This window comes from Diabrotica virgifera, chromosome 1, assembly GCF_917563875.1.
Source record: "Diabrotica virgifera virgifera chromosome 1, PGI_DIABVI_V3a".
In the NCBI taxonomy this organism is placed as follows: domain Eukaryota; kingdom Metazoa; phylum Arthropoda; class Insecta; order Coleoptera; family Chrysomelidae; genus Diabrotica; species Diabrotica virgifera.
The window spans coordinates 140,413,454-140,557,632 of record NC_065443.1 but is presented as its reverse complement, the minus strand read 5'-3'; the positions used below and the strand labels follow the sequence as shown (position 1 = coordinate 140,557,632).

The following is a 144,179-nucleotide window of genomic DNA, read 5'->3' as shown; positions in this document are numbered from 1 at the left end:
TCTATGTCCGTTTTTGTCCACTTAACAATACCAAATGAATAGCTAAGCGCGGAACAAGCGTAGGTGTTTAGTGCCTTAAACAAATTTTTACTGTTAAGCTGTGAACGAAGCAGCTGTTTTACCCTTCTTATAAACTCAGTAGTTATCTCAGTTTTCATTTGCTTATGGTCAATTTTCCGCGCCTGATTTACTCCAAGATATTTGTACATATCGTTGTCGCCCATGGCCTCGATGTTCTGGCCATTTTGCATATCGAATCCACCGGGCTGTACCTTTCCTCTGACTATATTCAAAACACGGCACTTGTCTAGACCGAACTGCATACTAATATCATTAGAAAATGTTTCTACAGTTTTTAGCATCTCTTCTAGGTGTTCTCGAGTGGAAGCCATTAATTTCAAATCATCCATATACAACAGATGATTGAGCTTCGCTCCCACAGTATTATTGCTTTTAATGCTAAAACCTGAGTCAGTGGAGTTTAATAGCTGGGAAAGGGGGTTCAAAGCTAAACAGAACCACAATGGACTCAACGAGTCTCCTTGAAATAGGCCCCGGTTGATTGCGATATTTTCGGTTTCGATATTGTTTTCACCAGGTATTTGTAGGTGAATTTTAGTCTTCCAATCTCTCATTATATGCCTTAAAAAGGTCACTATGTTATCATCTACTTTGTATATTTTCAATATATCTATTAGCCATTCATGCGGTACTGAATCAAAGGCCTTTTTATAGTCAATAAAAGCAGTAAAAAGGTTCTTTTTTCTAGTGAATGCCTGGTTAGAAATGACTGAGTCGATGATAAGCTGTTCTTTGCAACCCATGGAACCCTTAGCGCATCCTTTCTGTTGAGGCTCTATGATATTGTTTAGAGTTTTAGAGCACAGTGTTGGTAGATACGCCGGGTTACACAGGATGTGACCAATTTATACAAAGTTGGAAGACAAGTAATTTGGCGGTACTTGGATGGATCTTGGGTGTTATTTTGATCCTTGGGTATTAAATAGGTAGTTCCCTGAGTTAGAAATGATGGTAATTCCTGCGGATTAGAAATAACATGATTAATTAATGTCGATAAGCACTCATGAATACTCTAAAACTTTTTAAGCCAGAAGTTCTGAACTCCGTCTGGTCCAGGAGATTTCCAGTTATGAAGCTCTTTTATTATTATTATTATTATTATAGATCAGATTTAGCCATACGGCTCACACTCCCTCGAAAGGGGAAAATTGACTCATCCCAGATACCTACGGTATCAAAAGGATTGAGCTCTGGTGGGACTCTTTCCGTGTTATCAAGCCCTAGGTGACTTGGAATGCAGGTGTATCTCCCAGAAATTTTCGTACGCATCTGGCCGTCGCAAGTAGTACAGCTTTCTGCATGGTCTTATAAAGATGTTGATTCAGACCCAGCTTTTTTATGCTTTCGAGGAGGGTTTTCGGAATGACCCCAGTAGTAGAAATAATAATCGGTATCGTTTGGGTACTTTGCATTCTCCATTGCCTTCGTATTTGAATTTCTAGATCTCTGTATTTGGCGATCTTTTCAGTAAATTTACTACGTAGATTATTTTTGTTAGTTATCGCCACATCAATTAGTGTTGTTTGTCTTGTTAATTTATTAACTAGTACGAGATCTGGTCTATTATGTGCCACTGTTTGGTCTGTGAGCACAGTGCGGTCCCAGTATAGCTTGTAGTTGCCATCCTCAAGCATACTCTCAGGGACGTATTGATAATACGGAATATGGTCTGTTTGGAGAAGTCCCAGCTTGATAGCTATCTCTTGATGAAGGATTTTTCCCACTGCATCATGCCGTTCCTTGTATTCAGTTGCAGCAAATGCCTGGCAGCCCCCTGTAAGATGTTGGATGGTTTCTTGGGCTTGACATCCATATCGGCATCTGTCGTTTTGAACCTTAGGGTCTTTGATGATATATTTCAGGTAATTTCTGGTTGGTATAACCTGATCCTGAATGGCAAGTAATGAACCCTCCGTTTCAGGAAACATCTTTCCTGATGTCAACCAGTAGTTCGACGCTATATTGTCGACATAATCTTGGCTGACCTCATTGGGATGTCGCCCGTGCAGAGGTTTACCCATCCAGGCGCGCACTTTTTCGTCCTTAGTAAGGTGGTTTATGCGCATTTCTGGTTCCCTCAGTTTGATCGGTGTTGTGTCATCTACTGCGCAGATAGCGCAATGTAGAGTAGATGTCTCAGCCTGCATCTGAAAATAAGTTCTTAAATTAGCAATTTGTTTATCTAATTGCTCACCTATATCGATAAGTCCTCTTCCTCCTAGATTCCGTGGTAACGTTGTTCTTTCTACTGCACTTTTAGGATGGTGTTTTTGTGCCTTTGTGAGGTGTGTTCGTACTTTTCGCTGAAGAGCATCTATATCAGTTTTTGTCCACTTAATAATACCAAATGAGTAGCTAAGCGCGGAACATGCGTAGGTGTTTAGTGCCTTAAACAAATTTCTACTGTTAAGGTGTGAGCGAAGCAGCTGTTTTACCCTTCGTATAAACTCAGTAGTTATCTCTGTTTTCATTTGTTTATGGTCAATTTTCCGCGCTTGCTTTACTCCAAGATATTTATACATATCGTTTTCACCCATGGCCTCGATGTTCTGTCCATTTTGCATATCAAATCCTCCGGGCTGTACTTTTCCTCTGACTATATTTAAAATACGGCACTTGTCTAGTTTGAAGTGCATACTAATATCATTAGAAAAAGTTTCTACAGTTTTTAGCATCTCGTCGAGTTGGTTTCGAGTGGAAGCCATTAATTTCAAATCATCCATGTACAATAAATGATTAAGCTTCGCCACCACATTGTTGTTATTTTTGATGCCAAAACCTGCATCTGTGGAGTTCAATACCTGAGATAGTGGGTTCATAGCTAGACAGAACCACAGAGGACACAACGAATCTCCTTGAAACAGGCCCCGGCTGATTGCGATATTTTCAGTTTCGATGTTACTTTCACCAGATATTTGAAGGTGAATTCTGGTTTTCCACTTTGTTATTATATGTTGTAAAAAGGTCACTATATTATCATCGACTTTATATATCCTCAATATATCTATAAGCCATTCATGCGGCACTGAATCAAAGGCCTTCTTGTAATCAATAAAAGCAGTAAATAGGTTCCTCTTTTTGGAATATGCTTGATTAGAAATGACTGAATCGATGATAAGTTGTTCTTTGCAACCCATGGAACCCTTAGCACATCCTTTCTGTTGAGGCTCTATGATATTGTTCAGAGCACAGTGTTGGTAGATACGCCGGGCTACACAGGATGTGACCAATTTATACAAAGTTGGAAGACAAGTAATTGGGCGGTATTTTGCTGGATCTTGGGTGTTATTTTGATCCTTCGGTATTAAATAAGTGGTTCCCTGAGTTAGGAATGATGGTATATCCTGCGGATTAGAAATAACATGATTAATTAGTGTTGATAAGCATTCATGAACACTCCAAAACTTCTTGAGCCAAAAGTTTTGAACTCCGTCTGGTCCAGGAGATTTCCAGTTATGAAGCTCTTTGATGATATTTGAGACTTCTTCAGTGGTGAAGGGTTCGTAGAGAGTAGTAGTGTAGTGTTGGCAGTTCTGTGCCGTATCTTCTATCCATACTGCATTGTTGTTAAGAGCAGCTGGTGTGGAAAGTTGATTTCCCCAAAACTCATGAATTTCTTCTTGGCTTGGATAAGACTTATCGAGATTTTCTACGGCGGAATTGAGTTTCCGATAGAACGCCTTCTCAGCAGTCTCAAAAAGGGCATTGTCGGATTTTCGGTTGTTACTCACTTTGTACCTTCTTAGTCGTCCTGAATAAACTGAGAGTCTTTGTTTTAATGTATCCAGGTACTGTTGGGCTGTGTTGTTTTCTGGATCGTATCTTGAGTGTATTGCAGTATTCCGTATTATTTCTTCAGCTCTCCTGATGACTCTTGTACTTCTTACACCTCGTATATATTCTGTGACTTGACCAATGTCCCTACGCAGCAATTCAATCTTTCCGAGCAGTCTTTTTTCCCAGGGTGCAATTCTGCTACCAGTCCTTTCGTTATTAGTACCCCGTCGTGTTCTGATCTTAATGCCCATTACATTAGCAATTGCTATTGCTGCACAGTAGAGTAACATGTGCAGATACTCTAATGTGTGGGCTTCTACGACATAATTGGGTAGGACTTCAGTATTCACAATTTGTAACAGCGCACCTAGTTTCTTACAAGAGTTTATTCGTGGTAGCGGTGGTCTGCTAAGTGGGTTTGTTCCATTAAACTCTTGTACAGCACGTGCCATTTCGCTTACTAGGTTATCATGTAGCTCGTTGTTTTCCTGCTCTGTATTGTCAGGTTGAGTTTCTTGTATGGCAAGCTTAGGAATCTGCTCATGCACTTCATTGGGGACTTGATCTTCAATTACAACATCGTTATGGATCTCCCGTTCGACTTCGCTTCTGATGATATTGCGTCTAGTCTCTGGGATAAGGTTGTTTCTTATAATTACCCGGTATTGGTCTGATACTCGTTGCTCCGATACTTGAATATCTGGGTACGTCCTGCAAAATTCGGCATACAGCTGTTGTCGGTAGCCGATTGTTTCTTGACCGAGGTTTGTCACCTTGTAGTAGAAGCGCAAAATGTTTTCATTAATGGACACAGTCCATTTCATGCGCTGCCTCGGTCGTCCCGCTTGAGTGAGCGCCGGCTGATGATCCAGCGCAGCACCTTCGGCGGGTGGAGCTCTTGTTGTTGTTTGGCTCGCTTGTGGTTGTGGTTGTGGTTGGGCTGTAGCTGATTGTATGACAGGGGCCCGCCTCCTCAACACCCTGCCACCGACGTCCCGCATGCTGTCACGTCCAGCGCCGGCTCCAGACGTGCCCTGGCGATCCCCAGGCAGCGATCCTAAACATAAATTATTATTCTCCATTCTCATGGGTGTGCATTTTATACCTACTGCCAGGTGTCAGTTTTTGTTCCACGGCAAGTATCCCTGCTACTCTCTGGGTATTGGCGCTACGAATACCCAGAAAGCATCCCCCATTCGCAGGGGGCCGCGCCTGATAGAAGAACTGACAAAAAACTCCCACTTATTATTATTATTATCCAGATTTAGCCATACGGCTCACACTCCCTCTGAGGGGAAAATTGACTCATCCCAGATACCTACGGTATCAAAAGGATTGAGCTCTGGTGGGACTCTTTCCGTGTTATCGAGCCCTAGGTGACTTGGAATGCAGGTGTATCTCCCAAAAATTGTCTTACACTTCTGGCCGTCGCAAGTAGTACAGCTTTCTGCATGGTCTTATAAATATGTTCATTGAGACCCAGCTTTTTTATGCTTTCGAGGAGGGTCTTCGGAATGACTCCAGTAGTAGACATAACAATAGGTATCGTCTGGGTACTTTGCATTCTCCATTGTCTCCGTATTTGAATTTCCAGATCTCTATACTTGGCGATCTTTTCAGTAAATTTACTACGTAGATTATTGTTGTTAGGTATCGCCACATCAATTAGTGTTGTTTGTCTTGTTAATTTATTAACTAGTACGAGATCCGGTCTATTATGTGCCACTGTTTGGTCTGTGAGCACACTGCGGTCCCAGTATAGCTTGTAGTTGCCATCCTCAAGCATACTCTCAGGAAGGTATTGATAATATGGGAGATAGTCCGTTTGGAGAAGTCCCAGCTTATTAGCTATCTCTTGATGAAGGATTTTTCCCACTGCGTCATGCCGTTCCGTGTATTCAGTTGCAGCAAATGCCTGGCAGCCCCCTGTAATATGTTGGATGGTTTCTTGGGCTTGACATCCATATCGGCATCTGTCGTTTTGAACCTGAGGGTCTTTGACGATATATTTCAGGTAATTTCTGGTTGGTATAACCTGATCCTGGATGGCCAGTAATGAACCCTCCGTTTCAGGGAACATCTTTCCTGATGTCAACCAATAGTTCGACGCTGTATTGTCGACATAGTCTTGGCTAACCTCATTGGGATGTCGCCCGTGCAGAGGTTTACCCATCCAGGTGCGCAGTTTTTCGTCCTTAGTAAGGTGGTTTATGCGCATTTCTGGTTCCCTCAGTTTGATCGGTGTTGTGTCATCTACTGCGCAGATTGCGCGGTGTAGAGTAGATGTCTCAGCCTGCATCTGAAAATAAGTTCTTAAATTAGCAATCTGTTTATCTAATTGCTCACCTATATCCATAAGTCCTCTTCCTCCTAAATACCGGGGTAATGTCGTTCGTTCTACTGCACTTTTAGGGTGGTGTTTTTGTGCCTTTGTGAGGTGTGTTCGTACTTTTCGCTGAAGATTTTCTATATCCGTTTTTGTCCACTTAACAATACCAAATGAATAGCTAAGCGCGGAACAAGCGTAGGTGTTCAGTGCCTTAAACAAATTTTTACTGTTAAGCTGTGAACGAAGCAATTGTTTTACCCTTCTTATAAACTCAGTTGCTATCTCAGTTTTCATTTGCTTATGGTCAATTTTCCGCGCCTGCTTTACTCCAAGATATTTGTACATATCGTTATCGCCCATGGCCTCGATGTTCTGGCCATTTTGCATATCGAATCCACCGGGCTGTACCTTTCCTCTGACTATATTCAAAACACGGCACTTGTCTAGACCGAACTGCATACTAATATCATTAGAGAATGTTTCTACAGTTTTTAGCATCTCTTCTAGGTGTTCTCGAGTGGAAGCCATTAATTTCAAATCATCCATATACAACAGATGATTGAGCTTCGCTACTACAGTATTATTGCTTTTAATGCTAAAACCTGAGTCAGTGGAGTTTAATAGTTGGGAAAGGGGGTTCAAAGCTAAACAGAACCACAGTGGACTCAACGAGTCTCCTTGAAACAGGCCCCGGTTGATTGCGATATTTTCGGTTTCGATATTGTTTTCACCAGGTATTTGGAGGTGAATTTTAGTCTTCCAATCTCTCATTATATGCCTTAAAAAGGTCACTATGTTATCATTGACTTTGTATATTTTCAATATATCTATTAGCCATTCATGCGGTACTGAATCAAAGGCCTTTTTATAGTCAATAAAAGCAGTAAAAAGGTTCCTTTTTTTAGTGAATGCCTGGTTAGAAATGACTGAGTCGATGATAAGCTGTTCTTTGCAACCCATGGAACCCTTAGCGCATCCTTTCTGTTGAGGCTCTATGATATTGTTTAGAGCACAGTGTTGGTAGATACGCCGGGTTACACAGGATGTGACCAATTTATACAAAGTTGGAAGACAAGTAATTGGGCGGTACTTGGATGGATCTTGGGTGTTATTTTGATCCTTGGGTATTAAATAAGTAGTTCCCTGAGTTAGAAATGATGGTAATTCCTGCGGATTAGAAATAACATGATTAATTAATGTTGATAAGCACTCATGAATACTCCAAAACTTTTTAAGCCAAAAGTTCTGAACTCCGTCTGGTCCAGGAGATTTCCAGTTATGAAGCTCTTTGATGACATTTGAGACTTCTTCAGTCGTGAATGGTTCGTAGTTAGCAGTGACGTAGTGGTGACAGTTGTGCGTCGTATCTTCTATCCAGCCAGCATTGTTGTTAAGAGCAGCTGGTGTGGAAAGTTGATTTCCCCAAAACTCATGAATTTCTTCTTGGCTTGGGTAAAACTTGTCGACACTTTCTACGGTTGAATTGAGTTTTCGGTAAAACGCCTTCTCAGAGTTCTCAAAAAGTGCATTGTCACATTTTCGGTTGTTACTAACTTTATACCTTCTTAATCGTCCTGAATAGACGGAGAGTTTTTGTTTTAATGTATCCAAACACTGTTGAGCTGTGTTATTTTCTGGATCGTATCTCGAGTGTCTTGCAGTGCTCCGCATTATTTCGTCAGCTCTCTTAATGACTTTTCTACTTGTTACACCTCTTATATATTCTGTGACTTGACCAATATCCCTACGCAGTAATTCAATTTTTCCGAGAAGTCTTTTTTCCCAGGGTGCAATTCTGTTACCAGTCCTTCCGTTATTAGTACCCCGTCGTGTTCTGATCTTAACGCCCATTACATTGGCAATTGCTGTTGCTGCACAGTAGATTAGCATATGCAGATATTCCAATGTGTGGGCTTCTACGACATAATTGGGTAGGACTTCAGTATTCAGAATTTGTAACAGCGCACCTAGTTTCTTACAAGAGTTTATTCGTGGTAGCGGTGGTCTGCTAAGTGGATTTGTTCCATTAAACTCTTGTACGGCACGAGCCATTTCGCTTTCTAGACTATCGCGCAACTCGTTGTTTTCCTGCTGTGTATTGTCAGGTTGAGTTTCTGGTATGGGAATCTCAGGAATCTGCTCATCAAGAATTTCATTAGGGACTTGATCTAAAACTAGCTCTTGGTTATTAATCTCCCGTTCGACTTCGCTTTTGATCGTATTGCGTCTAGTCTCTGGGATAAGGTTGTTTCTTATGATTACCCGGTATTGATCTGATACTCTTTGCTCCGATACTTGAATATCTGGGTACTCCCTGCAAAATTCGGCATACAGCTGTTGTCTGTAGCCGATCGTTTCTTGACCGAGGTTGGTCACCTTATAATAGAAGCGCAAAATGCTTTCGTTGATGGACACAGTCCATTTCATGCGCTGCCTCGGTCGTCCCGCTTGAGTGAGCGCCGGCTGATGTTCCAGCGCAGCACCTTCAGCGAGTGGAGCTCTTGCTGTTGTTTGGCTCGCTTGTGGTTGTTGTTCTTGTTGTTTGGCTGTAGCTGTTTGTGTGACAGGGGCCCGCCTCCTCAACACCCTGCCACCGACGTCCCGCATGCTGTCACGTCCAGCGCCGGCTCCAGACGTGCCCTGGCGATCCCCAGGCAGCGATCCTAAACATAAACCATAATTCTCCATATCAATGGGTGTGCATTTTATACCTACTGCCAGGTGTCAGTTTTTGTTCCACCGCAAGTATCCCTGCTACTCTCTGGGTACTGGCGCTACGAATACCCAGAAAATATCACCCATTCGCAGGGGGCCGCGCCTAATAGAAGAACTGACAAAAAACTCCCACAGGTTATTATTATTATTATTATTATTATTATTATCCAGATTTAGCCATACGGCTCACACTCCCTCTAAGGGGAAAATTGACTCATCCCAGATACCTACGGTATCAAAAGGATTGAGCTCTGGTGGGACTCTTTCCGTGTTATCGAGCCCTAGGTGACTTGGAATGCAGGTGTATCTCCCAGAAATTTTCGTACGCATCTGGCCGTCGCAAGTAGTACAGCTTTCTGCATGGTCTTATAAAGATGTTCAGTCAGACCCAGCTTTTTTATGCTTTCGAGGAGGGTCTTCGGAATGACTCCAGTAGTAGACATAATAATCGGTATCGTCTGGGTACTTTGCATTCTCCATTGCCTTCGTATTTGAATTTCTAGATCTCTGTACTTGGCGATCTTTTCAGTAAATTTACTACGTAGATTATTGTTGTTAGGTATCGCCACATCAATTAGTGTTGTTTGTCTTGTTAATTTATTAGCTAGTACGAGATCTGGTCTATTATGTGCCACTGTTTGGTCTGTGAGCACAGTGCGGTCCCAGTATAGCTTGTAGTTGCCATCCTCAAGCATACTCTCAGGGACGTATTGATAATACGGGAGATGGTCTGTTTGGAGAAGTCCCAGCTTGATAGCTATCTCTTGATGAAGGATTTTTCCCACTGCGTCATGCCGTTCCTTGTATTCAGTTGCAGCAAATGCCTGGCAGCCCCCTGTAAGATGTTGGATGGTTTCTTGGGCTTGACATCCATATCGGCATCTGTCGTTTTGAACCTGAGGGTCTTTGATGATATATTTCAGGTAATTTCTGGTTGGTATAACCTGATCCTGAATGGCCAGTAATGAACCCTCCGTCTCAGGGAACATCTTTCCTGATGTCAACCAGTAGTTCGACGCTATATTGTCGACATAATCTTGGCTGACCTCATTGGGATGTCGCCCGTGCAGAGGTTTACCCATCCAGGCGCGCACTTTTTCGTCCTTAGTAAGGTAGTTTATGCGCATTTCTGGTTCCCTCAGTTTGATCGGTGTTGTGTCATCTACTGCGCAGATAGCGCGATGTAGAGTAGATGTCTCAGCCTGCATCTGAAAATAAGTTCTTAAATTAGCAATTTGTTTATCTAATTGCTCACCTATATCCATAAGTCCTCTTCCTCCTAGATTCCGTGGTAATGTTGTTCTTTCTACTGCACTTTTAGGATGGTGTTTTTGTGCCTTTGTGAGCTGTGTTCGTACTTTTCGCTGAAGAGCCTCTATATCTGTTTTTGTCCACTTAATAATACCAAATGAGTAGCTAAGCGCGGAACATGCGTAGGTGTTTAGTGCCTTAAACAAATTTCTACTGTTAAGGTGTGAGCGAAGCAGCTGTTTTACCCTTCGTATAAACTCAGTAGTTATCTCTGTTTTCATTTGTTTATGGTCAATTTTCCGCGCTTGCTTTACTCCAAGATATTTATACATATCGTTTTCACCCATGGCCTCGATGTTCTGGCCATTTTGCATATCGAATCCTCCGGGCTGTACTTTTCCTCTGACTATATTTAAAATACGACACTTATCTAGTCCGAAGTGCATATTAATATCATTAGAAAAAGTTTCTACAGTTTTTAGCATCTCGTCGAGTTGGTTTCGAGTGGAAGCCATTAATTTCAAGTCATCCATGTACAATAAATCATTAAGCTTCGCCACCACATTGTTGTTATTTTTGATGCTAAAACCTGCATCTGAGGAGTTCAGTAGCTGAGATAGTGGGTTCATAGCTAGACAGAACCACAGAGGACTCAACGAATCTCCTTGAAACAGGCCCCGGCTGATTACGATATTTTCAGTTTCGATGTTACTTTCACCAGGTATTTGAAGGTGAATTCTAGTTTTCCACTCTGTCATTATATGTTGTAAAAAGTTATTATATGTCATTATATGTCATTATATGTTATTATTATCCAGATTTAGCCATACGGCTCACACTCCCTCTGAGGGGAAAATTGACTCATCCCAGATACCTACGGTATCAAAAGGATTGAGCTCTGGTGGGACTCTTTCCGTGTTATCGAGCCCTAGGTGACTTGGAATGCAGGTGTATCTCCCAAAAATTTTCTTACACTTCTGGCCGTCGCAAGTAGTACAGCTTTCTGCATGGTCTTATAAATATGTTCATTGAGACCCAGCTTTTTTATGCTTTCGAGGAGGGTCTTCGGAATGACTCCAGTAGTAGACATAACAATAGGTATCGTCTGGGTACTTTGCATTCTCCATTGTCTCCGTATTTGAATTTCCAGATCTCTATACTTGGCGATCTTTTCAGTAAATTTACTACGTAGATTATTGTTGTTAGGTATCGCCACATCAATTAGTGTTGTTTGTCTTGTTAATTTATTAACTAGTACGAGATCTGGTCTATTATGTGCCACTGTTTGGTCTGTGAGCACACTGCGGTCCCAGTATAGCTTGTAGTTGCCATCCTCAAGCATACTCTCAGGAACGTATTGATAATATGGGAGATAGTCCGTTTGGAGAAGTCCCAGCTTGTTAGCTATCTCTTGATGAAGGATTTTTCCCACTGCGTCATGCCGTTCCTTGTATTCAGTTGCAGCAAATGCCTGGCAGCCCCCTGTAATATGTTGGATGGTTTCTTGGGCTTGACATCCATATCGGCATCTGTCGTTTTGAACCTGAGGGTCTTTGACGATATATTTCAGGTAATTTCTGGTTGGTATAACCTGATCCTGGATGGCCAGTAATGAACCCTCCGTTTCAGGGAACATCTTTCCTGATGTCAACCAATAGTTCGACGCTGTATTGTCGACATAGTCTTGGCTAACCTCATTGGGATGTCGCCCGTGCAGAGGTTTACCCATCCAGGTGCGCAGTTTTTCATCCTTAGTAAGGTGGTTTATGCGCATTTCTGGTTCCCTCAGTTTGATCGGTGTTGTGTCATCTACTGCGCAGATTGCGCGGTGTAGATTAGATGTCTCAGCCTGCATCTGAAAATAAGTTCTTAAATTAGCAATCTGTTTATCTAATTGCTCACCTATATCCATAAGTCCTCTTCCTCCTAAATACCGGGGTAATGTCGTTCGTTCTACTGCACTTTTAGGGTGGTGTTTTTGTGCCTTTGTGAGGTGTGTTCGTACTTTTCGCTGAAGATTTTCTATATCCGTTTTTGTCCACTTAACAATACCAAATGAATAGCTAAGCGCGGAACAAGCGTAGGTGTTCAGTGCCTTAAACAAATTTTTTCTGTTAAGCTGTGAACGAAGCAGTTGTTTTACCCTTCTTATAAACTCAGTTGTTATCTCAGTTTTCATTTGCTTATGGTCAATTTTCCGCGCCTGCTTTACTCCAAGATATTTGTACATATCGTTATCGCCCATGGCCTCGATGTTCTGGCCATTTTGCATATCGAATCCACCGGGCTGTACCTTTCCTCTGACTATATTCAAAACACGGCACTTGTCTAGACCGAACTGCATACTAATATCATTAGAGAATGTTTCTACAGTTTTTAGCATCTCTTCTAGGTGTTCTCGAGTGGAAGCCATTAATTTCAAATCATCCATATACAACAGATGATTGAGCTTCGCTACTACACTATTATTGCTTTTAATGCTAAAACCTGAGCCAGTGGAGTTTAATAGTTGGGAAAGGGGGTTCAAAGCTAAACAGAACCACAGTGGACTCAACGAGTCTCCTTGAAACAGGCCCCGGTTGATTGCGATATTTTCGGTTTCGATATTGTTTTCACCAGGTATTTGGAGGTGAATTTTAGTCTTCCAATCTCTCATTATATGCCTTAAAAAGGTCACTATGTTATCATCAACTTTGTATATTTTCAAAATATCTATTAGCCATTCATGCGGTACTGAATCAAAGGCCTTTTTATAGTCAATAAAAGCAGTAAAAAGGTTCCTTTTTTTAGTTAATGCCTGATTAGAAATGACTGAGTCGATGATAAGCTGTTCTTTGCAACCCATGGAACCCTTAGCGCATCCTTTCTGTTGAGGCTCTATGATATTGTTTAGAGCACAGTGTTGGTAGATACGCCGGGTTACACAGGATGTGACCAATTTATACAAAGTTGGAAGACAAGTAATTGGGCGGTACTTGGATGGATCTTGGGTGTTATTTTGATCCTTGGGTATTAAATAAGTAGTTCCCTGAGTTAGAAATGATGGTAATTCCTGCGGATTAGAAATAACATGATTAATTAATGTTGATAAGCACTCATGAATACTCCAAAACTTTTTAAGCCAAAAGTTCTGAACTCCGTCTGGTCCAGGAGATTTCCAGTTATGAAGCTCTTTGATGACATTTGAGACTTCTTCAGTCGTGAATGGTTCGTAGTTAGCAGTGACGTAGTGGTGACAGTTGTGCGTCGTATCTTCTATCCAGCCAGCATTGTTGTTAAGAGCAGCTGGTGTGGAAAGTTGATTTCCCCAAAACTCATGAATTTCTTCTTGGCTTGGGTAAGACTTGTCGACACTTTCTACGGTGGAATTGAGTTTTCGGTAAAACGCCTTCTCAGAGTTCCCAAAAAGTGCATTGTCACATTTTCGGTTGTTACTAACTTTATACCTTCTTAATCGTCCTGAATATACGGAGAGTTTTTGTTTTAATGTATCCAAACACTGTTGAGCTGTGTTATTTTCTGGATCGTATCTCGAGTGTCTTGCAGTGCTCCGCATTATTTCTTCAGCTCTCTTAATGACTTTTCTACTTGTTACACCTCTTATATATTCTGTGACTTGACCAATATCCCTACGCAGTAATTCAATTTTTCCGAGAAGTCTTTTTTCCCAGGGTGCAATTCTGTTACCAGTCCTTCCGTTATTAGTACCCCGTCGTGTTCTGATCTTAACGCCCATTACATTGGCAATTGCTGTTGCTGCACAGTAGATTAGCATATGCAGATATTCCAATGTGTGGGCTTCTACGACATAATTGGGTAGGACTTCAGTATTCACAATTTGTAACAGCGCACCTAGTTTCTTACAAGAGTTTATTCGTGGTAGCGGTGGTCTGCTAAGTGGATTTGTTCCATTAAACTCTTGTACGGCACGAGCCATTTCGTTTTCTAGACTATCGCGCAACTCGTTGTTTTCCTGCTGTGTATTGTCAGGTTGAGTTTCTGGTATGGGAATCTCAGGAATCTGCTCATCAAGGATTTCATTAGGGACTTGATCTAAAACTAGCTCTTGGTTATTAATCTCCCGTTCGACTTCGCTTTTGATCGTATTGCGTCTAGTCTCTGGGATAAGGTTGTTTCTTATGATTACCCGGTATTGATCTGATACTCTTTGCTCCGATACTTGAATATCTGGGTACTCCCTGCAAAATTCGGCATACAGCTGTTGTCTGTAGCCGATCGTTTCTTGACCGAGGTTGGTCACCTTATAATAGAAGCGCAAAATGCTTTCGTTGATGGACACAGTCCATTTCATGCGCTGCCTCGGTCGTCCCGCTTGAGTGAGCGCCGGCTGATGTTCCAGCGCAGCACCTTCAGCGAGTGGAGCTCTTGCTGTTGTTTGGCTCGCTTGTGGTTGTTGTTCTTGTTGGGCTGTAGCTGTTTGTGTGACAGGGGCCCGCCTCCTCAACACCCTGCCACCGACGTCCCGCATGCTGTCACGTCCAGCGCCGGCTCCAGACGTGCCCTGGCGATCCCCAGGCAGCGATCCTAAACATAAACCATAATTCTCCATATCAATGGGTGTGCATTTTATACCTACTGCCAGGTGTCAGTTTTTGTTCCACGGCAAGTATCCCTGCTACTCTCTGGGTATTGGCGCTACGAATACCCAGAAAGTATCCCCCATTCGCAGGGGGCCGCGCCTGATAGAAGAACTGACAAAAAACTCCCACAGGTTATTATTATTATTATCCAGATTTAGCCATACGGCTCACACTCCCTCTAAGGGGAAAATTGACTCATCCCAGATACCTACGGTATCAAAAGGATTGAGCTCTGGTGGGACTCTTTCCGTGTTATCGAGCCCTAGGTGACTTGGTATGCAGGTGTATCTCCCAAAAACTTTCGTACACCTCTGGCCGTTGCGAGTAGTACAGCTTTCTGCATGGTCTTGTAAAGATGTTCATTTAGACCCAGCCTTTTTATGCTTTCGAGGAGGTTCTTCGGAATGACTCCAGTAGTAGACATAACAATAGGTATCGTTTGGGTACTTTGCATTCTCCATTGCCTTCGTATTTGAATTTCTAGATCTCTGTACTTGGCGATCTTTTCAGTGAATTTACTACGTAGATTATTGTTGTTAGGTATCGCCACATCAATTAGTGTTGTTTGTCTTGTTAATTTATTAACTAGTACGAGATCTGGTCTATTATGTGCCACTGTTTGGTCTGTGAGCACAGTGCGGTCCCAGTATAGCTTGTAGTTGCCATCCTCAAGCATACTCTCAGGGACGTATTGATAATACGGGAGATGGTCCGTTTGGAGAAGTCCCAGCTTGATAGCTATCTCTTGATGAAGGATTTTTCCCACTGCGTCATGCCGTTCCTTGTATTCAGTTGCAGCAAATGCCTGGCAGCCCCCTGTAAGATGTTGGATGGTTTCTTGGGCTTGACATCCATATCGGCATCTGTTGTTTTGAACCTGAGGGTCTTTGATGATATATTTCAGGTAATTTCTGGTTGGTATAACCTGATCCTGAATGGCCAGTAATGAACCCTCCGTTTCAGGGAACATCTTTCCTGATGTCAACCAGTAGTTCGACGCTATATTGTCGACATAATCTTGGCTGACCTCATTGGGATGTCGCCCGTGCAAAGGTTTACCCATCCAGGCGCGCACTTTTTCGTCCTTAGTAAGGTGGTTTATGCGCAGTTCTGCTTCCCTCAGTTTGATCGGTGTTGTGTCATCTACTGCGCAGATAGCGCGATGTAGAGTAGATGTCTCAGCCTGCATCTGAAAATAAGTTCTTAAATTAGCAATTTGTTTATCTAATTGCTCACCTATATCCATAAGTCCTCTTCCTCCTAAATACCGGGGTAATGTCGTTCGTTCTACTGCACTTTTTATTATTATTATTATTATTATCCAGATTTAGCCATACGACTCACACTCCCTCTAAGGGGAAAATTGACTCATCCCAGATACCTACGGTATCAAAAGGATTGAGCTCTGGTGGGACTCTTTCCGTGTTATCGAGCCCTAGGTGACTTGGTATGCAGGTGTATCTCCCAGAAATTTTCGTACACATCTGGCCGTTGCGAGTAGTACAGCTTTCTGCATGGTCTTGTAAATATGTTCATTTAGACCCAGCCTTTTTATGCTTTCGAGGAGGTTCTTCGGAATGACTCCAGTAGTAGACATAATAATAGGTATCGTCTGGGTACTTTGCATTCTCCATTGTCTTCGTATTTGAATTTCCAGATCTCTGTACTTGGCGATCTTTTCAGTAAATTTACTACGTAGGTTATTGTTGTTAGGTATCGCCACATCAATTAGTGTTGTTTGTCTTGTTAATTTATTAACTAGTACGAGATCTGGTCTATTATGTGCCACTGTTTGGTCTGTGAGCACAGTGCGGTCCCAGTATAGCTTGTAGTTGCCATCCTCAAGCATACTCTCGGGGACGTATTGATAATACGGGAGATGGTCCGTTTGGAGAAGTCCCAGCTTGATAGCTATCTCTTGATGAAGTATTTTTCCAACTGCGTCATGCCGTTCCTTGTATTCAGTTGCAGCAAATGCCTGGCAGCCCCCTGTAAGATGTTGGATGGTTTCTTGGGCTTGACATCCATATCGGCATCTGTCGTTTTGAACCTGAGGGTCTTTGATGATATATTTGAGGTAATTTCTGGTTGGTATAACCTGATCCTGAATGGCCAGTAATGAACCCTCCGTTTCAGGGAACATCTTTCCTGCTGTCAACCAATAGTTCGACGCTGTATTGTCGACATAGTCTTGGCTGACCTCATTGGGATGTCGCCCGTGCAGAGGTTTACCCATCCAGGCGCGCATTTGTTCGTCTTTAGTGAGGTGGTTTATGCGCATTTCTGGTTCCCTCAGTTTGATCGGTGTTGTGTCATCTACTGCGCAAATAGCGCGATGTAGAGTAGATGTCTCAGCTTGCATCTGAAAATAAGATCTTAAATTAGCAATTTGTTTATCTAATTGCTCACCTATATCCATAAGTCCTCTTCCTCCTAGATTCCGTGGTAATGTCGTTCTTTCTACTGCACTTTTAGGATGGTGTTTTTGTGCCTTTGTCAGGTGTGTTCGTACTTTTCGCTGAAGATTTTCTATATCTGTTTTTGTCCACTTAACAATACCAAATGCATAGCTAAGCGCGGAACAAGCGTAGGTGTTTAGTGCCTTAAACAAATTTTTACTGTTAAGCTGTGAACGAAGCAGCTGTTTTATCCTTCGTATAAACTCAGTAGTTATCTCAGTTTTCATTTGCTTATGGTCAATTTTCCGCGCCTGCTTTACTCCAAGATATTTGTATATATCATTTTCACCCATGGCCTCGATGTTCTGGCCATTTTGCATATCGAATCCACCGGGCTGTATCTTTCCTCTGACTATATTTAAAACGCGGCACTTGTCTAGTCCAAAGTGCATATTAATATCATTAGAGAATGTTTCTACTGTTTTTAGCATTTCTTCTAGATTATCTCGAGTAGAAGCCAGTAATTTCAAATCATCCATATACAACAGATGATTAAGCTTCGCTACTACAGTATTGTTGTTTTTAATGCTAAAACCTGAGTCAGTGGAATTTAATAGCTGTGATAGAGGGTTCATAGCCAAACAGAACCACAATGGACTCAGCGAGTCTCCTTGAAACAGGCCCCGGTTGATTGCGATATTTTCCGTTTCGATATTGTTTTCACCAGGTATTTGGAGGTGAATTTTAGTCTTCCAACTTGTCATTATATGCCTTAAAAAAGTCACTATGTTATCATCGACTTTGTATATTCTCAATATATCTATAAGCCATTCATGCGGCACTGAATCAAAGGCCTTTTTATAGTCAATAAAGGCAGTAAAGAGGTTCCTTTTTTTGGTGAATGCCTGGTTAGAAATGACTGAGTCGATGATCAGTTGTTCTTTGCAACCCATAGAACCCTTAGCGCATCCTTTCTGTTGAGGCTCTATGATATTGTTTAGAGCACAGTGTTGGTAGATACGCCGGGTTATACAGGATGTGACCAGTTTATACAAAGTTGGAAGACAAGTAATTGGGCGGTACTTGGCTGGATCTTGGGTGTTCTTTTGGTCCTTCGGTATTAAATAAGTGGTTCCCTGAGTTAGAAATGATGGTATTTCCTGCGGGTTAGAAATAACATGATTAATTAATGTTGACAAGCACTCATGAATACTCCAAAACTTCTTAAGCCAGAAGTTCTGAACTCCGTCTGGTCCAGGAGATTTCCAGTTATGAAGCTCTTTGATGATATTTGAGACCTCATCGGTAGTGAATGGTTCGTAGTTAGCTGTGACATAGTGGCGACAGTTCTGCGTCGTATCTTCTATCCAGCCAGCATTGTTGTTAAGAGCAGCTGGTGTGGAAAGTTGATTTCCCCAAAACTCATGAATCTCTTCTTGGCTTGGGTAAGACTTGTCGACACTTTCTACGGTGGAATTGAGTTTTCGGTAGAACGCCTTCTCAGAGTTCTCAAAAAGTGCATTGTCACATTTATTATTATTATTATTATACCAGATTTAGCCATACGGCTCACACTCCCTCTGAGGGGAAAATTGACTCATCCCAGATACCTACGGTATCAAAAGGATTGAGCTCTGATGGGACTCTTTCCGTGTTATCGAGCCCTAGGTGACTTGGAATGCAGGTGTATCTCCCAAAAATTTTCTTACACTTCTGGCCGTCGCAAGTAGTACAGCTTTCTGCATGGTCTTATAAATATGTTCATTGAGACCCAGCTTTTTTATGCTTTCGAGGAGGGTCTTCGGAATGACTCCAGTAGTAGACATAACAATAGGTATCGTCTGGGTACTTTGCATTCTCCATTGTCTCCGTATTTGAATTTCCAGATCTCTATACTTGGCGATCTTTTCAGTAAATTTACTACGTAGATTATTGTTGTTAGGTATCGCCACATCAATTAGTGTTGTTTGTCTTGTTAATTTATTAACTAGTACGAGATCTGGTCTATTATGTGCCACTGTTTGGTCTGTGAGCACACTGCGGTCCCAGTATAGCTTGTAGTTGCCATCCTCAAGCATACTCTCAGGAACGTATTGATAATATGGGAGACGGTCCGTTTGGAGAAGTCCCAGCTTGTTAGCTATCTCTTGATGAAGGATTTTTCCCACTGCGTCATGCCGTTCCTTGTATTCAGTTGCAGCAAATGCCTGGCAGCCCCCTGTAAGATGTTGGATGGTTTCTTGGGCTTGACATCCATATCGGCATCTGTCGTTTTGAACCTGAGGGTCTTTGACGATATATTTCAGGTAATTTCTGGTTGGTATAACCTGATCCTGAATGGCCAGTAATGAACCCTCCGTTTCAGGGAACATCTTTCCTGATGTCAACCAATAGTTCGACGCTGTATTGTCGACATAGTCTTGGCTAACCTCATTGGGATGTCGCCCGTGCAGAGGTTTACCCATCCAGGTGCGCAGTTTTTCGTCCTTAGTAAGGTGGTTTATGCGCATTTCTGGTTCCCTCAGTTTGATCGGTGTTGTGTCATCTACTGCGCAAATTGCGCGGTGTAGAGTAGATGTCTCAGCCTGCATCTGAAAATAAGTTCTTAAATTAGCAATCTGTTTATCTAATTGCTCACCTATATCCATAAGTCCTCTTCCTCCTAAATACCGGGGTAATGTCGTTCGTTCTACTGCACTTTTAGGGTGGTGTTTTTGTGCCTTTGTGAGGTGTGTTCGTACTTTTCGCTGAAGATTTTCTATATCCGTTTTTGTCCACTTAACAATACCAAATGAATAGCTAAGCGCGGAACAAGCGTAGGTGTTCAGTGCCTTAAACAAATTTTTACTGTTAAGCTGTGAACGAAGCAGTTGTTTTACCCTTCTTATAAACTCAGTTGTTATCTCATTTTTCATTTGCTTATGGTCAATTTTCCGCGCCTGCTTTACTCCAAGATATTTGTACATATCGTTATCGCCCATGGCCTCGATGTTCTGGCCATTTTGCATATCGAATCCACCGGGCTGTACCTTTCCTCTGACTATATTCAAAACACGGCATTTGTCTAGACCGAACTGCATGCTAATATCATTAGAGAATGTTTCTACAGTTTTTAGCATCTCTTCTAGATGTTCTCGAGTGGAAGCCATTAAGTTCAAATCATCCATATACAACAGATGATTGAGCTTCGCTACTACAGTATTATTGCTTTTAATGCTAAAACCTGAGTCAGAGGAGTTTAATAGTTGGGAAAGGGGGTTCAAAGCTAAACAGAACCACAGTGGACTCAACGAGTCTCCTTGAAACAGGCCCCGGTTGATTGCGATATTTTCGGTTTCGATATTGTTTTCACCAGGTATTTGGAGGTGAATTTTAGTCTTCCAATCTCTCATTATATGCCTTAAAAAGGTCACTATGTTATCATCGACTTTGTATATTTTCAATATATCTATTAGCCATTCATGCGGTACTGAATCAAAGGCCTTTTTATAGTCAATAAAAGCAGTAAAAAGGTTCCTTTTTTTAGTGAATGCCTGGTTAGAAATGACTGAGTCGATGATAAGCTGTTCTTTGCAACCCATGGAACCCTTAGCGCATCCTTTCTGTTGAGGCTCTATGATATTGTTTAGAGCACAGTGTTGGTAGATACGCCGGGTTACACAGGATGTGACCAATTTATACAAAGTTGGAAGATAAGTAATTGGGCGGTACTTGGATGGATCTTGGGTGTTATTTTGATCCTTGGGTATTAAATAAGTAGTTCCTTGAGTTAGAAATGATGGTAATTCCTGCGGATTAGAAATAACATGATTAATTAATGTTGATAAGCACTCATGAATACTCCAAAACTTTTTAAGCCAAAAGTTCTGAACTCCGTCTGGTCCAGGAGATTTCCAGTTATGAAGCTCTTTGATGACATTTGAGACTTCTTCAGTCGTGAATGGTTCGTAGTTAGCAGTGACGTAGTGGTGACAGTTGTGCGTCGTATCTTCTATCCATCCAGCATTGTTGTTAAGAGCAGCTGGTGTGGAGAGTTGATTTCCCCAAAACTCATGAATTTCTTCTTGGCTTGGGTAAGACCTGTCGACACTTTCTACGGTGGAATTGAGTTTTCGGTAAAACGCCTTCTCAGAGTTCTCAAAAAGTGCATTGTCACATTTTCGGTTGTTACTAACTTTATACCTTCTTAATCGTCCTGAATAGACGGAGAGTTTTTGTTTTAATGTATCCAGACACTGTTGAGCTGTGTTATTTTCTGGATCGTATCTCGAGTGTCTTGCAGTGCTCCGCATTATTTCTTCAGCTCTCTTAATGACTTTTCTACTTGTTACACCTCTTATATATTCTGTGACTTGACCAATATCCCTACTATTATTCCTATTATTATTATTATTATTATTATTATTATTATTATTATTCTAAATATATTGACGATTTATGTAATTTTAGTAAAATGGATTGTTATTGTTTTGTTTGCTTTTATAAGCTTTGTCGATAAAATTGTACAATTTTTCATGAGAATAAAGCATATTTCTATTCTATTCTATTCTAAGTTTAAATCCTCGGACCGCTGCGGCGGTACTAAAGAGTGTAAATTAAGTGAAGTTCAGTTTTTGGATGAGCCAAAGTTAGGCTCAATGGAGTCTTGAGCATATTCCTTGTGAAAATAACAAGAATAGAAGCAGTATGTAGTGTTAAAAACTGTTCCCTTTCGTGGCTTACTAGCCACAAGCCCAAATGCCGCTTTTAGGCAAAGAGCCAGTTTATTTTAGTGTTCCTATAGTACACTACCCAAGTTTTTTTTGTAAGCAGTTACAGATTAACTGCTAATAATAATGCTAAATAGCTCAAGAGTTAGTTAAAAGTTAGTTAAAAGTCAACATGAGCAGTTATAAGTATTCAGTTTGAAGTTTGTGAAAAAGCCAATACATTAAGGCTGATCATATTTTTGTTTTGTTGAGTTTTACTAAAGCTTTTCGTGAAAACAACCAATATTGCACTTTTTATGTTTTTGTACTGTAAATTCAGTGAAGTAATTGCCTCGGACATTACCAACGAAGAACAAGAACATGACGATCTGTGATAAAAAAGGTATTTTAAACATGTAAACTTTTCTTTACTTTTTATAATAATTGGACACTCTTAATTTTGTAGCATCTGACATATTATTTTCTTTTTTCTTTGTGTTTTTTTATAAATTTGATTCATTTGCAAAAATGTTTTGGTTATTAAGTATTATCTCTCATTCCCTTCTCTTGTTTCTTTTGTTCTCTTGAGCAACAAAATTAAGTAACCATCAACTAAGAATAACGTAGGTTTGCGATAACTTTGTTTTTTTATTAATTTCTTTTACTTGAGCTATTTTTTTATTTATTTTATTTATTTTGTCTTCCAATTTCTTGGTAGGTTATGGCACCCAATACCTCATTAAGTATGTCTATTGTTATTTCGTTACCATCTATTTCTAAGCTAATAAGAAAATGTAAGGAAACAACCCCATAAAGAACCACCCCACATCTCTTTCGATTCTGAGCAACGAGCCTTCGTTTATTCAACTGTAGCACAATTTCATCCCTTTCTGACATATTAACATCTTCTGTGAATTCTGTTTCCTTTATCCATCTAGGTGAAATTTGCGTGTTACAATGGGAGATTTTCATGTCAAAATTGGAAGATAGATTGAAAACTCTGAAAACAAGATTGGAAATTTCGGATTCGGTACAAGAAACACTTATGGAATTCCTAGAACAAGAAAACATAATATGTTATATACCTAATATGTACATATATTATATTCTATGAATACTTTCTATACAAAGAAACCCAACAGAAATTACCAATGCGTCGCTAATTTGCAAAAAGGGATCAAGTAACATTTTTATATTTTTACTAAGTGAAACTTTAACCTTTTTACACAACCAGTTAAAAAATATATAACTTGGCACCAAAAATTATGAGATAATCTCAACAACAGTAAGTAATACACTTGACCCCTTTTTACAGAATAGGTAGAACCTTCGTACCTATCATGTTTGCACATAACCCTTCTTTTGAATAAAATATCACCTGGCACCTTTTTGCAAATCAGCGACGAATGGATCGTACATAACGGAACGATTAAAAATGAAATAGACTTTTTCTCTAAAACAACAAAACAATATTTGAAGACGTCACAACAATAAACATTACTGTTTCATTATTGCATCTTAATTTACTATTTTTGTTGGGAATAAGTCACAATTTTAGTTTGAAATTATGTTTATTTGAAATTTCGATTTCGATTTGACTTCGGAAATCATTCTCAAACAATTTCACCGAAAATGAATATTGTACGACGTGCACCTACACTAAAAGTTTTGCACAAATTTAATACTTTTTTGCAGTCCAACGAACCGATCGGCGACGGTCGAAGCATTTATGCCAGTCCGAAATAGGTCGATATCTCAAAAATAAGATTTTTGTATGCATCTGGAATTTTAAGACTACACATAAATCACACGGTAGCAAGTCAGGACTGTATGCAAGATAGCCCACGTCTGCATTTGTAACTCGTTGGATTCATGGTATGACGTTTCTACTATTCTTTAATCAAATCGTTGCAACATGTTTCTTTTTAACATTGTATGTGGAGTACCACAAGGTTCAGTATTGCGTTCTCTTCTGTTCCTTATCTTTATAAATGACATCGCTAATTTAAAAATCGATGGGAAAATTTTTCTTCTTGCTGACGATACCAGTATCACTTGGAGCAACTCAACTATTGCATCTCTTCATGAAACTATAACTCCGGATCTAGGTACTGACGATAAAGACCTGGTCCGATTCTAATTTACTCTTTTTTAACGTAGATAAAACAGTATTATCCTAAAAGGAGCTCTTCAAACTTTGCCTCTTAATAACAGCCAGATCAATACCGTTAATTCGGTAAAATTTCTTGGTATTTTTTTAGACAGCAGCCCAAATGGTCCCTTCATATCGATTCGTTAAGTAAGAAACTCGCCTCAGCTTGCTATGCAATAAGATCTGTCTCAAGGGAATTCAATGTAGCATCTTCTAAAATAACATATTTTTCGTTGTTCGAATCTGATCTTCGATATGGTCTTCCTTTTTGGGGTTCTAGTATAGCTGCTCAATTTGATGTTATTTTTAAAGTGCAAAAAAGAGCAATAAGATATCTGTTTGGCCTCAGAAGATCTACACATTGCAGAAGTTACTTCAGAGATCACGGAATTTTAACACTTCCATCTTTATATATTCTAGAAACGGTTTGTTTAATTCATAAACACCTTCATGTCTTTCCAGCAAGGCCCAATCATCTTTAATCCACCAGAAATTCAATCTTTGATATTTATTTATCTATCCAATCCACTGAGTTAGTAAAGAAATCTATAGTCCGTCCGCTATAACTTTTCCCATGCGGTACGATTCATTTTCAATCAAATTAAGTCAAAACAGAAAGTGAAACGTACGCCGATGTGTGTAGTATATAGTATAGAGTATACAAAATGTATAAACACATCGACATCGACGTTCGTTTCAATTTATGTTTTGACTTAACTGGATTAAAAATGAATTGTACCGCATGGGAAAAGTTATAGCGGACGGACTATATATTATATTCCGCAAAACAACTTTACAACCAGCTCCCTTTATAACTTAAATCTGCAACATTTTTCCCAGTGTTTCCCAGCCTATCTATCTACAAGACCATATTATTCAATAGAACAATTTCTTAATGGATAACTAAGAAAATTGGGTTTCATACGCAGTTACCTAAACTTGTCAGTTCCTAATGTTGTATTTTATTTGTTGTAAGTATGTTCGATTTGCAATTTATATAAATTTTGCACTAAATTGTTTTTGCCTTTGCTTTTATATCTTATATGTATATTGACGATTTATCCAATTTTAGTAAATTGTAGTTGTTATTTGTTATTGATATTATTTTTCTTTTGACTGTCTGTAAGCTTTGTCCATAAAATTGTAAAAATTTTCAGTGACAATAAAGCATATTTCTATTCTATTCTATTCTATTCTATTCTATTCTATTCTATTCTATTCTATTCTATTCTATTCTATTCTATTCTATTCTATTCTATTCTATTCTATTCTATTCTATTCTATTCTATTCTATTCTATTCTATTCTATTCTATTCTATTCTATTCTATTCTATTCTATTCTATTCTATTCTATTCTATTCTATTCTATTCTATTCTATTCTATTCTATTCTATTCTATTCTATTCTATTCTATTCTATTCTATTCTATTCTATTCTATTCTATTCTATTCTATTCTATTCTATTCTATTCTTTCTTTCCAAAAAATTCGCGACAAATAACGCTGCGAGCACGTATTACTTTTGTTGGCTTTGGCTCGTCTTAAAACGTATACCGTTAATTGGTTTTTAGTTTCGATCTGATAGCAATATAGCTATGTTATATATTATCAGTTTATAAAGAGGCAACAATGAGTGTTAAGCTACATGATAAAACCAAACAAATAAGCATAGAACGCGGCGTAAGACAAGGCGACACACTCTCGCCAAAACTATTCATAACTGTTCTGGAATATGCCTTTAAGATGCTCAACCGGGGCAATAAAGGGATCACAATAGATGCAATATTCTGCATGCTGACACCGTACACTTTAGATGGTATGGTTTTTTTTAGAGCTTACCATGATCAAATATTCGTTTTCTGTAATGTAATTTTTTGTGTGAAAGTCCTTTGTGCGCTCGTATTTGATGTTTTTAACTTATCCGGCTACAAACCAACAGCAACATTGAACTATTTTATTCAACAGACAGACAGGGTTTTTCTCTATTATTAAAAACTGCATAAGAAATAGAAGTCTTTTTATATCGTACATGGGATCCATCTCTCTTCATAGTGGTATTTTGAATTTTTTGACCATAGCTCTGAAGATGGCCTTATAAGCCGAAAGCGCTCAGCTTGAAATTATTTATTTTACACACTTCAAAAGTACACTTCTTCCTGTGTATCTGTAGTAATAAGTGTGTACAAATCTATTTCAGTCTACTTTTTCTACAATATACTTCCTGCTAAACTTACTAACACTTCTAATTAAAAAAATGCTAGAATGCATTTAAATAATTTTATTAAAAAAATCACATTTTTATGGAGGCTCTTAAAAGTTAACTTAAAAATAAAATCACAAATTTATTATTTTCTTTTTTGAGAACTTCAGTATTTGGTTCTACTTTGCATAGAATGATCCTGAACTTGAATAAGCTGAAACAAAAATTAAGATTTAAATAAATATAAAAAAAACATATTAATAAAAATAATGAAAGCTAAATATTTCAACCCTTCCAATCTACTAAGTATTGAAATAGCACGTGCATCATTCATTAAACTTAAAAAGTTTCTTTGTTGTCGGGATATAAGGTTAGAACTACGTCTAGGGATGCTTCGATGTTACGTGTTCTCTACTGTTCTTTACGGCTTGGAAGCGTGGACGTTGAAACAAGTCCATTTGAATAAGTTGGCCGCCTTTGAATTTTGGTGTTACAGAAGAATACTACGAATATCATGGATTCAAAGAATGTCGAACGTGGAAATAACTAGAAGGATAGGAAATCAACCGGAAATAATACTAACTATCAAAAGACGAAAACTTGAGTACTTGGGACATGTGATGAGAGGGCAAAAACACTCATTATTACAACTTGTTATACAAGGTAAAATCCGAGGAAAGCGAAATGTGGGAAGACGAAGAACATCCTGGCTTAAGAACTTACGGGAATGGTTCGAATGCAGTAGTGCAGAGCTATTTAGAGCGGCAGTCAACAGGGTCCGCATTGCTATGATGATTTTCAACCTTCGATAGAAAATGGAACTTAAAGAAGAAGAATCTACTAAGTAGGAAACCTTCCTAAAAGCCCCTACTGACGGAGATACTAGTGGTAGTGACTACTCTCATTTACACTCGACTTTACCCACTAGTGTATCATCAGCTACTAGCAACGTCCACTAAATTCAAATAGGTTTGAGTTTAGGAAAGGTTAAGGAGCCAGCACCTAATGAGCCAATGACAGCTATTATTGGACGTATCTTAAGCACTTATTCACTGTGCATGTGATGTGAAGACATAACGATTCTTCTTCTTCATATGCCTTATCCTTTAAGGACATTGGCGATCATCATGGCCTATTTTAGTCTGTCTGCAGTGGTTCTGAAGAGTTCAATTGCGGTTTTTCCACTCCATTGAGTTAAATGTTTCAACCAGGACGTGTGTCGTCTCTCTGGTCCTCTTTTTCCTTCAACTTTTCCTTGTATAACTTATTGCATCAATTCATATTCATTTTTTAGTATGTGACCAAAGTAACTCATTTTTCTTTTCTTTTAGAGTATTGCTTATTTCTTTTTCTTATTTCTATTTTGTGTTTCTGTGTTTGTGACGTGTTGTGTCCATATTTTCCACATTCTTCGACATCATATCTCAAAGCTGGTAAGCTGGCCTTTTTTCAGTTGCGTCCGTAATTGTCCAGGCTTCAACTCCATATAACAGTTGTTATATAACATTGTTAATATCACTCAATTCCTGTGTGAAGCAATAGACAGAAATGCTCAAGTCGGCGTCATATACACTGACTTTTCCAAAGCTTTTGACCGCTTAAGTCATAAAATTCTACTGAATAAGCTCAGTTCTATTTCAATCACACCTACGCTGTTACAATTATTTAACTCTTATTTTACAGATCGATGGCAATATACACAAATTAGAGGTTTTAAATCAACACCTTTTCCTCAGTTATCCGGAGTACCTCAAGGTTCAATTGTAGGGCCGCTATTGTTTGTGATATTCGTTAATGATATTGTTGATGACCTAGATGTTCATTCACTAATTTATGCGGACGATTTAAACTTATTTTTTGAAATTAAGTCACCCTCCGATTGCATTAGACTTCAAGAAAATTTAAATAAAATCAGTATATGGTGTGACACTAATTGTTTGCAGCTAAATGCGTCTAAATGTAATGTTATGTCTTTTTCTAGAAGCCCTTCTCCAACACACTATGATTATCATATACATAATACTTCCATTTGTCGCCCCAGCTCTGTTAAGGACCTGGGGGTCATATTTGACTGCAGACTATCATTTGTTCCACACATCACTAATATCGTTGCGGGTGCGTTTAGTACTCTAGGTTTCATTTTATGAAATGCGAAAGAACTTACCGATATTGACACTTGCAAATTTTTATATTCATCTCTTGTTCTCCCCAAACTCGATTATGCATCGATAGTTTGGTCTCCAATTTATCAAAATCACACAACTGTTTTGGAATCAGTACAGAGGCGGTTTTTAAAAAGTATGCACTTTAAATCCACTGGCATTTATCCTGCTAGGGGATTTTCAGAAGAGCTACTTCTCGATAAATTTAAGATGCAAAGTCTTCAGCGTCGTAGAATAACTCAATCTTTATGCTTTTTATTTAAAATTATTAACAATCAAGTAAATACTCCTGAGTTATTGCAACTTCTTAATCTCCGCGTACCACGTGTTGCTTCTCGTACTTCACAAACGTTTTATGTTAACAGAGCCAGATCAAATATTTTGGTGCAATCACCTCTAGTACAAATGCAAGCTCACTACAATGCGAACTCTGATCTCTTTGACATCTTCAATTCTAATTTACGCATCATTAAGAATACTGCTAACGATATTAGGTTGCAACCAGTCAATTTTTAACATCTTGCTGTTATATTATATATTTATTCTGTATTTTTGTATTTAATTGTTTTACATACCATGTATTTTCTGTTTTTCTTTAATTACTTTATAAGTTTTTGTTCGTCGTTGTTCGTATGTGAGTGTGTTTTTCTCATTTTGAGTTTTTTCACACACTTACATATAAACGGCGTTTATGTAGTCTATGTATTTTATACTGTTTTGTTGTTATGTTTATGATCTGTAAACGGTAAATTTACTAATACGCTTAATACACTAACCCAGATTGTAATTGGTCCAGTACTGTTATTTGGGTACTAAATAAATAAATAAATAAATAAATAACAGGACAGATAATACGTAACATCTCAATACTCTAGTTCTAATTTCCATTCCCAGTTTTCCATTGCGTAATATTTATTTTATTTTATTGAAAACGCTTCTGGACATCTCAATGCGTTGTTCTATTTCAAGACTCCGGCCCCATTGTTCATTTAGCTCACATCCCAAATAATTGTATCTGGGTCCATTCTCTAAAACTTTTTCTATAACTTAGATTGTTTCGTTTTCAATCTTGTTCTTACTGACAATCATGATTTTTGTTTTTTTTTTTGTGTTCAGATCCATTCCATGCCTCTCGCAGTACTGTGTAGTGTGATCAACCAACATTTGTCTGCTCTCCTCAAGGAGTATTGTATCTTGTATCGTCTGCGTATCTGAGATAATTCACTGAGATTATTCACGTTCATTGATGTGCCTTCGTTGATGTCTTCTAATGCCTCTTTAAACATATATTCTGAGTACATATTAAAAAGTACACGTCCTTGTCGTACTCCTCTTCTTATTGGAATATCTTTAGATTTTTGTTGGTCTACTCTAATTATTTCTTTCTTATATCGGTATAAATTTGTAATGATTCTCACATCTGTGTTTCGTAATATTATATTTGAAAGCCTTCTGTGTTATATTTTGTCGAAGGTCTTAACAAGAGTATAAAGGCTAATTACAGAAGCGAACTCCTGAAAGTAAATGAATAAAAATGAAATTTTATTTTTTAGCTATATTCCGGTTCTCCATCGACTTACTTTCGGGATCAATGAATTAGTGCCATCAAAGAGTAAGTTAACGTCTATTACGGCAATACGTAACCACCAACAACCAAACTGATGCGTATGCATATTCAAATCAACAAGTTCTTGGTTTTCTGGCCACCGCGTGGCTTTAACCATAAAACTACTAAACTACTTACATCGTAGTGAGTGTGCTTTTTTCAATTATTATTTTTCAATTAGTTATTAACCGGTCGAACTGCAGTTAATTGGCGTATTGGCTTTTTCATTCATTGACGAGACGCAGTCCAAAATTCGGGAAGTCTGTACCCGCTTGCACAGGTTTAGTGTACGGGTACCATACGTTTGTGGAGTCACTTCTTCTTTACGTGCCATCTCCACGACGAAGGTTGGCAATCATCATTGCTATCTAACTTTTGAGATTACAGCCCGAATGAGTTCAGTTGAGCTATATCCAAACCATTCTCTGAGATTTCTCTGCCAGGACATTTTTCTCCTACCTATGCTGCGCCTTCCTTGAATCTTTCCCTGCATAATTAATTTTAGGAGTTCATATCTGTCACCACGTGTTATATGACCCAAGTATTGAAGTTTTCTTATTTTAATAGAATCCAGTATCTCCCTGCTCTTCTGTATTCTTCTTAGTGCTGCCTCATTGGTTATTCTGTCTGTCCAGGAGATTCTCAGCATTCTTCGATATGTCTTCATATCGAATGCTTCCAATCTATTGAGACATTGTTCATTAAGAGTCCATGTCTCCACCCCATAAAAAAGAACAGAAAATACATAACATTTTAGTATTCGGCTTTCTAAGATTTAGGCTGAGGGCTCTACTACATAATATTTGTTTCATATTAGTGAATGCACTAGCCTTTTCTATTCTAATTTTGATTTCTTTGGTATAATCGTTTGTTTCACTAATTTTTGTCCCTAAATAGTTATAATTCTGAACTCGTTCTATCGTCTTATTATTTACGTGTAGATTGATGTTTCTAATATTTTTCTTTGATATAACAATAAATTTTGTTTTCTTGATGTTTAGTGACAGACCAAATTCTTCACTCGTTGCAACAACCTTATCTAAAATTCTTTGTAGATCTGCAATAGTTTCTCCTATTAGTATTGTGTCATCAGCGTATCTAATTTCACATATGGGTAGGCCATTTATTTTTATGCCTGCTATTTCATCTTCTAATGCTTTTCAAGTAATTGACTGCTCAGTCATTAAAGATATGGATGACGGTTTCAGGTCTAGTGAAATAGAATCTCCATGAGATAGCCCCATTATGTTTGGTGGCCACTCAGTAGATAAGTCCCTGGTTCAATATACCAGAAAATTTTCATTTCTAATTTAACTAAGAAACTACCATGCTTCGAAAGGCACGTGAAACCGTCGTCGGTCTCGGCTGTGTAACGTAAGGAGTCGTTAACATTAAAACTCTGAGTCAGAAGTTTCCAGGAATGGAACATATGCAATAAACCAATTGGTGTCAGTACCACCGGTTACAATAAAAAACGACGTACGAATTACGGCGTTATTATAAGTATTTTGTAGCTTATCTTCTTCTAGCAAGTATATATCAGCTCTTTATTGCGAGATATAGGTCCAACATAAATTTTGTTTCTAATTATCTTTTAAATGGCTGGCATACATAGAATATAGAATTTAATAGCTTAGCAAAATACTATTTTTCCCAACTCATCCTCATATGTGGTTTCCATAAAATCAGTGTTGACTAATATTAGAAACATGATTGCAAAAATGTTGGTAACTATCGCCTCTTGCTAAAAATCTTTAGTTTTTATCTGACAAGAGTTGCTTTTCTCATTAGTAGGTACATTTTCTTTTTGGGTTTTTGGTTGATTAAACTTAACAGTCTTCACAACTCATCTTCACAATTCACTCGTTCAAAAGATTATCTTCTACAAGTTTCCAGATTATAATAAACATAGCTTCCAGGTAATTTCTACCACTCACCCACCCTTTTTCCCAGTAAGTTCTGTTTATATTATTATATTTATATTATTATACTTATATGTTCTCAGTCATAATATAAACAAGTATAGTACTTCTCATGACCATAATACACTACTCGGAAGCACTAAAACAATTTTAATCAAAGCTAGTACTGCGCTAGCTTCTTGTTCAGTCAGTAGTTCATAAACTTCCACTTACTACTCGTACTAACCGTCACTATAGCCCGATCAGGGAACACAAAATTTTACGAAAATCCCCAAAAAAAAATAAAGGAAGGATAAAAATTTGGGAATAGGTAGTTAAAATTGTCTATTATTATATACGAAAAAGTTTACAATTCTACGTCCCCTCCATTTTACAAAAATTGGGAAATACGGGGTGAAAAATATTTTTTTGGGAGTGAAAAATATACGTTAAAAATAAGTCCCAAATTGTATAAAATGACTAATTCTCTTTTGTTCTATAGCATTTTTTCACTAAGTTAATACTTTTCGAGTTATTTGCGAGTGAATATGTTCATTTTTAACAAATAAAAACATGTATTTTGGACGGTTTTTTGCAGATAACTCAAAAAGTAAGTATTTTAACTAAAAAATAGTCTAAGCAAAAATATAGCTTATAAAAAACTGAAAAAATGGTGTACGCATGAGATCTGTAGACTCAGTAGAAGCAGAGTTCTAGCTAATGAAAAGTAGGTTCTTCTTCGTCAAATTGCAAATCGAATATTTCAATTTGAAATAACCCCAAAACGGAGCAGTTTTCGGGGAAAATTAATTACAACCTTTTTAAAGTGTTTAAAAAAAGGTTTATTTTTGTTTTTTAAAAACTTTGCTCAAGACGCTCAAAAAATTGCTGACATTTTTTATTTTTGCCAAAAAAATCGCGAAAATCACCCCTAATTAACTTCTCAAAAATTATTCGTTACCGCTTCACAAGTTACTTTACTTATGTATTGTTTATATTATCTATAAGTTTCATTGGTTTAAAGTGTTCATTTTTGAAAAAAATTGGGTTTAAAATAAAACATTTTTTTTAAATGGAATTTTTTATGGAATCAACTTAAAAATTATTAGTAATACCAAAAATCTCAAAGAGTGATAAAATGTTCGTTTTGCTTTTCTGAATATTTTTGATTTTTTGTTTTCTTGTTAGACAAAAATTGGTTATGCTATGGCTGTTCAAAATTTGCCTAACTCGTTCAAGCCATTTTAACTACAGCTTTTTCAAAAATAAGCACTTTGAACCGAGGAAACTTACAGATCATATTATAAATAATACATAAGCAAAGTAACTTGTCAAGTGGTAGTGATAAAATTTATTTGTGATGCTAATTAGGGCGCGATTTTTTTTACCAAACAATAAAAGGGACCAACAATATTTTGAGCGTAACTCACTTACTTTTAATGTTAGAAGTTCTTTTAAGAAACAAAAATAAACCTTTTTTTTAAACACTTTAAAAATTGAAATTTAAAAGTTGAAATGAATTTTCCCCGAAAAGTGCTCAGTTTTTGGGTTATTTCACATTGAAAAATTCGATTTGGAATTTGACGAAGAAGAACCTACTTTTCATTAGCTACAACTCTTCTTCTACATTTTTTCAATTTTTTCTATGCTATATTTTTGCTAAGAGTATTTTTTTCAATAAAATACTTACTTTTTGAGTTATCTTCGAAGAACCGTCCAAAAACATGTTTTTTTTTTTGTTAAAAATGAACATATTCACTCGCAAATAACTCGAAAAGTATTGACTTAGCGAAAAAAAACTCTATAGAACACAAGTTGTTTAGAATTAGTCATTTTATCCAATTCCGGTCTTATTTTCAATGTATATTTTTCACCTTCGAGAGAGGGTATTCCCCTCCATTTTTGTAAAATGGAAGGGATGTAGCATTGTAAACTTTTTCTTATATAATAATAGACAATTTCAACTACCTATTCTCAAATTTACATCCTTCTTTTATTTTTTTTTGGGTCAGATTGTTCTTTGATCGGGCTACTAGTATTTTAGTCTACATGTAATATTAGTTTATTTATTCATCTTTTTCGTATCAGGATGTTAATTTCTATAATAATGTTTAAAGCGTGAATTAACATAAATATCTTCAGTATTTCTAGTGATTTAAGATTGTAATTAATTAATGTACTAACCTGAAGAATGCGATGATGCTGAACTACCAGAATACGAATTTGAACCGCTGAATGATCCAGACCCAGAATGACCTCCTTTAATTGACTGATTAATTAGTTCTTTCAGGAGAGGAAAACCATTTTCAAAACCGGCACCACTACCAGATGAGGAGTAGGAACCAGCACTAGGCCCTCCTTTTACACCCCCACCATAAGATCCGCTACCAGAGCCGCCGAACGAGGAACTGCTTGAGAAAGAACCACTATATGAGCCACTTCCAGAAGATTGGAAGCCGCAGGACCCTGTTTTGCAACCACCTTTTACTATAAAGAAAAAAATAAGATATTAGATAATTTAACCACCGAACACTATTTAACCTAATGCATTGTTATTGATTCGAAGTTATTTTCTTGTTGTATCATTTTCTGTTATTTATTATCTTTAATGGAAATTAACCATATAGGTCTGGATCCCGCGTATGAAAAAAAAGTTGATTAACAGCAAGCTGAAAATTTGTTAATAGCTTAAGGGTGTCTAGTCTGATAAACTTTGATATATGGGAACACTGGAACAGGGGCAATTTTAATTGTGGAACAGGTTAAAAATTTGGAACGGTCAGACCACGAAAACGTCACATTCCGACAAAACTTCCAATCGATTTGTTATACATACTTTCATTAAACTCTCATGCAAAAATCAGGCTGCTATTTATCACGAAATGGGAATTATAATGAGTGGAACTCGTAGAATACGTCAAATGACAGGAATTTTGACAGGTGATAAATAGCAGTCTGATTTTTCCATGAGAGTTTAATGAAAGGGTAACAAATCAATTGGAAGTTCTGTCCCGTTCAGGGAGTCCGTTAAGGGGCGCCCAAAAAAAAATCCTTAAAAAAACTCGAAATCGTCAGATAAAGATAAGGTAAGTTAAGTACATGAAAAGTAGCAGAACAGTGCATATTTAAAAAAATATGACGGTTTAAGCGGGGAGTAAGGAAATGGGTGAATCACAAAGTTTCACAAGAAAAATGCGAATATTTCGAGAAATAAACGTGAGATCGAAAAACTAAAAAATGCGTGTTTAATATTTTTCAAAAATCTATCGAATAATATAAAACACAACCACCCAAGTAGATAGACAACCTGCGTTCTGGCACATCCCCTAAATCGCAACCCTTAAATATTAATAAATGCCAAACGGCTTAACGTAGGATGACGTGTGACGTATCGTTGGAAAGGGGATGAAAAAGGGGGTTGAACGCAGTATGTGGCGTGCGCATCGGAATATGCCAAAAGGGCATTACGTCATATCTTCGTTTCTATTGGTCCGATTTTGACGTAAGAGGGCTCGTCGGAACGGGGAGGGGGTAACGAATAAGTTGAGACAAAAAACAAAGATGGCGGCAGTGCCAAAAGGGCATTACGTCATATCTTCTTTTCTATTGGTCCGATTTTGACGTAAGAGGGCTCGTTGGAACGTGGAGGGGGTAACGAATAAGTTGAGACAAAAAAACAAAGATGGCGGCAGTGCCAAAACGGCATTACAGCATATCTTTGTTGCTATTGGTCCGATTTTGACGTATGGGGTCTCAAATAAAAGCGGTGACGACACAGAAGCCAACTGTCAATTCTTCTTCTTCTTTTCGTTTGTCAATTCTTCTTCTTTTCCGTATAGGATCCTGGACGCCCATATAAAAAGCATGGAAAACGGAAAGTTTACCTTGGACAGAGGAGTCCTGTGATGGACATTTAAGTCAACCTTGGACAAAAATTCAATACAAATTAAATGGGTCAATTCTCTATTAGACATGATACAGTCTAGCTTGGACTGAACTATTCTAAATAAAATTCCAAGAGTTATCGCATTCAAAAAGTGTTTTTTGTATTACGAAATAAAATACCAAGATGTTACATATTATTTATTAACAAATTATAATAATTCTAATAATTTTAAAATTGTTTCTCTTTGCAGTTCTGCCTTTTTATTTAAACCTAAATTCATTAGTTCACTAATAATTTTTCGTTTTTGATGCATTTTTTCTTTGTATGATTTTCGTATCGCCATCCCACTTTCAGTTTTGTAAAATGTTCTTCTCTTTTCATTTGCTTCATTTTTCCTTCTAATACCTTCCTCACCTCTTTCACACATGCAGGTTGATTTGACATGTAGTTCATGCTCTGATGTATATTTTTCTAAATTGCTAACGCCTCTGCTCACTAGGGTAGAAATTTCTTTGCGTATACCTGCACAGAACTTTCCTCTCGAATGTAACCATTCTGATTTAAATATTCTTCTCTCGTAATGGGAGTGAGGTTTACCTAAAAGTCCATCTCCATCTCGACGAAGGGGTTTTTGACCATCAGCACAGGCAATGTATCTCAAAACACCAACACAATGATCCAAACAAATAATTTTTCTAAATGTAGTTTTTGGATGTAGTCTTTTCCCTGCACGTTGTAGTTTCTTCTTGTAAGCCAACATTGTAGATCCATTCGTAAAATGAATTAATGAATGGAGATGTTCGTGTGCAGTACTTCCGTCGTCTGCTACTAAATGACAACGGCAAATGGAATACCATTTTACATTAGGAGCACATGCTAGAAGAGAAAAATCACTCTCATTTAAGAGTAAATGATACCATTCTCTTGGTGACTCTTCGTAATCCTTTGCCATATCCGCCGGAGAAAGAGCATTAATGTCGTTGACACTCAAAAGAGCCAGATAGTCACTTTTTGACAAAATAGACATATTTTAACTGGATACTTAAGAACAAAGAACTGAACTCTGAAAGCTGTCTCACTAGACTAAAAGAGTCCTTACAAAGTCGTTAAATTTATCTGCCAGTACAGCTTCCCCCACCCTAATTGATTACTTTACGCATGCGCCATTTACGCGGTCAAAGGTCAAAGTCTCGTTGTCTAGACCTGCAATAATTAAACAAGTTAATCCAACAATTTCGACCTGCTGTTCTGACACAGTACTTAAATCACAACTCCACGTTCGATGTAGAAATTATGAATTAAATTATTTAGATATAAATTGCAGTTACAGAACGTGGGGTTGTGATTTAAGTACTGTGTCAGAACAGCAGGTCGAAATTGTTGGATTAACTTGGTTAATTATTGCAGGTCTAGACAACGAGACTTTGACCTTTGACCGCGTGAATGGCGCATGCGTAAAGTAATCAATTAGGGTGGGGGAAGCTGTACTGGCAGATAAATTTAACGACTTTGTAAGGACTCTTTTAGTCTAGTGAGACAGCTTTCAGAGTTCAGTTCTTTGTTCTTAAGTATCCAGTTAAAATATGTCTATTTTGTCAAAAAGTGACTATCTGGCTCTTTTGAGTGTCAACGACATTAATGCTCTTTCTCCGGCGGATATGGCAAAGGATTACGAAGAGTCACCAAGAGAATGGTATCATTTACTCTTAAATGAGAGTGATTTTTCTCTTCTAGCATGTGCTCCTAATGTAAAATGGTATTCCATTTGCCGTTGTCATTTAGTAGCAGACGACGGAAGTACTGCACACGAACATCTCCATTCATTAATTCATTTTACGAATGGATCTACAATGTTGGCTTACAAGAAGAAACTACAACGTGCAGGGAAAAGACTACATCCAAAAACTACATTTAGAAAAATTATTTGTTTGGATCATTGTGTTGGTGTTTTGAGATACATTGCCTGTGCTGATGGTCAAAAACCCCTTCGTCGAGATGGAGATGGACTTTTAGGTAAACCTCACTCCCATTACGAGAGAAGAATATTTAAATCAGAATGGTTACATTCGAGAGGAAAGTTCTGTGCAGGTATACGCAAAGAAATTTCTACCCTAGCGAGCAGAGGCGTTAGCAATTTAGAAAAATATACATCAGAGCATGAACTACATGTCAAATCAACCTGCAAGTGTGAAAGAGGTGAGGAAGGTATTAGAAGGAAAAATGAAGCAAATGAAAAGAGAAGAACATTTTACAAAACTGAAAGTGGGATGGCGATACGAAAATCATACAAAGAAAAAATGCATCAAAAACGAAAAATTATTAGTGAACTAATGAATTTAGGTTTAAATAAAAAGGCAGAGCTGCAAAGAGAAACAATTTTAAAATTATTAGAATTATTATAATTTGTTAATAAATAATATGTAACATCTTGGTATTTTATTTCGTAATACAAAAAACACTTTTTGAATGCGATAACTCTTGGAATTTTATTTAGAATAGTTCAGTCCAAGCTAGACTGTATCATGTCTAATAGAGAATTGACCCATTTAATTTGTATTGAATTTTTGTCCAAGGTTGACTTAAATGTCCATCACAGGACTCCTCTGTCCAAGGTAAACTTTCCGTTTTCCATGCTTTTTATATGGGCGTCCAGGATCCTATTAGAGAAAACCGAAGTTCATCTGAATTCAATAGGCCGCCTTAAAGGTTCAAGTGGAGACAAATATCATTATATTATTAAGCCATTGTTTAGACCTGCATCTACATCAACGGTAGCAAAGAAACCGTCACAGTCTACATCAACGATAGTTCAGAATCTGTCACAGTCTAAATTAACGGTATCACAGAATCCGTCACAGATAAATACTCGATCTACTACATCATCAGCACTAAAGCAACCACCACATAGTCGTTTACCAACTCGTTCAACATCATCTCAATCAGCGTCTCCATAGCTACCTTCGCCAGCTGCATCCTCCAAAGGATCAGGGCTTATCGATGACTCTCGTTTGATTTACAGTGAAACACCTAGGGAATATATTTACTGGGACGACCCAAATGAATTGGTGGAGCGTCTTCAACTCTTGGTGGCTTCGAAAGACGCCGGCAACACATCTCTCGACAACGAAATTGTAGCCATCATCAATGAACTAAAAGAAGCTAATATAATAGAGTAACTGGGAATGACAATATCATTTCCATTATGAGTGTCGACAAATTCGGTCATCATTCTCGTGGTGGTGGTGGTAGCGCTCAAAAGGTGACGCGAGTTACATTTCCACATACTTCTGACGGAAATATTAATGCCGAAAATGTGAAAATTTGCAATGTCAAGGATCCATCAGAAAATGGTGATGCTGCAACGAAAAAATACGTCGATGCACAAATAAATGAGTTGCGTAACATACAGTCACCATTAATTCAAACACATGGTGAGTTGTTGATGAAAAAAACTGGGGAGATAGAAGGCTTAGCCATCGGACTAAATGAAGTAAGAGAAGAGCTCCATAAAACCACAGTTCCACTTCTCGAGCAAAAGTTGCAGAAAATAATGAAAAATGATTTGAATACACTAAAAAAGGATACGGAGAATAATGTAAATAAGTTGTTGCAGCAAAAAACTCGTGATATAAAGAATTTAACCATGGAACTAAACGAAGTAAGAAAAGAGCTTCATAAAACCACAGTTCCACTTCTCGAGCAAAAGTTGCAAAAAATATTCAAAGATGATTTGAATACACTAAAAAAGGATACGGATAAGAATATAAAATCGGCTGCAGAAACCATTGCACATCATGCGATATACGATATGAAGATGGAAAAGAAGATAAAAGAAATGAACGCGGCATTGCAGGATGTAGTAGACAACCTTCATTCGATGAATATAGATACCCGCCTAACAGCAATTGAAAGTCGTTTATAAAAATGTCTAAAGAAAAGGAACAGGTGGTGTATGAGTTGCATAAACCAGCACGAAAAAATTATCCTCGTCGACGAACAATAATCAAAGGAATCGATGACTTGTGGCAGATGGATTTGGCTGAAATGCGTCCTTATGCGCACCAAAATAAAAATTACAAACTAATACTAGTTGTAATTGATTGTTTTTCAAAATTTGTTTGGACACGCCCTCTAAAGAACAAAACAGGTGAGGAAATTACTCGGGCATTTTCGGATATTCTCGCCCATACTCAACGAGTTATTAGAACGTTGAAAGCAAAGTTGTACAAGTATTTCAGTTTACATGGATCATACAAATGGCTAGATGCACTACCTACAGTCACTGAGGAATACAACAATACAAAGCACAGTAAAACAGGATACAAGCCATCTCATGTCAACAAATCCAACGAAAAAGCCATTTTAAACAAAAGTTATAGTCATTTAAAGATTGCTGGTTCACGAAGATTTAAAGTTGGCGACATTGTACGTATATCAAAGGCAAAACATTTCTTTGAAAAGGCCTACACGCCCAATTGGACTACAGAATTATTTAGAATTGTACAAGTTAAGATAACGAATCCTATAACGTATTTGCTCGAAGACATGCAAGGTACACTGATTAGCGGCGGGTTTTACGAAGAAGAATTACAGAAAACAAAAAATCCCGACATTTACTTGGTTGAAAAAGTACTTAGACGAAAAGGCAATAAGATGTATGTTAAATGGTTAGGATTGGATAGCAAACACAACAGTTGGATTACTAGTTCAGATGTAGTTTAAGGATCTATATTTCGATACGCCGCGTAGACATACATTTTTTAGAAAATGCTGACAATTACACGCAAAGAGTGGGGGATTGAAAAAGTATAAATTCTCTCAGCAACCATCCGTCACATTCAGTTTGAGTTTCTCCAACCGACTTGTGTATTCAGTTGCAACAGCAGTAATATGGCTTCTCAAGATAGCGGATACGAAAGTGAAGAGACAATTATCTACGACGCTGAATTAGATCGAGTACTGGAAAAATATGAAGAAGCTGCCAAAGATGAGCCATATTATCTATTGGAAACTACCTATCCAATAGGATGTTTTCACATAAAAATTGGTCTATCTCCAGCTCGACAGTTTTCTCCATCCATTATTCTGTACCAACATGGTGAATGTACAAGAATCAGTTTAAACACATTCGAGTGGACTACCCTAATTGAGATGTTTATACAAATTATGGAAGAATTTTTCATACCACCTTTGCCCACCTGTTCCGATGGGTATGATCCAATCGAATTTGAGTGTGGTGATTTCTGCAAACTAAGACAATTATTGGTAATGGAAAATGTAAAGTTCCTGACTATCGAGAAACATGGAATCGAATATTATTTATGTGAAGATGATGTAAGCCAGATCCTGAGAGCAAACATTGATTTAGTGTCTCAACGAGTGTCGTTATTGGACAATTTACAGTTTTTTTCGTATTATAGAAATGTTGTATACTTTATTCAGCAAAATTGTCATAAGAGTAACAGTTTATATAGTCGACTTCACGCTTTAACTGCGTTTTGTGGAATTTTTCCAGATACTTTGTTAAGTCAAGCTTTGAATGAATATGTATGGTATTATAGCAATAAAGTTGTAAATGATTTGGATAATTGTTAATAAATAATATTAATAAAATATGTTGTCTTTTATTTTTTGACTTTAGAGAGTGTAACAGAGGTTATCAGAGGTCAGCAGAGGGTAGCAGAGCGCAGCAGAGGGTAGCAGAGGGTAACAGAGGGTAGCAGAGGGTCACAGAGGATAACAGAGGCTAGCAGAGGGTACCAGAGACGTACAGACGTCATCAGAGACAAGCTAACAGAAGGCACAGACGATCACAGAGCGGTATAAGGGGTCAGCAGAGTGTAGCAGAGCGGAGCATAAGGTAATAGAGATTAGCAGACGGTAGCAGAGCGCAGCAGAGGATAGCAAGTCGAATGTCACGTCATTCACGTTCAAATGTCACGTTCTGCTTCGAATTTCACGTCATTCACGTCACGTCATTTACGTCCTACGTCACATGTCACGTCATTCACGTCACGTCATTCACGTTCTGCGTCGAATTTCACGTCATTTACGTCCTACGTCGAATGTCACATATCTACGTCAAATGTCACGTTCTGCGTCGAATTTCACGTCATTCACGTCCTACGTCAAATGTCACGTTCTGCGTCAAATGTCACGTCGTTCATGTCACGTCATACGTCAAATGTCACGTCATACGTCAAATGTCACGTTCTCTTAGGCACTATACGGAAAAGAAGAAGAATTGACAAACGAAAAGAAGAAGAAGAATTGACAGCTGGCTTCTGTGTCTCCGCCGCTTTCATTTGACACCCCATACGTCAAAATCGGACCAATGACAACAAAGATGTCGAATGTCACGTTCTGTTAGGCACTATACGGAAAAGAAGAAGAATTGACAAACGAATTGGCTTCTGTGTCTCCGCCGCTTTCATTTGACACCCCATACGTCAAAATCGGACCAATGACAACAAAGATGTCGAATGTCACGTTCTGTTAGGCACTATACGGAAAAGAAGAAGAATTGACAAACGAAAAGAAGAAGAAGAATTGACAGTTGGCTTCTGTGTCGTCACCGCTTTTATTTGACACCCCATACGTCAAAATCGGACCAATAGCAACAAAGATATGCTGTAATGCCGTTTTGGCACTGCCGCCATCTTTGTTTTTTGTCTCAACTTATTCGTTACCCCCTCCACGTTCCAACGAGCCCTCTTACGTCAAAATCGGACCAATAGAAAAGAAGATATTATGCCCTTTTGGCACTGCCGCCATCTTTGTTTTTTGTCTCAACTTATTCGTTACCCCCTCCCCGTTCCGAAGAGCCCTCTTACGTCAAAATCGGACCAATAGAAACGAAGATATGACGTAATGCCCTTTTGGCATATTCCGATGCGCACGCCACATACTGCGTTCAACCCCCTTTTTCATCCCCTTTCCAACGATACGTCACACGTCATCCTACGTTAAGCCGTTTGGCATTTATTAATATTTAAGGGTTGCGATTTAGGGGATGTGCCAGAACGCAGGTTGTCTATCTACTCACCCACGTAGAAGGTTGGGGGGTAAATTTAAATTTTTAAATAGGAACCCCGTGAAATTTCGTGAAATGTACATCAAAAATAAGTAACTTTTATTCAAGACATTTTTTCAAATTATGGATAGATGGCGCTTTAATCGGAAAAAACCATTGTTGGAAATGTAAAATTAAATAAAAAAATGGAAAGTCCCCCAATTTATGGAAAACTTTACTTAACTTTTTTTGGTTTTAGGACCCAATCTTCACAACCCAATAGGTTCTCATAACGCTCGATTTCGCATATTTTGCTCCCCTACTACAGGTATGCACAAGCTAGTTTCAAACTCAAAGGCTTTTTTACATGAACCTTCAAAGTAAAGATCCAAAGATCTACTAGGTATGAATAGGAATCATCTGCCAATTATCGTAGGTCCCCCAAAAAGACACTGTCGTCAGAAGGGACACATGAACACAGTCGAACTGACAGAGAGTTCAGATTGTGTCAGGCTGATGACAAAATGGCGGAACACGATGTTTGGATAATATAGCCCATTATATTTGAGCATTATCAACTCAAGGCCCTGCGACTTCGTAGAAGTGTCACTTAAGGCCATAAGAGACCAACATGTCAAAGTATACAGCACCAAGTACACCGAGAGAACGATTTCTTATCTCCTAAAACACTGATTTCTTTGAGCCAACTTTATTAAAATTTAACATATCATACTAACCTTAAACATACCGGTTCACGTATAAAGAAACGAGTTTTTTAAACAGAACTCAATAATTTCTTACACATAATTTCTTCAATACTAAGAAATGCATTAATGGTTACATTTTCATGTTCTTATCCTAAAGTTTTGTTTTCTTCAATTGAAAACTACAAATATTTTGCAGTAAAAGAAATATATGTTAGGTTAATCCGTTTATATTTGTGAACAAGAAATTTATGTATAAACTATAATAGGTTTCTTGAATGTATCGTCTTCGATATACAATATAATAAATTATACTCTATGCACTCTATATATTATTATAGACCTTAGCATAGTTAACCCGTAATTTGTGTCCACCACTTTACAAAAGAAATCCGTATAGATTATTAACAATAATTATTATTCATCCGTGTTGGAGTCAGAAATCAGGCCAACAACGCAACATACGTCCTGACACACTAAATTTGTCAGGATGTTGGAATAGCAAGACCACCCGACAAAATAGGTCAGCTTGACTGTCAGGATTACTCATTTTTGTAGTGCGACAAGCCTACACACGCTCTAACCGTCTAAATTTGTCAGCCCTAAATTTATCAGAGCGTGTGTAGACGGTTAAGGGATGCAGATGATCTGTTAAACCATTCTTCCAGGTTTCTAAGCCATGACGTACTTCTTCGACCTGACCCGCTTCTTCCGTCTATCTTGCCGTGTATTATTAAATGGAGTATATTATATATCTCTGGGTGTCGCATAACATGGCCAAAATATTCAAGTTTTCGATTTTTAGCTGTTCTGACGACTTCTGTAACTTTTTCCATCCGATGCAAAACAACTTCGAAACTCTATGCACCCAAATTATTCGTAGCATTTTCTGATAAATCCAAATATCAACGGCTTCCAGTTCATGAAAAGTGTATCCGTTAAAGTCCAACCTTCGATACCATACAAAAGAGCAGAGAACACATAACATCTCACTAATCTAATTTTCAGACTCAAAGTAATATGTAATTTGCATAATATAACAGTTTCTGCATGTTAAAGAATGCAGCTCTGGCCTTCTCTATACGTATTCTAATTTATTTGCTCATGTCCCAGTTCTCATTTAGGTTACAACCAAGGTAGGTGATACGGTTAGTTCTCTCCCGTTTTTTACCATAAGCTGTTACCACTTCCGGTTGTATTGGCGTTTTACTAACAACCATCACCTTTGTCTTTGCGGGGTTCAGCTTTAGTCCAAATTCATCACACGTTGTGTTAATCAAGGATCGCTCTATAAATTGCCAAAATGGTAATATGGGTTTAGTATTTTGAACCCAGCTAAGTTAGTAGGTTTAAGCTTACATAAGTGTAAGTTTAACACAAAATGAACATCACAAAATCAAAGTTGACAGCTTTAGCACAATATCAATAAATCCTTAATACTAACCTCCTCCAAAGCTTCCAGATCCAGAATAGCTTCCAAACTGACCCCCGATAAAACCTTGTCCACAATTTCCTGTACTGCAACCACCACCATGTACGTTCCCTTGCACGAGTCCATTAGAAGAACTGGAATAACTTCCTTGAGATCCGCCATTAGCACCACATTTTCCAGTGGAACAGCCGGAACCAGGAACGTTTCTTTCAGGGTAATCAGGATATGCATTTCCCTGATTGCTTCCTTCAAAATTGACATCGGATGAACCTAAGCGACTACCAGAATTTATTATTCCACCGTGTATAGGTTTTAAGCTACCGCACTCTGTACCAGAACAAGAATATCCAGGTCTATTGATGCTTGGAGGTTGAACATCAATTACAGGTATTAAAAGACCATCTGGTTTTTCTACAATAACACTTCCGGAGACGAAACCTGAAATTAACGGGTTAATAAATATTTGGGGATTGCAATGTACCATTTATTTTGTATTAAAATAGCATCTACAATGTTTAGCTTTGAATTTACTCTTTTTTAAATCTTCATTTTTTTATGGGTTAGGATCCGTATTTCTAAGCCCTAGTCCCTAGTTCATATAAGAAGAGTAATTCCAACATTGATAATAAATTGATTAGTTGCTTTAATCGAAAAATAATAAGTACTAAAATAATTCTGAAACTGTTGTCTTGTATCATGTTCAAGTTTAAGTATTATATTTATATGGTATTAGCCACAGTTTTGGTTGTAATGAAAATTAAATATAGACCCGGATACCGCGTACCAAAAAAAGTTTATTAATAGCCAGCTGAAAATTTGTAAATAGCTTTACGGTGTCTAGTCGGACAAACTTTGATGTATGGGAACACTGGAACAGGGGAAGTTTTAATTATGGAAAGTGATTTTAATTGTGGATCGTGTCATCCTGACAAGTTTATGATTGTAAAAACTAGCAGGTTGTTTTTTAAGTTTATTCAATAGCAAACTTTATATATAATATATGAAAAAATGTTTGTCCGGCAAAGATGTTGGGCATTTTAATAAGTCCGACACGTAGAACATGTCAAATGACAAGAATTATGTTGGTGGCAAATAGTAGTCTGATTTTTCCATGAGAGTTTCATGAAAGGGTAACAAATAAATTGAAAGCTCTGTCCGACAAAATACATGGGACGTTTTCGCAGTCTGACGTTCGAAACCTGTAACCTGTTCCACAATTAAAACTTCCCCTGTTCCAGTGTTCCCGTACATCAAAGTTTGTCCGACTAGACACCGTTAAGCTATTAACAAATTTTCAGCTTATTATTAAAATTTTTTTTTGTTACGCGGGATCCAGGCCTAATAGATAAACATCACAATAATAATTAACACAATAATATATGACTCACCATTTTGTGAATTGGCTTGAGCATTAGCTTGACTTCCAGCATTAAAATTTGTTTGTGGGCCATCTTGGGGCTGATCTTTTACTATGACTGGTGTTACTATTGGTGGCAATTCTTGATTATAATTAGGAACAAAAAGTCTGTCTTTGCCTCCAGCACCCTTATATGCATCAGGTATTTGAGGTTGATTATTATAGACACAGGCTCCTCCTATACAGATGGGATTAGTATTTGGTTCGAGGTTGGTACAATCTTTCCCATTACAATTTGGTTGATGTTGAGAATATTGCGGATACGATTCAGGAAAATCACAAGGTTTATTACCGCAATTAGGTTTATTATTGGGTTGGTAAGGTTGTTTAGGATAAGCTACTGTAGTAGAATGTTGCACAGTTGGACTTGGAGTCACTTGTCCAGGATGCTTTGGTAACGGGCATGACGAACCTGTGCAACTATAGTAGCCTCCGTTGCTATCTGGTCCATTCGGTTTGTTAATATGTGGATGGTAGTGTTGGGTTGGCTTATTTCCAGGTAGTAAAAAGTCCATGCTAGATCCTGGTTTGTTATCTTGCACTGGTACAATTGAAGGAACAGGTTCTTTAAGTTTATTCTCTTTCTCATCTTCTGTATTGACAGGAATTTCTACTTCAATTGGAAGATCGATATGAGTTGGTTGTTGCTTATTAAGGTCCAAATTTATATTTTCTTGATTTTTGGTACTCTGCGCATTAGCGTTACTTTCTGAACCGGAATATATGTTACGATTTTCTTGATTTGGATTTTCATTACTTACAGGTTTATCTCTATTTTCACATTTTCCATTTTGGCAATTTAGTTTTTCTTGGTTATCTGGAATGATACTAATACAGTAGGCTCCAGAACATCCAGAAGTTGGGGTATTACCTGGGACATGTTTACTTCCAGGCACAGGGGGAAGAATACATTGTAATCCAGAGCAAAGTGTTCCTGGATATTCTGGGACACGTTGATTTATATCAAAATTAATGCTTCCTGGAGTAGGATATACTTCGGGAACGTGTTCGGGAGGGTTAAAATTGACAGGTTTATTGTCAGATACTATTCCCACGCTTATAACTCCAGGTTGTGGTAGCTGGATCCTAATTCCATTGTCATTTTTCTCACATATTCCATTAACACAGTTAATATTAATATTATCTTGTTTTCCTCCACAATTTCCATGAGTGCACAATGGACCTTCGTTACTAGTCGGTTTTCCAAATTCTATATTAAAGTTTCCACTTTCACGATTTGCATTACTGTTTGCGTTTGCCCCTGAAATAGATCCGGAGTTAATGTAGGATGGTTTCTTACCAGGTCCGAAGCAGTCATTACCATGACATCCTAATCGTCCTCCATATTCATCACATGCCCCTGTTCCGCAGTCTGGTTTAACAGAATGTTTATTGAAAGTTTCTGTAACAGGTACAAGAGGAACTTGTATATATCCAGGCCCTTTTTGTGGTTCCTGTTTATTGTATATACATTGATTACCCGCGCAATTAGATCCAGCGACAGGTTTGCTATCATGTATACTTCCTGGTTTTCCAGGAAATTGATTAATTATGTCAGATGGTAGAGGATTTTTGTTGTATGATCCTGTGATAGGTTGAACGGATACTTGGACAAATCCAGCTCCATTTTGATTATGAGAACCTTGACTTGCTGAAACGCTGGTGAAAATGCTGCCGCTAGGACCAGGTAATTTCCCAATAACCGCGAATGCACCATTTCCAGGTATTATTTTGTCTTCCACTGTTTGATGAGGTTGGGTGCTTATTGTTGGCACGGGAACTACTGCCACAGGAATATTACTGGTAGGAATATGTGGTTTAATGTCAGAAGCAGGTTTACTACTATATATACTGCCTGGTTGACCTGGGAAAGTGTGAATTAAATCTGAAGAAATTCCATTTGATCCTGCGTTTACTCGGTTAGTCAAATCAGTATGAACGTGGTTGGGTTGAACAGAAATTGGTTTTTGCTCGGGAGCCCAAGCTGGAGGACCGCCACCGCCAGGTGGAGCAGGTTTAAAATCGTGAATGCTTCCTTTGGGTCCAGGAAAGTGTCCTTGGTATGGGTTTTTAATGATTGTTCCCTGGTCATGTCCTGCATTGGAACCGGCGTTTAGGTTGATTACTGAGCCACCTTTACTTAAATCAAATGTAGAGCCACCGGAGCCTCCATTAGGAATATATTCATCAGGAACTCTAAAGTCGTTAATGAAGTATGTACCTTGAGGTTTGGATTCTAAAACATACAAAAACTTTTGTTAAAATTTGTTAAAAAATTAACTATAAACTAAAATATTAACTTTTACGAAACTAATATAGGCCTGGATCCCGCGTACCAAAAAAAGTTGATTAATAGCAAGCTGAAAATTTGTTAATAGTTTAACGGTGTCTAGTCGGACAAACTTTGATGTACGGGAACACTGGAACAGGGGAAGTTTTAATTGTGGAACAGTTTAAAAATTTGGAACGTCAGATTACGAAAACGTCCCATGTATTTTGTCGGACAGAACATCCAATTGATTTGTTACTCTTTCATTAAACTCTCATGCAAAAATCAGACTCCTATTACTAACCAACACGATTCCTGTCATTTGACATGTTCTTCGTGTTCCACTTATTAAAATGCCCAGTTGATGATAAACACCAATCAGTTTTTTTTATGAGAGTTTAATAAAATAGAATTAAATCAATTGGAAGTTCTGTCCGACAAAATACATGAAACGTTTTCGTAACTTGATGTTCCAGATTTTTAAACTGTTCCACAATTAAAACTTCCCCTGTTCCCGTGTTCCCGTATATCAAAGTTTGTCCGACTAGTCACCGTTAAGCTATTAATAAATTTTCAGCTTGCTATTAATCAACTTTTTTTTGGTACGCGGGATCCAGGACTAATAAATATTGGTAATAATAAAGCCTTTTTTTGTAGTTTTGTTTTTTTCAGTTTATTTCTTATAATAGGTAACTTGTAACTTAAAATTCAACACTTAGTATACGTATACGGTTATTTATTTGGATCAAAATTATTTCTTTGTAAGTCTTATCTAAATATATATATATATATATATATATATATATATATATATATATATATATATATATATCAAGCAGTGATTCTTGAGGATGCAGTCTATTTTGGCCCACAAGACAAAGAAAACTCTTTGACTTACTGTCAAGCTTTCGAATTTATTTTAATTCTTTTTCAAGACATCTGTTGACAAAAATATACAATTATAAAAATTATGTAGGTACTTACAATTTTCTTAATTACTTACTAGTCATGAGATTACATTGAAAAAATTTGAAACTTTACTAAAAGGACAATTATGCACATAGGTATGAAAAATTATTTTTAAAAACTTCAGTTATGTTGTCATGTTTGAAATATGTCATGAAATATGTAAAGTGTATACACTTTATATAGGAGGAAAGTAAAACTAGTAACAACATATTTTTTATTTTTTTATTAGATTTTATTAGATTGATCTATGAAAAAAAATTTAATAACATCAAACCCAATTAGTCCAGTCATTTTTTAAAGCATGTTGGATTTTAATGTTGGATTATATGATAGAAAATCAGATTATGATGTACTAATTTTTTGTTGATATGCTAATATGTAACAATAAATGTTACTTAATTTGTCTATATCTGATTTTCTATTTATACATTTTTTATTTTTCTGTATATGTGTCATTTCTATAAATAACCTTTTCTGTTCATTTTTTACCCTCTGTAGGATTGACGCTTGTGAAAAATTAAATGTATGATTTAAATTAATCGAGTGGTCGGCTAACGCACAAGCTTGTGATTTATTTGTGTTAATATCACTTCTGTGAGATATTATTCTACTGTGCAATGTACGAGAAGTTTCTCCTATATAAACTTTATCACAGTCTGAGCAAGGAATTTGATAAACAACTTTTGAACTTTCTTTGGTCGTTAGAGGATCCTTAGTTTTAGTGTATAAATTTGCTATAGTTTTAACATTTCTAGTAGCAATTTGTATGTTTTCTAATCCTTTAAATAATTTTAGAAGTTTTGGTGTTAAGAATGGAATATAAGGTAAAGATCCAAATGTTTGTGATGTTGCTGGTACTAAGGTGTCAACTGGAGGGTTATTGTTTTGGCTATTATTTATTTCTTGGCTTGCCGTGATGGAAGGTGGAGAGGTTGCAGTACTAAAAATTAATTTATTAAGTAGGCCTACCGGATAAGAGTTTTCCATTAATATGGTTTTTAGTCTCTTCAAACTCTGTTCTCTATATGTTGGATGAGATATTTTTATTACTCTACTTTTTAGTCCCAAAATTAAGTTTATTTTCATTCTTGTAGGATGTTCTGAATAATAATTTATGAATCTATTGCTAGAAATCGGTTTTCGATACCATTCTGTTTTGAGACTATTATCTTCAGTGCGATGGACTATCATATCCAGAAAAGGGAGACTGTTATTTTGTTCTCTTTCAGCAGTGAACTGTAATTGGTTACATTGGTTGTTAAAAATATTTAAAACCTCATTCATTTTGTCATTAGGTACTGCTAGGATTAAATCATCTACAAAACGTTTAACAAACGGAATATGAAAAGGTATTATTTTTAAACAATCTTCAATAAGATCGTCAAGAGCGTAGTTGCAGATGATTGGCGATAATGAGCTTCCCATAGGAGTGCCTGATGTTTGTTTGTAATAACTATTATTAAATTTGCAGATGTTGGTATCAAAGATGAAATGTAATATTTCTTTTAGTGTATTTAAATTTAATGTACAATGTGATTGGATCTCATTCCAGTGTTTTTCTATGCTGTTTAGAATTAAATATGATGGGATATTGGTAAATAGAGATACCACATCAAAACTTACTAAAATGTATGTATCTGGGATTTTTTTATTATTTATGAAATTACTAAAAACAAAAGAATCTCTAATTACTATGTTGTTGTTAAAATTGTATGCATCTGTTAAAATAGTTGTAATAAAATTTTTTATCAAATTCCTTGCTCAGACTGTGATAAAGTTTATATAGGAGAAACTTCTCGTACATTGCACAGTAGAATAATATCTCACAGAAGTGATATTAACACAAATAAATCACAAGCTTGTGCGTTAGCCGACCACTCGATTCATTTAAATCATACATTTAATTTTTCACAAGCGTCAATCCTACAGAGGGTAAAAAATGAACAAAAAAGTTATTTATAGAAATGACACATATACAGAAAAATAAAAAATGTATAAATAGAAAATCAGATATAGACAAATTAAGTAACATTTATTGTTACATATTAGCATATCAACACAAAATTAGTACATCATAATCTGATTTTCTATCATATAATCCAACATTAAAATCCAACATGCTTTAAAAAATGACTGGACTAATTGGGTTTGATGTTATTAAATTTTTTTTCATAGATCAATCTAATAAAATCTAATAAAAAAATAAAAAATATGTTGTTACTAGTTTTACTTTCCTCCTATATAAAGTGTATACACTTTACATATTTCATGACATATTTCAAACATGACAACATAACTGAAGTTTTTAAAAATAATTTTTCATACCTATGTGCATAATTGTCCTTTTAGTAAAGTTTCAAATTTTTTCAATGTAATCTCATGACTAGTAAGTAATTAAGAAAATTGTAAGTACCTACATAATTTTTATAATTGTATATTTTTGTCAACAGATGTCTTGAAAAAGAATTAAAATAAATTCGAAAGCTTGACAGTAAGTCAAAGAGTTTTCTTTGTCTTGTGGGCCAAAATAGACTGCATCCTCAAGAATCACTGCTTGATATTTGAATATACAGTCAAGAATACCATAATCTTATATATATATATATATATATATGTTATATGAGAAAATATTAACCTTGAACTAGCTTAAGTTCGCCGACTTCATATTTCATCATCCCATTCCCATAGAAACCGCTGAGCACGCAGTAGATGAACTTTGTACGAACCGTTGGTCAATTCTCATGGGAACAGCGATTCAGCACTTCATACCAAACCTATAAATTGCCATTTTCAGATGCCGGGACCACTCTTAGCTGCAACTTCGACCAGTCCAGTTATTGTAGTCATTTTAAATTAATTTAACTTTGTACTATTATGTAAACTTATTGTGTAACAAATAAAACTTTTTTTTTAAAAAGTCAAATACGTGATTAGTGATCTAACAATTGGCGCAGTCAGTAGGATCCGTTTAACGTTGCTAGAACACGTGTATACTCACTGGCAGCGGCGGATTCTTATCCCTTAACGGATCAAAGAATCTACGGAAGTCCTCACTCCTGTGAACTACGGAAGGAACACCCAGTGAAGCCCCTGGTAGCCGATCAGAGAGAACAAGACGACCCTTAAAGAAGAAAGCATCTCCGAACAACCTCACTCCTGTGATCTACGGAAGGAACACCTAGTGAAGCCCCTGGTAGCTGAGCAGAGAGAACAAGGCGTCCCGATGTTCTTCTTTATGTAAGTGGATTTTGAATCATCTCGTTAATAATTTTGTTTTAATAATTTACGAAATTGACTATACTGCAAGTCAATTATTAATCAAGATACATAAAAAAAATAAAATACAATTTGATTATCTAATATTTGAAAGTATTAATATTGACATTTTTCTTTATACTATTTTATACTGATATTTTATTGACATATTTTTATTACTTGGTATATTTCTACCATATTTTATTGACATATTTTTACTTGCTATATTTTGGTATATTTTCTCTTGATATTTTTATTGATATATTTGATACATTTTTATTGATATATTATTTGATATTTTTATTGATACATTTTGTCTCTATATAACATTTTTATTTTTATTGATACATTTTGCCCTTTATATACCACTACATATTTTTTTTTTCTCCCTTACATACAGATATTTTATATTTCTCCATACTTCTTTTTTTCATATTTGTTTAAAAATATCCCGCAAAATGCCCGAGACACGTTCCCAAACTCAACAAGAAATCGAACCATACAAGCTTTCGGAAATTTTTTCCATTATCCCAGAATTTGAAGGCGATCCGATTTCTCTTTCAACATTTTTAGATGCGTGCGACTGTGCTATTAAGATGGCTACAGGCGATCAGCGCGTTCTTTTAACGATTCACATAAAAAATAAACTCAAAGGTAAAGCTGCACAGCTTATTAATTCTAGAAAACCACTTTCTTATAAAGAAATAAAACAATTACTAAATCTACATTTCGGAGACAGTAGAGACCTGACCTCCTTAATACAAGACTTACAAAGACTAAGACAACTATCTAACGAATCTCCTCTAACTTTCTTTAACCGCTTACAAGTTTTGAATGCAAAAATGCACGCCTCGATCCAAATAGCAGATTTAACCCCAGAACAAAAAACCGCCCAATGTGACTTAATCGATACCATGGCTCTAAACACGCTTTTAACCGGTTTAGAACCTCGTTTAGGACAAATTATTAGGGCTAGTAATCCAAAAGATCTCATTGAAGCAAGCAATCGTATCCGACGCGAACTTCAATTATCATATTTTGAAGAACAAAAATCTAATTCTAAATCAAATATTCCTAAGCCTTCTCAACCAACGAGAAGACCCTCATCTCAATTTACAAAATGCACAAATTGTGGCCGAATGGGTCATCAAAATTTTGAATGCCGTTCTTCCCGTTTCGTACAACCAAATCAATCTTTTTCTAGGCCTAACGGTTATCAAAACCAATATAATAATGGACCTAACAACTGTCAAAACAATCAAAACCCTAATAGGAATCAATATTCCTCCAACAATCCAAATTTCAACCAACAGAGACCTTCCTTTTCATCTCAAAATCAAAATCAAAATCGTCCATCCGTTATTCAAAGAAACCCAAATTTTCAAAGGGCACATGTTCTAAATGAATACCCTGATGAAATGACGACTAACTATTATACAGACGATTACTATACAGATAATAATTATTATAATACCGATAACTACGAAAACTATGAAACAGATTATTATACAGAAAATAATCCACAAACAGATAACTTTTACGAAACCAATAACACACTCGACACAGAAAATTATCAGGATTTTCTTTCACTTCAGAATCAAAATCATCCTCCCAACCATACGAACCATTCAACGGATATTACGAATATCCAAGAACAAATCCAGGCACTCAACTTAGACAATTTTCATCCGGATCTCAATTTTCCCGAACAAAGGTTCCTGTAATCCCATTTCATACCATGAGTTCCAAAAATTTATATTACATTAACGATGCTACCAACACTTTTAAACTTTTAATCGACACAGGTGCTGGAATCACTGTTTTCAAAGAAAACACAGCACGCAATTATCATAATAGATTTCCTGAAAACGTTACTATCCAAGGTATAACCGATCAAAAATTGTTAATAACAGAATCTGTCCTTATTCCTTTCACTGACGATAATCCCCACAAAGTCTTTATTTTCAATTTAGACATTGACTTCGATGGCATAATAGGCCTAGACTTTCTAGATCATTATGAATGCGTAATAGATCTCAAATCCCGACAGTTGCATACAAATTTTAAAACTCTCACCCTTCACAAGGTAGGGCATGATACAAACACACCTCCTAAAGACATATCACCGACACACCCTACGGAAACAAGACAAAACGAACCTAAAATAAAAATTAAACCAGATTCTAAACAGGAATCAAATTTAAAATACCAAAACCCTATGAATGAAAAATACACTATCGTAAATAACCGAGATCAAGACAAAAATCTTGAAAGACCGGAGAGAAAACGAATAAAAGGAAAAAACATAATTACCATTGACAGCCGGACCGAACAAATATGCAGACTAAAATGCAACTTATCAAATACAGATGCCATATTATCAGCACAAGAAATAGAAAAAGTTAGATTACCTCATGCATTAGTCCATGTTGACGAAAATGGAGAATTCTTAACTTCCGTCCTAAATGCTAATGCTATGCCGAAGACAATCGAATTTTCAGACATTTCAATTGAACCTTTCAAAAATTCGGAGACAATCCTAGCCTACAACGGAAATGATTTTGAAGAACCCGTAGTAGATAGAACGAGAATAATTAAAGAACAACTAAGAATTGATCACCTAAATTGCGAAGAACAAGAACTAATTTTAGACATCTGTACTGAATATGCAGATATATTTTATGTCGAAGGCGACAAATTGACTTTCACAAACGAAATCAAGCACAAAATCGATACAAACAACGCTAAACCTATCTTTACTAAATCCTATAGATATCCTCAAATACATAAGGAAGAGGTAAAGACGCAAATTAATAAAATGTTAGAAGAAGGAATAATCCAGAAAAGCGTCGCGCCATATTCGAGTCCAGTCTGGGTTGTACCAAAGAAATTAGATGCCTCAGGAAAACAAAAATGGCGAGTTGTTATTGATTATCGCAAGCTTAACGAACTCACAGTACAAGACCGCTATCCTCTCCCACAAATATCAGAATTATTGGACCAACTAGGAAGATGCCAATACTTCACAACGCTAGATTTAGCCTCTGGATTTCACCAGATTGAAATTGAGCCACAAGACATCCAGAAAACGGCCTTTTCAGTCGAAAATGGACATTACGAATTTGTCCGCATGCCATTCGGACTAATGAATGCTCCATCTACTTTCCAAAGAGTAATGGACAACATCCTCTTAGGAATACAAAACGAAAGATGCCTAGTATACATGGATGACATAATTATCTACTCACCCACTATTCATGATCATATGTCACGATTAACAGAAGTTTTTAAAAGGTTACGAAAAGCAAATTTAAAGATACAACCAGACAAATGCGAATTTCTAAGAAAAGAAGTGGCATATTTGGGCCACCTTGTAACAGAAAATGGAGTAAAAACAAATCCAGCTAAAATATCTTGCATCAAAAACTTCCCGGAACCAAAGAACACCAAAGAAATAAAATCATTTTTAGGCTTAGCCGGTTACTACAGAAGATTTATTCCAAATTTTGCCAAAATTTCTAAACCACTTACGAAACTACTCCAGAAAGACGTACCTTTTATCTTTAATTCTGAATGCAAAGAAGCCTTTAACGAACTCAAAAATATTCTAACATCAGATCCAATACTCATATATCCGAATTTTGAGGAACCATTTTTACTAACAACTGACGCTAGTGCATTCGCGATTGGAGCCGTTCTATCACAAGGCCCTATAGGAAAAGATTTACCCATAGCTTATGCCTCTAGAACATTATGCGGTGCAGAAACAAAATATTCAACCATAGAGAGAGAGTTACTAGCTATCGTATGGGCAGTCAAACATTTTAGACCATATCTTTTTGGCCGAAAATTTACACTTATTACCGATCATCGACCCCTTACATGGCTTTTCTCGATAAAAGATCCCGGAAGCCGATTAGCGCGTTGGCGCCTAAAACTCGAAGAATACAATTATAAAATAGAACATCGTGCAGGAAAAATAAACAGAAACGCTGATGCCCTCTCAAGGATTAAGATTAACCATTTTAAGGATTGTGCAAACTTTCAATCGAAAATCACATTACATGCATCGAATGAAGACGACACGGACACACAAGAAAACGAGGAAGACAACGATGAAGAAGATATAGAAAAAATGTCCGAGGAACTTGACAAGTTTATCGAACTTTACAGAACTAAGTCGATAATCGATTATTCTAAAGTTGAAATATCGAATACGGACTTATTAGACAAATCTAACAAAAATATTGTTACCTTTTTCTGGCAAAATAAACTTGAAGAACTTCACGAGAAAATAATGAATGACATATTCGAAGAAAACATGGAATATAGTAACAGAAGAATTAATATTGTACAGAGCAAAACAGTAAAAGATCGAAGATATTTTATTATACCATTACCTTTTGATCCCGAACGAGTAATATCACACCTGTTTCTTGTACTTTTTGCAAATAAAGATCAATTCGATGAATCAAAAATATATTGTGTCGAAAATAATCTCGAACTACCTATTCTAGAGATATTTTCTTATATTTTTGCTGACAAAGAATTAAAATTAAGAATCTGTCAAAATATAATTAAAACAGCCAGCGAAGACGAAATCCCTCAAATCTTAGATCATTACCATTGTGGTAAAAATAATTTACACCGTGGAATAAACGAAACGGTCAGAAGAATAAAACAAAAATATAATTGGAAAAATTTAACAAAAGATGTAGAGAAATTTGTAAAAGCATGTGAAATATGCCAAAAAGTTAAAATTTGTAGAAAAAACTTAAGTGGACCACTAGTCATAACAGAAACTCCAAAAACACCATTCGAAAGAATCAATATGGACATATTCGAATACCCTACTAGAAATTATGCATTAACTATTCGTGACGAATTGACAAAATTCACACAAGCCTATCCTTTAGAAGACAAAAAGGCAGTAACAGTAGCCAAGACACTCCTACTCTTCTTTCAGCACTATGGAACACCACTAAGAATTCATTGTGACTGCGGTCGAGAATTCGAAAATGCTATAATCAAAGATCTATGCGAATTATATGACATCAAACTAACATTTTCTAGTGTTAACCATCCACAATCTAATGGATCCGTAGAGAGATTTCATGCCACACTCTCAGAAATGATTAGAGCAAATCAAGCCGAAAACCCGAATGATCATCCCTTCAATATACTCCCTTATGCAGTAATATGTTATAACAACACGAAAAATAAGACCCACGGTTTTACACCATATGAACTTATATTTGGGCACACTGCAGGCCGTCCACCAGAAACTCTATACAATCAAAAAACACTAATGAGTAAATATATTCGAGACCTAAATAATCGCATGGAATATTTTTACAAAGTAGCCAGAGCAAAAACAGAGAGACAGAAAGAAAAGGCGAAAGTAAGATTTGACGAAAATATTTCAGCGCAAAGACCTGATTTTAAAATTGGTGACAAAGTTTACGTAAAAGAATCCCAAATTAAATCAAAATCAGAAAATCTTTTTAATGGACCTTTCGAAATTCAAGAAATTTTTACAAATTCCGCAATTATCCTTAACCCCAAAACTAACCAAACCTCTAAAGTAAATTTTGACAGACTAAAACCTTATTTTGAATAATTTTCCTTTACAGATTCTATGGACTCCTTTCTATCGTCCAATCCCAAATTCTCCTCACTCCCATTAATAACACAATTGGAATATTTTTCCATGAAAAAGGAACTATACGAATATCTAACGACAAATGGACTTTACTTGTTTACAAAGAATTATTGCCTATCAAAACTACAATATCCAACAATGACAAAATTTTGGAAAACCTATTAGAAAAATTTATTAACGTGGATACACCGAGAAAACTTGCCTTTCAAGCCGAAGTACAGACACATGTTAGTCTGCTAAAACAAATCTCAAACTCCGTTAACTTAAAATATAAAGAGATAACCTCTGACACAGTACCTTATAATAAACGCGTAAAACGCGGTTTAGTAAATGGTATTGGAACAATATGGAAATCCATTACTGGAAATTTGGACGCCTCTGACGGCGAATACTTTAATAAATGTATAAATAAGATAAACTCCGATGAAACTCAAATTGAAAATCTCTTAAAAAATCAAATATCTGTTACCACTTCAATTATAAAAACTTTGAACACTACTATTCAAAAATTGCAAATAGACGAAGAAACCTTTAACAACGACTTAAAAACTATAGAGACTACACTTCTGGACATTAATAATGACATCTCCTTTTACCAAGCACAATTACAAATACTAGATTTATGTGAGTCCTTAATGGAAAGCTACGTATTTTTAGAAAATTATTTAAATGATATACTAAATTCTATCACATTCTCTCGCCTGCAAATTTTACATAGTTCTATTATTTCGCCCATAGACTTAATGGAAGCATTAAAAGAAATCTCACAGTCATTACAAAATAACGTTTTGCCTCTACCCACTTATATGTCAAATATAGCTCAGTATATTGACATAATAAAACTACAAGCTTATCAGCTTGATTCAAAAATTGTTTTCGTTCTCGAAATTCCGTTAGTTGATCCCGAAATCTTCACTTTGTATCAACTATATTCAATACCAATATTAGATAATCAAACTGGTTTTCATCATATACTTTCAACTGTTCATAAATACATAGCGCGAGATGATGATTCAATTTCATATGTCTTACCCACGGACACCGAAAAATGCAATCAAATCAGTCAAAACCAAAGAATGTGTACAGACATTCTTCCGTACCCCATAGACACCGATGCTATATGCGAAGCCCAGCTTTTGAAACCTCTCAGCAACTTGCCAAAAACTTGCCAGATGTCCATGCTCTTGGCACAAGGTTACAACGTTCAAGAAATTGACCGAAATTTATGGTTGCTAACCATTTCCGATCCATTACCAGTAACAATCAAATGTGCAAGAAAAGATGTCACTACACGAATAATCAAAACAAATTCAATCTTAAGATTAATTCCCGAATGTATTGCATTCATTGGCAGTACCAGAATTCATGCCAAAGACCAAATCGAGAAATGTACAAATATTACGTATAGAAGTCACCCAGTTAACGTACCTTACAGATGCTGTGACCATTTTGAGACAAAGAGTTACCTATCAAAATTGAAACCACTAAAACTCAGTAAGATCAACGTAGATGACTTAAATATTGCACAACACAAATTGGACCAATATTCGGAAGAACTGGACCATATCATGAGCCAATCATTCATCGAGGAACATTTACCCTTATTCACTATATCAACCTTATCCCTGATTATCATCCTAGCTATCTTATACCTTTGTTGTAAATATCGAACCAAAATATTTCCAAAAATTGCAATCTCCTTGTCCCAGGATCAGCCTCCAACTTCAGCACCACGCAGAAATTCCATTAGACAGAAATTTCAAAGCTTTACCTCCTTCAGAAGAAGACCGAATGTCCAACAAGAGAGCGAAGAAGAAGCAGAAACACCAATTACTCTGTAAAAGTCAAAGCAATGGCATTGACTTTTCACTAATAAGGGGAGCTGTTATATGAGAAAATATTAACCTTGAACTAGCTTAAGTTCGCCGACTTCATATTTCATCATCCCATTCCCATAGAAACCGCTGAGCACGCAGTAGATGAACTTTGTACGAACCGTTGGTCAATTCTCATGGGAACAGCGATTCAGCACTTCATACCAAACCTATAAATTGCCATTTTCAGATGCCGGGACCACTCTTAGCTGCAACTTCGACCAGTCCAGTTATTGTAGTCATTTTAAATTAATTTAACTTTGTACTATTATGTAAACTTATTGTGTAACAAATAAAACTTTTTTTTTAAAAAGTCAAATACGTGATTAGTGATCTAACATATATATAAATATATATATATATATATATATATATATATATATATATATATATATATATATATATATATATAAAAGATGAGAAGTTATTGGTTTAACGACCACTCGTACGATATCAATTAAATGAAATAGAGAATGTGGAGAAATCCCCTTACGAATAATTCACACATCCACCATTTTGGGTTGGGAAAATTTTTTGAATAGAATTAAAAATCCAAACACTAGTTCTTAGAAATGTGTTTCGCCCTCTTCAACCTCTCTGGGCTCATCGGTAAGGATGAGAGGTTGAATATCCTTAGACACATTCCACTCAAAAACAACATTCGAGACCAAGACATATTTTTGAGTGGAATATATATATATATATATATATATATATATATATATATATATATATATATATATACATATATATATATATATATATATATATATATATATATATATGATAAAGTTTTTAAGTACCTTCCTATCTTTTCTTTAACTAAAGTTTTTTTTTGTTTTTTTTTTCGTAAAAACAAAAAAGATAAAGCTTATTTTGATCTATTTAACTTTAGTTTAGTTGAATTTTTAATTATTTGGATTGTTTTGGATTTACCCAAAAACATTTTTCTAAAATTTTTTAGCTTAATGCATCGACAACTAATGGTCATTGGCATGGTACAGTGGATTTTCCAGAGTCAGGTACCTAGTGTAATGTGCAGTATGTTGTAGAGTAAATGTCTTGTTACTTAGCAAAGTTGACGTCATTGTTTTCACAAAGAGACTCTAATTGTATCCGAACGTCTGCAGTCTCTCCAGAGAGTACCGATCCCACAAGGATAGAAAATATTTTCATTTATTAATTTAATAAACGAAAAATTCACTACCCAGGTGAGATTCGAAATCCCGGCATTCGAGTCGAAAGGTAGGCGCTCCTACCACTGAGCCACAGAGGGGTCCAAAAATTTAAAATGCCAAAGATGCACTGTATGCATAAAACAGGCCGGTTTTGGTTTACACGAAATTTCACCAAGACTCGAAGCTAATCTATCGACTGTGTTAAGAGGTTGGAGGTGGTCCAATGATGAGACTTATCGTTGTGGTAGAGGGTCTGGATGAATTTCGTCATCTTAGAGTTCTTTCTTCCAGAAATAGACGGGACAGTGTACATCAAATAAGAGATGGTTTATTAGCAGCTGCTAAAGGAAGGGTAGTGTCAAGAAAAATAATAGGTAATCAAAGATTACTGGGAATGGGACAGAGCTTACTGTCCACTTTTGGTAGTACCTTTGACTCCACACCATAAGGCTCGATGCTTACAATGGTACAGAAATCGGCAAAACTGGAATGACCAATGGAATTTTGTCTGTTTCAGTGATGCATCTAGGTTTTGATTGTGTGGCTTTGATGAGCGCATAAGGGTAAGACGTTCCCGAGGTGAGAAACATAATATAGACTTGGCTGTTAAACGCCATACAGCAAGACAAACAAGCATTATGTTATGGGGTTCTATATGCTTGGGAAGCAGATCACCTCTAGTTTTCTAGTTTTTATTAACGGCACTCTGAGAGCTCGACGATACATTGGTGAAGTGCTGCAACCGGTTTTACATCCCTACGTACAAACGATTCCAAATGCAATCTTTCAACTGGATAACGCAAGATTTCATATTACCTATGAGACCATGGAGTTCATGAAGGAATCTGGCTGAGATTTTGTAGGGGCCATCAAGATCAGTTGATTTGTCACACATCGAACATGTGTGGGATATGGTGGCTCGAAACCTAAATCAATTGCCACGTATTCTAGCAAATTTAGAAGACCTGTGGCATGCAATAAGAATAATCTGAATGAGTATTCCGCAATATAGAGTGTATAGAAAATCAAGGAGGGGTCACCCATAATTAGATTTTTGATGAAAATGACGTTGCAAATTTGTTTATAATGTTATCAAATAACAAGAATATCATAATGTATACTTCCATAAATACATTTTAAAAAATATTTTTGTTCTAGGTGGTGCACATTTTTTGGCCATCAGTATATTTATGTATAGCCGTATAGGTATTATTAAATTTTAGAAAGTTATATAAAAAATATTTTCTGTGCGTTTCTTAGTAGGTCATAAAGATTTTAAAATTGATGATTCACCAAATTGCAGAAAATTATTAATATAGGTACTTACATATTTTTATTCAATACATATTCGTAGAATTTCCATATCAGTGTTCAGTGAAAGAAAAGGATTACTTATTACTCATTTCATCGCCATGAAATGATGTAGCAAATTCTCCTTATATTGCAAATGGTCTTGTATGTATTGAATTACATTATAACAGCCTTACTGTTGATAGTGTTGATCATTCTTATCCATATTAGTTTGACAAAATGTACTTTAATGTATAATAAAATTACCTTTTTATAGTTTTAATTAACAATAAACACATGGCTTCATAATAGATATTTAACAATTTTATTAGTGTTAATTTTATAAATTTTGTTCAGGAAAATATGTATATCATACCTGCAGGACCAGGTCCAGAATGCTTATTTTGTGGAGCAGTAACAATAACTGGTATTGTTCCAGGAATTTGAGGTTGAATTGATCCAGAATTGGAAGCGGACCCTTTTTCATTAAGATCTAAATCTGGAATGGTTGGTTGAATGCCAGATATTGTTATTTTTTCGCCAGAGTTACCATCACCGTTTATATCAATTAGTAAATTTTTATCTGAATTAGAACCACATCCCGTAGTGCATCCCTGTGATGATCCTGAATATGAACCAGAACCAGAAAATGAGCCGGCTGAGGCTAATACTCCACCTTGACCACCGGAGCTTAAATGAACCGCATGTCCAGCTTGAGCTCCGGAAGTTGAGAAAGATCCAGAATAAGCGCCTGCTCCGGCATTGGCAGAAGCCCCATTTGCATCGGCATGTGCAGCAGCGGCGGAGAATGCACCATTTCCATTTTTATATACATCGTTAAGAATATTTGGATCTACAGGTCCTCCTGAGGAGTAAGAGCTACTGAATGCTAAAATAAAAAAATAGATAAGTAATATATGCTGTTCGACGTATGGACTTAATGAAACATTGATTCGAAATTAAAATCCACGTAATGAAACCTAAAAGAAAAATGTAAAACACATAGCAAACACTTTTTTTGAGACAACTATTTAAATCATGATTCTCTAACAGTTTAAAACTTTAAGGCCGTCCGCACATGGGTCGATCGAAGACACGTCTCCAAGTTCGCGCGTCTTGCTCGTCTTGCACGAACCCTGTGGCACAAGCGATTGCTCTCCGCACACTTGTCCATTCAGTTTGCTCACATCTTCCAACCAGGAAGAACGCATTTTATATATATCAACCAAAACGACTATTTCGATCTGTAAAAAGTACGGTATAATTACATTTTTAGTATATTTTGTATACAATGGGCATTATATAATTTAGGGTATTTTTCTACTTCCCCAACGAATTTTATAATAATCACCTAGAAAAAAGGTTCAATGTTTTCATAATTTTTTCTACAACCGTGTTAAAAATGCAATTTTTAGCACTCCATGCGAGCGTTAAAAATGCTACTTTAAGGCACTAGTGCTTTAAAATTTTTTTAAGGCACTGCAGTTCGTATTGACCGTATATGCAATTTTGATGTAATGTCAAAAAAATATAAAATTGGAATGTCAGTCAAGTTCAAGTAAAATTTTTTGTAGATATTTTCCTATAATTACGTTTGTAGAAAAAATATTGTATGATATGCGTGTTAAAAAGTACATTTTTAAGGCACTCATGTGAATTGCAGAACTTGCTTTCGCTCATTCTGCAAACTTTCACATGCGTGCCTTAAAAGTGTACTTTTAACACTTATATTATAAACAACTATTATATTACAAACAATATACTTCCACGAAGCTACTAGCACTACAATCAACGAACATAATATTCACTCATCTTAAAAAAACTAAAATCAACAAAAAACGAAGAAAACAAATAAAATAAACTTCCCTTCATGACTGGAAACATGCGCCTCACTCGAATTTTCTCGTGCGTTACCGATCGCAAAGGACGAGAGTCGCACAAGACGAGGAGATTTGCAATCCTAAACGCTCCGTCTACGGAGCTCAATGCCACAACGAAAGAACTTGAGTGGCAGGGAGAGATCTACGCGACTGGAATCGAGTCGATTACTTCGAGCGTCGCCCCATGTGCGGACGACCTAAAATAGTTTTGAGTGGAGTGGCATTCGCCTTTCCATGTGAGAATTAATGCAGTGAAAAGAGCATCAAATACAAAAAAAACTGTTGCGTAGTAAGTATTTAGTGAAATTGAGAATTAGGCGGGGGAAAATTACAAACCGGATATTTGTTTTTACCAGAAGAACAAACGTGTTTATCATAATTTGAAAATTATGATAGCCTACATATGTATTATACAATTGCCTACAATATTATTGTGTATTATAAAGCATCTTACGTTATCATACCGTAGCTTAAAGCTATAAGGCAGTTGATGGGAAAATACAGGAATAAAGAAACAAACGCTCATATAATAATATGGTATTCATTAATCTTATGAAAGCATATTAGGACAGATGTGGGAGAAACTAGTAAATTTCATATGATAATAATTGCATTGTGCCAAGATTCGGTGTCCAGTCCTTAATTTATTCTTAGTTTTCCTCTATTAGTTTTGGATCAGATAACAGCAAAATTACTGGGTAATATTCCCTGATGCTTAATATATGCTGATGATGTAGTCTTAATAGGAAATAGTGAAAGCGTCTTAAAACAAAAAATAGAACAGTGGACACAAGCTCTTGAGGAAAAAGGTTTAAAACTTAGTTGGACAAAAGAAGAGGTCCAGGAAAAAGAAAATGCTCCTGGATGAACAATGTAACAGACTGAATAAAGTATGTCCCTAAAGTTTTCGGAAAATTTTAGATTTAAAAGTATTATTGGTAGAAAGCATTGGATCAAGTTGCAATTTTAAACAATACTTAGTAAACAACTGAAACGATATAAACAATGTCAGTTTTGACAAATACGGTTCGTTAAGATATCGTACAAATTTAAGGTTCGTCAAAGTATTTATCGTTTAGTTGGACGTGTACCAAAACGCGATATTGTAAGAATTTTTAGTGCTCAAAATATTTGTGTGTCAACGATTTACCAGATAATTAAATAGTGTGAAAATGGTATATCATTCCTTAATATGCCCAAAAGTGGAAGACCAAGAGTTTTAACTCCTGCTCGGGAACAGAGATTAATTCAGAGTATGGAGAACCAATTAGGAAACTCTTTGCGAAATGTTGGCCGAAGATATAATGTTTCACGAATGACTGTAAGTAGAATAATTTCTAGAAATAATTTAAAACGATATAAAAGAAAAAAGCTCCTAAGTACACACCAGCCCAGTTAGAAAAAATTCCTAGATGTTGCTGTGCATTGAGACGTATTTATTTTCCTGGTAAAATTCTCATTATGGATGATGAAAAGTATTTTACTTTATCCAATTCCGAAATGAAGGACAACGACGGATTTTATACACGCAATGTACAAGATGCACCGAACGAAGTTAGGTTTAAGGGAAAAGTGAAATCTGCCGATAACATTTTGGTATGGTGTGCCATCTCAGAAGCTGGTGTTTCACAGCCGTTCGTTGGGCGTGTTCGCGGTGAAACTCTAAATGCTGACATTTACGTTGACAGGTGTCTTACAAAGCTTGTTAGCCGACCTAGCGTTATGCCATTACGCCAGAACGACAGATTGGTTAACTGCTCAAAATATAAATTTTGTTCCCAAGCCCGACAACCCTCCAAATGTGCCTCAGGCCAGGCCTATAGAAGAATTTTGGGCTGTTTTGAGTCGAATGGTGTAGAATAATGGCTGGTAAGCCCAAAATAAAGATCAGATAAAGGCGATAGATTTTGCAAAAATTTCTTGAGATCGATTTAGAAACAGTCCAAAGGCTTATTGCACATGCAAGACCAAATTTACGTGCCATCAAAGAGCACGGAACTCTTTCTGTTATATAAAAATATATTATAAACCTTAAAATATGTAGACTTAATTTTCTGTATTTAGTTAATAAAACAAACTCAATTTGCAACTAGAAAATATATATTTATTTTTTCCGAAAACTTTAGGGACATACGTTAGGTATGGACACACATTCGTTAATAAGAACAGCTCAAGATAGAGATCAATTTGTTGTAGATATAGCCAACCTTCAGTAATGGAGAAAGCATTAAGAAGAAGGACAAAAACAGTTTTTGGAATGTTAATTTAATATAAAGTGACTACAAATAAAAGTTTTAGGATGGTTAAATGATTATGAAAAATATTAGTATTAAGTGCCTAGAATCGCTATTATAGAGAAATCAAAACATAGATGGAGATGAAGTGGAAGGAAGCGAGTACTGTGTTGTGCGGCAGAAAAATTCCAATAAAACTAAAGGGAGAATTCTATAAAACAGACATAAGACTGGCTATGGTGTACGGAACTGAATGTTGGACAATTAAAAATAAAGGGAAACAACGAATACATGTGGCGGAAATGAGAATGCTTAGATTGATGAGGAGTGAAAAAATGGATTACATTAAAAACGAATATATTAGGGGAAGTCTAGGTGTTGCATCAATTGACGCCAAAGAGAAAGAGATGGAAGATGGTTTGGTCATTTCAATGTCGAGACGTCTATCGCCCAATACGAAGAACCTTATGGATAAATGCAATTAGGGTAACCCTGCATAGGGATAAACGCAAAGCGGACAATGATAAAGCATCTTACGTCAAGTTGCGGTGACTCCGTGCATAATGAAGTTGACTCGAAATCAGGTTGTGCTTACACAGCTTAAAATCATATCAGCAGTCTGATTTTTTTTTTCATATGAAATTAAACTTATTCAGTAGTAGTAGTAGCAGTAGTAATAATAGTACTCGTGGAAACTATCACAGTTAGAGCAATTTACCAAGAAAGAGCAAGAAACAGTTACCATAAATTAAAAAGGAATAGCGTCTAATGAGTTTAAATCTTTTGATAACGAAGCAGAATATCTGGTGGGCAGTAATTACATTAACAAGTCCGTATTATTATAAAGTATTGTCGATAATGCAAATTTGTTTAATACTCACATGATGCTGATGATGACGCTGATGAACTACCTGTAACCAAAAATAGAAATTTTGTTATTTTAATTCCTAATATAAATCGTTGAGGTTTGAGCGTTATAAACATTTGCAAAACAGTTTTCTAAAAAAATAATGGTAGATCAGTTACATAATAATATATTTATGTATATTAATAAAGATATCAATCACAATAAGGTTCATGTAAGTACCAAGTTATAATTTTATATTATTTGCACCTATAATACACTGCCCGCAAATTTAACCAGACACGTGAAATTCCAAAGTTTTCCCTTTTTAGCTTTTTTTTGGATTTAATCGAATTTCCTTTATCTATTCGGTTATTAAAAGATTTCTAAATTTTTTTGTGACCAAAAAGAAAGTTTTTTCCTTTCTATCAAATTTTTTTTAAAAAGTTTTGGTTGGTACAAATTTTTTCCAAATACAGGGTAATGCTCCTTCACAGATAATTATGGTAACAAGGCAATACTTTGCAGATATGGGTATTCGGGTATTAGCCTGACCTCCTAGAAGCCGAGACCTTAACCCTATAGAGAATTTCGGGAACAACTTGGGAAGAGTCATTAGGCAAAATTATGGCGTGTTTGAAACTGTGGTAGCGTTAGAAGAGGTGCTGGTAAATCCAGTCTATGTCAGAAAGAATAACAGCTGTTATTCATCTCAAGGAGGAAATACTTCTTATGATTTTGCAAATATTTTATGATTTCAATTCCAAAAATATTTTGCTCATTAAGAAAACGAAATGTAAATTTTTCAACATTATCATCTTTATCCTCAACAGCTATTCCATCAATAATTATTGTCGAATGCAAATCTCACTTAGATGTATCTATTCATTACTGTTCGTTGCTTTTGCATCCATACTTGGCCAGTCATTTGCTTGATGTCATAAGTCCATCTGATTTGAGGTCTGCCTCTACTTCTCTTACTTGCTCTTGGTTCTCATTCACGAATTCCCTTCGTCCAACGGTTGTCTTCCATTCTTACTATATGGCTTGCCCAGTTGCATTTTAACATGCCAATCTTTTCTCATTGGATTTGCAATCACTGAAGTTGATATTGAGCATTCTCCTTTCCATAGCTCTCTGAGTCATTTGAAGTTTGTGGCTTAAACTGTTTGATATGACTCTGTCTGTTTTTTCAATGTGCTTCCAGTAAGTTGTCATTCTATCGTTTTCATGGTCTTCCCACTGATCGTCTTCTTATCGGGGAACCGCCTCTCGCCATCCTTACTACTCTGATTGCCATTCGGCTTATGTGGTCGTTCTATTCTACTCTTCTGTTTTTACACAGTTATTAATGTTGTCCACCTTATATCCCCATCGTATATCTGCATTTCTAGCTTTATCCCATAGTGTCTTACTGTCGACTTTTCGAAGGGTTTTCATCTCTGCTGTGTCTAGCAACTTTTTGTCCTCTCTGTATCAGGTCGTGTTTCTGCGGCCTATGTCATTATTGATCTGATGGCTGTTTTGTAAATTCTGCCTTTCATGTCTTTTCTGATATTTATTTATCCATATTGTTCCATTCAGGTAACCTGCGGCTCTGTTTGCTTTATTCACTTGATGTTCGACTTCCGTTTCGAGCTTTTCGTAGCTATAGTTTGTTTTTAAACCAAGAGGAGTGATTCATTTACCGCGCTGTAATGCTTGTTTGTAATTGGTCCAACCGCAGGCAAGTTTACTCCACTTTTATAAAATTTTGACACTAATCACTTTTATCAACTTTGACATTATTGGCATTTTATAGGTTAATTAAGTTATATCGGCGATTTTTTGTGCTCTCTGTGTTATTCCTTTAATTTTTAGATTTTTATATTGCTTTTATACAGGGTGTTTGGTAAAGAATGGGCCATTGCTTAACCTTAGATTCCTGAGGTTAAAATAGGTCGATTTAAGCTGACTTATCTTAGTACAAAAGTTGATAATAACCAAACTACAGGGTGTCAAAGTTAAACCTGTATTTTATTTATTTTTGAATAGTTCCTGACAGGCATGGGAGAACAACATGAAATTTGGTAAGTGGTGCTGGTACTGGAAAAATGTGTGCTCGGTACTATAAAACTATTTGACATATCCTTATGATACTTAGCAGAAAGTGTAGGTACTGTACATCCTACTAAATTATGTTAAACAAACGTTTCTGGCTACTACCAGAGGCGTACGACAGGGGAACGTGAATGGTTGACCCTTCCCAAATTCTACGCCACTGTCGGAATTGCTATTTTAGTACAATTTTTTTATTCTCCAATACTTTATATGTAAATAATATACTCTTTATTTGTAACGATAAAGCTATTAGTTTTCGAGATATTTGAAGCTAAAAACGAAGGAAAAACGCTTTTGATACATTAATCAAAATAAATGTGCCTTTTCATTTTTAACTTCAAATATCTCGAAAACTAATGACTTTATCGTTACTAATGAAGAGTATGTTATTTGCATAGAAAGTATTCTAGAATCTAAAAATTATGCTAAAATACCAGTTTCATCAGTGGCGTAGAATTTGGGAAGGGTCAACCATTCACTTTCCCCTGTCGTACGCCTCTGGTAGTAGCCAGAAACGATTATTTAACATAATTTAGTAGGATGTACAGTACCTACACTTTCTGCCAAATATCATAAGGATATGTCAAATAGTTTTATAGTACCGGGCACACATTTTTCTTAAAGTTTTAAACAAAGAATAAATTATTAAAAAAAGAATACTTTAAAATAATTTGACATATCGTAAATAATCGTCTCTGGCTACTATCAGAGACGTACAACACGGGAAAGTGAATGGTTGACCCTCCCCAAATTCTACGCCACTGATAAAACTGCTATTTTAGCATAATTTTTAGTTTCTCAATACTTTCTATGCAAATAACATACTCTTCATTTGTAACGATAAAGTCATTAGTTTTCGAGATATTTGAAGTTAAAAATGAAAAGGCACATTTATTTTGATTAATGTATTATGCTCCTTCGTTTTTAGCTTCAAATAGCTTGAAAACTAATGGCCTTATCGTTACGAATGAAGAGTATGTTATTTACGTAGAAAGTATTGGAGAATCAAAAAATTGCACTAAAATAGCAATTCCGCCAGTGGCGTAAAATTTGGGAAGGGTCAACCATTCACGTTCCCCCGTCGTACGCCTCTGGTAGTAGCCAGAAACGTTTGTTTAACATAATTTAGTAGGATATACAGTATACCAGCACCACTGACCAAATTTCGTGTTGTTGTCAAAAGCCTGTCAAGAAATATTTAAAAATAAATAAAACAAAAGTTTAACTTTGACACCCTGTATTTCGGATATTATCAACTTTTGTACTAAGGTAAGTTGGCTTAAATCTACATATTTTAACCTCAAGAATCTAAGGTTCAGCTACCAAACACCCTGTATAAAAAGCAGTTGTTTTTAGAACTCTTTAGAGAAGTATTATTATAATTTAATATTTATGGATTACCGTTGAAGGACGACATGATCAACTAAAAAAGAAGATGTATTTGTTGACTTTTCTAGTGACTTTCTTGGGTGTGAATCTGTCTTTTTAGTTTACTCCTCTTTGTTAAAAAATAAACCATAGATAGTGTGAGGACTAATTTACATCTTAGTAGATTTGCTGTTATAACCATGCATTTGGTCTTTTTTGAGAAATTAATAAATATGTTCAATTTTCTAGCGGTTATATTAAATTGGTATACAGCATAAGTTGTAAATCATTATCAATTTGAGAGCGTCGTCTGCATAGCATATTATTTTGAGTTGTTTTTCTCCCATTTGGTATCCTTTTTTAGTTCTTACTTTTTGACAGCTTCGATTGGGTCAGTTAGTTCTTCCTCTACCTTTACTTTTTTTGTGTTGTTATGGTAGATATTTTCGATCGTTTTAATTATCCTCTAGAGGTACCTCTCTTGTTTAGAGTAAATTGATGACGTCCTTTAATTTTACCCTGTCAAATGCCTTCTTAAGGTCCACGAAACATAAATTTTATTATATGGTTTATTATTCAATATACGATAAAACAGGTACCTACTGAAATTTAATTAATTGTAATCTTAGTGTCCGGTTAATTTTGTGGTTCAGTATATTATTATTCCATCGTTGGCTACCTTTACCAACATTTAGTTAGTTCCGCACCAATGTGTGGAAAAATATAGTTGTTTGTTTTAAATTTTCTCTAGTTTGTCAAACGGTTTGTTGTTGGAGTGTGTAAGTCTTATTGAGTCCGTTTTTTAAACAGCACTATGTAACGAAATTTGCTAAAAATATATGTTGGTATTCACGTGCACTTATGAGTATGACCGTTGATTGAAATATTAATATGGTACCCTCAATACCTCAATCAACGGTATGACTGAAACAAAATAAAGATTTTGATCTATTTTTATTAAGAAAATCTTTCATTGTACGATTCCTTCAAAGATATCATTTAATAATGGTTTGAAATGCAAACGCCCTTTCGTTCGCTTATTATTCTACAATTAATTTGTTTTTCACATTATTTCTTAATGACATATTCTTTTAGTATCTTTTAGAAATTTTAAATGTTACTGTACGGTATTCACCGGAGAGACCACAGACGTTCGGATACAATTAGCGTCTCTTTGCAAAGACAATGACGTCGACTTTGCAAAGTAACAAGACACTTACTCAACACACACACTACACATTACTCCCCTGAGTTAGTGATAAGTTATAGTCTAAAAACCATTATGAAATTGACTGGCCAGTTGGTTGTGAAAACCAGTGCCAATAAAACACAAAACACACAAATGTTACTGTAAAATAATTTGACAGGTTTGACAAAAAAAAGTAAAAACCTAACTAATAAAATATAATATTATGATACTTACTGTAGCTATTACTATAAGATCCTTTTACTCCATGGCCATGACCTAGAACAAAATTTAAAATACATAACTGCTGACTTAACTCAAAACACATATAACATACAGATTTTTGTAAATTTTAATATTTATTAATTTTGTGGCTAAATAAAATGGCAATGAGAAGATAAAAAAAAAATAATAGGGAATAAAGAAAAACCATGACCTTAAAATGAAAATTTTAACATTATATTACACTATTATCATGCAGTGCGCTGGAATAAGTGTTACCCCCCGTTATTAACTTATTTATTTTTAGCACATAAGCAAAACGCTCGGACAGGTCGATTTTTAAAATAATCATAGTAGATTATAGCATCAATGTTTCGAACTTTACGCGATCCCTCTTCAGGTGACAGGCATAACTTTGATTTTTTTTTAAATGGGAAAGTACGTCATGTGATACCTCATTTAAAAACTTTGAAAATACTGATTAGAAAAATGTATAATACTTTAATCCTATTTGACAGCGTAGGCGCAAAATTTCGGTCGAATTATTTTTTAATGCATTCATTTTTTTCGAATCCTGAGAAAACTAATAAGTATTTTTTTTTAAATTTAAACACAGAATGAACTATTACAGTATTATAGAGGGTCGACAGTCCCTAAGAACTTCTATAATGTTTATTTTAATAAGTCATAGGGGTGAAAAAAAGAGAAAATTTAGTCTGATTGTTAATTTCAAATATATCATTCAAAAGAAACTTTTTGTTTAGTCTAAGGGACTTTCAGCCCTCCGTAATAATCTAGTCTCTCATTCTGCGTTTAAAGTTTTCAAAAATAATTATTAGTTTTCTCAGAATTCGAAAAAAATGAAGCGTTTAAAAAGAATTCGACCAAAATTTTACGCCCACGCTCTCAAATAAGAGTAAAGTATTATACATTTTTGTAATTAGCATTTTAAAAGATTTTAAATGAGGTGTCACATGATGTACTTTCCCATTTAAAAAAGTCAAAGTTATGCCTGTCACCTGAAGAGGGATTGCGTAAAGTTCGAAATATTGACGCTGTAATATACTGCGATTTTTTTAAAAATCGACCTGTCCGAGCTTTTCGCTTCTGTGCTAAAAATATATAAGTTAATAAGGGGGGTAACATTCCATTGCACTGTATATCAAAATATATATATATAAATGCCCGATTGTAGATTTTTTTAATACTATGCCATTGGATCTAACGCCTTGGATGTTTCCTTGTAGGTATAATGAAATGAAAACAGTTCATATTTTTCAGATTTCCTTATAATTAGCGACCGGAATATATGCAAAATGCATTTGTTTGCGCATCGGTAAATTTTGGGTAAATTTCATATTTTTACAAGAATTGGCATATAAATATCTGCATATGTTTATATAAAAAATATATGATGCCAATATTTTCTAAATGTGTGAAATCCGTTCTACTAAATAAACACTTTAAGTGGGAAAGGGATGGAACTGTCGGTGAAGCTGTTATGAATAAGTAGCAGCATGAATCTACGAAATTAACATTAATTTAATTTACGGGATTCGAGTCAAACAATGTAAACGTGTGTTTGGAAGCAAATTTTAATTATTCTGCATTTATAGTGTAATTTCACTACGTAACCCGTCAGGCCCCCCTCGACCATATGTGCAAAGTGTGCAATGCACACGGGCGCCATCCTTTAGGGGCGCCAAAACTGAGGGTCAAAAATTGCAAAAATATTTACAAAAAAAAATCAAAAAGCAAAAATGAATTTTAAAATAAAAGTTGAGAAATTAAACAGTTTAGTTTTACTTTGTTTGGATGACATTATTAGTCTTTCTATAGATATAAAATAAAAAATCCCGCTATAAATAAAACAAACACCCATTCCGTAGACAAAACTGTAGATAAGAAATACCTAAGTATGCCCTGATTTCTTGGAAAAATTCTAAACTAGTGTGTGGGCGGTAATTCTATCTCATCGATAAGCCAACGATTGTGTGACGCTCAAATGATGATTCGACAAGATTTGAAAATCGCATAACCATCAAATAACTAATTAGATCGGGCTGTATCATCGTCCCCGTTAGGGAAATTATTCCGATTCGATTTTTTTGCACAAACTTACTCAAAATGAGGTCCTTATAACAAATCCACAAAAAAATTGTTAAAACGAATTCAAAAAAACATTTTTTTCATTTCGAACAACTCGTTTTAGATCACTTGGGTCATTCTGAGTAGAAAAGGTCTCTTGTCATTTTTCACTAAAATTGATTATTGTCAAGTTATACGCGATTTAAAATTTAAAAATCCGAAAATGGCCATCTTTAAGGCTTAATAACTCGATTAAAAATTATTATTATGAAAGTCAAAAAGTGACGAAATCAAAGTTTAAAAACCCTCCTTCAAGATCCTGAAGAAATGTTTGTCATTATTTTATTACAAACCTGTTGTTTTTAATTATTAACAATTAGCGCTATAGTCCAGGCTGTATCATTGTCCACGTTAGCGAAATTATTTCGATTAGATTTTTTTGCAAAAACTTACTCAAAAAGAGGTCTTTATAACAAATCCACAGGGTTTCAGGCGGTACCTTGGTCGAAAAATTGTTTAAACAAATTCAAAAAAATAATTTTTCACTTCGAATAATTTTTTTAGATAATTTGGGTCATTCTGAGCAAAAAAGGTCTCTTATGATTTTTCTCTAAAATTGATTGTTGTCAAGTTATATTGCCATTTTCGCATTTTTCAAATCTTAAATCGCGTATAACTCGACAACAATCAATCTTAGAGAAAAATGACAAGGGACCATTTTTATTCAAAATGACCCAAGTTATCTGAAAAAAATTTGTTCGAAATGATTTTTTTTGTGAATTTGTTTAAAAAAATTGTTTAAACAATTTTTCGACCACGGCACCGCCTGGCACCCTGCGGATTTGTTATAAGTAAGTATTATGTTTTGTGCAAAAAAATCGAATCGGAATAATTTCGCTAACGGGGGCGACGATACAGTCCCGTCTAAGGGTACCTTTTTACTGGCGCGGCTGGCTCGTAAAGTAGGTAGTAAAAACAGTAAAAACGTAGGTAACTACCTTAAATGGACAAAATTTGAAAATCGCGTTACTCTGAGTTCGCCATCCACAAAAAGGTGGGGTGTTGTGAGAAAAAATGTTATCGGGTTAAATTTAAACCCTCTACGTGTGACAAGATGGTCCAGCAGAATTGATTCAATAAAGCCCCTTAAACTTTATTTAATTAAGATTTACTATGGGGTTGCAATTGTGTTATTTGTTTCTATTTTGCTTTATTTCAAGCACCTACCTACCTACCTTCAAAAAAATAAATAAAAAACATTATCAAAATGCCTTAAAGGGCGCCAAAATCCTTTTTTGCACACAGGCGCCAGTAGTTCTTACGGGGGCCCTGTAACCCGTGACTTCGTTAATTGATTTATATCACGATGTCGAAACTAGGTGCTTGGATTCAGCCATATTCTAAATTAAAGCTGAATGAAAGAAAAGTATTTTGTAGAGCTTGCTTTAAAATTAAGTATTATAATCATTTTGATTTTAAGACAAGAACAAGCCATTTTTATCGCATGTTTCGGTAAAAAAACGTATGAATAAGCTTTGGCTTTTTATTTCAGATTTCTTCTGATAGAACATTTTGATTCGATCAACATTGCAAAGACCCTTTTACACCTTAAAAAGTGCAAAAAGACTCTTAAATAACCTAAGCCAAAAGAGCAATTGACTACTCACTTAGGGACTCAAAAAAACGAGCGGCAACTTTTTAACCAGGACCTTTGCGATGACTTGATATTTTAGGGAATTCCAATTTTAGAAGTAAACAATGTGAATTTGATCTCGATTTTGCAGAAATATTGTAAATATAACATTCCCGATAAAAGTACCTGAAGAAAAAAATGTATCAGTGTTATGATGAGACCCTAAGAAAAATTAGAAAATTTTTATTTAAACTTTTTTTGAAAAAGCTCTTTAGCACAAATGTAAATAGAAGTTACGGATGTTAAAAATCAAAGTGGATTTCCCAGTTGATAATAAATATATTGACACAAATTATCTCAGAGAGAAAACTAGCAAGGGTAAAACTTCGTGCAATATTCGTAGAGATCACGAGGGATTAGTCTCTGTGCTGTAATATATTTATACTACAATTTATTTGTACACTCACGTGTAAAGGGCCAGATCATCAGATATCAAAACTTAGAAGATACAAGAAATAAAAAACATAAGCAGGAAAAACACTAAATACAGTCGATTCGCTAAACTCAGACACAACTGGCTAGTGATTTTAGTAAGTAATTTTGCCAATTTGGCAAAATTTGCAAAAAGATTACTAAATAGTTAATAATTTTGCCAATTTTGGCAAAATTATCCAAAAACAAAAAAATTACCGACTAGAATCACTAGCCAGTTGTGTCTGAGTTTAGCGAACCGACTATAACAAAAATTTTGACGTCTATATTCATTTGAGGATGATGTTTATGTTATAGAATTTCAACGAAAATAAGAGCATGAAAAACTGTTTTGGTTTTAGAACCGTACATTCAATAAATTAATGAAAAGAAAAAGTAAATTTGTATTAATGTTAATGTTCAAACCTTATAATTAAGGCTACATCTCGGGTTTTCTTATGCGTTTTTTGAACAAAAAACTAAAGATATCAATAATTAAAAATTTTACTTTTAAATTAGTTAATTATCTATTTCCTGACGTAACGACACATTTGTTGTAAGAATATTCAAATTCTAAATTTCGTGGAAGACTTCACGGCTTCAAGGTTATTGGATATCCCGGAGATTAGAATCACAAAGGATTATTCATAATTGTTCCCCTACGCGCGAAATATATAACCGACTGTTAAAAATAAATGAAAAGTTGTTATTTTATGTTAATGTTTTTTTAACAATCATTTGAAAACCTCAATTGAATATGATTATCCTACAATAATTTGCTTTCAAATCTCGTCTGAGAACAGTTTGTTTTGATATTCGTAAGTGGATATTATCAATGTGTAAAATAATACAGACATGTTACGCCAGGATCCCGCCTACCAAAAAAGTTGATTAATAGCAACATGAAAATTTGTTAATAGCTTAACGGTGTCTAGTGTCTAGTTTGGACAAACTTTGATGTATGGGAACACTGTAACAGGGGAAGTTTTAATTGTGGAACAGGTTAAAAATTTGGAACGTCAGGCTAGGAAAACTTCCCATGTATTTTACTGGACAGAATTTTCAATTGATTTGTTACCCTTTCATTAAACTCTTATGCAAAAATCAGGGATCATTCGCAAAAAAAGGGTTTTTATAACTTTTCTCTAAACTTGATCGTTTTCGAGTTATAGGCTATTGATTATGTACTATAGAAAGGAACTACAACGTTAACGGGGTTTTATTATTTCATATGGTCAATGAATCTCTATATATGAAAAAACCGCGGAGTGCTACCATTTAAAGGGGTGCGTTTTTGAGAAATGTGTGAATTAGTCTCTGGGCACAGGTTAAATTAGGGTGAGTTCTATGAACTTTTGGTACAAACACGTCTACATAAAAATTGTTCCTGGCTAAATTTCCTATCTAAATATAACTTTTTAAAGTCAAGGATACTTTTTTTTACAAAAATATATTGAAAAGAAAAAGCACAAAAAACCCAAAAGAAAGAAATTTTGTTTTTTGTCCCATAACCCATAACTTTTGTCCACGGAGATATAGGTATAGACATTGCTTCACAGAAAAAAAACTTGCATATTTTCTCTTTAAAATGATGTTTGGTAGAGGTCATTAGGATTTACAGTTTTCGAAATATGGTTTTTCAAAGTTTGCCACTCACAGCAATTTTGGGCAATGTTCCTTGTTATTTCGCAAATATTGTTCTGTAACTTTTTTCTACGCAACTTTAGGCATATGCAATGCTACCTGTAAGAGGAACAGAAATCAATTAACTTTAAAATGTTATACTGTATAATGTTGTAGGACTTCTTTTAAAGAGGTTATCTTTTTCAAGATTTTATACTTTTAACGAGTTTTTATATGTTTTACGATTATTTTTTAAATTTCCAATTATAATTCTTTTTTCCATATTTAGGTATATATTATATTATAATAAAAAAGAAAGCTTATTCTGTTTACTTTAAAATGGTGTATTATAAAAATTCTAGGATTATTTTTGAATAAGATATGGTTTTTCAAAATGTAATAAGTACTTGCATCGATTTTTGATTTTAGGATTATTTTTTAAATTTCTCATTACAACTTTTTTATGTGATTGTGTGTTATGATTGAATCTTATTTTTTATAGGTAATACTTAGGATCCACTTGACTCGGCCGGGCAAACTTCAAAATATGGATTAATTCCAATATTTACTGTCAAAGCTCCTGCACTACAAGCTTTGATTGAAAAAATAGCATGTAAATGTACCAAAGGATGTACAAAAAACTGCGGTTGTAGGAAGATAGGAATTAGTTCTTCAATATTCTGCAAAGGGTGCATGTGCATGGGTACTAATTGTGGGAACTCTAAGATAACTGAGGTGTCAGAGGAAGATATTGAAGCTAATGCTAACGAAGAGATGGACTTTGGTTTTGAAAATTTTTTAAATGTCAACGTTTAAATAATTCTAACAAAAGTGATGTTTTCTAAGACTATTGTTTACGTAATTTTTGTAAAAGAAACAATTTAAATAATACAGGTAAAAAAATATCAAAGAATCACTCGGTTTCCATTATTTAAATATAGATGATACACCATTTTAAAGAACAGAAAATAAGCTCTCTTTATTGAGCAATATATTTATAATATATTCATGTACAAGAAAAAAAAAGTTATAATGAGAAATTTAAAAAATAATCCTAAAACCAAAAATCGTTGCAAGTACTTATTAAATTTTGGAAAATAATATCTTATTCAAAAATAATCCTAGAATTTTTTGTAATACACCATTTTAAAGTAAACAAAATAAGATTTTTTTATTATATAATGTAATATATACCTAAATGTAGAAGAAAAAAAGTTATAACGAGAAATTTCAAAAATAATCGTAAAAAATGTAAAAAATAATATTCTTTTGATATTAGGTATTATATAATATATAATATATAATATAATATTATATTATATAATACTATATATAATATAATATTATATAGATAATATATAATATATTATATAATAATATTATTTTATTTTTATATTATATTATAAAAAATCGTTAAAAGTATAAAACCTTGAAAAACCATAATCTCTTTCGAAAAGAAAAAGTCACACAATGTTACACAGTAGACCAGTTTAAAGGTAATCGATTTCTGTTCCTATTACGTGTACCATTGCATATACCTAAAGTTACGTAGAAAAAAGTTACAGAACAATATTTGCGAAATAACAAGGAAAATTGCCCAAAATTGCTGTGAGACGCAAAATTTAAAAAATCATATTTCGAAAACTATAAATCCTAATTACCTCTACTAAACAACATTTTAAAGAAGAAATATGTAGCTTTTTTTTTCTGTAAAGCAATGTCTATACCTATATCCTCGTGGACAAAAGTTATGGGACAAAAAACAAAATTTCTTTCTTTTGGGTTTCTTTGTGCTTTTTCTTTTGAATATATTTTTGTAAAAAAAAAAAAGTATCATTGACTTTAAAAAGTGATCTGTAGATAGGAAATTTAACCAGGAACAATTTTTATGTAGGTATGTTTGTACCAAAAGTGCATAGAATTCACCCTAATGTAACCTGTGCCCAAGGACTAATTCACCCATTTCTCAAAAACGCACCCCTTTAAATGGTAGTACTCATTTTCATGGTTTTTTCATATATAGATGTCCATTGACCATATGAAATAATAAAACCCCGTTAACGTTGTAGTTCCTTTTAGCTATCTTATTTTGAATATAATCAATAGCCTATTATAAAACAAATTAAAATTGAAAAACGAAAAAGGGCGATTTTAAAGATTCAAAAACACAAATAAAAAATATTATTTTTGAAATTACAAAATACCTAAATTCACTTCTTCTATCACATCCCGATAATAATGTTTGGCATGCTTTATTTTAAAAACATGTTTTTTAATTGGGAATTAATCGCTTATGAGAGGATGAGCAATGGGGCTGCATTAACAAATAAAAAATTATATTTAAAATGAAATATATAAGCCCAAAATACTTATTGGGAGCTGATAGAATAAGGTTTGAACTTAAATTCATCTGTGATTTCAAAAAGTAATATTTTTTAAGTGTGTTTTTGAGACTTGAAAAAATCATCACTTTTCGTTTCATTCAGTTTTAAATTGTGGTCGAAACTCGAAAACGATCAACTTTATTAAACGCTTTTATTTAGTTCAATAGTTTGCGTCAAATCTTTAGACGTTAATTTGACTGCCTTTTTTCCATTGCAAATGAATGAAAATTTGCAGACATATATGCATTCGCGGGAACAATACACGAATAGTCAATAACTTTTTTTTATGTTTATTAATTGTTTAAATAAAAAAATAACGATTTTAATGTAAAATGCCTAAATTCTCTTGTTTTTTAGGATGTAAAAACTTGAAACTTTTAAGGATTGTAGCTAATGATATGAACCATACATAATTTCACTTTTTGCGTTAATTGTTTACGTTATGCTTCATAAATTAACAATATAGTTTCAAATTTTTTGCCGATTCCGACTACTTTTCATGTTAGTACATCATATATTTTATACATATTTTAATAAACATGACGATATATTTTATTGTTTGAAAAGTGTAAGACTAAAAAGTAAAAAATAAAAAAATATGAAAAAAAAATTTAAGAAACGCTTTTCTTTAGTTACGAGGAAATATTATAAAAAAATCAACTAGAAAGCAAAAAATAAAAAAAATTAAAAAATCTAACACATTCGTTAAAGAAAAGAGTGGGGCGAAAACCGTTTATTCGATGAAGACGCGCCACGCTTTTCTTTGACGAATGTGTTTGATTTTTTAATTTTTTTTTTATTTTTTGCTTTTTAGTTGATTTTTTATAATATTTTTAAATTTAGTTACTCGTAACTAAAGAAAAGCGTTTCTTAAAAATTTTTTTTCATATTTTTTTCTTAGTGATTAAAAAATTTTTATCATCTATTAAAAAAATCGTTTAAATCAATGTAGCAATAACTCCGAAATTACGGCATTACTTTTAGGAAACCTTTCATTAGGAGGATCGGTACGTATTTTCGGCTGCAATGCTATTCAAACGGGGATTCATTTTTTTCGAATCCTGAGAAAACTAATAAGTATTTTTGAAAAATTTAAACGCAGAATGAAAGATCACGTTATTATCGAGGGCCGAAAGTCACTGAGAACTTCTATAATGTTTATTTTAATAAGTTACAGGGGTGAAAAACTAAGAGAAAATTTAGTGTGATTTTTAATTTCAAATATATCATTCAAAATAAACTTTTTATTTATTCTAAGGGACTTTCGGCCCTCGGTAATAATTTAGTCTTTCATTCTGCGTTTAAATTTTTCAAAAATATTTATTGGTTTTTTCAGGATTCGAAAAAAATAAACACAATGCCGTGGTAATATTTTCCAAATCTATCTTTGTCTTACAACGCACTCAGCCGAATATAATATTGTCAGCATATATTGTCAGTCAAGTATTTTGTTGTTAAAGATTTTCAAAATTGTAAGCGTTCCATAACAATATATTATTAAAAAATCATTTTAACACTTTTCTTCTTTTCTCGATTGAGTATTAGTCTTTGTTGTACAAATAAATTATTACAATCACTGAATACATAGTTAGTGAAAAAATTATCACATTTATTAACTGAATTAATAATTTCCAATTATAAAAATAACAGTTATCCAAGAACATTCAAAACCCATCTCTTTAAATTAATGATGACATTTTCAAGTAGAATGACATTCTAGTAATGTTTACATATCAATACCAGTGTGAATTTTATTACACGTAATTTGCCGTGTAAAGACAGAAAGAGTAGGTATACACGTAAAATATTTGCGAATTATGTACCCATAGCCTTAAAAATAATCAGTATTTATTAAGGGAATATGCGCAAAATCTTGGTCCAATGCTATTTAAATGCATTCATATTTTTCGAATAATGAGAAAACTAATAAATATTTTTAAAATAGCAGAAAGAAAGATTACATTATTACCGAGGGTCGAAAGGCCTTTAGAATATACAAAAAGGTTTCTTTTGAATGAAATGTTTGAAATTAAAAATCACACTAAATGGTATCTTTTTCACCTCTGTGACTTATCTATTAAAATAAACATTATAAAAGTTTTTGGGGACTCTAAATAATAGGGATTAGGGGCTCTAGATAATAATATATTCCTTAGTTCTGCGTTTAAATTTTTCAAAATTAGGTACTTATTAGTTTTCTCAGGATTCTCAAAAAAATGAATGTATTTCATTGGACCAAGATTTTGGGCCTATCCCCTTAAGGACATCAAATCGCCAGCAATATATAGGGTGTTCCATTTGAAATAAGAAAGTTGGTTAGATTTACATAAAAACGGAAGATCTGACAACAACGTAAATATCACCTTAATATTGGCCGTATCACAAGACTATTAATCGCTAAAAGTATATTGTTTGCATACAACAAACCAAACTACCACAGATAAGCCCTGACAAAGGACGAATATTGAGCAACAGACCGACGACCTGTTTTCGTAAAAAAAAGAACCGTTGCCAAAACAACCGATTTACAGCATCGGATCATGATTCAAAACTGAAGAAGAACGATGCAAAAGAAACGGATAATGAGTCTGGTTAATAACTGAAAGGCCGCCTTATATAGGAGCAGGTACGACACATACTTTGAATACTTAAATTCTCAAAAAATTTTAGTTTTTTATGAAGTAAGAAAGTTTTCTCCAAATGTCGCTTATCTCATAGTTTGGTTAATTTTGTCAGCGCTGTAGTTTTGTCAGTAAATACATAGCAGACGCCGCGTCTGCACGTGGACATGTGCTAGAGATACAATGAAGAAAACCCAAAGAACCATGAAAAGACAAATTTTAGGGCATTTCAAAATGGAAATGAGACCGAATCAAAGTCGATATATTTTGTAAAAATATTCCTACATTGATCCCAAATGAGGAGAAGGCAATTGAAAGACATGGATAAATGAATACAAAATGGGGTAACAAACTACTCATATGATCCAGTGTGAAACGGGAACACAAAAGACCAGAATAAAAATTGACATTCTATATGTGTGAACTCCGAAAACATAAAAGGATCATAAAATAAGTACTTAAATGAAAATATTATTGAAATATTGTATCTCTAATATGTCAGAAAAAACTGGAGATGTTGATTATAGAGGTTGAGTTGAATATATTAACACATTAAACATAAATAACCATAAAAATAGCAGAAATACTAATATTTTATAGTAATCAACCTTGTATATTGAATAAACACATAATTTTATAAGATCTTCAATTTTTATGTGGTTTTAAATTAAAGTTAAATGTTCATTTGTTTAAATCTGTCTTTTATTATTGTTTTTATTTATGAGTAATAGAATAAATATTAACACATCAATATTGATAGCATGTTAACAGGAAATACTAAAATCAATTTAAAACAAAGAGAGGAACAATGGAAAAGTTCTTGAAGAAAAATATTGAAAATAGAGTATGGCAAACTAGAATACGGGATTGCCTATTACATAGCATTATTTTCAGTGATAAAGATTTTGGCCAACATAAATCTACAAAAATCAAAATTGCAGCGATAATAATTTTTAATAATTATGCGCGTCTTCTCCTTTTTACCCAGTCCTTGAGGTTCATCACTTTTTGTTTCCGTAGTACCGTAGTATAATATATTATATGGTATATCTCAGTGGGTCTTCCCACTGATCGTCTTATCATCTTAAGGACTGATCGTCCTTACTAGTGTTCTTTTTTGTTGTTCGGCTTATGTGGTCGTTTCATTACACTCTTTTGTTTCTTACCCAGTTATTAATGCTCTCCACCCGGTGGCGCCCAAAATCCCGACAGCCAAACTCCCGACAGCCAAAATCCCGACAGCCAAAATCCCGACATGCAACAATCCTCGCATAAGTAAAAATTCCGACCACTACATTTTGAATATTTATTGTATCCTTTTCAAATGCAATACCAAATCATATTAGAGAGTATTGAAATTGAAAAATTATTACTTACTAATAAGTACGGGTACTAACTATTATGTATTTTAAAAGACAAAATCATTTAAACACTTCATTTTATAATATAAAAGCTATACTTACTGAAATGGAAGGTTGTAAGTGACATGATAATATCTATTATATGAAAGTAAACTTGAATTCAGGATTTGTGTGTGTGTGTGTGCTATCGGATTTCTTGACTGTGGACTTAATCCATTAGCCGAACCAAATTTGTTTACTAACTAAAATCTTATGAGATATCTGTTATACTCTAATTATATTTTTGAATATGGATGGCCTATTTGATAATAATGATTTACAAATATAAGTACTTATTATTTTAATGATAGCTTCTTTCATTTTTTTTTTTTTTTTTTTTTTTTTTTTTATATATATATATACACATTTTTTTTTATTATTATTTTTTTTTTCTTTTTTTTCTTTTTTTTTTTAATTATTTTAATTTATTTTTTTTTGTAATTTATTTATATATTTTTTTTTTATTTTTTTTATTTATTTATTATGTGTTTTTTTTTCTTTTTTTCCTAACCTAAGGATTATTAACTGGGATACATAAGTGCTCAGGGGTCTTTCAGAGCAAAATCAAACAAGACCAGACCACGGAAAGGAGGGTCAACAAATGGGGTAAACAAAGGTAACTTATATATAATTTCACAATTTTAGTTTTATATTATTAATGTGTTTAATTAGGATCTCGTAGATACTTTTATCTTTTGTAGCAATCAGTGTTTGTAAACTAAAAGGTTTTCTTATGTGTTGTTTAGTATGAATTTGATTTATAAAATGTTCTACTTCTTTTTCTTTTAGTTTGCAATCTAATATCATATGTTCTGCGGATCCTAATTCTCCACATTCACAACAGTTTGTGTCAGACAATCCTATTTTATATTTATGTTCTGGAACTAAGGAGTGACCAAACCTAAGTCTACATATATATGATATGAGGACCTTGTTGCCTTGATAATCACTAAACCAGCCTTTAGATGGAATATCTGTTTGAATACTTTTATAATACAGTCCCTTTTTGGAGTTGGTATACCATTCTTTCCAGTTATTCATTTTGTTGTTATTAATATAAGCATATGCGTCATTTAGTGTTAGCTTATATTCACAGTTAGTTTCTAGTTCTGTAGCACTCTTTGCTAGTTTGTCTACAATTTCATTGTGTTTTAAATTGCAATGAGCTTTTATCCAGCAGAAAGATATTTCTTTGCCTTTGGCTTTGAGTTCGATAAAGTTTCTTATTATTTCTATAATAATATGATTGTTATGTCCTGTCCACTTTTCCAATTTACTTAGAGCACTTTTGCTATCTGACAGTATTACGAATCTATTGTTGTTATTGTTGATCGTGGCTATGTATTGCATTGCTTTCAATATTGCTATTAGTTCGCCTGTAAATACCGTGGTATCTTCATCCAGTCCTATTCCTTCTTTGTACTGTGTTTTAGGGTCCCATATGGCAGCAGCAACTTTAGAGTTAATCTTTGAGGCATCTGTATAAATTTGGTAATACTGTGGGCATAGTGTTTCTATATCTGCATTAAACATAGAGTTCCTTAAATTCGCTGGAAAGTTCGAATAATCTTTCATGTAAATTGGCTGTATATTAGGAGTGCTATTTAGATATATTTGAAATGTGGGTGATATTTTTGATGTGTATAATTTATTTTTAAATTGGCGCAAGCTGTTATATGTTTCAGCAAGTAGTAAAGAAGGTTTTTTCTTCCAGTATTCACTCGTTAGGTCATGTATAAAAAGTTTTTGACACTTATCCCCTATTAAACTCTCTTTAGCAATACTTTTAAGTATAAACTTTTCGCATAGAGTTTTTCTTCTTAGGTATAGTGGTGGTTCATTACACTCTATACTTAAATTTGACAATGGGGTGCTTATGAGAGCTCCGATAGATAATCGAAGGCATTTATTTGATAACACGTCTACTTTTTTAAGATGAGTTTTGGCTGCCTGATTATAAAATATGCATCCATAATCTAAAATAGATCTTATGTATGATCTGTACATTATTAATGAAATATTGGCATCTGCTCCCCAAGTTATGTGACTTACTGCTCGTAATGCATTATAACCTTTTTCAGCTCTTGTCACAATGTATTCAATATGGTCTTTCCAGCTCAGTTTTCTATCTAATATCATCCCCAAATACTTAATTTTAGGTTGAACTTTGAACTGGACGTTTTGTATTTTTACTAGTTCGGGAAGTTTTTGCTTTCTGGAGAATATGCAAATTTGTGTTTTATTTAAAGATATTGTTAAATTTAAGTGATACAAGTCTTCAAGTAAACAACTGTATACTTCATTTATTATTTTGCAGCCCTTTTCTATCTCGTTTTGGTCTACGTAAATACATATGTCATCTGCAAACTGTAATATTTTACCTTGGGTACTATTTGATATGCTTTTACCTATATCCGAAGTATAAATAGCATATAATATTGGGCTTAGAATACTTCCTTGAGGTATCCCAATGTTTGATATTCTGGGACCTAATAGTTTATTCCCAATTTGGATATACAAGATTCTATTACTGTAAAGTTTATAAATTCTCCAGCATAGTATATCTGGGATTCCTATTTTCTTCATTTGGTGATACAGGCTTACCAGATTAACATTGTCATATGCATTTTCGAGGTCTATAAATGTAGCTACAACTGACTTATTAGTAGAAAATGAGTTGTAAACATCTAGTACCAAGTGTGATAAGTTTTCCATTGTTGAACATGATTTTCGGAATCCAAATTGTGTTGGAGAGAGTCGAGAATTTTTCTCCAGCCAAAATTCTAATCTTTGTTTAATCATTCTCTCCAATGTTTTCAAGATACATGACGATAGCGAAATGCCTCTGTATGAATCAGGACAATTTGCGGGTTTGTATTGCTTGAGAATTGGGACTATAATATATTCTTTCCATGAGTTTGGAACTTCCATGCTTGTCCATATGCGGTTTATTATATTTAGTAGTTGTATTTTTCTTTGGATAGGCAAATTATATAGCATACTATAGTGAATACTGTCCTTTCCTGGAGCTGAGTTGTTATTGTTTTTTAAACAATTTTTAAGCTCTTCCAAATTAAATAATTCTGTTAGAAATTTACTGTCTTCAGTGATTGTACTGTTCGTTGTACATGTAATTTCTTCCTCTAGGACCCAAGGTCTGGCAATTTTGTTAAAGAATAGTTCGATCCATTCATTTTCAACTATTGGATTTTTAGGTGGATTATAGGCGTTTTTTAATTTTCTAATCTCACTCCATATTTTACCTATCGGTGTATTTTTGTTCAAACTATTACATACATTTTTCCATGAGGCTCTTTTACTATTTAAAATAATTCTTTTTTTATATGCTTCTGCTTGCTGATATTTTAAGTAATTTTCGTGATTAGATATTCTTTTAAACTGTAAAAAGGCCTCTTTTTGTAGTCTAATAGCCTCCCTACATTCATTATTCCACCATGGTTTATTAAATTTTGCATTGGTCACTTTTCTCTTCTCTGGAATGCTAATTTTACTAGCATCATTTATAGAATCATAAAACATTTGATATTCTTGTTCTGTATTTTGTCCTATATTGTCTTTTTGTTTATTGCTTAACAAGTAAGAGAAAACTGTCCAATCCGCTTTTTTAATATCCCATTTAATTCTATTTCTAATTATATCATTATTATCAAAACAGGTATTTACATTACTATCATGTGCAAATTCGATAACTACTGGATAATGGTCTGAACCCAGACTCATATTTTCTGTGTGCCAAGAGCATTTATAATAGATATCTCTTGAGCAAATTGTTAGATCTATAGCTGACTTATTTTTATTCATGGACCTCCGAATTAATGTTTCCGAACCGTCATTTAAGAAATTAAGTCCACATTCTTCCATAGCTTCAAAAAGATTTATCCCTTCGCGATCAGTTTCATCACATCCCCATATTTTATTATGGCAATTGAAGTCTCCCCCCACTAAAAATGGTTTGTTTAAACTATTAAAGAACCTGACCCACTCATTTTTCGATATACCTAGTTTAGGTTTTGCATATAGAGAATATAGATTTAAAATATTTTGATTTAAAATGACTTGTACTGCAACACACATTACATTATTTATTTTATAAAAATCTAAGTTATTCTGAAAATTTATGTTTTTATTTAATAATATTGCGACCCCTCCAAAACCTTGCGGTCTATCTTCGCGAAATATATTATATCGAGAAAAATTTATGTTTGTGTTTGGTTTCAACCAAGTTTCACTCAATAATATAGCCAAAAATTTATTTTCAAATATATATTTTTCGAAATGTCCCTTATTGTGTATTATCGATCGTGAATTCCACTGTAAGATTTTTTTACTTGTTAGATCCATTTAAAAATTTTTCTAGACTATCTTTAAATTCTTCCATAATTTGTTTATTTTCTGTCGGCAAAAGTTTTTTACCTAATATATTTTTAAAAATTGTTAATATATTTTCACTAAGGTTTTTGTTTGTTGTTTGGTTATTTTGTGTTACCTGTTTGTGATACATTGGAATATTCTTAGGAATTGGTAGAGGCGGGTACGCAGAGGTGCTAGGATTGTTTAAAATATTTTCATGTTCTTCCGAATATGGGTAAACCGATTTATTTTGAGTGGCTTCGCTCCATTTTCTTTTTGTTGTTATTGTATATCTATTTCCTGCATTTGATGTTTTTAAGGCTGAGGTATAACTATTACTGTATTTTAATTTTGCTTCTTCAAATGCCATATTTTCGTTTACCATAAGATATTTGATAGCCTTTTGTTTCTCAAACTCAGGACATTTTGCTCGGTCCAGTGCTGAGTGTTTTCCAAAACAGAATAAACAAGTAGGCTCTGTTAACTCACATGCTTCAGATTCATGCTCCTGTCCACATTGTCCGCATCTTTTTTTCCCTCTACATTGACCAGTGACGTGGCCATACCTTAAACAATTTAGGCATTGTATTACTCTCGGTATATAGGTTTCGACTTGATATATCATTCTCTCAATGATAACTTCTTTTGGTATCATTTGTCCTCTAAAAGTCACCACTATCGTACCCGTCTCTATCAGCTCGTTGTTTGATTTTCTTTTCATTCTTTTTACACTTAATACCTTAAAATTACCATATTTACAAACAATAATGTCCTTTAATTCGTTTTCTGAGATACCTTTATCGACCCCTTTAATTACTCCACTTTTTTGTACCATAAAATTAGGAATGTATATGTCATAATCTTTTTCTAATAAATTTTTACTATCAATTAAAATATTTGCGCTTTTATATGAATTACATTCAATTCTAACTTTATTTCTACCAATAACGCTGATGTGAACTATATTATCTCTTACCGTAGGTTCTGCAGAAAGCACAAGACGCGCGGTGGCGATTCGATGTAGACGGCCAATGTGCCCGTTTCGGTTTTGTAAATAGACAAAATACGGTCCTTGGTCTCCTTGTGTATATTTATTTTTAATAGGTTTAATTAGCAACTGGTTTTCATTAGAATTATTGTTATCGCTTACCTGATAAACTGGAAAAAAGTTATTTGATTGTGTTTTTGCTACCTTTTGTACCTGTGAACTTGCATTTTGACTTATTTGTGTTTGTTTTTCCTCCTGATCCAGTTCCATATTATTAATATTTATCGTCCCTCCCCGATCGGGTGGATGTCCTTTGCCAATGGTATTGACTTCCATTTTATTAATTACCGACTCACCAAAACTAATTTTCACCGATCACACACGCAAAAACGAACTGTTCGCTTCGAATGCTAAATCGATACTGAATTCAGGATTTGATTATACATAATATATCTATTATTGGACTATATATTGACAAAAAAAATAATTTAATTCATATACCCATGTTAGAAATTTTATTTAGAAAATTAGTTCATATTAAATGGTAAACACTTTTGTTTAGTAACAAAAAATAAAAAACAGATGGCCATAAACAAAAAACAAGAAATAAATGTAATTATATGTTAAAACGAAACTTATCAAACCTGTCGAGATTCTGGCCTGTCGGGATTCTGCCGTGTCGGGATTTTGGCCGTCGGGATTGTGGCTGTCGGGATTTTGGCTGTCGGGATTTTGGGGTAGACCCCTCTCCATCTTGCATATCCGGATTATATCTGTACTTATAGCATCGCCCCATTGATTTTTCTAAGGGTTTTCATCACTTCTGTTTCTAACATTACTTTTGTTCGCTCTGTGTCGGGTCGTGTTTCTGTTACATGTCATTATTTGTCTGATTACTGTCATGCAAATTCTCCATTTCATTTCTTTCCCGGTATTTTTGTCTCTCCATATTGCTTCATTCAGGCATCCTGATGCTCTGTTTGCTCTATTCACCTAACCAGTGACATTGTGATGCCTAGATATTTAAACACCATCACTTGTTCTATTTTTTCACCCTTCATATCAAATTTATATCTTAGTAGATTTTTCGGTCAATTAGCATGTTAAATTTTCTGGCGTTTATATTACATTGACTGTAAATTATTTTGATAGATTACACTGGTAAACACACAGTTTGCTGCCGGAAATTTTTTTACTGTTTCTAGGTAATTTGGGTCTGCTGAATCCAAAAATGCTACCCGATTTGTTCCATCAGATCGTTTTCAGAAAATACGACAACAGATCACATTTCTAACATATAGGGTAATTTAACGCAGCACCACCTACATATTTATGTAGTGCTGCTACCCATGAAATAAACCAAGTACGAATAAAACGTATAGTATATTGTACAACAAGAGAGAAAAAAGACATATTTCTCACGAGCGCAGAAGTGTGTTGTGCCGCAAATCAAGCGAGAGAGGAATATGTCATTTTATCTCGTGTTGTACACTGTACTTTTTCTATGTCGTTTTTGTCAAGAGTCCAAACTTCAAAATTAAATAATTTAGGTGCTTTTAGGTATATTATATGCCTAAATTGAAATAAAATACATATATACACATAGGTATTTAATATTCTTAATATTTATATACTTTATTTATTTAAAATTATAATTCACAGTTGAACAGTTTTAAAAGGTAATTTTTGATAAGTTTTGACAAGTTTGAACATATTTTGTTTGACAAAAATAATTGTGTTTGTATTGTGCATGTTACCATGGAAATGGCGATCATATGTATGTAAACCGGCGATGAACCCGTGAGAAAAAATATTTCTCACTGCAATGGCCGACTTTTCTCACTGCCTGCGAAATTGTTCGTTTTGAATATATGTAAGTAGTGAGAGAAGTTGCACATTGTATAGCATCCATAGAAAAAGATATTTATTGTACAATAATGTACTTACAAAAATAATGACACATATCTGCCAAAAAAACTTAACTTTTCATCTAACCCAATCGGCAGCGTCGCAACAAAAATGTGTTATTCGGCGTCACCTAAAAACTTCCTTTTATATGATTTTCTTGCAAATGCTTTAAAAGGACGGTCCCTTTGAAGACTCCAGCAGTAATCCGCCATCATGTGATAGCCCCATCTTCCTGATACCCCTCTTCCATCGTTTTGATATCTTGGTGAAGATTTTCTGGGAAACGGTCTAAGTGGCTGTGTAGGTAATGCATTTTAATACTCATATGACAACCGTGTTTGTTTAAATTGTTGAGCATTTATTCCACTCTAATGCCCAATTGGTATACTTCCATATTTGTTGCCATTATGCAGAAGGACACACTTTAAACTTCGTTTGGAACTGTCGATAAAAAGACGCCAGTGATCTGGTGTATACTCCATACTCCGATACACCCATTTTTTCTACCAGTCCTTTAAAAAACCATATCATCTTGCTGAGAAAAAAAGGCAAAAGGTCTTTTATCTCTATTACGGTAGTATGTAATGTTGGTGTTTGGGTGAAGAACATTCTTTTCTTTTAGTCTGGAGGTAGACAAATCCGAAGATTCCTTTGGAAGGTTCAAATTTCTGATAAGTTCGCTTAGTTCTTCCCGAGTAAAGCGCTCAGGACGTATTGAATCCCCTTTAAAATCACTGTCGTCTTCCTCAAATCTATTAGTCTGCAGTTTGTCAAATAACGTTTCGGCATTATCCTCTGGTAACATAGGTAGACTACTAAATATTGGAATGGGTATCTGCTCAAGCTGATGTCGAATTGGTCTTATTGCTGAATCCAGGTTAGGATATGTTCACGTATGTCGATTGTTACGATTAATGCCATTTATATTCACAAGACAGAAATAGCAATTGTCAAAATGATTTTTTGGTTTTCTTCATACCGTTGGAAAACCAAATTTAAACATTTTCGTTGTCTTTCGTCCACTGTCGCAAGTTTTCAATACAAGTTTTGCATACTACATGTGGAGCTCAGGATTTATCTTGATCTCTTAAATGAACACCAAAATAGGCCCTTTTGTTCATTTGCCCATTTGTCTTAGAATTTGTTAAGTTTGTTTATAAACATATTGCAATTATAGTGGTGGAATATACAGAAATGTAAGAATATTTAAGTATTTGATAAGTATGTTATATCTCGAAAACTAGAGCTGATACAAAGAAAAGGTTTGTATTTTCGGAATCAGCACAGATAAATTAACTAAAATCAGTTCATTTTTTTTTCGGCAGCAAGACAAAAATTTTTTTTTGTTGGGCTGTGTTTTCAGATTATTTGAAGTTTTGTTTTACCCATTTGGTATCCTTTTTCGTTCTTACTTTTTTTATTTCATCAATGACCAAGTTGAACAATCGAGGTCTCTGGGAATCCTCGTGTCCTATCCCATTGCCAGCTTAAATTGGATCAGTTAATTTTTCTTCTATTTTTACTTTTATTATGTAGCTCTGCTAAATATTTTGAATGATTTTGATTATTTTAGAGGCCGTCCAATCTCCCTTGCGTACAATAAGTAGATAAGTTCCTTTAATTTGGCCCTGCCAAATATCTTCTAAAACTCCACGAAATATAAATATGCTGGTTTTTGTATTCTAGTGATTTCTCTTGCACTTGCCTCATTATAAATATAGCGTCGATCCATGATCTTCCTTTAACCTTTTTTTTTCGTCTGCTAATGTTCTGTAATCATTTTTTTCTGTTTAATTGTTATCACTGTGGTTGTTAATTTTAGGGCCGGTTGTTCGAACGCTAATCAAGAAGTTGATTATAATCCCCTTAACAACCATCAAATAAAAAAATCCGTTGTTCGTACGCCAATCAGTTGATTGTAATCAATTATGTTAATTATCATTATGATAATTAACATAATTGATTGATTAATTAATTATTAAATAACATAACAATTATTAACATAATTGATTAACTAATCAATTAATCTCATAATTGTAATCAATTATGTTTTTAGCAACCCAATCAAAGTTGACATTGACAGTTGGTGACAGTAATTAAATATTTGAAAATGATCAGTTGATTTCATTTTTGATTAGCGTTCGAACAACTGGCCCTTAATGTTTATCAGGTTAATGTCTCTGTAGTTTACAAATTCGATTTGTCTCCCTTTATGAAGAGAGGCAATAGGATAATAGATCTCCATTCTTTTGGTTTTCTGAATTGTTCTATAATTTTTTCGATTAGTTTTAATAGTTTTTCGGATTTAGGGTTTTCTAGTAATACATATTTGCCATCTCAAAGAGAGACAATATATTCAGAACAAAACTTCTGAATTAAAAGATATGATAAGAGCAACCGGACTAAAATGAAGAAACAACAGAGATTTGAATTAACGGTAAAGGTACAGAAAATATTAAGATCAACGAAAACTTTATGAAAGATGACCCTTGGATGCACTTCATAAGTATCACGAGTAACACAAGTCTCAAATATAAAGCCAATATTCAATATATTCGTTTGAGAACCTCTCTCAGAGCCATGAAACATAAGAAGATTTAGGCGTTATTGACAAAATAAAATACAACTTAACTATAAACCTTCGCTCGGTGAATTCATTTCATATCACAAATTGTCTATATTATAAGTTAAATTTATTCTATTGTACCTTGCATTCACAAGTTAAAAAAAGGAAAATTTATTAGATAGAAAAACACCTTTTTTGATTGGTATACGAGACATTAGCAATATGCATAAAAATCCTAAAATATATTCAAATCACATCGAACCATACAGTCTAATGATAGAAACCATTATTTACATAAAATAATCAAAAACAAAGGATGGTGTAGGCTATGCTTTCTACCAATAAAATATCAATTGTTCATTTGTGTATATATTACGACATATTTGCAGAATATAAAAAGCCGAACTATTTCAATACAGGAAGGATTGGATTTAGATAGAAAAATGTAATTACATCTAATACTAACTTTACTTTGTAAATAATATTTACATAGAGTGTGTCAATGTAAAAAGGTAATACCCTCTATAATTTGGTCCCCATAGAAAATCTAAAAATATGCAAAAACACGTCAGATTTATTCGTGAGGGAGATATTTTGTAGACTAGAAAGTTTTAAACTAAATTACATCAACCCTCTAGTGGGGCGGACCCAAACCCCAAAATCTTTAATAATACCTCATTTTAAGCAGTTGAGGGTCGAGGGTTGACTGATACTTCATTTTAAACGTCGTTCAACTGCCTCATAACTCCAATTTTTTTTGAGTATTGGAGTATTTTGAGTATTTTTTGGAGAATTTTTGAAAAAATCAAGTAAAACCGTTAGAACTCCGAAATTTTTTAGAGTATTAAATCGAAGATTTTTCCAAAAGTATGTACTGAAAAGAAATATAATATAATATGTGGAATTTTGGAAAAGATAGTTAAACGAACCTTTAAAATGAGGTATAACTCAACCCCCCTTTCTATTAAAGATTTTGGGGGTTGATGTAATTTATGAGTAGTTGAAAACTGGTCTACAAAATGTCATTCTCACAAATAAATTAGATGTTTTTTCGCAAATTTTTAGATTTTCTATACGAACGAAATTATAGAGGGTGGTATCTTTTTAAATTGACACACTGTATCTAGAAAACACTTGTAGTTGACTGTAAAATAAGCTATAGAACAGACTTTGAAAGGGCGTAAGCAGTGTTTTAAATTTTAGTTACTTTCACAAACATTGTTGTTCTGAAGCTATTTCCTTGTGGCATTTTTACAATTTTAACTATTTATAATGGGAAATAAGCCACAATATTATTAAAATATGAATGGATAATGAACATAGAGTTCAGTGGAGAGATTCAAGTATAGTCCTGAAAGAAACAGATAGTAAAAAGAGAAAAATCAAAGAAGCGGCTCTAATTATGCTAAACGAAACCAATTGTGTAGCAAATTCCTCGGTGGAATGCAGTAGGATGTGGATACCCATACTGAAAGAGGAAGTCAATAGAAAGAAAATACCACAATTAGTAAGTCAATAGTCGAGTTAGTACATATTTTATATTTTAGTATTACTTATATATCCATGTATTATTAATATTATTTTTAATTTAAACAAAATTATAGTAAAGTCAGAATTTAGTATTAATTTTGAGAGTAAATTAAATGTAGGACCAAATACTTACGATGTCGGGATAGTATCACGAGGTTTTTCCTGGTTTTCCCTCGTGATTTACTATGAGATCTCTAACGCGAGAATTTTAATATCACCGTTGCATGTGGTTGTCTTTTTAAAGACAGATCACATGCTATGATTTTTTTGTGACGGATATTCTTGAGTTGGGGTTGATTTCATGTAATCGAATGAACTGTCTTTCAGTAAAGTCGTCCCAGGAAAGCAACTCATAAATATTGGCAATATCATTTTAAAGTCTTCTACTTTAAAATATATCATATGTATCTAAATTGCCGATATAAATGAGTCAAATTAAATAAATTATTAGAAGAATGTTTTTACTAAGCAACAACATTTTTGTTTATGTTAGTAGTATTTTGTATTTTGACAACGGCACCCGATTTGGGCGTCGAAACGTTAATAAAAATCATTTTTTAATAATATTGTGGCTTATTTCCCATTATAAATAGTTAAAATTCACAAACATTTTAATTTTATTAATAAATAAAATTAAAAGCACTGAAACTATAATAAATGTTTGTAATATAGTTTTCAAAATTATTACAAGAAAAAAAAATTTTTTAAATAATATTGAGTACAGTATAAATCAAAGTATATCGAATATTACTTCCGTATATACACACCCCCAAACTTATATGGAATCACCATGTATTTCAAAGTAATATTTATTTTCCGCAAATCGCCAGGAAATTTTGACATTCCTGTCAAAATTTCTTGAAGAAAAAGTCAGGACTTCCTTACTGTAAGGAAATGTCATTTCCTTACTGTAAGGAAATGATATTTCCGTACAGTTGTTAGTGTTCTACATAAATGATAGAAAACACATTGCTATTAAAACCTTGTAAATTACCTTAATCATTAAATTTTCTTTATCTGGAGCTTCCTGGATAAATTTTTCAATTTCTTCCTTCGTTAAAATCTTAGATTTCTTTGCCCTATAACCTTGAGCTTGCCGTTTCAATAAAGAACGAAGTTTTGAGTATGTAGATATATCTACATTGTGTTTAAGTGCAAGGGTTGACTTCAGCATTGAATAATTGGCCCATAATGTTGAAGATTTCATCTTTAAACAAAGGTCTAGGAAGTATGCCATTACAACATTTTCTGAGAAAGAACTCGTATTTTTACTCATGCGATAATCCATAAAACGTCTGTATGCATTTTCGTACTTTTCTTTTGATTTCTTTGGCAATAATTCTAATGAAGCAGTATTCACTGCCTCAACCAGCTCTGGAGGAGTCCCAGGAATGGAAATTTCATCATCACTTATCATTTTACTTTCGAGAACACCAGCAATTAAATTTATAAGCGTCAAGTTTGACAATTCAACCTCAATTCGTTTCCATAGTAACCCAAGTAATTTTATTAGGAATTTCAAAGCACCATTTATTTGGGAATAAAATTATCGCGTTTTTTTTTAAATCAATCAATATCTGTCGAATTTTAAACGATTTGCGGAAAAATAGTATGTTTACCTCGTAGGAAAAGCCACATTCCTGGACTCTGTGTTGCTAAGTCTCGGCTTGCGCCTCGACTTAGCAATCTTCACAGTCGTCCAGGAATGTTAAGCTTTTCCTACCCGGTAAACAATGTACTATTCTTTTGAAAAAATTTGTTATTGTTGCGAAGAATAAATAGTCCTGTCGCCAGGGGGGGTACAACGGCCTCGTTAATTCAGATGGACTTACCCAAGTTTTTTTTATGTATTTTGACCCGTAGAAAACGAATTTTTTGGGTAACAGTTGATCCGGATGTCGATAAGATTGTTATAGACCAAGAACTTGAGGAATCAAATAACAGCGATTTTTGGCAAAACAAAACAATATTTTGTATTTTTTGGGTCATTTTAAGCAAAAAATATTTCTACAAGTTTTTTAGTAGGATGCAGAGTTTTCGAGATAAACGCGGTTGAACTTTCAAAAAATCGAAAAACTGCAATTTTTAAACCCGAATAACTTTTGATTAAAAAATAAAATAGCAATTCTGCTAAGCGCCTTTGAAAGTTCAAGTCAAATTATGTCGGTTTTGATTATTTGCATTGCTAAAAATTTATTGTGTTATTGTTAAACAAAGCTACAAACAACTAGTGCGTGAGTGATGTTTCTATGATTTCTCATTTAAAATCGAACGAGTAGGTAGAATAGGTACTAGTGCAATCAAGACTATTTCTACGTTACATGCGTTAAAACGCATGTAAAAGCACGGGAAACCATACGTGTTTATAGCTTTGTTAAACAATAAAAAAATAAATTTTTACCAATGCAAATAATCAAAACCGATATAATTTGACTTAAACTTTCAAATGCGGTAAGCAGACTTGCTATTTTATTTTTTAATCAAAAGTTATTCGGGTTCAAAAATTGCAGTTTTTCGATTTTTTTAAAGTTCAACCGCGTTTATCTCGAAAACTGTGCATCCTACGAAAAAACTTGTAGAAATATTTTTTACTTAAAATGGCCCAAAAAATACAAAATATTGTTTTGTTTTGCCAAAAATCGCTGTTATTTGATTCCTCAAGTTCTTGGTCTATAACAATCTTATCGACATCCGGATCAACTGTTACCCAAAAAATTCGTGTTCTACGGGTCAAAATACATAAAAAAACCTTGAGTAAGTCCATCTGAATTAACGAGGCCGTTGTACCCCCCCTGGCGACAGGACTAAAAGGTTTTTATTGAAAATAAACAAATATATAAGACAATAGGATAGATAGTACAGCTCGGTACGGTATAGGTTATTTGCTTAAGTTGCAAATTGAACGAAAATAAATAAACTAACTTTTTTGTCAAAAAACGAAAATATGCCTGATGTGGGGTTATAGAACTTACAACGAGGAAAGATTATTGGTCTTGTGGGGAAAGTAATGTTCTCAGAGGGCCATAGCTGTAGAGCTAGGCCTAATACAGGGCGTTCTGTCCAAAACCTATGTTAGGTAACAGGAACTAGGAAAGCTAGAAAATAAAGCAAGGAAATGTCGTCAAAAGTAATAACGGCTCTCCAAGATCGTTTAATTGTCCAATCAGCTGGAAGACACCCAACCATTTCTCACCTGCAGCTCCAAAGGCAGCTTTTGGAAGCTACAGGTGTAACTGGAAGAAGAGTTCGTACCAAGAAGTATACAGCAGGAGACAGTTATGGATTCCCGAGTTATCCAGGCAGCAAAAAATTGATTGCGTAAATTGGCGTCTTCACCACCAAAACTGAAACATTGGGAATTGACAAAATGTGCTATTTTCAAAAAAGTCAGGATTTGTGTAAAATCAGATGACCTATGAAATCGTGTACTTAGAGATCGAGGAAGACAAGCAAGAGCGAAAACTGTCAGATCTGTTCACAAATATACAAGGGGAAGTGTATTGTTCTGGAAAGGAATTGTGATCCGTAAAAAAACTCCTTTAATTTTCATCCAATCAACTTTAATTGCTCACAGGTATGTTGATAACCTGTAGTCAGGCTCTGGAGAGGTGCAACTGGAGAAAATTTAGTTTATTGCATGATAATGGACCATTACATATCATTAGAGTGACTACAGATATCATTGAAGCAGAAGGTATCCCTTGTTTGGGGTGGTCTACTTGCTCACCCGAGCTTAATCCTATAGAGTATTTGTGGAATATGCTTAAAAGAAAAATTAGAGCTTGCCGGGATAATCCACAAAACACCGCACGGCTAGTACAAGCTGCTCTTAAAGGATGGAGCAACCTACCACAACAAAATGTTGATAATTTGATTAGGAGCGTGCCCAGGCAAACTGAAGCTTGCATGAGGACTAGAGGTGATAACACTGACTACCACAAAATACAAAAAAAAAATAAAAACAATTTAAACATTATTCGATTTGCATTGAAATTTTGTATGCTATTGACTATAAAACAACTACTTTCAATTTGTTTGTTAAATACTTTATTGTTTTATTTACTTGTTATGTATTTGTTATTAAATTGCTTTAAAATAAATATTGTTTGACTTCGTGTGTTTGTTTTTTTAAATTCGCACGAAATAGTAAGACATATCAGATGATTCCTTATAAGTTTGGGTGTGTGTATGTGGAAGTAAAGGGCAGTATAATGGCTGTTTAAAATTCTGTGCAATTTTTTAGAGCTTTGTCATATAACTTTGTCCGAAAATTTCGAGTCCGATATTATAACCATATACAGTTATTCCATTTTATCTTTGTCCAAACGTCATGAATCATTTTCAAACAAGTTAAATAAAAACATTAAGTGAAACGTAAGTCGACGTGTAAATTCTTAGTAAATAATGTATCTAATGTATCAACGACATGCCCTATCGCTTATCCTTGTTATATTTTATTATACAGTGAGCACATAAAGGTTGGAATAAATTCATTTTCTCGAGAATGGATGATTTTGGAAAAAAATCCCGAAACAGGTCAATTTTTATTTTTAAATTAGGACTTTTTGGCATATATATCATACTAGTGACGTCACCCATCTGGGCGTGATGACGTCATCCATGATTTTTTTAAATAAGAATAGGGGTCGTGTGATAGCTCATTTGAAAGGTAATTCAATTATCTATTCAGTAATATAAACATTAACATAATTATTTATACAGGGTGTCCAAAAAAAATTTTTTTAGATTAAATTAATTGACATAAACAGAAGAATGTATGTAATTTATTTAATTGAAAAGGCATTTTACTGCTTTCAGAAAACTGAAAAATATTTATTTGAAAAATATTTATTTAAAAAATAATCATTGCTTTTCGCTTAAATTAAATGTTCAAACTGTCACGAGGCTGGTGGGTGGCGGCTTTAATATTGAATTTAAGCAAAAAACAATATTTATTTGCCAAATAAACATTTTTGTCCTGTTTTCTGATAGCAGTAAAATGTATTTTGAATTAAATAAATTACACACATTCTTCTTTTTATGTCAATAAATTTAATTCAAATTTTTTTTTAGTCACCCTATATAAATAATTATTATTAATGTTTATATTACTGGATAGAGAATTGAATTATCTTTCAAATGAGCTATCACACGACCCCTATTTTCCTTTAAAAAAGTTATCGATGACGTCATCACGCCCAGATGGGTGACGTCACTAGTATGATATATATATATCAATAAGTCGTAATTTAAAAATAAAAATTGACCTGTTTTGGGATATTTTTCCAAAATCGTCCATTCTCGAGAAAATGAATTTATTCCAACCTTTACGTGCTCACTGTATGTAGGTATGTTTTGAAGACAAATATATTCAGTTCGCGAATACGCAAGTTGATAACTTTTTATGTATATTTTGATTTACATTGTATATATTTTATACCATTTTATCTACAGCCAGTACAGATATTTTATATTTAGTTCTGAATATATGTGAAGGAGTAGCTTTGATGATAGCCAAGACCCAAGAGAAAAAGAAACTATAAGAGAATGTTAAATTTCTTTAGCTTGTCACGCACGGCCAGCTAAATTATAATAAATGTATAGGTATTATAGATTTATTCGCAGCACAGGACAAATAATTCAATTTTAAATGAGCTAAATATCTTCAAACGGCTCTTCTACACAGAAACATGGAAATACTTAATAGAAGGCTGAAGATCATGAATAAGATCCCAAAAAGATGGATTGGCCAAATTACAGAAATATGCAAAAGACCTATGCATGGGTTAAAAGAAATGACCAGAGATAAATATCTTTGGAGAAGGACAACACATAACATCACGTTGACCACTACCCTCCCTCCAGGGGTCAGGACTGAAGAGACAGAGAGATAGAGAGAGAGAAACTTTAAACTGAGAAGAGAGCTGTTTTACGATGCTATTTTAAAATTATTAACAACATGCTAAAAATAGAACAGGATTTTCTACTCGTATACGCATAAATAGCAGTGTATTAAGGTTGCCTACTTTGCCTACTGTAAAAAAAACAACATAACTAGAAAGATTGGTGAAGGAAAATGGAATATACATGAAGCTATTTCCTTGTTGTACTTACTATTTTTATTAGGACTTGTATTATAAGTTCAATTTAAAATACGTGTTTCCTGACGTTTCGATTTTCACTACGGTCTTTTGATAATGATTTCCGAAGTAAAAAATCGAAATGTCAAAATAAACTTATTATAAACTGTAATTGTGATTAATTCCCAATAAAAATAGTAAATAAGAATTTGGATACTGGAGAGTCACCTCTGTCAGAGAACAAGAAATACCAGTCTCAATTAAGAAGACAACTATCGATTGCAATAAGTGTTTAAGCTCTTAATCCGTTATTAACCAGGTAGAATGTGGTCGATTTGATCAAAGCTAAAGTCAATAAAATTCTTTTAAGGGCCATAATCTTCTAGATTCTAAACAGAGGAAAGTTGGGATCCTTTAGGCAATATAAGATAAGATGGATAGAGGAAAATATTTGGTGGAAAGCTGCTTAGTGTGCTGTTAATTAATTGAATGGAGAGATTAAAAAAGCAATTATTGGTTTAAGAACTTTAGAATCATATAGGTTTAGATATCTGGGCATATTCAAATAATTGATGAGAAAAGACGAACCAAAGGGATAAACGCCACAATTAAAATAAAGGGGAATGCCCTATATCTAAAAGAAGAGATGGTGTTAAAAACAAAAAGTGTCTCTTAAGGGCGTAGGCGCAAAATTTCGAGCCAATGTGTTATAAATGCATTTTTTCGAATTCTCAGAAAACTAATAAGTATTTTTGAAAAGCTTAAACACAGAATGAAAGATTACATTATTACTGAGGGCCGAAAGTCCCGTAGAATAACCAAACAGTTTCTTTTGAATGAGAAATTCGAAAAACATATTGTCCGCCCCTATAACATATTAAAATAAACATTATAGGAGTTTTCAGGGACTTTCGGCCCTAATTATGCAGTCTTTCATTCTGCGTTTAAGTTTTTCACAAACACATTGACGCGAAATTTTGCGACTACGCCCTTAACGTTTAGAATAATTTATGGCAAATACGAAGATCACATAAAAGAAGAATCTCAAGGCGTCATCTATTGGTCCCATGGCAGTGATAAATTATAATAAATATATTTGTTAATTTCCATAAAAAAAAAATAGCACACAATTTGCACGTTGACTATTTTTGGAAATTCAAACCGCACTCGTGACGACGTATAAATAATGCATAATCAATAAAAAAACACTAAAACAAATGAATCACTTACACGTCCCAGCACTGATAGTTAACAACAAACAAAATAAAACTTCTTGTTTCATGGTCGATGTGATGTGTGTTGGTTGGGACTCGACCGCTCGTTGACTGGTCCATATATTAAAAATCTTATGTATTTATATCTAGAGACCAAGACGCTTGCAAAAAAACAAGAATCGGAATTCTCGAGGATATGGTGTCTTTTCCAAGTATGCGGTGTGAGTTATAAAAAACTGCACATACTGAATAATAAAATAACATTATAGATTATACACAAACATTGGGTTTTTAAATTTGTATATACAGTGGAACCTCGATAACTCGGATTAATCGGGACCGCGGCCGATCCGGGTTATCGAAAATCCGGGTTAGCCGGAGAATATAGTAAAAATTAATAAATAACCTCCATTACAATTACAAAAACATGAAACACATATGCACAGTACACATCTAAATTACGTATAGTTGTATAGAGTGTAGAATTTTGTTCATTTCTTGGTAAAAAACTCAGTCATACTGTAGAGATGTACCGACACCATAATATGGTAGGTCTGGATCCTGCGTACAAAAAAAAATTGATAAATAGCAAGCTGAAAATTTGTTATTAACTTAAGGGTGTCTAGTCGGACAAACAATATATGGGAACACTGGAACAGGGGAAGTTTTAACTGTGGAACAGGTTAAAAATTTGGAACGGTCAGACCACGAAAACGGCACATGTATTTTTTCCGACAGAACAGACTTAAACTCTCCGAACAGAGATTAAACTCTCATGCAAAAATCAGACTGCTATTTATCACCAAATTGGCGTTTTAATGAGTGGAACATGTAGAATATGTCAAATGACAGGAATTATGACAGGTGATAAATAGCAGTCTGATTTTTGCATGAGAGTTTAATCTCTGTTCGGAGAGTTTATGTCTGTTCTGTCGGACAAAACAAATGTGCCATTTTCGTGTTCTGACCGTTCCAAATTTTTGACCTGTTCCACAATTAAAACTGCCCCTGTTCCAGTGTTCTCATATATCAAAGTTTATCCGACTAGACACCCTTAAGCTATTAATAAATTTTTAGCTTGCTATTAATCAACTTTTCTTTCATACGCGGGATCCAGACCTATGGTAGCATAATATCATATTATGATGCTGCAATAAATTTGTTTTAAAGATTCGTCTTTATCAATCCTACCTAATGTTTCTAGTTTCTTTTCCATTGTCACTGCAACATTTTTACGTTTTGTTACCATTACGTAGACAAAGCAAACACAATCTGAAGCACGATTACATTACAGAACGGAAGTGATTAATAGGCTGTACTACACACAATACAAGAATTTTTAAATAGTCACGTCTTTTTTAAACAATGCTAAGACAGTTTGACATAAATAAAGAAAAAGGAATACAGACAGGTGTCTGTTCTTTCCGATAAGCTGAGACGGTCGCTCTGGCTGCCGCCGTGTGCATGAATCATTTTTACTATTGTACTTATGTGTTCAAATTACACAAATACACATTATCTCTGAAATATTATTTGGCCTACATACATTTTTATTTGATAAAATTGTTAAATTGTTTATTTGTTAAATTTTTGTCTGATGAAAATCGGTCCGGGTTAGCCGGACTTCCGGGTTATCGGGGGCCGACTTATCGGGGTTCCACTGTACTGTAATAAAAAAAAACAATTAAATCAAATTTCAAAATTGACGTGAAAAATGTTTTTTTAATATTTTGATTTCAAGAATTTCCGTGAAACCATTTGAACCATAGCGATTTGTCGGCACTAAAATATCTATTTGTTTGGATCCTAACTAATATAGAAATAATTTTTATTTGAAAATCTTATAATTTTTTTTATGTCATACCGGTTTAATATTGTATATTTATTACTTAGTTACGAACCACATAATGGTATACTTTATGCCAGCGCGGGCATAATATTATACTTATTGCCCGCGCGGGCATAAAGAAATTATTGCAATAGAAAACAACAAAAATCAAATATTTACGCATTTAGGGCCGGTTGTTCGAACGCTAATCAACAATGATCACTATCAAATATTTAATTACTGTCACCAACTGTCAATGTCAACTTTGGTTGGGTTGCTGAAAACATAATTATAATTATGAGGTTAGTTAATCAATTAACATAACAATTATTAACATAATTGATTAACTAATTTCATAATTATAATCAATAATTATGTTTTCAGCAACCCAATCAAAGTTGACATTGACAATTTTGAGAGTAATTAAATATTTGATAATGATCATTTTTGATTAGCGTTCGAACAACCGGCCCTCAGTATTATTTTCTACCATCCATGGTTGAAATTTTCTCGTATTCCTTGTCATACTTTTTTTTTATTTTCTCGGTAACAGATTCTCGATCGTTTTTTTGACTTTTTTAACTATTTCTTCATTAATATCGAATTTCTCTTGCCTTCTTAATTTTTTTTGACAATGTCACATAGAAAAACTTTGTTTACGTTAATAACAAATTGCTAACCAACATCACTTTCCTAGCAACGGTACTAAAAACCTGCTGCGATACAATTATTACTTCTAATTTATATAAAATAAAATTAAAACTTTAATTAATGCAATAAACCCGTATGACATACAGTTTTGTATGCACCACGTGCATTATTAGTAGCATTGAACTTTATTTACATGAAATGCGAAAGAGGAACAAAAAGTTAATATCAAATTTTATCACTTAATCCTATGGCACGTAGAAAATTGAAAATATAAGATTAATTATTTTCACTAAAATATTTTTTAAAGGTATTAGGTAACTGTTGTTATCGTTCTAATACATTAATATTATGTTACACTCTCAGTTCACTATCACACAAATAGCACATTGATAAAATTATGGGTTATCTTAGTATGTCCAAGTCGCAATCTCGATATGATTACTTGGTCCCTTGTCTTAGTAGAAAGTTTCCACGACAACACACTTTGCTTGATAGTTCTTACTGTAGAGTTTGAATTATTCCAATTTATTTGCTATTTTGTCATGATTTTGTTCTTAAAATATTGCTTTAAATCAGCATGAACACAGGTAGTTATGATGTCTGTTAACGCATTTTCACTTGCATTTTTTGCTAATATGTCAGCTTTATCACTTCCACTTATGTGAATGTATCCAAAGGAACGGAACTAATCTTTTATTTTGATATAATCTCCGCCTTAATTAAAAACTGGACAGGATGTTTGGGGTACAATTTGAGGTACAGTTTGGCTTTAGGGCTGTTAATGCACTTAGGGTGTCGCTAATGATTAGAGAGTATTTGGTTTCATGTGGAAACATTAATGACTGGAGGATAGCAAAGAGTTCAGCAGAGCACACAGAGGTTTGAGAAGGGAGCTATAGTCATCATCATCAACCCGTACGTCTCCACTGCTGGCAATAGGTCTCCCTAAGCTCTTTCTATCTGTCTCTGTTTTATGCGGCTTGCCTTCAGTTACCGACAACATGCTTCAGATCGTCGGCCCATCTGGTTGGTGGGCGTCCTTTGCTCCGTAGTGCTTCTTCTCGTGGCCTCCAGTCGACAATACGTTTTGTTCGACAATATGGCGATATGTTCTGCCCAATTCTACTTTTGCGACGCGATTTTTTCGACAGCGTCTGTTGTTTCTGTTCTACGACGTATTTCTTCATTTGGGATTCGGTCTCTCATGGAGACACCCATCATCTAGAGCTCCATAGCCCTGTGAATTACGCGAATTTTGTTCACTACCTTTTTTGTAAATGTTATTGTTTCGGCTACATAAGTTAGTGGTAGTACAGGCAACACGCAATGGTAAAAGATTTTCCTTTTGAGGTATATGGGTAAGTCCAATTTAAACACATAGTTGAGTTTACCAAACGTTTCCCAGACTAATCATGTGCAACATGGGATCTGGTACGTCTAGTTATCTCTTCCCAACCGAATTTCATATCCCAAGCACTTATAATATGCAGTCTTACCACCAGATTAGTCATTATTTGCGTCTTGTTGATATTAATCTTTAGTCCGACCTCTAAGGAAGCGTGATATAATTTGTTTAACATTATTACTGTATCATCCATACGATCGACTATAAGGACGATGTGATCTGCGAATCACAAATGACTGAGCTTCTCTCCATTTATGCTGATACCACACTCGTTAGATATGCCGTCTTAAAACTGTGTTCTAAAAGGGTTGTGAATAGCTTTGGTGAGATGGTGTCTCCTTGCCCTACTCCTCGCTGTATACAGAATTTATATTATGTTTGTTGTTCAGATAATCTTATGCTAGCCGTTGCCCTTTGGGGGCCAGTAGGAACTGTTATAGTTATCTGTTGTGAAAGCCTGTTTAACTCCATTTGAAAAAATGGATGCGTCGATAGAAGTACGGATGTAATAATTATTAAAACCATTAAATATCTCTAGTACATTCTGTTTGAAAAAAATCTTATAATTTGTATCTGACAAAACGTATTATGAGATTCTTTTATTAAAATGGACCAAGTGTTTGAGTTTTTGAAGAAATCTATTTTTATTATTTAAAAATGTACCTAAATTACCAAGGGAAATATTTATGATTTTTTAGTATAATAGAATATTATTTCTTATATGTATAAGGAGCAAAAATAGCAGATTTTTGTGAAAGTTACGTCTCGAGGAATAGCGAATGAATGTAATCATGAGAGAGCTAAACTCAGTATTTTGCCCCGTGTATAATACACTATTTTTTTTCTACAACTCGCCAGAAACACCAGAAGTTTCATGATTTTAAAATTTTGAGTTTATGTAATGAATTATTAACACATATAGTCTACAGTAGAGGTGATCAGATTATCCTTTTTTTAGTAGAATATTGATCTCCCACATAGGTAATCAAATGTCTAATAGGTAGCATATGTTGAATATAAATATTAATTTTATAATGAACATACTTAATGACACATCTTTTGATGAGCCATTCTAGACGTTTCTTCTTGAAAATGCTCTATTGGCATTTTTAATATCGTTAAAGCAAAGAAAATGTTCTTATTAATTAAAAAAAAAAACAAGGAGGACTAACTTATTCCCAATTAATGAATATAATTTTTCTGTAAAATTTAGAAAATTTGTTAGTTGCTATCCACCGTTAAAGAGTATTATAGAGTTGCTATCCAAGTATTCAACTCAAGCGAGTGTCAAATGGTGTCTGGGGCCTAATCATGTAAGAATTACAACATCCATGTTACTTATAATAATTCTAGTGAATGTTGCCATGACTGTATAATTTTAAAGGGTTTTTACCCAAACATTTTCAATTTTGATGGTTTAGCATGTGAGCATCCTGTTCAGCATTGGTGATGATCTGTAATCAGATCGAAAACGTTCCGCATTTGTGATGTAGCCCTTTTTAGGGAATTTTAATAAATTATATACCTTTAATAAAGGACTTCACTTAAAATTTTTGTGATTTATGGTATACAGCCAGCTATAGGAAAACCTTTTTAATTGTGGATTTTTAAAAAATTTGTCACAGATATCCTACAGGGAAAAATATTTAGAAAGAGAGGTCCAGGAAGAAGAAGAATATCCCTTGTGTAGAGCTAGTACAGAATAAGTAAAACTGGTGTAAATATGGTGTAGCAAATATAATTGTGCTTACATGATACTGCTTGTTTGGGCCTTATAATTGCTTGGCCCCTATGATATAAAAGGAAAAATTATTTTCTAGTTCAAATATTGTGCAATGCAGAAATCATATATGTCCACAGCTGGTAAAAAAAATAACGGCATTGCCCTGATTCTACACAACATAATCTAACTACATCTCAATAATAATAATAACTTGATAGTTTCCGTGATTTTGGGGAAAATCAATAGAAAGAATAGATATGCTACCAAAGGTCTTCACTAAATGGATTAAAGAAAAAAACTAACAAAGCTCAATATAGTTGAAAATGCTAATCTAAAAGTAGACAAACTACTGTCGCTAAAATCACAAAGATATATAAAAAATCATACTTTCAATTTGTCAATCAAAGGAAAAATATTAGCATTATATTATTTTTTTTTAATAATTTAAGTAGCTCTTTTGCGTTGCCTGAATAAATATAAATAGTTTACAATCTTCATTAAACAATAAATATAGGTCAGATATAAGCAAATATTCCAGATCGAAGGTCGCCTACACCTTTATGAAAAAAGTCGTCTTTATTGAAAAACAAAAATATCGACAGTCGTGATATGTAAATTATATATCTAATTGAAATCAAACTGCTGAGGTAAAAGTTGACAACCAGAACCCGATACATCAAAATACATAAACTAGTCCACAAGAGTTGCGTGCTGTCCCCCCTACTCCTGTATGAAGAAGTCTTAAATAATTTACCTTTTGCAGAAGCTATAGTAATAATGACGAATAACAACAATAATTTACAGAACATAATACAACGAACGCTTAATTAATGCTGTCATGGATAGGGACTGAAGATAAATATGAATAAAACTAAATGAATTATCAGTAGTAATTGCACAAGAGCTCTAAAATTCTATATTAATTTTAGAGATCGAGTGCAATTTGTTGCGATTATTTCATGAATAAAACTGTTCAAAACCAAAATTTTATTGTAATTTATATATGTAAGTACAAATTAGTAAAATTAAACACACCGTTGTTATAAATATTTTACGGTTGAAAGTCATCACTTTTATAAATTTTTAAAACATTATGCCCGGTTGCACCAACAGATCTTAAGCTTAAGTCGAGAATATCATAAGAATTAATATAATATAATTATAGTATATTACAATAAGAATTTTTTAATATAGTAATAGATATAATTGATAATAAGGTAAGAATCTAAAATCATGGTGCAACGTAAGTGATACTCAAGGAGGCCCTATCTATAAGTAAAGCTTAGCTAAGCTGGAGCTTAAGATCTGTTGGTGCAACCAGGCATAATTGTCATTAATGTCACTGAATGTATTTTTTCATAGCAACGAAGGGCATCTGACGTAATATATTTGACGACGGGAAATTATCAAAAATTATCAGTCTAATTTAGATTTCTGTAGGTTTCTATTGGTCAGAATCTCCTATGAATGAAATAATCGGGTATAATATCACAAGCGAGTGAGAATAATTTGAAAATAATGCAACAGTTTTTCGAAAATTTGTTGTCTGGCAATAGACACGAGAGCCCGGAGGGTCTAGTGGACAGAAATAAATTTTTTTACGGGTTTCTGTTCTAACCAAGTGTTGAAATCTTTATACTTATTTTTAAATGATATGTGCAGTTGATGTACATAAAAAAACAAGATGTGAATCTTTTTGATAATTGGAAAATTCATCGAATTTTGTAAAGTTTGGTTTTAATCTACAGTTATGTGTGGTTTTCAAAAGATAAATATACCCGATAATATTCGTTTTCATAGTTCACCAGAACTGTCAAACATAAATATTAAAAAATTACAGTAATTTTATTGATTATGGCTATATATACAAATATTATTTTTGTAATTACTTTTACCTTGTAGGTATCATTAAATTTGTTATTTTTTATTTTTCTATTTACATAGGTATTTATTCATGTATTCATTGATTTATTAATATCAATTATACTATTGACAGATGACTATAAAAAGAAATAGTATAAACTAAACTCAAATATAATGCTATTCCCAATTTTAAGAATATTTAATAAAACTCTAAAATTAGAGGTAAAGATACTATCTAACAACTCTTTCTAAAGATCATTCCTTGTTTTTCTTGTTTAAATTTAGATTTAAAATTAGATATTTTTTTAACGAATACTTTTTTTAACGATTTTCTTCAGAATACATACAAATACAGGATGCATAGGTATAATATCATGTTTTTCCAACCCAAAAACGAAAAGTAAATGAACATAACAATCACTGTCAACTTAAGAAATCAAGTTACATACTAAGTTCTGCCCTACCTAATAAGTACCCAAGCGGACATATATAATGTCATTCTCATTTTTAAGGGTTTATCATAGACATACCAAACTCTACCAACTTGAAGAAATGTTACTAAATAACATAATATCAAGCAAATAATCTCATTTTGGCAAAAATCGGACATTTCATGTTTTGCCATACCCGTATAGACAAGTCGAAAACGGCGGGTTCGTTCGGAAAAATATTCCCATGAGATTTTTTTGCATAATCACATTCGTGAGACATCCCAGAATAAGGTTCAAGAAGTCGCCCAAAATTTTATTGTAATTTATTTATGTAAGTACAAATTAGTAGAATTAAACACACAGTTGTTATAAATATTTGACGGTTGAAAGTCATCACTTTTATAATTTTTAAAACATTTATGCCCGGTTGCACCAACAGATGTTAAGCTTAAGTCGAGAATATCATAAGAATTAATATAATATAATTATAGTATATTACAATAAGAATTTTTTAATATAATAATAGATATAATTGATAATAAGGTAAGAATCTAAAATTATGGTGCAACGTAAGTGATACTCAAGGAGGCCCTATCTATAAGTAGAGCTTTTCTAAGCTGGAGCTTAAGATCTGTTAGTTCAACCAGGCATAATTGTCATTAATGTCACTGAATGTATTTTTTCATAGCAACGAAGGGCATCTGACGTAATATACTTGACGACGGGAAATTATCAAAAATGATCAGTCTAATTTAGATTTCTGTAGCTTTCTATTGGTCAGAATCTCCTATAAATGAAATAATCGGGTATAATATCACAAGAGAGTGAGAACAAATTGAAAATAATGCGACAGTTTTTCGAAAATTTGTTGTCTGGCAATAGACACGAAAGCCCGCAGGGCTCGAGTGGCTATTGCCCAATGACAACAAATTTGAGTAAAAATGAAGCATTATTTTCTTATTTATTCTTACTGTCGTGTGATATTCGTAATATTATTTTTTATTACGTATATTATGGATATTTTCTTAAATGTGACAGTTGTCAAAACTAGGAAACTGGTTGTGATTAAACAGAAACAATCTACTTAAAAAAATTATATCGGTAATTTTCTACAGTAGATAATTCTCAGTATAATTTGAATCTGATTGGACAGAATATAACACGTGATCAAATATCTTACTATACGCTTGGAAGTTAAAATCATCAAAAAATAATCAATTTAATTTAGATTTCTGTAGCCTTCTATTGGTCAGAATCTCCTATGAATGAAATAATCATGAGTAAGTCCGCAGATGCAAACATCCAATTGCTTGTTAAAGATACTGTAATTGAGAGTGTGGATACCTACAATAAATACTTAGGAGCATGGATGATAAAAATCAAATGTACACCAAATCAAAGGAATTAAAATACGTATTGAAATATCACGTGCATCAGTCATTAATCTTAAGAAATTTCTTTGTTGTCGGGATTTAACGTTAGAACTACGCCTCACAGGATGATTAAATGTTACGTGTTTTCTTCTCTTCTTTATGACTTGCAAACGTGAACACAAAAGAGGTGCATCTGAATAAATTGGCCGCCATTGAATTTTGGTGTTTGAAAAGAAACAGCTGAATTTCTAGTAGAACCAAAGTATAAGACGTCTAACTAGAGAAACTTAAAGATGACCGATGGAACAAAATAATTATATACTGGAGATCTTGGAATCATAAACTTCAAGAGAAAGACCACAACTTAGGTGATCAGATGACATAAAACATCATGCTGAACCAAGATGGATGCCAATGGTGCATAAAAGATAACTCTGGAAAAATTAGGGGGAGTGCTTACGTCGAAAGTTGGATATATTGACTGATTAGATAGATATATAGGAGGTATTTTCTACTAGGGATTGGAAAAACTTGCCGGTTATAACCTAAAACCGTTTTTTTTAATTCGCAATAACCGGTTTTGCCGGTTGTTTTTTTTTTGTCACGGTTATAACCGGTTTTTTCTTTTTAATGTAATAACCGGTGAAAAACCGGAGAAGTTACCTTAGATAATAAAACTTTGTAGTTACCGGATAATAAAAAAATAATGAACTCCGAGAAAAAAACTGTTTGTTTAAATTCATCAATAATTCTTGATTTGTTTGTTTATATTCGTTAATGACTCTCTTGCTTACTAAAATATGTTTAAGAAATGTGATAAGCTGAACTAGCTATTTTGATGAACTTGAGAGTAAGCAGGTCATGTTTGCTGAATTGAGGATCCTATTAAAAACAGATATTAAAAGATATTAGTATCAATATCAATCATCTGTGTGGTGTGCAGAATGTGCAGTTATAGTTGTATTATTTATAATAAATGCTATACCTACACAAACGAGCCTTTGGAATCACTTAAAAAAAAGGAAAAAATAAAATAGTTTTGTGTATCTTGTATAAAATGTGATTTTTTTTGGATATACAACATATTTGCAAAACATTTAGGACAATAATACATCCAGTTCAGAATTTTAACACTGATTCATTATTTGTTTTTACTAGTTTTACTAATTTTGATGTTACATTTTTGTTTTTATAATTCATAATATACACGCATATATATTATAGTCTTATTTACTTCATAATTACGTTTATAGTCTTATAAATAAGTACAGTCCGTCCGCTATAACTTTTCCCATGCGGCATGATTCATTTTTAATCAAATTAAGTCAAAACAGAAAGTGAAACGTACGCCGATGTGTGTAGTATATGGTACACAGTATAAAAAAGGTATATACACATCGACGTTCGTTTCAATTTATGTTTTGACTTAATTTGATTGAAAATGAATCGTACCGCATGGGAAAAGTTATAGCGGACGGACTATACCTAATTTCACTACTTTAGTATTTTTCAATTATTTGGTATTATGTATTTGGGCCTGAAACTTTCATTGAGTTAGTTTATTTTTATAGGGGGTGTAACAAAAAGGTAGGTCATAAATTAAATCACATCCGGGACCAAAAATAGATCGATTTAACCTAATTTCCCTTAGTACAAATTTGCACTTAAAAAAGTTACAGGTCTTCGAAGTTACCAAATGAAAATTGATTTTTTCCATATATGTATATCGAAAACTGTGAGATTTTATATTGAAAATAGACATTATGGAGTATCACAAACTAAAGTGCAATGTAAATGTGACGTTGTAACTTATTGGGTATTGAATATTGATTCAAAAACCTAAAACCGGTTTTTGGAATAACCGGTTATTTTACCGGTTATAACCGCCAGTTTAAACCGTAAGTTAAAAAAACCGGTTTAACCGAAAACCGGTGTTTTGTCAACAACCGCCATCCCTATTTTCTACGCTACCAACTCTGTAAGTTAGTTTGGTATAAGAAGTAACAATTTAAAAATTTATAGTTTAAATGCAAACAATTTTTTTTTTATTTAAATTAACGTGTCTCAGCAACGCAGGCCATTGACACGGTTACAAAAGTAAGATTTACAATATTTTTAAATTACAAAAATTAAGAAAATTAAGATTTTAAATTAAGAAATTCCAATATCACCAAAATGATAAAAAACAATATTTATGTGGCGTAGTATAACCGAGAGTCTTTGAGAAACATTATCACATTATTAAAGTTACCATTATCACTAAGAGTGGCGGTTTGGTCTTCATCCAGTTTATGTTGTCTTCGGGTGTTCGTGTATAGCTGGCACTCAACTGGTATGTGTTTGGCGGTGACACAAGTGTTGCAGGTATGACACCAAGGAGGATTTCCCTGGCTCATCAGGTAACCATGTGTAAGACGGCAATGTCCAATTCTTAGTCTTCTCATGACAACTTTGTCCCTTCTACAAAGTGCTGGTATTTTTAAGGCAGGTATTCTGGGTTGAATATTATGGAGTTTTGAGTTTGTTCTATTCCAGAGGTTTTGCCAGACTCTCAAGCACATTTGGTTTACTGTATGTTGTAAATCTACACCAAGTTGTATACTCTCTATTGGAATGTCAGAAAGGGATGCCTCTTTGGCGCTTGATCGGCGTTTTCGTTTCCAGTAATACCCACGTGCGATGGAGTCCAAATAATGCTAACCGATACGTTCTTATCTAATAATACGTGGCATGCATTGTGGATGTTTTGAATTAGTGGGTTTTGGGAGTAAAAGTCCTTGATGGATAGTATGGAGAAGAGCGAATCAGTGCAAATTGCAAGGTTTTTGCTTTTGTTGGTTGGACAGCTAAGTGCTTTCATGACAGCATATAGTTCGGCTGTGAAGATGCTACAGTAATATGGAAGACGGTAGGTAACTATAACTTCTTTTGTGGTAGTCACAGACGAACCAACTTGATCTTCGAGTTTAGAAGCATCTGTGTAGATGATTGAGTCATACTGTTTGGTGTGGATGAGTTCGAGGAAGGATGATTTTGGGCGGAACTAAGGGTTTCTTTTTTGTTATAATGTGTTGATAGACTGGTGTTTATAGTGGGCAATGTTATTGTCCATGGTGGAATGTTAGAATATGAGATTGGCGTAGTAGTTCGTAAGTCTATGTTACTTACTACATAGTTCTTTAAGAATTTGAGAAGCTGGTTTTACTGTTCTGGGTTGGTTTACTATTGTTGGTTTGGTAGAGTTTATTAACTCGTTGACTGGATTATTTGGATTAGCTGATGCTTTGACAAAGTATGACAAAAGAAGTCGCTGACACCTAAGTTTTTGTTTACATCATATTCAAACAAGATCTGATCGGTTTTTTCCCTAACAGTTTCACTAAAAATATTCCAGTTTGCTTTTGAAATTTTCCATTTAATCTTAGTTTGAATGGGTTGAGAAGTATTATTAGAGATGATGATTGGGTAGTGGTTACTATTGTATAGGTCGTCCAATGTGTACCAGGAGAGGATAGGAGCAGAACCAGGGTCACAAATACTTAGATCAATAGATGATGTGCTGCCAGATTGGACATGAAAATATGTGCTGCTGCCAGTATTTAAAACATTTATATTTAAATCATTTATCACCTTTTCAATTAGTTTGCCACGCGCAGATGTGTATTTGGACCCCCACATAGGACTATGGGAGTTAAAGTCACCAACTAGAATAAATGGAGTTGGAAGCTGATTAATTAGATTTGTGACTTCAGTTGGAGATAGGAAAAACAGTATTTAATACACTCAAACAGAAACACTATTTAGAAAAACCACCAATTGTTTTAGAATACACGAAAGTAATGATCAAGAATAAATCAAGATACATAATATAAGCATAAAATATCTTGGGCAATGCAGCTATCTGAGATTAATAGGGTCATATTTAAAAGATATAAGTGTCAAATCAGACTGTGTTCTTATCGTGACAATTTGACATTATATGCAGAACTATGGGCCATTCCACGAACATACGCCTGTTTTGGATTACTTCGACAAAGAATATTTTACTGTGCAACATAAGAAGTACGAAAGTAAATGGCGCTAATAATTATTCCAATAAACAAAAATGTAATTTGCAATTTACTTTCGTTCTTCTTATTTTGCACAGTAAAATATTCGTTGTCGAAGTAATCCAAAACAGGCGTATGTTCTTGGAATGGCCCATAGTTCTGCATATAATGTCAAATTGTCACGATAAGAACACAATCTGATTTGACACTTATATCTTTTAAATATGACCCTATTAATCTCAGATAGCTGCATTGCCCAATATATTTTATGCTTATATTATGTATCTTGATTTATTCTTATCATTACTTTCGTGAATTCTAAAACAATTGGTGGTTTTTCTAAATAGTGTTTCTGTTTGAGTGTATTAAATATTGTTTGCCTATCTCCAACTGAAATCACAAATCTAATTAATCAGCTTCCAACTCCATTTATTCTAGTTGGTGACTTTAACTCCCATAGTCCTACGTGGGGGTCCAAATACACATCTGCGCGTGGCAAACTAATTGAAAAGGTGATAAATGATTTAAATATAAATGCTCTAAATACAGGCGTATGTTCGTGGAATAGGGTATAAAAGTTTATTATGGTCATTTTCTTAAATTTGACAGTTGTCAAAACAAAGAAACTGGTTGCAATTAAACAGAAACAATCCACTTAAAATTATTCCCACTGTAATAATGTACAGTAGAATATTCTCGCTGAAATAATAATCTGATTGGACAGAATTAAACAAGCGATGAAAAATCTTACTACATGATGGGAAGTTAAAATCATTAAAAAATAATCACTGTTAATTACACGACAGCTCTAAAATTATCGATTTGTTTCCCGAGTGACACTTTGGCAGTTTTAATTTATATCAAAGTGTCATGAGGGCAAGTCGATAATAATTTTAGAGATCGAGCGTAATTCGCTGAGATTATTTCATGAAAACTGTCTTTTTAAATCATTTTAACTAATATTTTATTGATATCTTCACATGAATATTTACTAAACCTGTTTCTTGGTATTCTCTGTGACAAGTTGTAAAACATTAATGTCACTGAAAGTTCATTTTTGCGTAGTAACGAAGGGAATCTGACGTAATGCTTGACGACGGGATATTATCAAAAAGTATCGGCAATTATATCACAAGATAGTGAGAATAAATTGACAATAATGCGACAATTTTTCGAAAACTTATTGCCCCCCAATAGGCCCGAGAACTCGCAAGGCTTGAGTGACAATTGCTCAATACAACAAGGTTGAGAAAAGGTGGAGTATTATTTTTTTATTTATTCTTACTGTCGTGTAATATTTGTAAGATTATTTTTTAATAGTTACATATAAAATTCAAGTATTTATAGATAAAAAAATAGGTCTGGATCCCGCCTATAAAAAAAAGTTGATTAATAGCAAGCTGAAAATTTGTTAATAGATTAAGGGTGTATAGTCGGACAAACTTTGATATATGGGAACACTGGAACAGGGGAAGTTTTAATTGTGGAACAGGTTAAAAATTTGGAACGTCAGACGACGAAAACGTCAGATGTATTTTATCTGACAGAACTTCCAATTGATTTGTTACCCTTTCATTATACTCTCATGCAAAAATCAGACTGCGATTACTAACCAACATGATTTCTGTCATTTGACATGTTCTTCGTGTTCCACTCATTAAAATGCCCAGTTGGTGATACACACCAGTCTGATTTTTGCATGAGAGTTTAATGAAAGGGCAACAAATCAATTGGAAGTTCTGTCTGACAAAATACATCTGACGTTTTCGTAGTCTGACGTTACAAATTTTAACCTGTTCCACCATTAAAACTTCCCCTGTTCCAGTGTTCCCATATATCAAAGTTTGTCAGACTAGACACCGTTAAGCTATTAACAAATTTTCAGCTTGCTATTAATCAACTTTTTTTTCTTATGCGGGATCCAGACCTAAAACATTCAGTAACATTGATCCCAATTAATGTGACACAAATTTTTCAACTTGTCAAAGTGAACAGGACAGTTTAGAAAATATTTAGATGAAGATATTAATAAAATATTAGTTAAAAATATTTATAAATTCAATTTTATTTATAAAATAATCTAACCGAAGTAAACTCGACTTAAATTTGCCTCAATTTGTGGTCTCCTCGTAACAATTTGACATTAGATCCATAACTAAAAGATTATTATGGATATTTTCTTAAATGTGAAAGTTGTCAAAACAAGGAAACTGGTTGCAATTAAACAGAAACAATCTATTTAAAAAAATTCCCACTGTAATTTTGTACAGTAGAAAATTACCGATGTAATAATAATCAGATTGGACAGAGTTAAACACGTGATGAAAAATCTTACTATACCCTATTCCACGAACATACGCCTGCTTTGGATTACTTCGACAACGAATATTTTACTGTGCAAAATAAGAAGAACGAAAGTAAATTACAAATTACATTGTTGTTTATTATTGGAATAATTATTAGCGCCATTTACTTTCGTACTTCTTATGTTACACAGTAAAATATTCGTTGTCGAAGTAATCCAAAACAGGCGTATGTTCGTGGAATGGCCCATACACAATTGGAAGTTATAACGTAGCTTTCTTTTGTTCAGAATCTCCATGAATGAAATGATGACAATAATTGGACAGAAATAACATTTTTTACGGGTTTCTGTTCTAACCAAGTGTTGAAATCTTTATACTTATTTTTAAATGATATGTGCAGTTGACGTACATAAAAAAACCAGATGTGAATCTTTTTGATAATTGGAAAATTCATCGAATTTTGTAAAGTTTGGTTTTAATCTACAGTTATGTGTGGTTTTCAAAAGATAAATATACCCCATAATATTCATTTTCATAGTTCACCAGAACTGTCAAACATAAATATTAAAAAATTACAGTAATTTTATTGATTATGGCTACATATACAAATACTATTTTTGTAATTACTTTTACCTTGTAGGTATCATTAAATTTTTTATTTTTTATTTTTCTATTTACATAGGTATTTATTCATGTATTCATTCATTTATTAATATCAATTATACTATTGACAGATGACTATAAAAAGAAATAGTATAAATTAAACTCAAACATAATGCTATTCTCAATTTTAAGAATATTTAATAAAACTCTAAAATTAGAGGAAAAGATACTATCTAACAACTCTTTCTAAAGATCATTCCTTGTTTTTTTTTTGTTTAAATTTAGATTTAAAATTAGATATTTGTTTAACGAATACTTTTTTTAATGATTTTCTTCAGAATACACACAAATACAGGATGCATAGATATCATGTTTTTCCAACCCAAAAACAAAAAGTAAATGAACATAACAATCACTGTCAACTTAAGAAATCAAGTTACATACCAAGTTCTGCCCTACCTAATTAGTACCAAAGCGGACATATCATATAATGTCATACTCATTTTTAAGGGTTTATCATAGACATACCAAACTCTACCAACTTGAAGAAATGTTACTAAATAACATAATATCAAGCAAATAATCTTATTTTGACAAAAATCGGACATTTCAAGTGTTGCCATACCCGTATAGACAAGTCGAAAACGGCGGGTTCGTTCGGCAAAATATTCCCATGAGATTTTTTTGCATAATCACATTCGTGAGACATCCCAGAATAAGGTTCAAGAAGTCGCCCACGTGAAAAGTGATCCAAATTTTTTTTAACAATTTTTTTTAATCAAATTGCAAAAATCAATATTTTTGGCCCGGACAATTTTTTTCTAGGTTTTTTGGACCATTGTGCATAAAAAAGGTCTCTTATAATTTTTCTCTAAAGTTGATCGTTTTCGAGTTATAAGCAATTTAAAATTGAAAAAAAAACGAAAAATGGCGATTTTCAAGGCTTAATAACTCGGTTAAAAGTTATTATTATGAAAGTCAGAAAGTGACTAAATCAAAGTTTAATGCCCCCCCTATAAGATCCTGTATAAATTTTTGTCATTATTTTTTTACCAAGCTGTTATTTTTAAGTAATAATAAGTAGCGCCATGCACGTGTTAGGCGGCCGAAACTGCTGAGTGCGAGAGAGATGTCATTCCGGCAGTCCATTTGTGCATTTTACTTGCACTCACATTTACAGCCACGTCAATACGATCTAACCGCCCATTGTTATTAATTAAAAATAACAGCTTAGTAATAAATTTATAAATAATATTTAGTAATAAATAAGTAATATTTAGTAATAAATGTAGTAATAATAAATTTAGTAATATTTAGTAATAAATAAGTAATATTTAGTAATAAATTTAGTAATATTAAATTTAGTAATATTTAGTAATAAATAAGTAATATTTAGTAATCAATTTATAACACGTATTTCTTGAGGATCATGTAGCGGAGGCTTTAAATTTTGATTTAGTCACTTTCTAACTTTCATAATAATAATTTTTAACCGAGTTATTAAGTCTTAAAAAGGGTCATTTTCGCGTTTTTCAGATTTTAAATTGCTTATAACTCGAAAAAATCAACTTTAGAGAAAAATTATAAGAGACCTTTTTTGTCCAGAATGGTCCAAAAAACCTAAAAAAATTACCCGAGCCAAAAATATTGATTTTTTGCAATTAGATTAAAAAAAAATTGTTAAAAAAAATTGAACCACTTTTCACGTGGGCGACTTCTTGAACCTTATTCTGGGATCTCACGAATGTGATTATGCAAAAAAATCTCATGGGAATATTTTTTCCAACGGACCTGCCGTTTCGCCTTGTCTAGTACAGAAATATACTTAATGATAGTTAATAATAGCTATAAACAATTTTTAATGGATTTTCTCAATATACTGATTCTTTGTTTTCATTTCAATCAAAATCACAACGTTATATACACTGTAAACTATAGATTCTAATATTACGGTAAACTATAATTTATCATTTTTAAAACGCTGAAAAAATTTAAAGAATTACTGAACCTCTAACTTACATGTTTAATATTATTTAATAATAGTTTTTAAAGAAACTTATTTTTTCTTTAGTAGATTATAACGTTAACTGGACTATCAATCAAAATAAGATCTTATCTCATGACATTAACCTTTGTTAGATATTATGTCTATATTTCTTGTAAGTATACAAAAATCAAAGATAATAATCTCCATTTATATATTTTATTTAAAAAGTATGAATAAACATTGAAAAAACGTGCTGTAAAAAAATGATTGAAAACAACAAGATGGTTACTATATTTTATCAAATTATACGTTTGGTAGATTATAATAAATTTTGATTTATTTCTCAGTTTATCTTTGATCTGAATATATTTTATAATGTGTAATGTTCGAGTGGATCATTAAATGCTTTGGCTAAGTTTATTTAGCAATATATCAGTAAAAGCAAATGAATCTAAAGATTTATCTAAATATTTTTACGTCCTATTATAAACTAACATTCTAAAAATGTATAGCAGATTTGCATTTTGTCACCTAATTTAACATATGATATGCCAAAAATATTTTGATTTTTTTTATTCAGCTTAATGCCTCGACAACTAATGGCCCTTGGCATAATACAGTACATTTTTCCAATTTGCTACTTAGTGTAATGTGTAGCGTGTGTGTTGAGTAAATGTCTTGTTACTTAGTAAAGTCGACGTCATTGTCTGTGCAAAGAGACTCTAATTGTATACGAACGTCTGCGGTCCCTCCGGTGAGTACCGATCCCACAAGGATAGAAACTATGTATTTTCATTTATATTTTGAAATTAATTCTATTTTATGGATGAATATTATCAGAATAAGTTGAACGACAGATAATATAGATGGTTCTTAAATACTTAATTATCATAAAATCAACAATATTACAAAAAAATTAAACTTAAAATAAAAGAACACATATTAAAAACAAAATCCGCAACTACATAACAATTAAGATACTGTAATGTGTAAATGGAGCTTGAAGTTGCCTTAGATGGACCATACATTATGATCAACGTACAGTTAACATACACAGTTAACCTTGATATTCTATATAAAGCGGTGCAAGCCTTAACGCCTTAAGGCTTTGAGCTTCACAATCGCTCATCAAGCGTCAATATCTCTCATCAATACATATGGATCTGTGGTTTTCTTCACCAATTATCTCTATATCTTCCTTACTACTATTTGTCTATTTGGCCACTCTTTTCTTCTTTTAATTGCTCCTTTTTTCATTTTTTATATTTGAAGGAGCTGTTTGATGACGACCAAGACGATGAAGACATTGCTACAAACAAACCATCCAATCAAAACTGGACTACTCATTACATAGTCAAAAAAGAGAAACGCTATATATCTAATGAAATAGGAGAAGTCGCCAGAACCTTACAACTTGAGTTAACAAGAGTTTTTTGTAGTTCAATTGTGTTTACAAGACATGTAAATACAATTGCTTGCGAAACGAAAACTAAGCTTCTTAATATCGTCAGCATTATCGGAAAAACTTAGAAATCAGTGCACTGACTATTGCACTATTAGTTTGATAAGGCATTTGCTTAAACTCTTTCTAAAGATAATACAATTACAAATGTTTAAAAAATGTTAAGATGAGAGAATCTCAATTTGGAATTGGAGACGTATCGGTGCGAAAAAAGCTATTTTCTGTGTTCAGAAATGCAGAGTTTTAAATGTTGACATTGGTGTCAGAAATCAAATAAAAAATGGAAGGAGTGGAAACAGATGAGACCAAAATAATTTGGGAATTAAACAGCGAAGTATAGTGTCCTCACTATTGTTTAATCTAAACTCCAAAACCCATTCATCAACACGTAGATGATGTAGATGAAGGTAATATATGTATAAAGAGTGAGAAATTGAATAATGTTGTGGATGATACGGATATAATTATCTATAGTTATAAATGTCTCCCAAGCCTAATGCACAAAATAACAGTAGGACATATTATGGTCTCAACACTAAAAACAGTACCCATAAGCAAATACATTTACCCCCATAACAAATCATGTAGTAATAAATTAATCTCAACCATTTGGCTTGTATAAACTCTTTAATAGTTATTTATGCTATAAGTGTTAAAAGTACATGTTTAAGGCACGCATGTGAAAGTTTGCAGAATGAGCGAAGCGAGTTCTGCAATTCACATGAGTGCCTTAAAAATGTACTTTTTAACACGCATATCATACAATATTTTTTCTACAAACGTAATTACAGGACAATATCTACAAAAACTTTTACTTGAACTTGACTGACATTCCATTTTTATATTTTTTTGACATTACATCAAAATTGCCTATACGGTCAATACGAACTGCAGTGCCATAAAAATTTTAAAGCACTAGTGCCTTAAAGTAGCATTTTTAACGCTCGTCTGGAGTGCTAAAATTTGCATTTTTAACACGGTTGTAGAAAAATACAATTTTTCCGATTAAAATTTTTGAAAAGGAGATTTCCAGAGTAGAAATTGAACGTCAAATCTGTTGTAAGTAAACATGTAATTTTTATTACGATCAACAACTGTGCCTAAGACACAATATAAACTGCTAAGACATGCCAAAAGAAAACAGTCTAAGAACTTTATCTAATAAAATACTTTTTGATTCTGGATTTTACAATGCAGTTTTTTCTTATTTATTTATTTAGCCTATGGCTGCATCACAGTTTTTTTTATATAAATAGCGATAACAATACATTATAAACAATAATTAATTTTTATAAACTAAAATTTAGTTGGTAAATATATTCAATCGACTCATTGATCGATATTAAAAAATTGGACCGATTGCCACTGTACGATCTGATGGGACATTCCTCCACCAAATGCTTGATCGTTTGTCTTTCAGCACCGCAATCGCAATTTGGAGAAGGTATTTTTGCCTATCTAAAAAGTGAATCAGAGCACCTACCACAGTCAATCATTCTTAAAAATTACATCAATAATATTGACGTTATTGTTCATAATATGCATAAAGTATCTTTCTATATTAATATAGGCATACTTAGAGTTTTGGGAAATTATTTCCAAATTTTAAAACTTACGAATAAAAAAATTATCACTTGTATGTTAATTTGATAAAAAAAAAACAAAATTTACAAAACCTCAACTATTATTATTTACAAATACAGGAGAATCTTAGTTTCTGAAAGTTTTATAATATTCATGATGGTACATTGTTAAATATATTTTAATTGGATAAAGCATAAATATTATAATATGTAATAAATTAATTATAGTGCGGCAGATTCGTGCAAATATTATAAGAATTGTGCATTTAATGATAGAAGCATATAATTTGGACCACATATACTACACATATAAAGGTTCAAAATTAGATATGGGGCCATCTCAGATTTTACCTTTTACAAAAATGGCAGGCATTTAAAATGACGACGATACATATGTGACTAATATCACGATAACTTTTAAACGAAAAGTCCGACTTCAACCAGATTTGGTATACGGGTTCTTTTTTTGATGTATAAGATCGAGTTCCTGAACTGGAAGAATCGGTTTACCAGAAGTTGTGTTTTTCCTGGTTTTTATGTAAGAATATGTTTTTTTTTTCAATTCTTTCACCCTGTATATATTAATTTTTCAGAAAGGTAATACCGGCATTGAAAAGAGCGTAAAAATGTTTTTTAGAAAATATTTTGAACTTTTCAGTTATTTTAATTACCATGTAATAAATGCATGACTTATCTTCACATGTACCTATGAGCGGCAGATTCGTGCAAATATTATAAGAATTATTGTGCGTTTAATGGTAGAAGCATATAATTTGGATCACATATACTACACATACAAAGGTTCAAATTTAGATATGAGGCCATCTCAGATTTTGCCTTTTACAAAAAAGGCGGGCATTCAAAATGGCGACTATACATATGTGACTAATAGCATGATAACTTTTGAACGAAAAATCAGATTTCAACCAAATTTGGCATATAGGTTCTTTTTTTGATGATTAAGATCGAGCTCTTGAACCGAAAGAAGCGGTTTACTAGAAGTTGTGTTTTTTCTGATATTTTTGTAAAAATATTTTGTTTATTTTTTCAATTCTTTCATCATATATATATATATATATATATATATATATATATATATATATATATATATATATATATATATATATATTTGTAATATATATATATATATATATATATAAATATACGTTGTAAGTTTTTGTGCTTTTTTATACAATGTTCTTTTATCTTTAATTTCATTGTATTTATAATTATATACTCATTTTAGCTAATCTTGACGAAGCAAATAAATTTTGCGAAAGCTCGATTGTAACAAAGAGTTTCTCTCATCCTGCCCCTTACACTGACTGCAACCTCAATAAAAACTTGTATCTACATATTGTCAGTCAATAATACCAAACTACTTTATATATATATATATATATATATATATATATATATATATATATATATATATATATATATATATATATATATATATATATATATATATATATATATATATATATATATATATATATATATATATATATATATATATTCATTTATAGTACAATCCTGAGCCTTCGATAGTAAAACTTAAACACAAACCTGAACCACGTTAACCATCCTGAACCTGTATATTGGTTCAGGATAGTTTTCATTTTATAACTGACATATATTTTGAAACTTACAATATAAATATTTTTTTTAAACTAGTGATGTCATCAGCGGACAAAACTGTCAATTCAATATGCCATTTGGAATCCGAGAGAAACCTGTTTGTAGTATGGTTCAGCATTGTATCTTTTAGTTCAGACATTTGCCACTTTGGCGCTGGAAACAATTTCACGAATATACATGATCTTTATGTATATATCACAATTAATACCATCCTGATCCATACCATGTGGCAACATTGCTTTGTCATAATTTTGTGTAAAGATTCGGCGAATTCTATTTTTAGCCTGACAGATTTGTTAATAGGTATATATTATATTCTTTAGTTTTGTAACTTTGCAACAGTCGTTTGTTTTGGTTCAGGAACGTCGCTGTGTGCGCTCGATTTAAAAGTGAATATGAATAATAAAGGACGTTGTAAATTGATGGTTGATATGTGTTTATAAGTTAGGTAAAGTTAAGTTATACAGAAGGGATTAAAATAAATTCTCACTTTGAGAAAAAGAGTTTAAGGATTAAACGTATATTAAATTTCTAGAGAAAACATAACAGAAAATTTAAATCTTATTTAACAAAACAAAAACAACTTTGACATTTATTAATGTCAAAGGAACAAAATTGAGAACAAAAAAAATTGAAGAAAATTGCTCCATGGGAAGCCGAGAAAATGCATCTTTTTTAACGTATACCGATTTTGAACGTTGACATTCCATTTTCTCCAACCTGATGTTTTATTGAAATTTTGGTATTTTTGGTATTTTTCACTCGTAATACCGATAGTTTTTATTATTATAATATATGTTATGAGTCTTTTGACGATATGAAAATTTGTGCGGAGAAAGAGAACCGAAATAGAAAGGTGATGATTCGAAAATTTACCATCCTATTATGTATATCTTCGCCGTACATGCCGGTCAACTACATACCGGTTGTATCTGAGGAACCACTCATTGCAATTAAACAGTTTTTCTTTTAAAAGAAGCGTCCTGCCGCTTTCTTTCCAAGACCGTTTTCATAATTTAATTTAATTTAATATTTTCCGAGATATTATATTTGTTTATAAGGCAAAAAATTGTTTATAATTTTAAAATATTCCTAAGGCCGCTCAAATAGTCCAATTTCAATTCTGTAAAGTACATTAGATAGGTATAGTGCCATTTTGTACAAAAATCATAGTTATTCTTATGCATCATAATTATTGTGGTTATTATGGCGACCCGAATCGGCTTCTGGAAATAAAATCGATACCAAAAGAGCTTTTATATCACTAAGTTATTTAATTATTGATAAATAATTACTAACCTAAAATTTTAGTTGAAAATTAAAAATTTTTTTGAAAAAAACCCGCATTTACCGAAAAAAAATTTTGTCGAAGTAAATCGAGAAAAATCTGTCTCTATGCAGAATTTCATTAGGGTGAATTTTTATTTGGGTGTTTTTGGTGTAAAGTTAAAATCTTTGGAGTTGTAGTGCAAAGATTGAAAAAACACGATTTTCGGGCGCCATTTTGTTTATAGAAAAGTAGCACACTATCTGTGGACTTTGCGTACCTATATTATTAATATATAGGATCATAAGATTCGATTCCAGCAATAAAATTGCTGGTAAATAACTTTTCCCAAAAATTGCTTATTCTCCGATAATCTGCCCAGACTATTCTTGCAGTTCTCAAATTTAAGTATTCTACTAAGAAACAGCCATCCACAAATATGTGAAGAATTGGTTGACAGCAAGCAGCGTGAGAACGATTCGTTAATACTTGAAGAAGTGGTTGATGGAGCGGATCACGCGAATAACGTTTCTTCAATACCATTTAAAAAAACCGGTTGAAAGAGAGAAGCGCGAGAAGGACGAATCCCTAATAATACAGAAACTCTTAAATTTTGATAGTAAACAAAAAAGTGAACATCAAGTGGAGAAGGAAAGTGAAAAGGGGCAACAGACAAGCAGCAGTTCTGTAGCTAAAAGGATATCATCTCTTGCTCTAGAAGAGAAGGTAATAACTCAATTAAATTACAATCATGATCATCATTCAACCCGGATCTATCCACTGTTGGATATAGGTCTCCCTCAGTATTTTCCATGCATTTCTGTTTTGTGCTGTTTGCATCCAATTTTTGTCGATCCGTTTTATTTCTTCAGACCATCTGGTTGGCGGACGACCTCTACTTCGATATGCTTCTTGTCTTGGTCTCCAGTGTATTATTTGCTGTGTCCATCTGTTATCCGACATTCTAGCTATGTGTCCAGCCCAGTTCCACTTTAGTATGGTATCCGTCACTCCTCTTCTCCGTCTTATCTCCCTGTTCGTAATTCGATTCCTACGAGAAATGCCTAACATTGAGGCTCTATTCCATGGCTTTAAATTACGATATAAGCAGTATAATATGGCATACAAAACAATTTGGTACTTTACGCTTTCCTAAACTCCAATAATTGTCAAACTAACAATCTGTGAGAAAGCCTATAACGTAAGGAAAGAAGCAGAATTGATTTTAATCCATTAGACATGACATACCCTGGTAAGTTTGTTTTGTCGTTTACGGCTCGTAAGACGGTTTTTTGTGTCCAACAAAACAAACCAAACTCAGCTACATGTATAAAAAGCCTATCTGACAAGTCGTAAATGACGAAATAACTTGATCACAAGATTTTGTGTCTAATAAAGTTAAAATCAACTATGATTATTTTTTTAATGTTACTTTACTTAAATCTTTCCTATTTCTTTTAACGTGTTTGATTCATTGTACATTTTTTTAGCCATTTGTTGAAAAAACGTTGAGGAAAAATTACAAAGATCCAAGGGATTTTTGCTTCTATTGCGAAAAGGATGTACAATCTCATTTTGCTAGACATATTTCTAAATGGCACTCAAAAGAAATTGAGGTAGTTAAATATTATGTCATAAAGTTAATTTGAAAGACGATTGGCTTTGTCAAACTTAAGAAGGTAAATTTTATCGGAAATCGGGCAGACGGCGCATTAAGACCTGTTAAAGGACAAACCTTACTGATAAGTCGTCAAGTGCAGATAAATATCTACCGTGCAAGTATTGTTTGGGATACTATAAGAAAAAATGTTTACTTAGGCATACCAAAATTTGTCCGTCTAATAATTATGATAAGGATAATAATAGAAGACGAACGACCCAAAGCGACGGACAAACTACTTTGTTTCTACACCATTTTCTTAAACATGACGATTTATTAAAATCAAAAAAAATTTTCAGGATGCACGCAGATGACAAAAATATTATTGCCAAAAAAGATCCCTTAATTTGTCAGTATACATATTCGTACATAAAAGGCCGTCAAAGTAAAGGCAATATGGATTTGGTAAGAAAGAATATGCGAAGACTTGCAAAACTCTTACACTTTGCAAGATTAAAAAATCCAGAGATTAAGAAACTTATAGGTATTCTTCGCCTAAAGCATTTTCAACTAATAATTTCTGGAGTTAATAAACTGGCAAAATATAATCCAGAAACAGAAAATTATGAGTCACCAACGTTGGCCATAAATTTTGGGACATTTATAAAAAAATCTTGCGACTTAGCAGATATTAATCTTGTTCAGATTGAGGACACAAGCGATGAGAGAAAAGACCTTAAAATATTGAAAAATCTTATAGAATCCCAATGGTGCAATTAAGTTTCTGCACAAGCATGTACCTACCAATTTCAATCAGAATAAATGGAACAAGGAAGAACTTTTGCCGCTTACTAACGACCTCAAGAAACTTAACATTTTTTTGCAAACAACTGCAGAAGAATTATTTGACAAATTGAAATCAGATGAGTATGATTTTAAGACCTATAATTCATTAAAAGACACACTGTATGCGCAAGTCATTCTTCTTAACAGACGAAGACCAGCAGAGGTGGCTCAGCTAAAGATCCAAACGTTTAAATGTATTAATTTAGGGGGTGAAAATGATACCGAATTCGAAAAATGTTTTAACTCAAGCTGAAAAATGTTTATTAGAAACTTACAGTCGTTTTGTTATAAGAGGTAAGCGTGGAAGAGGAGTACCCATGTTGTTATCACTATATCAATGAAAATTCATTTCGATTATATTTTACACTGTAGAAATAACTTTGTAATTGAAAGTGACTTTGTATTTCACACCACTGGAAGAGGATTTGTTGATGGAACTAAAATTATTCATAAATATGCCAACAAATGTCAGTTGGAGAGACCTGCGAGTATAACAGCAACAAAACTTCGAAAGCATTTGACCACCATTACTCAACTTCTCCAATTTTACAATAATGATATGGAGCAATTAAGCAAATTCATGGGACACACATTACAAACGCATTGCAATTATTATCCTTTGTCTGAAAAAGTATATAAAACTGCTAAAATTTCTAAACTTTTACTTTTAATGATGGAAGGAGCTGAAAAATACAAAGGTAAAACTTTAGACGAAATTGACATTAATTAACCTCCTCTCTCTGACGCGCAAGGTGAAGAAATGGAAAATATATATTGGATGATAATCTAAACGCCGATTACCAGATTCCATCTACTTCAGCTAACTTAGATAATAATAAAGAACCACCAAAAAAAGGGCCATTTAAAAAAGAAAATCTTTATTGATAGGAGACAACCATGGACAAAGCAACAAAAAAGCATTAGCGCAGATTATTTTTCCGACCATATTAAAAACAGAAAGCCTCCCGTTGAGGTAGAAGTGCATCAACTTATATGAGTCTCGAGGTATTTATAGAAAGAAAATGCACAAGTATCAAAGCTGTCGTTTATAATATATGTATAAAGGAAAACTTAAATATTAAACACTATTTTTCAAATATTTTTTAGTTGATGTTTAATTTTTTTTCACTATTTTGAAAGACATTATTGTTTTATTTTTGATCTGTATCACATTATTCTTACGCTTGCAGGCAATTGAAATTGCCATTACTTAAGCTATAATAAATAATAAAATCAAGTAATGTACAAATGTACCTACTTTTGATAATAAATTATTGTACCGAATACTTTCCTGATTTATTCCTTTTTTGTTAATTTGCATAAATTGCTGTCAACATAGGTACGTCATATTTTTGACATTCATTATAAGAACTGGAACCTGGAACGTATAGTTTATAGTAATATGATGCCATCGCTGTTAATTCGGTGGGACATAATATCGTTTTGCAATATTATGATGGGTTCGCCTTCTTTATGATATTCATTATGTGGGACGGATCTTTTGCAGTAATGTGATACCTTCGCCGACAAGTTTGTTACTGTTTAAAACCCTTTTTTAACTAATGAGTTTTATATTAGGTATTATTTTTAAATACTATGTAACGTTACTGTGCAATCCACTATGTATTTAATTTTTGCATTTTTAAACACTTGTTGTTGTTGAGATACAATCAAAACTTACGCCAACGAGTTTATCATTGTGTTTGATAAAAGAGGTTGCTTTAATTTCTTATATATAATACTTTATTACAATCAGTTTAATAGTTTGTTTTTGAAATATTTATAATTTGTAATTTTTTAAAGCCTGGATGTTTATTATTTTGAAAAATAAACTAACTAACTAAATAACTGCTGTCATTACTCCACAGGCGAGTGTTCTTGTAATCTGAGATCCCAATCCCAGGGACCACCATTATAAGAGACTAACATTATAAGAGTTTTATTCAATTTATTCTTCTCCGGAAAATAAATAAACAGAAGGGTTTGTCTATTTGTTCACTTAATGAACAATACAAATAATTTACTAGATAAATTGTAACTATCCAAAAAGGTGTAAACTTATGCATATGTAAAAGACAATTCTTGCTTTTCTTTGGTTAATTTTTATTTTGACTACTTACTGAAGCCATACGAAAATTTCCTTAAGAATCCCATTTCACTTAAAACTGGCAACATCTATTAGGCTCAGGTTTGTATATATACACATATGTTTGGGTTCAGAATTGACTGAAATAACAAGGGGATCAGGATTATGTCAATATTATGTAAAATCCCTATTTATATATCTTTAAAAATATTAAAAATTTCTTTTGTATATATACATTTTTGAAATCCCCGCTAGAATTAATGAATATAAGCGTGCCGTGGGCAACTCTAAATACTCTAGATATAGGAGGTTCAGGATTGTACGGTTTTCCAGATGGTTCAGGTATGATATAAAGATGTATAAATATATATACATATATATATATATATATATATATATATATATATATATATATATATTAATTTTTCAAAAAAGTAATAGCGGCAATGAACAAAGCGTAAAAATATTTTTTAGGAAATATTTTGAACTATTTAGTTATATTAATTATCATTTAATAAATGCATAACGTATCTTCACATGTAGGTACCTATGTGCGGTAGATTCGTGCAAATAATAAAATATAAGAATTATTGTACATTTAATGGTAGAAGCATATAATTTGGACCACACATACTACACATACAAAGATTCAAATTTAGATATGAGGCCATCTCAGATTTTGTCTTTTACAAAAATGGCGGGCATTCAAAATGAATCTGCCGCCCATAGGTACATGTGAACCTACGTTATGCATTTATTAAATGGTAATTAACATAACTAAAAAGTTCAAAATATTTCCTAAAAAATCTTTTTACACTCTTTTCAATGGAGGTATTAGCTTCTTGAAAAATTTATATATACAGGGTGAAAGAAGTGAAAGAAAACAACATATTTTTACATAAAAAAAACAATAAAAACACAACTTCTGGTAAACCGATTCTTCCGGTTCAAGAAATCGATCTTATTCATCAAAAAAGGAACCCATATACCAACTTTGGTTGAAATCTGACGTCTCGTTCAAAAGTTATCGTGCTATTAGTCATATATGTATAGTCGCCATTTTGAATGCCCGCTATTTTTGTAAAAGGCCAAATTTGAGATGGTCTCATATCTAAATTTGTACCTTTATATGTGTAGTATATGTGGATCAAATTACATACTTCTATTATTAAATGCACAATTGTTTCACATATCGGCTGCACTATTACTTGTAATTAATTATTTAGATGGGAAATAAGCCACAATTAAATTGAAAAAATAATTTTATTAACGTTTCGACGCCCAAATCGGATGTCATTAAAATACAAAATATTACTAAATTAAACAAAAATGTTGTTGTTAAGTAAAAAAATTCTTCTAATAATTTATTTAATCTGACTCGTATATATTGGCAATCCAGATATATATTATACATTTTAAAGTAGAAGACTTTAAAATGATATTGTCAATATTTATGAGTTGCGTTCCTAGGACGACTTTATTAAAAGATAGTTCATTCGATTACATGAAATCAATCCCAACTCAAGAATATCCGTCACAAAAAAATCATAGCCTGTGATCTTTCTTTAAAAAGACAACCAGATGCAACGATGACAGTAAAATTCTCGCGTTAGAGATTCCATAGTAAATGACGAGGGAAACCAGGAAAAAACCTCGCGATACTATCCCGACATCGTAAGTATTTGGTCTTACATTTAATTTACTTTCAAAAACTAATACAAAATTCTGACTTTAATATGTTTAAATTATAAATAATAATTGTAATACAATACAATACAATACAATAATACAATAAGTAATAATAAAATATAAAATATGTACTAACTCGATATGTTATTGACGTACTAATCGTGGTATTTTCTTTCTATTGACTTCCTCTTTCAGTATTGGTAACCACATCCTACTGCATTCTACCGAGGAATTTGCGACACAATTGGTTTCATTTAGCATATTTAGAGCCGCTTCTTTGATTTTTCTCTTTTTACTATGTGATTCTTTCCGGACTATACTTGAATCATGCCATAATAAAAATGCCACAAGGAACTAGCTTCAGAACAACATTAATTACTTGTAATCCCATTTTTATCATTAACTGCTTATGACAGACACTCTATCTCTGATAAGTTCAATTACTCCAAGTTTTCTAACTTTATACAATTTCTCTTTGTATTTTGTATGATTGGATGTGTCGTTTTGTATTAGTAATTTTGTTTATTTTACGTCTGTCTATCTCCATATATTTTCCGATTAATAATTGTATATTTTTCTTTTACTATCCTCACCACCTCTTTCTCTGTTTTCATGTACCTTTGTACCATGTGGTACAGTTTGTAATTATTTCTGTTGACTATCTTGTCATTATACGTCCTACATATTTTAAACCTTCTATTTTTATGTTTTTGTATATTTCCGTGATTCAATGGTTCTTATATGTCCATTTTCCTTTTGCTCTTTATTCTCTAGTTTTGTTCGGTCTGATTATAATTTTCATAATATTTATAGTATTCTTCAGTTGATTTCTTCTTTATTTGTCACGGTGGTTGTGCATTTGATTTTTTCTTTTATATGTTTTTCCCTGCTTAGTCAATCGTCATAAATATGTAACATACAGGTAACTTTGTTTACAGAGACATCTATGATGATTTATTTAGTTTGACCTTTAACCTTATTCTTAATTTGTATGTGTCTTATTTTATTTTCTTTGTCGATCTTTTTTCGTGTATATTTTTGTAAAATCGTTCAAAAATCTTCCGATTTCCTATCTTGTGTTGTGTTTATACAAAAACCTTTGGTTTGATTAATTTATATTCCCTAGCTATATTTGCGGAATTAGTATTCAAATAGTATGTAAGACTTAGTTCAATGTATTTTTCTATTAGTAACGTTAAAATAAATCATTCAGTTAAAGTTTCAGACGTGTGTTCATTTTAATTTTTATTGTTTAAAAATGTACAGTTTATTCCATGATTTTTCAGAATTACGCCAGTCAATGAGAGCAAGAACAGGATATTAGAAGGGAACAGGATATTATTCTACCTCCGAATTCTATCCAACTGCATGGATTTTAATGAAATTTTGGAAATAGCCTCTACTTATCGCCTAATTCAAAGTCTAGCCTAAATACTATGGCGCTTTTATCTTGGGGGCGGTTTTAAAATAACCATAAAGTTGGCTAGAGAACCTAATTCTAAGCAGAAACTGTTCTATAATTCAAAATAAAAATAAAATAAAAATTCCACTTTTTATTCAGTTGCAACGCGAAGGCAAAACAATCTTATTTTTCAATTAGAATACGGAGCGCAGTCCAGCCCTCTGAATCGACGATTTTCGACTCTTGTTGGAGTCTCATCGGAGAGAACGTAGGCCTGCCACTCCATACTCCAATTGACCAACACCGAGAGTTTATCCCCCACACCGCAACTGACGTGAATGGACTAGGTGACTAGCGTCATCTGGCAATTGAAAGATGAAGTAGTTTTCAATCCTAATAGCAATATTAATAATATTTAAAAATATTCAAATATTACTATAAGATTTTTAAATTGAAAACTTATTGGTCCATTTCCTTGGTACCTACCTCCATGGCTTCTAAAATTTGCAAGCCAGATGGATGCCGAAGCAAAGAAGACAAGAGGGAATTCAAAAACTTACAATTCACGACCCTGTCTGTTCAGCTGGTAAATTCCAACAGAAAATGGACCTAGATACTCAAAGAAGTAACGACCAATATAAAAATAAAAATAAAATAAAAATTCCATTTTTATTCAGTTGCAATGCGAAGGCAAAACAATATTATTTTTCAATTAGAATAAGGAGCGCAGTCCAGCCCTCTGAATCGACGATTTTCGACTCTTGTTGGAGTCTCATCGGAGAGAACGTAGGCCTGCCACTCCATACTCCAATTGACCAACACCGAGAGTTTATCCCCCACACCGCAACTGACGTCAATGGACTAGGTGACAAGCGTCATCTGGCAATTGAAAGATGAAGTATCTTTCAATCCTAATAGCAATATTAATAATATTTAAAAATATTAAAATATTACTGAAAGATTTGTAAATTGAAAACTTATTGGTCCATTTCCTTGGTACCTACCTCCATGGCTTCTAAAATTTGCAAGCCAGATGGATGCTGAAGCGAAGAAGACAAGAGGGAATTCAAAAACTTACAATTCACGACCCCGTCAGTTCAGCTGGTAAATTCCAACAAAAAATGCTAGTTGCTCAAAGAAGTAACGACCAATATAAAAATAAAAATAACAACATTGAACAGACGGGGTCGTGAATTGTAAGTTTTTGAATTCCCTCTTATCTTCTTCGCTTCAGCATCCATCTGGCTTGCAAATTTTAGAAGCCATGGAGGTGTTACCAAGGAAATGGACCAATAAGTTTTCAATTTAAAAATCTTTTAGTAATATTTTAATATTTTTAAATATTATTAATATTGCTATTAGGATTGAAAACTACTTCATCTTTGTTTTATAATTATTTTTTTGGATAACTCAATACTTTCTGAGTTATTCGTGGTTAAAAATTGGCCATTTTCGTTGAAACATAACTCCTTTTCGAACGGTTTTTTGCGAATACATACCTACCTTAAAAACTATGCATCTAACTAAAAAACTATATAAAACATTTTTGTAGCTTATAAAAGCACAAAGAGACTCATTCCTTTTTAAACCTTCTAGTTATAATACAAAAAGAGATATGGTAGGAAAAAGAGTTTGTTTTTTTGGTGCATGCTCAAATCGGTGTATTCCACTTTAAATAATAGAGAAACGGTCGATTTTAGGTGTATAATGCTACAAATACCTTTTGTAGTGCTTGAACACGAGCAATATTAAATGTCTATTGCATTCAAACTAATTTAGTGTATTTAAAGAAAAAGTGAGAAGTATATGTAGCCCCTCATCCGCCAGAATTTAATTGCATAATTTTCCTTTTACAATACTTTTCACTATAGTGTTATTTCTACGTTAAAAAAGTTGGACGGTTTTAAAACGAATGATTTTTGAAAAAAATAAGATTAAAATTATACAGGGCTTTTTTAAATTCTCTTAAAAATCTTCCTTTTTCTCCATGTAACTTGAAAATAATAAGAGACACAGTAATAAAAAGCAAAAACAACATTTTTCAAAAAAGAGAAAAAGAAGATTTTTAAGAAAATTTGATGAAAATGTCCTCTATAATTTGATCTTATTTTTTTTTCAAAAAATTCTCTTAAAAATCTTCCTTTTTAAACGCTTTTCTTTAGTTCAATACTTTGCGTCAAATCTTTAGACGTTAATTTTACTGCCTTTTCTTCAATGCAAATGAATGAAAATTTGCAGACATATGCATTGGCGGGAACAATACACGAATAGTCAATAAAAAAAAGTTTTTATGTTTATTAATTGTTTAAATAAAAAAAAACGATTTTAATGGAAAATGCTTAAATTCTCTTGTTTTTTACAATGTAGAAACTTGAAACTTTTACGGATTGTAGATAATGATATGAACTATACATAATTTCACTTTTTACGTTAATTGTTTACGTTATGCTTCATAAATAAACAATAAAGTTTCAAATTTTGAACGCTTATATATTTGTTTATACAGAGTGGGCCAAATAAATGGAGCCACCCCGATATTTGGCAGTATTTATTAGATTTTAAGAAAATAAAAAACAGGTCAATTTTTGATCTGAGGGGGACACATTTTTACGATACAAACATCTGTCATTTGTCAACTCCCTCCCTTTCACTTCCCCCACCCCTTATTTTTAAATAGGGAATAGGGGTCGTGTGCTAGCTCATTTGAAAGGTTATAATTGACACAAAAAGAAGAATGTATGTAATTTATTTAACTCAGAACACATTATACTGCTGACAGAAAGCAGAAAAAAATGTTTTTTGATAAATAGACACTGCTTTTTGCTTAATTTTAATGTTCAAGCTTCCACCCATCTGCCTCTTGGTAGGTTGAATATTGAATTTAAGCAACAAACAGTGTTTATTTACCAAATAAACATTGTTTTCTGTTTTTTATCAGCAGTAGAATGTATTCTGAGTTAAATAAATTACATACATTCTTCTTTTTGTGTCAATTAATTTAATTTAAAATAATTTTTCTTGGACACCCTGTATACATTTTTATGTCAATGTTGATATTACTGAATAGAGAATTGAATAACCTTTCAAATGAGCTAGCACACGCCCCCTATTCCCTATTTAAAAATAAGGGGTGGGGGAAGTGGAAGGGAGGGAGTTGACAAATGACAGATGTTTGTACCGTAAAAATGTGTCCCCCTTAGATCAAAAATTGACCTGTTTTTTATTTTCTTAAAATTCAATAAATACTGCCAAATATCGGGGTGGCTCCTTTTATTTGGCCCACTCTGTATATAAATCGGCGCTTATTCGTGTCAAATTTCAATACGACACGAAACAAAACTTCAACCAAAACTTGAATTAAAAAAATTCGTGTTTTTATCGTAGTCTTAGAAAAACGTTTTGTGCTACAATTAACATTAGAATTCATTTTGGTGTATTAATTAATTAAACGCTTTTCTTTAGTTCAATCGTTTGGGTAAAATTTTGGACGTTAATTTGACTGCCTTTTCTTTAATGAAAATGACTAAAAATTTGCAGACACATGCATTCGCGGGAACAATACACGAATAGTCAATAAATTTTTTTTATGTTTATTAATTGTTTAAATAAAAAAAAACGATTTTAACGGAAAATGCCTAAATTCTCTTGTTTTTTAAATGCTTTTATTTAGTTCAATAGTTTGCGTCAAATCTTTAGACGCTAATTTAACTGCCTTTTCTCCAGTGCAAATTAATAAAAATTTGCAGACATATGCATTCGAGGGAACAATTCACGAATAGTCAATAAAAATATTTTTTTATGTTTATTAATCGTTTAATTAAAAAAAACGATTTTAATGGAAAATGCTTAAATACTCTCGTTTTTTACAATGTAAAAATTTGGAACTTTTACGGATTATAGCTAATGATATGAACTATACACAATTTCACTTTTTACGTTAATTGTTTACGCTATGCTTCATAAATAAACAATAAAGTTTAAAATTTTTTGCCGATTCCGACTACTTTTCATGTTAGTTCACCATATGTTTTATACATATTTTAATAAACATGACGATATATTTTAATGTTTAAAAAGTGTAAGACTAAAAAGTAAAAAATAAATAAAAAAAAAGTTAAGAAACGCTTTTCTTTAGTTACGAGTGACTAAATTTAAAAATAGTATAAAAAAATCAACCAAAAAGCAAAAAATAAAAATAAATTGAAAAAATCTAACACATTCGTTAAAGAAAAGCGTGGGGCGAAAACCGTTTATTCGATGGAGACGCGCCTAGCTTTTCTTTGCGAATGTGTTAGATTTTTTCAATTTTTTTTAATTTTTGCTTTTTGGTTGATTTTTTTTATACTATTTTTAATTTTAGTCAATCGTAACTAAAGAAAGGCGTTTCTTAATTTTTTTTTTTCATATTTTTTTATTACAATGAAGAAACTTGAAACTTTTACAGATTGCAGCTAATTATATGAACTATACATAATTTCACTTTTTACGTTAATTGTTTACGTTATGCTTCATAAATAAACAATAAAGTTTCAAATTTTTTGCCGATTTTGACTAGTTTTCATGTTTGTACATCATAATATGTTTTAAACATATTTTAATAAACATGACGATATATTTTAATGTTTAAAAAGTTTAAGATTAAAAAGTAAAAAATAAAAAAAATGAAAACATTTTTTTAAGAAACGCTTTTCTTTAGTTACGAGTGACTAAAATTAAAAATATTATAAAAAAATCAACCAAAGAGCAAAAAATAAAAAAATTGAAAAAATCTAACACATTCGTTAAAGAAAAGCGTGGGGCGAAAACCGTTTATTCGACGAAGACGCGCCACGCTTTTCTTTGACGAATGTGTTAGATTTTTCAATTTATTTATTTTTTGCGTTTTAGTTGATTTTTTTATAGTATTTTTAATTTTAGCCGCTCGTAACTAAAGAAAAGCGTTTCTTAAAAATTCTTTTTTTATTTTTTTTTTTCTCCATGTAACTTGAAAATAATAAGAGACACAGTAACAAAAAGCAAAAACAAATTTTTTATCTAAAAAGCCCTACATTTTTGTATAATATCTTTTTTCCTCTCTCTTATCATTTTCGAGTTACATAGAGAAAAAAAGATTTTTAAGAAAATTTGAAAATGCGCTCCATAATTTTATCCTATTTTTTTTCAAAAACTATTTATTTTAAACCCGTCCAACTTTTTGAACATAGAAACAACACTAAAATAAAAGGTATTTTAGAAGAAAAACGATCCATTTAAATTCTGGTGGACGAGGGGTTAAATATACTTCTCATTTTTTCTTAAACTACATTAATACTGCTACTGTGGGGTGCTACCAGCACCCCATAGCACATTTTTATCAAATATTTGGTATTTCAAGTTTGGTAACCGTGCTGTGCGTCATAGTAGCTTTCTATAATATTATATACCATAGATGTGTTAGCGTTTAAAGTGGTTATTTTGTGTCATTCTGAACTTGTAGCTCTAAAGTCGAATTGGAGTGTCATCATGTGGCACTTTAAGTTTTAATTTTTTTTTTGTATATTTGATAAACAGGTCAAATTATTATTTTTTATTGAAATAACTCATTTAAATTATTAATATAGACTCTATACTCACAAAATCTTAATTTTTTTAGATATTTTACTTCACTTCATTTATTATGGCTTGGTACTTGCTATTATAACATATTAGTGGATAATAAATTAATAAAACATGTTTTTTTATATTCTTGTGTTACTCAACGCATTATTTTGTTTTTTAAACAAGTAGATCACAGAAAATTTTTAAGGGGTGCTGTGAACACCCCAGGTGGCAATTAACGCCTCGCAAAGCCAGGTGGCAGGTGCCGGGTTAATATTGCTCGTTTTAAAGATCTACAACAGGTATTGGTAGAATTATACACCTAAAATCGACCGTTTCTCTGTTATTTCAAGTTGATTACACCGATTTGAGCATGCACAAAAAAACAAACTCTTTTCACCTACCATAATCTCTTTTTGTATTATAACTAGAAGATTTATAAAGGAAAGAATCTCTTTGTTTTTTTTATAAGCTACAAAAATGTTTTATATAGGTTTTTGGTTAGATGCTAATATGTTAGAGTTTTTAAGGTATTCGCAAAAAACCGTCCGAAAAGGTGTCATTTTTCAATGAAAACGGCCAATTTTCAACCACGAATAACTCAAAAAATATTGAGTTTTAAAAAAACTTACAAAAATTTTTTGCTTAGAATGAGGTTCTATAGCCACTTCCGTGGTTATTTTGACCAAAAAAATTTCCACCCTCTTGAAGGGGTGGGAACCGCCCCCAAGATAAAAGCGCCATAGTATATAGAGTAGACTGTTTCTTGAGATATTCCCTACTTACTGTGAAAATATCAAGTAAATCGATATAGTAGGATGGAATTCGGAGCCAAATACCCTCATTGACGTAAGTCGACTTTACATTACATGATTTATCATGTGATTTGTCATATGATTTGGTCATGAATTGAAATTTACATGTTTACACTGTGTGATTTGTCATATGATTTTGCATTGTTTATACGGCTCGCTTTGTCATAAGCATTGTCATGCGGCTCGTCATGGGAAAAATCATATGACAAATCACATGATAAATCATGTAGTGTAAAGTCGACTTAAATGTAGATATAGTATGAAGAAAATAAAAAAAAAATAAATTTAATTTTTGGTATTTTGTTTAGTACAGGAGAGATAAGAGGATGGGATTATTATTTATATTTTTCTAGTATAATTGCACCTATCGACTTGCGTTGTGTTTATTGCATTATTATGTTTGGGTCAGGATGACGTCAGGAAAAGTCCACAATAGAAAAATTGGTGGAAAGCATAATTGCAGTGCATAATTACAGTGAATAAAATGTACCCAAAAGCGCATGCAATTTTTTGGATTATGTCGAATTTGGGCCAGTATATTAAGGGCTAGACTTCTTACTCGGAGGGTTTTTGTGGTCGACGACCCCCAGAGCACCAGGTACTCAAATTGACTGCTAAGAAACGTTTTCTTCTAGAGTTTCGAGAGTTTTAGGGACTCAATAATTGATGTAAACAGATTACTTGGAGGTTTTTGGGGTCGCTGAACACGAATGACAGAACCAACCTTCCGAAGTACCTGGTGCCGAAGGTACCGCTAAGGCAGGTCAAATTTCGAGGTTTTTCCACAATGAATTATTAATGCATAGTATTCGGGGCTTTTCGGGGTCGCTGAGTACGATTATGACATAGCTGAAGGTCTCTGGAGCATCTAGTGTCCAGAACAGTTTCAAATAAAAAGAATATTATAATTAATATAGTTTGTTCTTAAAAGCCAGCTATTTATTTATTTTATTCAATCAATGGTTTAAGCATCTTAGAGGACATTTTACATGTACAACTCATTGACACATTTATGATGTTTATATTGGCTCTTAAAGTAGCCCAAGAATATAAAGCTGCAAATAAACAGGTAAAAAAGAGTTCTAGAGGAGACAAGAGAAAATGGACAGAGGGAATGGCTCGAGCAGCAGAAGAAGCAGCAGCAACAAATAACCAAAGAGAATTATTTATAGAAACACCAAGCGTTTGGCAAACAGGAACACAAACAATAACAAACCACTATAGGATAAAAAAAGGCAACTTCTCACAACGACAGAAGAACAGACCCATAGATGGCAAGAGTATTACAAAGAACTCATAGCAGAGCAAGAAAACGAACCGTTTGCGCAAGAAGACCATGCAGCAGGACCAATTGAAAACTGTTTAAAAATAAATGCAGAGAGCCCAACGAAGAACAAATTATGTGAATCAATCCGCCACCTGAGGAATAACAAAGCAGCGGGAATTGCCAATATCCCATCCGAATTGTGGAAAGCTGACATTGAGGGAACAGTGGAGTTACTGGCACCATTGCTGACAAAGATATGGAATGAAGAACATGTACCTACAGAGTGGAATAATGGAATCATAATAAATCTCCCAAAAAAAGGTGAAGCGCAGCTTAAAACTGGAGAGGTGTAACGCTATTATGTTCTATAAATAAAACACTAGCCTATATTGTACATCAAAAATTAACGTCGAAATCGACAAAAATCTTCACAATGAACAAGCGGGTTTTAGAAGGGGAAGATCCTGTATTGACCAGATTGCTACATCACGTATCATAATAGAAGAAATTAAAGAAAAGAATGCAGCACTGATAATGACGTTTGTAGACTTTGCCAAAGCGTTTAATAGCATAAAACACAAAGCTCTTTGGAATATTTTAAGCCACGTGAAAATTCCACCTAAGATCATTAGAATAATACAAATGATTTATAACCGAACAACATTCCAGGTATTACATAAGGGTCAAATGACGAACAAAATAGAAATAGAGAAGGGGGTAAAGCAAGGCTGTATACTGTATACTCTCACCACTACTCTTCAATATATGTCTCAACTACATTTTACAAAAAATCCATAGACAAAAAAATCGGAATCCCTTGGAACTACTTAGATGGTAAGAAACTGGTCGATATGGAATATGCAGATGATATATGCCTGGTATCACATTATGAAGAACATTCTAAGTAAACTGGAGAAAGAGGTGGCAGAGATTGGTCTCCGAATAAATGTCAATAAGACAGTTGAGATGAGAATAGGTCAATTCCGACAGGAAAAATTATATATCAATCAAGAAGAAGTAAAACAGGTACAAGAATTTTGCTATCTAGGAAGTATAGTTGGCGTACATGGTGAAATCGAGGCGGACATTAAACATCGACTTAGAGAAGCACAACAAGCATTTGGAACACTCTCAAACATATGGAGGTCAACACAAATTAGTCAAAACACCAAAATAAGACTATTTAATAGTAAGGTTAAAACAGT

General features: G+C 33.6%; 1 protein-coding gene across 1 annotated transcript; it reads right to left on the bottom strand.

Moving 5' to 3' along the window:
- Positions 1-26,255: 26,255 nt before the first annotated feature.
- LOC126881069 (uncharacterized) lies at positions 26,256-103,666 on the bottom strand. Its single transcript, XM_050645096.1, has 8 exons — positions 103,537-103,666; positions 72,659-72,700; positions 67,805-67,834; positions 63,186-63,698; positions 46,284-48,548; positions 44,908-45,333; positions 34,046-34,348; positions 26,256-26,406 (listed from the first exon to the last, which is right to left on the bottom strand). Exons 1-8 carry the CDS (start codon positions 103,586-103,588, stop codon positions 26,372-26,374), a joined length of 3,666 nt encoding a protein of 1,221 aa, XP_050501053.1. The 5' UTR covers positions 103,589-103,666; the 3' UTR covers positions 26,256-26,371.
- Between the last annotated feature and the right edge of the window lie 40,513 nt (positions 103,667-144,179).

What these genes read in the sequence shown, in the direction of transcription:
- LOC126881069 (XM_050645096.1), bottom strand. Translation starts at nt 103,588, where the DNA reads ATGAAACAAGAAGTTTTATTTTGTTTGTTGTTAACTATCAGTGCTGGG. An exon ending in TTCTGGACCTGGTCCTGCAG is followed by an intron (nt 48,549 to 63,185) that starts GTATGATATACA and finishes TGTATGTTTTAG; the next exon opens with AATCCAAACCTCAAGGTACA. An exon ending in ATCTGGAAGCTTTGGAGGAG is followed by an intron (nt 34,349 to 44,907) that starts GTTAGTATTAAG and finishes TTTTCTTTATAG; the next exon opens with TAAAAGGTGGTTGCAAAACA.